This window comes from Abrus precatorius, unplaced genomic scaffold (assembly GCF_003935025.1).
Source record: "Abrus precatorius isolate BTA unplaced genomic scaffold, Abrus_2018 Scaffold11, whole genome shotgun sequence".
NCBI lineage: Eukaryota > Viridiplantae > Streptophyta > Magnoliopsida > Fabales > Fabaceae > Abrus > Abrus precatorius.
The window spans coordinates 8,869,507-9,013,685 of record NW_020874303.1 but is presented as its reverse complement, the minus strand read 5'-3'; the positions used below and the strand labels follow the sequence as shown (position 1 = coordinate 9,013,685).

Sequence of the window (144,179 nt, the reverse complement as noted above, 5' to 3'; positions counted from 1 at the left end):
TAAAAATAGAAAAAAGCTAAATAGCTAATTTTATAATATCACTTCTTATTTTGCTGATCTAACTGTCCTTATCCTTCTATGACAAAAAAAACACGTTTGGAAAGACCAAACTGAGCATAAGATCAACATTTGCTTTGCACGCCGGCAAAGAACTAAACAATTCCATCATGAAAACAATGACTCTTAAACGGTTCTTTTTAGTTTTAAATTAACTGCATGGAGTGACCTTCACAAGAAAATATATTCAAGAATCACAATCTAATGCAATTTTAAAATAAAATCATACGTTATCCTTAGCCCTGACTTAAATGGAGGAGAAATACTTATTATAATAGTCACCCTTTTAAGAAAAATACATTAAATCTAATTATTATTATACCACTAATACATACATAATTATTCTTTTCAAGGTTAATAACATTTTTTCTAATACACTCTATTATTAATTAAAAGTTATACACAATTATGACTCACTAAAACAGAGTAAAAGTGTAAAACCCATATGATTTTTAATAAATTTTAACTGAATTTATTTAAAAAAAATGTGTAATATAGTTTAGATGAAATTTATCTATTTATAATTAGTAACATATTAGTGCAGTCCATTTAATCTAACATTTTTCTCCTCTAAACGAATGCGCCCATCTTTTCCATTGAATAAACCAAAGTAAACGTCAACTGCACAGTCCAAACAAGAAGAAAACAAACAGCAGAAAAACAAAGAACTAGCTGTTGACTCTTAATTAAACCATTACCATCAAATTTTCAGACACCCTCATATATAAGGCCACTTCATCCATCAACCACACCCACATTCCAACACAAGCAATGCCTCGTACCAACACCACCACCAACATGACACAACTAATCGTAGTTTTAGTTTTACAACTCCAACTAGTTTTATTGTTGTCATGCCTAACAATTAACAATGCTCAATCAACCACCATAATCAACGTGTGGCCCAAACCAAGGAACCTCACGTGGACCCCACCTTACCAAGCCACCCTCCTCTCCTCCACGTTCACCATCACAACAACCACTCCCCACCACAACAAACACCTCTCCGCCGCCATCAACCGCTACCAAAACCTCGTACAATCCGAACACTACCATCCACTTATCCCCTCAGGAGTCAACATATCCACAAACCTTCCACCACTTAACTCCCTCACCCTTACCATCACTGACGTCAATGCAGCACTAGTCCATGGCGTGGACGAGTCCTACACTCTCTCTATCCTCCCTTCATATGCTACTCTCACCGCAACAACTGTGTGGGGCGCCATGCGAGGACTGGAGACATTCTCCCAGCTTGCATGGGGCAGCCCCACACGCGTCGCGGTGGGAGTGTACGTGTGGGATTCCCCGCTCTATGTCCACCGTGGTGTTATGGTGGACACGTCAAGAAACTACTACCCTTTGAAGGACTTGTTAAGGACAGTGGAAGCCATGAGCATGAACAAGCTCAATGTCTTTCACTGGCATATAACAGACTCGCACTCTTTCCCTCTGGTGCTTCCTTCAGAGCCTGCTTTGGCTGATAAAGGGGCTTATGCCCCTCACATGGTGTACACACCAGAGGATGTGAAAACTGTTGTGGAGTTTGGTCTTGATCATGGGGTTCGTGTTGTGCCTGAGATTGACTCACCTGGTTTGTTCAATTTCCTTTTCAATTTTTAGACTTTGATTTTGTTATTTGGACTTTTTTATTGGTCATTGACTTCTTATTTGGTACACAAGTTGCATTAGAAAATCACACCATTAAGAACAGTGCTGAATTGGTTAACTAATTGTTTTATGTGGTTTCTGCTTAAATGTGTTTGTTAAACAAATAAGCAAAGTTAGAATCTGTGCATAACTATATGTAGATATGGGAACGAATAATTGTTTTGAAATTTTTGTGTTTTTCTATCGCTTCATAAAATTGTGTCTATTGGTTTTAGGAATGATGATTTAAATAAAGAATCTATTGGGATGGTATAAAGGATCTCTGGCTACATCTTACCATGAGAATGTTAAATTTCCAGTCAAAGTGATGGTTTCTAGGAATTATGGTGGTAAATAAATTGAAGTCCTCAGCATTCTCTATATGGGTGAAGTATAAAGGATCTTGGAGACTTGGACTTCAGCTTACCATGACAATGTCAATTCTACGAAGTTAGAACCTCAAGCACAGAGAAACAGAAAACTAAACATAATAATCATTAGGATAATAAACTAATTAGGCTTTCGTATGATGGCTAACTTTAAGACATTGTTTATGAAGTGTTATTGAAAAACATACCATTCTTTTTCTTCTTTCAGATAATTTAGCCTCACAAGATAGTAGTTCTAAGAATTATGATGATCACTGATTGATAAGTAAATTCATATTGGCAGGGCATACAGGATCTTGGGCTTTAGCCTACCCTGAAATTGTAACTTGTGCCAACATGTTCTGGTGGCCAGCTGAAAGTGATTGGGACAATAGGCTTGCTGCAGAACCAGGAACAGGTCATTTGAACCCTCTAAACCCAAAGACTTACCAAGTCCTAGAGAATGTCATTCGCAATGTGATCACACTGTTCCCAGATTCATTTTACCACTCTGGTGCTGATGAGGTTGTACCAGGATGCTGGAAAACTGATCCTACAATTCAGAAATATCTATCAAATGGTGGAACTCTAAGCCAAATTCTTGAGACTTTTGTCAACAACACTCTCCCTTTCATTTTATCCCTCAACAGGACTATTGTCTATTGGGAAGATGTTTTGTTAGATGAAACAGTCCATGTGCCATCAACAATTCTTCCTAAGGAGCATGTGATTTTGCAAACATGGAACAATGGACACGATAACACGAAACGGATAGTTTCTTCCGGATATCGTGTAATTGTGTCATCAGCAGACTTTTATTATCTAGATTGTGGACATGGTGAATTTGTTGGAAATAACAGTGCCTATAACAATCAAACTGGAGATGACAAAAGCAATGGTGGCTCTTGGTGTGGCCCTTTTAAGACATGGCAAATCATATACAATTATGATATAACATATGGTCTAAGTGAAGAGGAAGCAAAACTGGTTTTGGGTGGTGAGGTTGCACTGTGGTCAGAACAAGCTGATCCAACTGTTTTGGATTCGCGAATATGGCCTAGAACTTCTGCAATGGCTGAGTCAATGTGGTCAGGAAACAAGGATGAAAAGGGTATGAAGAGATATGCAGAGGCCACAGATAGATTGAATGAATGGAGAAGCAGAATGGTCAGCAGAGGTATAGGAGCAGAACCTATTCAACCACTATGGTGTGTTAGAAACCCTGGCATGTGCAACACATTTCATCCTATATAGTTGCATCACCTATTGTTTTATGATAAGTGATTGTAGTTGTCAAAGAGAATTAAATTTCACATCAATTTAAACAATTCTTGATTTCAATTGATGTTGTAAGTTGTAGTCTTTATATATGATTAAAATTTTACCAAATGCTGCCTTAAGCAGATATTGATAGATCAACATTTAGTAATTTGCTGTTTTTTTTTTGTAGCAAGGAGAGACAGCTGTATCAGATTAATAATGAATTTGACTATCATTTTATCTTGTGACTCACTATTTTTTATTTCATTTTTTGACTGATTAACCACTGAACAGTAAAAAAATTTCATTACATATATTTTATATTACATCATGTGATAACTTTTGGAGCAACTTTATGAGCCGAGCAAGAATAGAGGGTTACAATATAGAATCTTACGAGACTGATAGAACATGTCACTTCTTCATTTTGAAAATGTTTGGTATTTACACTCAATGAACACCACCAATGCCAGCTAAATTAATTTACATACAAGATACATTAATAAAATTAAAGGTGTTTGTTATATTATTTGTAAACTTAAAAGTATATATATTTTTTAGATTAACAGTTGTGTTTTCTTTAATATCTTATAGATTAGAAGGTATTAACATTTTTTTAAACTAAACTACGGATATCATCATCTATTAATACAAAATTAACGATGAAAATTGTTCTTCGCATAAGAGACGATATCACTCAATTATAAGAAGTATAGTAGATATGATACCAAAATTAAAATTCTCAAATACAGATATTTACAAATGCCGAAGCTTAAATAATTTAGATTCTCTTCATCCTCTCTTTGTTGAAAACCTTAATTATATATTTAAATATAACAACAATGATATTCATATACTTACACCGCACTTTTACCTCATTTATATTTTATTTTTCTTATCACAATATATTACTTTTCATATTTCTCGTATTCTTTTTTTCTTTTTATATCTTCTTTCTACGTCTACACCCCAAAAATGAGGTGTATAAAGACGAGTAGCTTATATCTAATGATCCATATAAATCAAGCTAACAAAGTAATAAATAATCAATCTGGTTCTTACATTGAGCATTATAGTTATGAAATTATGGGTTTGGTTAATCTGCTTCTTAAATGGAAAAAATTTAGGTGTAATTTCTTGACAGTGTTGTTTACTTATTAAAATTTATTTTGGGTCAACTTTTACCAATTAAAAATTAAAGTTTTATCCTGACAATTTGGGCCGTTTAACCGTGGGCTTACGTGGGGCGGTGTAGGTGGGCCAGCCCATGAAGAGGCACTTCTCAAGTCTCACACGTAACCTTTGCAAGCAATAGTTATGACAAATTTGCCTGATACATACGTTTCAGGCTCTTTACTTATTATAGCAAATACAATACTCATTTTCACGGGATCTCATAACCTTTTTCATTATTATTGCGGCTCTGTAAAGTGATGGATCGATACAAGGTATCAATTTTGGAAATTTTCAAGAAAACAAAGAACGGAAATACATTTCAGAAAAATTAAAATCATAGAATATATAATGCTTCTTACAAATATGCTTATAGATGATATTAAATATGTGAGATCATGCCAAACTTTAGAAATATCTAACTTTTTTAATATCTATTTATAAAAATGAGATAAATATAAAATTTTACAAAACTCTCTTGTAAAAATTACACGTCTAATGCAATTTGAAACCTTACTTTTCACTCTTTCCTTGTACAACTAAAAATATGCTATTTTCGGGCTAAACTTTCAAATGAATTTGGGACTTTTTTAAAAAAAAATTGTAAAATATTTATTCTATTTCTAATGCATCTGAATTTTGTTCAAAATCAGTCTATAATATTCCGGTGCCAAGATAAATTTTCAGACAAATTTAATTAGAACATAATTTCTTTTATATGTACATTTTAAAATCTGTCTAAAATTTTCGTAGCATTTAGCTACAAAATTTTCCATCCAAAAACATATATTTTCAATAATAGTGTGTAACCAAACAAGGGATAAAATATAATAGATCAGTCTCCACGGGGCCTATCATTACATGTTCACTTTTCACATATATGTTACATTTTTTGTTTCTAATTGCATGACACATTTGTATATGTGACATTTCTTCAAAATTCACTATAAAACCATAAGCAAAATTAACCACAACCATGCAAGCCCAAAAATAAGCTATAGTCTAACACTAATCATGAAACCTCCTTATCACCATATGGTTGCTTCAACCACAGCTTCTCTTGTGCTTCTTCTCATATTAATTACTTGATTCACATCACCCTCTATGGCCTTCTTAGAATGTGATTATGTGATTGGCCACTCTCATAGCTTCATGTTGTGAAGGAGCTAAAGCTCTTGTGTCTAGTGCAACATGTGTAGAGGATAAAAGGGTTGCATGCAATGGTGTTAAGGGCATAGCACAATTATAAGTCCAAAGCCAGAGATTGTCAAGGGTCTCCCTAGTCAAATGTGGATTCAAACTCCCCTTCGAAATTTCTCCAAGTAGTGTTCTTTATCTTTGATCACTTGCTAGCTAGTAGGTTTATCAATTAAGATAACTAAAAAATATTGTCATTTATTAACGATTTTTATTAGATTAATTAGTCAGTATTTTTACAACTTTTTTCTAACAAGAATCAAGTTGTTAGAATAGATATTTTTCATTTGTACTGCCAATATAATATATTATATTAATAAATAATTTTACTAACACAGGATATTAATAAACTAAAAAAATACACAAATGTTAATATACTATATTATTTGTTAGTATAGATCATAAAAGTATTTACAAACAATTTGTTTATTTTCTCATTAAAGATAATACTAATAAAAACTATCCTACTATCTAATAATTTTTTGTTTTTTAGTAAATTTTTTGTAGTGCACAATACGAGTCTTTCTTGCCTTGTTTATTTAAAGATACATTTTAATTCCCTGTAATTTCGCACATACACACAAATATTTTAGCCCTTTTACTTGAAATTGATATTTTATCCTTTTTATTACTTTACTTTATAACCATATTGTAATTTTGATACATGTTTGTTCTTAATTATTTAATTCAAAATTTTTGTTGATAATAATTTTTTTTTAATATAATGAAGCAATTCCCTACAAAATTATATATAAAATTATCTCATACAATCAAATTATGCTATTAAACAACGATTATAAACTAAACAACGTGGAGTAAATAATAATTTAATTATTTTTAATGTGTATTTTCTTTTTACTGAAAATTGAATGAAAAATATCTTATAGAGTGACATTGTGAAAATATAGTCAAATATAGGGAGGTAAAACGTCAAATTTATAACGTAAAAGAGAAAAGTATTTTAAGCTAAAACACAAGGAATTAAAGCATAATTGACTTTTTTAAAAAAAGTGGAGACGTATTAAGGTGAGAAAAAAATGTCTTATAATTAAAAATGAGAATAGTAAATTAATCATAAGTATTGAACCACTATGATAATTTATTTCTAATTATCATATATATGATCTTTTAATTTATTACGTAATATTTAAGTAATTTAAAATTTTGACCTTTTAGAATTGCCAATAATCAAGATAATGTATGTATAGAGAGAGACATATTAATCTAGTGAGAGCACTTGTAAGCAAAACTAATATTGAACATTTAACTTCACAGGAATAATTAAAATTAGAAAGATAATAACCACATTAATTACTTAAAAAGTTATGAGATTTATATTATAATTTTGATTTATACCACATGATGTAATTAATTAATAATAAAAAATTTACTCCTATAACTCTAGAAATGTGCATAAGCGTATGTATACCATACAAATAGAAAAATTATTTAAATGTTTCTAGTTTTTAAAAATATATTAAATTTTGATTTTAGTTTTTACATATAAAAATAATCTCTACATTTTTAAAAATTATTAATTTTCATCATTATCACTTATATGATTTCATAAAAACAAAATCAACACATAATACAAAAAATATAATGTGATAATATCTAAGTTAGTCATGTCACTATTTAACAGCAGTGATTAGGGACACAACAACACTTTTAAAAATATAAAAACTAAAAATAAAAATTTAGTATATTTTGATAGACAAAATATATTTTATCTCAAAAAAAATAATTGGAATAGTAATTCAAGCATTATTGACCCCGTTCTTTACTCTTTGTGTTGTTGCAGGATCTATACAAAGTAAGACCCCATCAAGGACGTTTGTTCTTAAACAAAAACATCTAAAGAATAGGAATATGTTCTCTGCTATGTCGAATCCTTGTGTTCAGATAAATTTTTCTTTCTTTTTTCAATTTTTTCTCAAACAATATCAAAGCAGAATGATTTTTCAGTATTTTATTTATTATTATTAGAATGATTCTGAGATATATTTTATTTATCTTCTAAAGATAACAGATGGCCAAAACATAATTCGAACATTATTCTCTCTACAATTTCATTTGTACTTAAACATTCCACAAGGTACAAACTTCATAAACATGATTTGGAGGTAGAAATTAAAGTTCAACTCAAAGAGGTCCACAAAAACAAATAATGCCAATATTTTATAATTAGAACAAGTGAGTCACGTCCCTGTTAATGATAATGCTCAAGACTACTTGGACAGCAAACAGTACTTGTGACTAATGATAGGTGAGAATATGTTTATGGAAAAATGAACATATTAAAGGATACATACTTTAAAAAGTTTGATGGGTTTCAATCAAACAAAATAATGTCAATAATTATGGAAATGCTGAACAGCCAAGCAAATGCATCCATCAAAAGCAATAGCTAGTGATAGCAAGACCCTCCAAGACCAATTAATATAATATGAATATTATATAATGTATGGTTGAGATATCCAATTGAGGGTCCTATTTATGCTACCTATTAGAACTGAATTCGGTGCTAACTTGCACATGATTTTGCTCCTGAATGGTGAAGCTGTCACTGTTAGCAACATGCTTGGAAGAGTGACACCACACACAAGGCTTACTTCCATCACAATTAATAATTTTCTTTTGGGCAAGTTAAGTGATCAAATTCTTACAAGAATGGAAAATATAAAAGAAAACAACTCTTTGCTCCAATAAACTTGCACTTGCTTCATTTACTTGATGAAACTAAATAACCCCTTCTTCACCGCTTCCACCTAACCAAGAATTTGATAAAAATAAAAGGAAATTAATCTCAAAAAGACAAGTTTTCTTGTTTCTTGCACTCATTCACCTAGATAATCAAACCCAACTTTACTTGCAAATTTTAGTTTCCTTTGAAAGTCCTATAAATGGTGAACAAGAAGAAATGCAAATCATCATCAATTCCTTTGAGCAACCATGATGAAGTCTTCAGGTGCATTTGCTACCCTTGTGATTCTCATCCTTCTTGCTTCAACTTCAGAGGCTGCAATTTCATGCAGTGATGTGATTAAGGACTTGAGGCCATGTGTGAGTTACTTGGTGAGTGGTAGTGGACAACCACCAGCTGCTTGTTGCAGTGGAGCTAAAGCTCTTGCTTCTGCTGCATCAACCTCTGAGGATAAAAAGACTGCTTGTAACTGCATCAAATCCACTTCCAAGAGCATCAACATAAATTCACAATTGGCTCAGGCTCTTCCAGGGAATTGTGGAATAACACTTTCCATCTCTATCTCCCCCAATGCTGATTGCTCCAAGTAACAATCATATATGCATTAGAAATGCTTAACACAGTGTCAAATGCATTCTTTTTAACACATTTTATTATTATTATCATGGACTAAAATATAAAGAAATTTACACAATCTTGTGTGAGACTGTTTAATTTGGGAGTAGAACTTGCATGATTCAATGAATTTTAAAAAAAACCAATTAGTAATAAGAGTATGTTTGAAACATTTAGATTCCTTCATGTTCTTAAGTAACATAATATGATCATCTTTGAGGGGGAAAAAAGCATAATTTTTATTAAATTTAATTAGTAGGTCCTAAATTAATCATAATAGATCTTTGTTTGATTAAAATTGCATGTCTTTTTCTAATATAAATATATCATGCATGAAACTCAACAATATAAGAGGATTTAAATTTGTTTGAAACAATGTCTTTAGTGTAAAGTTTATCTACTTTCAAATTAGTTATTTGTTATTTTATTTATTTGCTACACCTTTTGCAGGATTGGTTGAAACTTGGAACTTGGAATTGGAGGCTGTTGCAGAGCATGTTGAACATTTTTCTACTACATATATATATGGGAATATAAAATATTTTGTAATAAACAGGAATCTACCTATGTGGATTTCTTTATTATGTCTATCTTTTTTGTTTTCAATATGTTGCTTCAATGTTGTTTCCGGTCTCCGTTTGTAGAGCCACCTGCGGCACAAAATTTCACTAATGTTGTTCTTTTCCTGTCTATGTGAGGATAATGTTACTTGCATATGATTTATACTTGTAATAATTTTTCGGGCACTTTAAATTATTAATTAAATTAATTTTTAAATAAATAATTAAAAATAATATTATATAATTATTTTAAATTAAATTAATTTTATAATTTTTAAAAAGAGTAACTATTATAATTGTTAATATTAAATATTCTATTGTGTTAAATAAAATGATGAAAAATTAAATCAATATTAAATTAAAAATAAATACATAATGTAAAAAAAAATCTAATTCTTAAGAATAGTTTTAAAAATTATTTAAAAATCAATAGTCGTGAATTATATTATATATACAGATGATGATTGATTATAACCGGTTATCAGTAAAATGTAATCACACAACTTATTAAATCATACTTAATGAAAAAAAATATACTGAGTTATAACAAAAGTTTTAATTATAATTATTTGATATCAATAAAAAAAAAACATAATTAAACAACTTCTAACACACGCACGCGCGCATATAATATATATATATATATATATATATATATATATATGTATTATTTATCAAATTTTAATTTTTAAGGGTTGTATTTTAAATAAGTGACAATACTTTTTTAAAAGAAATATACTATTTTTACAATAAAAAATATTTTTAACTTTAAATCAATTTTATGTAAATAAAATTATTTTATTTTTTAACATAAAAATATTCATTAAATATTAAATTAATAAAAAAAATTCAAAATTTATAAAAATAATAAACAAAATTATTAATCAAATTAAGATTAATTTTAAATTTATCTCATTTAAATAAATAAAATACACTTAAATATTATTATTTTTATATATAAATACTTAAACATTAAATACTCGCCTAACCATCAATCTCGTTGTACAGAACTTTCAAATTCGATAACCCCTACAAATAAACCTCTTCCCAACCCAAAGCATAAGTTGCAACCTGATTGCTGTTTTTGGTTTATTGCCAAATTAAGGCATATACCAACTAAAAGTTATATTTATATGAATAGAAAAAAATATATTAAACAGCATTTTAAACATACCAATTAACGAATAAATATCTCAATGTAAGTTTTAATAATTTTTTTTTTTTTACTTTTAATTCTTTAACAGTATCTTTACAAAGCTAGTTAGCAAGATTGGTAAAAAAAAAAAAAAAAAAAGGAGTAGAATAAGATAAATAAAATGATGAAAAAATAGTATATGAATTATTGAATAATATTATTACACAAATATGATATATATGGTTGACTCCAACTCAAATACGTGTTAGGCAGGTTAAATCCAAGTGCCCTTGCTATGCCTTTTGCCCTTTGGGCATAATTGATGTTCCTAACTTGGAAATGTTTGAAAAACTTGTTGCATAGGACAACAACTAATCATTCATCATTTATGTATTGATGGACAACTCTATAGCACACAACATGGACTCACATGTAGCATCAATACGTTCTTTGACTTGGAAACCCTTCACTTGGGTAAAGGGTTTTTCTCTCCCCCTTTACCCTAATTCACTATGCAAACGTTTTTGGAGTCATTATGAAAAATTGACCCTTCAATATATCTCACACCAACCTTTTAAAACCGTTCAATTGCAATTATGGTGTTCCAATTTCAAATCTTCTATCCAAACACCATTAATATGGAGAATTGAAAAAAAAAAAACTTAGTTTTGAAATGACTTATAATCTCACTTGAATTGATTATGCCTTCTTATGGAAAAATATACCAAAAGTATTTTTCTATGACTTATGGATCTTTACATAATGGTTAATAAATTATTTTGAACAGAATTTACACCCACATTTATGGGTGTGTGTTTGTGTAAGGAGACATATTTACTAAAAGTTTAAGCAATGAGTTAATTTTCATTGATGAATGATTCTTAACCTAATTAGTTTACAAACTCAAGTAAATTTCATCCAACCCTACCTTAGTTTGAGGAGGGATGCTTATAATTCTTGACTTAAATTATATAATTATACATAAATAATTGATATTATTTTACTTAAAAACAATTTTGACAATTCAACTTAATTACTAGTGTGGTTAATGTTAACTTCTTTCACACTCTTACCTATTGTGTGTTAAAGGTCTTTAATGGGAAATTTTCTATTAGCATTGAGATGAGATTAATTTTGTAACTATGCTTGTAATTAGTTACATCATGTCGTCCTTCTAACAAGTGATAGAACTTTTATATCTTTTCCTTTTCAAATTATAATATTATTATTATTTTTATAAAGAAAGAAAAAGATCTAATCTTTTTATAAAGCTATCAAACCTAATAAAAGAAAAGTATATCTTTTTCTGATTTTCTCCTCATGTAAAGCAGTAACAGAATTAACGGGAGTTAAGAAAAACTTTAAACAAAAATAATAAAAAGCAAGAATGACGTATTTCAATTCAACTTTTCTATGTTTTTAATTATGTCATTTTACCATATCTTAACTAAACATATGGGGTTGAGTGTTAATTTTAAAAGTATAGATTAAAAAGCCATATGAACTGACCTTGTGTTTACCCCAAGGCATAATGATTCAACTTAAAAGCCCATGCTTTTCAAAACTCTGCTAGATAGAGTAGAAAATGAGTATATTTTCATGAGTATGTTACGTTTTATACCTCCTTGCATGAATGTTTCTATGCATAAGATAAAATTATTGAATTTAAAAAGTTATTTTTAAGAAAACATAAAAAATTACTCACATAATTTTTAATACATTTTAATATAATTTAACAATTAATTATCTATATTAATTCCTTGACTGATACTATAAAGACACTAGTTAATGAGTTTAATGTCAAGAGTTTCTTTTTTGTGTATATATATTAGATAAGAAAAAGATAAAATTACAAACTATTACTAAAGATTTTATTTTAAATTTATCTTTTTTTGGATTGATCTTTATGTATCTTTAAGAAAAAAACAATTTGTAATTTCAGACCATAGTACCAAATAACATATCTCAGTAGATAAAGTCATAAAGCTTTTTTCCCACTTGATACGTTAGTAATGTTGCTTTCATAAAGCCACAAAGAAATATAAATATGAATAATTAAGGCTAAGTGACAAAGGAGAGGTGGGTGTATAACCAACCATAATAGAGGCTTTTATGAAAGAAAATGCTAGCTTGCCACACTAGCATACCATTGAATCCCACATGGGTCCATTGTATCTGCATCACAATAAGGTGATAGCGTTTATGCACATCCTTTTTTTTTTTAGCCCTTCTATGGTCAAGGACAATGCTATACTTTAATACCATTAATTTTGCACAAAAATGTGAAGTGACTCAATTAGAGTGACCTGCACCTGTATAACCACATGTGGACGCATCTAATTTTAATTTCCACCATTACTTTCTTTAATTAAAAAGCCACCCACTAACTCTAATGTCCCAAGCAAGAGCACAAAACCTTAAACAAATGTTCTTATTGAGACGGCTTTTCACTAATCAAACATCATAGTAAAATAATAAATACATAGTCTCTCCTGTCTCATACTAGAATATTCTGTTCACATTCACGCCTTAGCCCTTCACAGCTCCAGAGAGAGGAGCAAACAAAAACAACAAATATATATATAAACATCAAAAACCAATGAAGAAACTTGTTTCTTGTAAATCTAAGAAACCCACCACCCTTTTTCTCCAACAATTTTTGGAGACTTGAAATACCAAGAGCTTCTTTATACACCACAAATCTAAGTGGTAACACAAGTTACTACTAACTACACTAGATAAAAGTAACGCCTAGTCTTTTTTCTTTTTTCTTTTCATTTTTCTTTGCCCAACATGAATGATGATCAAGGACAACCTGCATTTCTACCAGGACCACCATAATAGAAGTAGTTGCCCCAATCTCCAGCACTACCAGGTTTAACATTGTAGCAACTATCTTGCTCAGTGTAAGTACCAAGGTCTTTGGGAGCTCTAAGCTTGTTGTCACCATCAACAATCTGAATGTTCTTGAAGTAACTAGACTTACCAAAACCTTCCTCAGGGAAATGGCCACTTCCCATTTGTGTTGAGGTGTGTTGGCCATCAGACTCAGAGTTCACAACTTCCCCTCCCCACTCAATCATCGACGCGCTGTCAGAGAGGTATGAGAATAGAGGAGCTGGCCAGTATCCAAGAACATGGTCATTACCAAATTGCATCCACCAGTTACCCTCTTTTGGGTCCTACATACACATTAGTTTTGCAAATCAGATGCCATTTTCCATATTATTTAAATTCATGGACCCCTAAAGAGAAATGTAGCATTCAAATATAATGCAATGTGTGTCAGAGATTCTCTTGATTTATAATTAACTAATATGTCTGCACATAACAATGTTATTAATATAATGCTAGTGTTTGTTAAGTGCTGGGCATATTTTCATGCCAGAATGTCCAATATCAAAAGATAATATTATGAAATGGAAATAAATTAATGTACCTTCCAGACCAGGATGCTGATATCATATTGGGAAGAACCATACTTAGAAAGTGGGTAGATGCTAGCTCCTAGGGCTATATCACTGTTAATTTGAATAAATCCCGAGCAAAGGAGATTGTAACAACCAGTAGCTTGATAGGCATCACTCTGTCATGGTAATGAAACAATGTCATTAAATGAAAATTAAATTGGTAAAATAATTTGAAGAGAAAGAACAAAATAGGGTGCATGAATTGGGTACTCACTGTCCAATAAGTGAAGAGTCTAGTGTTGTTATCTCCATACAAATCTGGGCTAACCTAATCGCCAGAATAGAAAAGACAGAAACAGAAAATTAGAAAGAAAGTGATAAATGTTATGTTTAAGAGGGTGCTGAATTTGAAAAACATTCAGGCAGAAGATGACAATAGATAAAATTTTTAATACTACCTGCCAACCTGCTTCAATGCTGTTAAGATCTTGACCAAAAGAGCCACTCAAAATCCACATTTGAGACAGGCTAAATTCATTGGGTTGTTGAATTTTTGGGTCCCAAACGTTTATGGTTGCTTTGGCTCCATAATACTTATCTCCTTCCACATAAACTATGGCATGCTAAATGCTCCAAAAAGATCAAAGGAATAAAGAAAAAAACATAAAATCAGGAGAAATAAATAAATAAACAAATAGCTTTTATCTTCTGCTCCTATACTTACTTATTTTTATTCTTTTGCATAAAAAAGAGACCTAACATGGTAGTACACAGCTTTTTTTTTTTCCTTGTGCATAAAAAAAGAGGCCCAATGTGGTAGTAAACAGGTATTTTCTTTTCCTTTTACTGCCCATAAAAAATAAAATTAATGAAAAAAAGAGGGTATTTTCTTATTAATTTTCTTAGTAATAGTAGTAAATTGAACTTGCTGTCACTAAATTATCAGAATGATGGTAATGTGGCAGTACCTGGTGGCCACTCTGACTGAGGAGGTCAGGTAGAGGTTTTTCAGATTTTGGCTGAGGGAAGCTCCTTTGTTTCTTCTTTCCAAATTGCTGAATAGAGCTTGCCCTTAATATGTCATTCTTTTTGGTCCTTCTGATAGGAATTGTCCCTTCAGGGCACCTGCCATTTTTGTGCCACAGCTGAGTAATAGGCTTGGAATTTGAAGAGACTTTGCTTTCTCCAAAAGGTTGTCCTTCTGGATGGAAATTTGGTCTTATCTGCATCACAAACCCGTGATTGTTTCAAATTCAATTTGAACCAAACGACCCCCACGCCAAGGAAAGATACAAACAAAACAAATAGGTATTAATCAGATTAAGAATTTTGAATTGTACAGAACCAAACAAAAAAAAAAAAGAACACTTAATAAGAAAGTAAAATTGTTCACCTGAATCTTGTGATTTTTTAGCTCGGGGTGATCAAAAGCTGGCTGGTGTGAGACATGGACACAGTCAATAATATCTCCATCTGGACTCTGTTCACAACAACCCAAATGTAAATTACAAACTTGCAAAGAGAACTATGTTTCTGTATGGCCCCAATATCTAAAGATGCAAATCAATTGCAATACAATTCTAAGCAAAACCCAGAAAGGGCACCACTAAAAAGCTCGCTAAGATTCTGCTCTAATACCAAGAACAAGTGAAAGAGACTAAAAGAGGCTCCCAAGTGAGACAACAGGAGCATCCAAGATTAAAGTTCCTTTCATTCCAAAAAGGTTCATTGATGCAAATACCAATTAGAAAAAAAAAGAAAACAGTTAGGCAATCAGTGAAAAAGTGGAAGAGGCAAAAGAAAGAGATAAACGGTATTAAAAAAGCTAAAGAGGCAGAAAAATTCTCTCTACCTTGATGGACTTAACAGGTGGCCTATTCAAGTTTTTCAAGTGCTTCTGAACCTCAAGCTTCTGACTTGAACTAGTAGTTGTGGTGGTGTCTCTGCCAGCACAAGCCAAAGTCACCAACAAAAGCAACACCAAACCAAACAACAACACAGCCTTCCTCATTGTAACCTTCCAATCCCAAAGCATATAACTTTATGAGAATTCTCAAAGTGGGTATTGCAGAAACACAGACACAACAACTATAGAGCCTAAAGGGTCACCAAAAACCATGAAGGATTTATAGTACACACACAAGGAGGATCCATTAAAAACTGTGACATGGGTTGTTGTTATGCTAATAAAAAGACCATTTTCTTCTATTTATTTATGGGCTTTTTAATATCTTTCTTTCTTTCTTTGCTGCTTATCATGCGCACCCCACCACCAACCACAAGAAGCAGCAACACCGCACCACCCTTTGGAGTAGTTGTTGTTTGCACACAAAATACAAACAAAAAAATGTGCTTGACACTTTGACAGGGTTGAGTGAGAGGGGGCCCTTGCAATTCCAATGGTTCTTCCCTCTCTATTTTTTGTTCCTTATTTGTAGCTTTGTTCCTCAGAACGCTACAAAATCAACTGCCGACGCTTGTAAAGGAAAAGGGAAGGGCATTTTCGGCATTGAACTATGGAAGCGGAAAAAGTTGTTTGTGGAAATGCATGGTGGTGTGATCCAGTCACCTTCTACCACACTTGAGGTTCCACTACTCACAGTGGTAAGTGAGAGAGAGAGAGTGTGTGTCTGTTAACACTAAAGGGTGTATACTAGAGAGAGAAATTCTATTTTCATTTTTCCTTCTAATAAGTATTTCTAAATGATTAATAAATTTAGCTTTAAATCTTTTATAAAACTAAATCATTAACTCACTATGATAAGTAATTGTGTCCTAAGTTTTATTATATTAAAAACAGTTTATCTTTTTCATAGATTAATTAAAATGGCTCTGAATGATAATTAGATTATTCTCTTAAAAATATATAAGAAAATTGAAACCTCTATGAATGACAAATTATAAACAACCTGTGTGACACGCCGTTGGAAGAAAGTGTGAGGGTTCCCTTTCCCGCTACTATGGACAAGGAAGGGAGTAGTGTGTGGAATTACTGTGCTGCCCTTGGGGTCACGGGGTTACATTCCCATTTTTTCTTCTCACAACCTGTTTTTGTTTTTTTCGTTCTCTCTACTGCTGCCAGTGGAAGCAGATAGAGGTTTCGGAATTTGGAATAATTGGATTCTTGTTTCTTTCCATTGTTATTAAGAGAATTTTTAAATTAATAAAACATGATTTGGGTTAATTAACCACGCTTCCACAGACTTCAAATTCAGTTAAGAAAAAAAATTACTAAAAGAGATTTTTTTTTTATTTTGATATCATATTTAACATATCTTAAATTGAAAAAATTTATAATCTATTTATTTCTAATTAGAGATATATAATTTATAAAGGAAGGTTTTTAAGTAGTAAATCTTATTTCATGTGCTATTACTATATTTTTCATAAATTTATGTCATTTATAAAATTTGATTGGCTAGCTAACAAGACTTCAATGGCTTTAATAGTAAGGTAATAACTCAATTTTTTATATATTTATTTAATAATATAATTTTGGGAAAAGTATAAATAAAATAATAAAATAAACACCTGTTTAGTACAATCAGTTCAATAAATTAATATTAAACTATATGTTATATAAATGAAGGTTTATGAAACTAATTAAGGTTGATGAGACTTTTGACGTCATTATAATATTTATTTTTTTCTTTCAAAATTAACTTCTATCATAATTGTTTTGTTCATCGTTTAATTTATTATTTAATTATAACAATCTCAGTCGATTAATACAATGAATACAAAAATATAAAGAAAGTAATATAATAATTCTTACCATATAATTTATGTAATTATCGAGATATATGTGATCAAGTATCATAAATAAGGCTTTCTAATATTCGTAAATACACACCACAAAGCATACCATAACTTCTTTCTGTGTTTCAAAACGTGTATATATGATATTTATCATACTTTTTAAAATGAATCATGCAATGCATGATGCAATTATGACTTAAATCATTTCATATATTGTTGAATTTTGATCGCATGCAGAAGATTAAAATTTAAAAATCAAAATGGTTTAACCAAAAGAAAAAAATCAAATACTTTTCAAATAATCAATTGTAAAATTTTAAGAATTAAATATTTTAAAAAAATTATCCAAATAATTTAAACATTTGTAGCTATAGGATGCACAAATACAGACATAATTTGAAAATTAAGTTTGATGTCACAAATAATCATTTTTAATGTAAATTTTATCATTCTCAAACACATCCACGGATATACAAGTAATACTAATATACACTAATTTTTCAAAAGAAAAAGATATTAAAAATTTATAACTTTTCATTTATATATTAGCAATTCCTTACGAATTTTCTTACTCTTTTTAACTATGCGAACCCACTAATGACGCATTTTTATTCTTAGACGACATGCTCTTAACTTTTTTACAAAACTTAACATGATCCTAAGCATTATTTAAAAAAACTACTTTAGATTTAGAGTTTTTAGGTAATACGTTTATCTTTAATTAAACAGGCCTTTAAATAAATATACTTGTTAATCAATCTTAAAACTTGTAATTTGAGCAGCTAGGTCAAATTTTATAGGACATGTATATAAAGCTCCAAATCAACTATCTGAGTTAGTATCACCCTTGTAGAGAGTTTAAATATTTGAAATTATTGTAAAATTTGAGTCATGATCTACAATTCATTTTATTTTTTTTTATCTTTTTCTATTACATCACTGATTTTATTTATCACCTTTTCATCTTTTTATTGAATTATATGAGTTTTACTTATAAAAGTATCATTACTCGTGAATTTGATGAAGCACCTTGCTGAAGTTGTGTGATCACTTGATCTAGTTTTTGTGGATAAGTTTTATAATGAGTTGATAGTGTACTTTTCATCAATTCGATCTTTTATAACCCGTGAAAAAATTATACGTCATTATAACTAAAAAGGAGCCAAATCTAGTCACATTCACCAATTGTAACTATCATTCACATGCAAGATTCCTGTTTCTTTTTTGTTACATACACGCAAGATTCCATCTATTTGCGTTACTCATCAACACATCATTATGTTAAACCACGCAATACTATTTAAGATATTTTCACGTTTAGTAAGCATCATTTACATGAGTTTAATTTTTATTTATGTTTCTACAATGTGTCACATCGTTATGAGATTATTTAATTGATAAAAACTGGAAATGTTAATTACAAACTATTGTCAAAATTTTTAATGCAATAATTAATATATATCTTTCACCAATACTCAGTGGTTGTCATTTTCAGATGCTGGCTAAATCCTTTGAGAAGCTATGTAGTGTAAATTATATATATATATATATATACTATGATTATTTTCTACATAATTTGATGTTTTAAAATCGCTAAACGATTAATTCATTATCATTTATCAATGTTATTGTACACATCTCTTAAGTCACCCTAGAGCAATCATCTCTTGTTATTGGATTGTACAAATCAATCACAAAAGGTCACCAACATGGAAGAAATAAAGTGCTATATAAAAACACAAGTTTCTCATCTCTATCTATCCATTGGCGTCTTCTCTCACACTTACATTATTTGTTTAACATCTTATCCATTCAAGTAATTAAGATCTCCTTAGACTTCTTTTTTATGCATGGTTATATGAAAAATTAACTCTTTCGATCACTTGCTTACCCTCTTATCCCTCTACATGTTTCAAGTTAGTTTATTATTAGAAATAATTATTATCGTTTGAGGTGAGTAAAATAAACTATAGAGAAAGATGAAACCTATGAATACTTTACATAAAAATATTCAAAAGTTAAATTAAGTGGGAACAAAATTTTAAGCTTATTAAGCTTAAATAAAAATTATCAAAGTTGCAAATTTTGAAATTACTGAAGGAAACATTTGGCCACCCTCAATAGTTCCGCCACCGAACATATGGTACTCTTTAACATTTTGTTAGCACAACATAACCGACAGAGGCAATTAGTGTAAATTGTCATCAAGCTAATGGACACAGACAGAGAACCTTTTCTTTTCTTTTTTTCGTGTGATTCCTCTAGTTTTATCTTGTCACACTGGCTCACTGCACACTTCATAAATCATAAATTGTACAATTTTTGCATATTAAGCTTGTAAGTAGTAGCATAAATATAGTGGCACTATTTAACTCATGGTAATTCAGAATAAAAGGACAAGCTAAAGCTTCATGTTTATAATTATTCAAATATTGGTGGGGTAGAGATGAATTTCTGGGCTACACATTGGTCCATCCATTAATGTGATTGTGTGTGTGTTTTGCTTGTAGGGGCAGAACTTTTATATACCCTCACCATTACAAATTAATTTGCTACCCAAATTTTTATTCTTGATACCATGTTCCATGGACATATACTAGCACATTGTGATGGAAAAAGAAAATGAGGGTGTGACATGCTTCCAATTTATTCCATATCTTCAAGGAGCCCATTATTTAATTGAACGACCTTGACTTTATAAAAAGAAAAGGAGGGGTAAAAATCCCCTTTATTTAATGAATGATGACAATAAAATAACACCATGGAATATAATTGAAAAGATTCCCTTTGAAATAATTGGTAGTTCTCTAATAATTGTCTCAATCACTTTAATTTCATTTATAAAAGAGGCCAAAAACAACAAAATGGTTTTTTTTTTCTTTGTACATATTAAAATGGGTTTTTATATGGGGATGGAAAGTGGGATAAGATGGGATGGGCATGAATCTACCAGATTAATGAAAAATTTCACATGTTTACTGTGGTTGGTGAAAGTTGAAATAGTTGTGAACTTGTGTGATCTTAGGGTCAGGGCAAGATCTTGCTTCAATACCCACAGAAAGTGTGTTTTAAATAAAATGATTGTTTTAATTTAATTTTAGAGGGATTTTTTTTTATAATTTTTTTTCACAGTTAGAAAACAATTCTTTAAAATAGGTCAAAACACACTTCTGTAAAGTTTAATTCATTTATCTAGTAAAAAAATGTTGACAATATACATTCTTTACAATTATTATTGTTATTAAATAAAATTCTTGTAAAAATCACTAAAAAATACACACACAATATTTAGTGAGAGTCTCATATAATTACACTTATTTAAAGCGTTCAGTTATTTAAATTTCATGTAAAATTCGCTGTCATATTTTGACTTAAAAAGATATAATACTTAAATTTAACTCATTTATTTAAATAGTTTTAATATAAATTTTTTATTTAAATTATTAAAAAAGTTAAACTTGATTCATTTAGTTTATTTATAGCTTAGTTAACTTCTTAAAGTTTTTAATGAATCTTCTATTATGTATTCATTGACAGATAATAGACAATCCTTTCATTAATTTTTATTAAGAAAATTATATTAGAAGATCAGATAAAAATAATAAAATAATATTTAAACATAAAAACAATAAAATGATATTTTTTTAAGATAAAAATTTACTTAAAATTAACATTATATCATTATATATTATGCACATAAAAGTTATTTGAGTTTTTAATTTTAAGTTAATAAAGTTTAGAGTTAATTTCCATAATGATGATTTTAGTTAATTTAACTCGAATTAATAAAATGTCTAATGTCCAAATACAAATGGTTCTAAGAAAATAAAACATAGTTATTAGGATTTCTCTATTTCATTGTTTCTATTGAATCACAGAGTTAGTAGTGAAAACTTGAAAATAAGCATCGATGATTTCGGTGATTTATTCCGTTGACTTTTAATTAAAACCAACTTTGGAGGCTAATCCTTCTTCTAGTATGTTGACTTTGGGTCATTTAATTACACCTACTTGTGTTTGAACGCGGCTCTTCATAGTTTGTACTAAAGCAAAATTATAACTACATAAATATGTGAAGAAATTATACAAACATAGGGATAAAGATTATTGATATTTTAATTTGCATGTTCATATTTGTTATTGAATAACTTTTATTTAAATTTTACCTGTGTTTAATCTTTTAATTAAAAGTGAAATTTATTCAAGTTTATTCTTTTCATATATTATATAGGCTACTCACACTTCAATATATTTATTATCACTCCATTTTTTATTTTACATTCAATATTACCTTTATTAAAGGCTTTCTTACAAATATATATCAAATTAATTTGAGTTAACCTTAATTATCATCATACCAAAAACTTAATAGAAATGGAAACACACACACACACACGTTCTACTTTTATTTACATGCCCATTAAATAAATAAAAAATCTAATACTATGGTAGGAAATTTTGATTAATGATGAAAATTTTTAATAACATGCCCATTAAATTAAAAAAAATATTAATGAATATAATATAAAAAGTTAAATCGTTTTTTTTTTAACATTGAAAGTAATTTTGACAATAAAATGGGAAAACCTTAAGATACAAATATGTGAACTTAAACTATTTTGCACTTAAGTAACATAAAATTGGAAATATATATACAAGAAAAAGGAATTAGGATAATTTATTTTTTCTTTATATAAAAAAATAAAATTTATGTATTACTCTCTTTGAAAATCTTTTTATAAAACACTTTCAATTAAATTATAAAAATAAATAAAAATAATTTAGATTATTTATTTCTCTTAATTTTTAAAAATATATTATAACACGAGAATTACAAATTCATTTAGCTTCAATAATAAGGATCATTAATGTGACATTTCAACGGTTCAACTTCTACACTTATAAGTTCTTTCTGACATATTATACGTGTGTTTTAATGTTTTAGGTTCTATGATGGGGAGGTGAAGTTTTGAAAGCCATGTTTATTTATCTCATTTTTTTTTACTAGTTATTTATAATTTCAATTCATTAAAATCTCATTTATTAACTTATGTTTCTGTTAAGTCTAACTTTGTTTTGTCACTTATACAAGATCATATACTCATTTGAATTTCTAGTAGTTTTAATTTATCATTGTTATAATTATTATTATTGTCATTTCTATTTTATTAAAATAAGTAAAAGAAATGAATTATTTTCCATCGTCCTCCTTTTCTTTTTCATTCATCGTATGTTTTTATTTTTAAAATTATATTCAATGTTTGTTTATTGAAACATCATTAAAATTTGGTTATCACAACATAATATTTTGATTTTATCAAAAATTTCACTTATATATTTTTTTTTATCATTCTTTAGTTTATATATTATATGTTTAAGAAATTTGGCTTGAATTGATTTAACATTTATTCAAAAGAAATAGTTAAATAAGAGTAAGTTTGGTAAGTAAAACAAAGTACAAAAAGTAAAAAGTGTGAGCATATATATATTAAGATGTTAATAACTCCATGCAACCTTTTGAAACTGTGAAAGTAAAAAAGTTAAATTAAGTTTACCTATTATATAGTTTTTGGCAAAAAAATAAAAGGGGTTGTGCCAATGCATTAGAACTTGATATTTAGATGTACCTAAACTTGGTAGCCTAATTCTACCTTCCAAAAACATAGATATGTGGCCAACTAAGGCTATGTGCCAATTCTTAATTTTTAAAGAAACAAAAATCCACTTTGGTCAAATGTATACAATTCAGGCATTAGTGCACTGAGAAATTAAAACTATAACTGCTATTTCGGTAGTTAATTTTCTACTTTTATTCATTTTAAGTGTGAAAAGGTTGAAAGTTTGATTATGCATTGTATACTATTGTTATTAATATGCCTGACTTTTCACGGCAAACATGTGAATCCATTTTTCATTTTGAATCCTCACATTCATGATATTATTTTCGTTTGATATGCATTGACTTAGGATATGGATTTTATATACTAAAATTATATATTTACTACATTTGATGAAATCGTTCTATCTTATTATATTTTATGTTTATAGAATAATATAAATTGACATTGAAATGTCTTCATTGTCTTTTAAATTTGTGAATTTGACTTCATATTCTAATTCGCCTAATTTGAGTTCATATATATATTTTTAATTTTTAGTAAAACATTAGCTCTATTTTCATTTTTTTTTCCTTTTAGGTTTAGTAAGATCTTCATGAAGAAGAGAGAGAATAAAATTTAATAAATTATGGTTGTAAAATCCCATGTTCAATATTAATATATATAATTATTTCATATTGATGTTAAAATACACAAGTTTAGTAAGTTAAGAAGGAAATAAAATCCTTGAAAGCCTAACTATTGTTATCTTAGAATATTTGAAAAATAAAAATTAGCATATATCCTCCAATTTCCATGTATAAAAATGAAAGAAAAAGAAGAAGAAAATGTTAGTGATGTGTATCCAATCCTAGCTAAGCATGCAATGAGTCCAAGTGAAAGCAACCTTTTTCAAAATGACAAAAACCTCAATCAATAAAATTAATGCAATGCATGTTGTAGACATCTACATGTCACGGACATGATGTTTAGTAATTGTAGACCATACTTATCAATATTCAAGACATCTAATTGGCCGTTACCTTTTGGCCCTCAAAATAGCAAAAATTCATGAACCTATTTGTTTCTAAATTATTTTAAATTTCGTAATATAATTTTCTGAATTTTTAAATTTATTCAACATCATAATTTTCAAAACATTTTCATTAAAAAGCTTACAAAGTCAATAGTAGTTTCACATGAGCAATTATTAATTATTCTGAATTTTTTTTAAAAAAAACAGTTTAAGCTTTACTTAAATTTTACTATATAATATAAACTTAATTTCATGGGACGCATTTATATTTTATACCACTTTCTATAGTTTTATCAAAACTATTGTTTTTCAAAATATATAAGAATCTTATCATTTTACACGTACTTTTTAGTTTTGAAGACAATGGCTGCAATTAGAAAATAAAAACAATAATTAAATAAAAATATCATAAACGTGTTAGATATCTCTCCCTTTCCAAGAGAAATTGTAATTATAGCCTAAAAAGTAAAACAAAAAGAAATTATTTTTGATGATAAAGATTATGATCTCTTTAATCCTCATTTTAAATTGGAATCAATGGTAATTATTGGTAGTTGTGATTCTTGAAAATATTTTATTACCATGTACATGCTCCAAAACATATCTATAGATTAAGAAATGAGAGGATTTGTCCTTTCAGGAAGGGTCCTAATAATTTCATCTATCTTAATTTTTCACAATTAAATTATATTATCCAAATCACATTTATCATGTGATTTTTCAATATCCATCTTTGCAAATTTGATTATAGGATAAATTATGTTATCATTCAACCAGGTTTAATCAATATAAGTTAAATACTTTAAAAATAATTCTTTTATACATAGTTAACATTAAAAGTATAAAGTGTAAAAATTTTCTAAAACAATTTTCAAGTTAAAATTAGCTTACTTTAATATAAAGTGTAATAAAAAATGGGATTTTTTTTTTTATCTTATTTGCTAAACAATGTTATATGATAATGAGTAAAATATAACATCGTTTAGTAAAAGAAATAAAATCCCCAACTTTTGTTAATCATTTTTTTCTTTTGTTTGGTCATCTTCATTTTTTTATCTATACCTATTCATTTGAGTAGTTGCAAATGTAAAAAATAAAAATAAAAATATAAAATCAAAACACACTATATTTGGTTCGCTGAGTGCAAACACAACATTCTCATTTCATCTCACAATTTAGGCCAGAAAATTACAAAATTATTGTTCAAAAAATTAATCCATATATTTTTCAATAAAATATTTTAATACTATTTATAATTAAGAATAATTTTAACACACTTTTTAATTATCATTAAAATTAATAATAGTCAATTATAAAATAAATAGGTCCTTAGTCGAAGTCACTCCTCCCCTTTAAACCCATAAAAATGGTTCAAAGACTTATCTGTATATGCTAAATTATCATTCACATATAACCAACGAATTAATCATGATTCACCTATATATAGAAAAAAAAAAGAAAATAATAATAATAATTGCATGGAGATAGAGATAATTGAAGAGAGGGCCATGGAGGCAAAAGGTTAAAAAGAGAGGGAAAAAAATAATGTACCTTTTTGCCTAACTTTTGACAACTCTGCTTGGGGATTCGTGCAAATGCAAAATCTAGCCTTAGCTGTATTTGATTGTAGATGAAACTAAATTAGCTGTGATTGACCTTTGGATTTGGTGGGTTGCAATTTGCCAAGTCAGAACACCACTTCTCTTTGACTAATGTTACGAGTATATTACACTTTTCTGCCATTCAATAGTCATCTATCATAACACTTTTTGCTTGCTAAAACCTCCACTTGCATAATATTTATTAAATATTAACCCTAATTCTTGCCTCACAAGTGTTATTAGACCTAAAGTTGAAGCTAAATACTTGTATATTTTAAATTATGTAAATAATCAGAGCATGATTTGAAATATGTTTTAAAAACACTACAAACTATTTTAAAACCTACTTAATTAAACAGAATTATTTTTGCTGAATAGGTTTCTCAACTAGTAAAATAAAATTTTAGCTATCAAACACATTCTTAAACGTGCCTTTGGCCTGAAAAAGAATGATCTTATAAACCAGGTTATTTGTAATATAGAATTCTCTTAAAAAGAGAGGATTTGAACACAGAACTGAACATGCAAAAGTGGACCAAATGGTGCTCCCATAAGGTGATGTCAGGGGCTAAATTCCACTTCCCACTTTCCCTCCTTGAAAATCTAGCCTCAAACTGATAATATGCCAAAATAAATTACAGGATTTGTGTTGAACTTTCAGTTTGATTAGCTCAGGAGCACATGCATGCATGGAAAAAGAGAGAGATTTTTCCTTGCCATAAATCGATTTTTTATGATAGAAAAATTGAAATAGTACAAAGTGACACTTTATTCAAGAGTCCAGAACAACAAAGTTGATCAAGAAAATAAAAACTAAAAAGTTGCTTGACCTTGACATAGGCATGTATAAAACCTTTGGAGAACCAAATGGGCTATGGGGCCTTTTATTAACTAACGTATCTTTGATGAGGGAAAAAGGCCTTTTATAGGCAGCACAGTCCCACTTAAAAGTATCACTTTTTAGGGCCCAAAACATAAGAGAATTTCTTCAAACATGTAGTGGGTTTAGGAACAAAAATGAACATGTAGCGGATTGGACTACTCTATGCACACAAAACATCAATATAAAATAAACATCACAAGTCTATTTTAGGACTTCATCCATAACAAAGTTGATTGTTATTCACTGTTTATTTGCTACTTTTGGTCTATGTTAATTACGCTAATTGAAAGAGTGGATTGCACACAACCATGTCAACAATTTAAACAACTTAATTTGGAATTCCTCATTTCTACCATATATATTTACACTAGCTAAACATGATTGACACTTAAAAACAAGGTTTATTAGAGAGGCAATAGAGATTGACTCGAATCACATGCTTGCTTGTCTTTATCCACACCTTCACACATGTTAAGCAGTATTTAATTTTAAGAAAAATAGTAGTACTACACTTTCTAACATCCTTATTTAAACTTACTCTTAATTTAATGATTTTCACAAAATTTTTTGTATTTGTCAAAAAATTTCAATCAATAAATGAGTATATTAAAAAATGTTAAAAGTAATATATTCCTTTCACTCTTTTTAATTTCAATATTACTTCAAAACATATATAAAATTGAGCTCTAAAATGCCTTCAATAGATGTCCCACCAATTGGAGAGTAGTATGTTTTTGCAATATAAATATTCAATAAGCAGGATTCCATGGTGTTCTTAATATTTTTGGGAAAGGAGGATTTGTTAATATACAGGCTTGGTGGCTTGGGCATGATGGAAAACAGGTGTTTATGGTGTCCATTATGGACCTGAATGGTACCTCTTGACATAATTGGGCTTCTTAAATGTCCATCACACTATTGCATCTACCATTACTTTCCATCTCCAAATTTTCTACCCTTTCCCTTTCCTTTTGTTCTAACTAAGAAAGCGTATATTCCCACATTGAGAAAATTGGGTCAAAAGCGCTTCCAAAAGTAGCGTTTCAACAAAACAACTTTGGACCAATGACCGACAAGAGAAGCATCTCTCCCTACAACACTATATGGTACAGCAAGATCTAAATTTCTGAGGGCCATATAGGCCACCCCATCATATAAAAATTTGACAAAAATATCCAAATTAAATCACTTAATAAGCGAGAGTAATGATGATTAATGATACCCACATAAGCAAAATTTCTTTAAACAAATTGCAAAAGAAAAAGAATGATGAACAAAGCTTGGTTGGAAAGCCACGCTTGTGTTAGGCTTTTTCCTATGCTTCATGGTCCCACCACACACCTTAGTATCCTTTTTCTCATGTGAATGACCATAGGCCAAAAAATGTGCCACCTGCCATAGCCGTCCCACAACGGAAAGAAACTTGCACCCTTGCAAATCTCTAACCGCCCTTCTATTTCATGACTCTAGATACACAGAATCATGGATACAAGTTAGATGGTAGTATTTTTGTTAGTAGTTACACTTCAAGTGCTGAAAGCACAAGGGGTGACAAAAAGTTATTTTGGATGGTGGAGGCTTACATAAAGTTGGAAACTTTGGGTCCCTATTGGCATTTACTATGCATGGTGGAACCCCTTCTGTGGCTCAACTTTCACAATCTTCTTTTCCTTTCTTTTAGGCATGTTTAATATGAGAGCCTTTCTTCAACTCATTGACATTTGACTTTGGACATAATGGCCTTTCAGTAACGTGTGCTTGAAATAGAAGTTGATATACCCATGATCTCTTTTCCCCTATCCAACCAATATACCAACACCCTCAATTGTTTCAAATTGTCATCGCTGGCTGTAATATGTAAATTCTAGCTTGTTAAATTTTTAATCTTTACCCTTTTTTGTATTTTAATTTCTCACAAGTATCTTTCATATGATATAAGCATGTTTAAGGCATAGTCATGCATTAAATGTAGGTACCTTCCTCCTAATTAAAGTTGAATATATTAATGTTAAATTATTATACATAATCAATTATGAATGAATCTTTACCGTTACTGAAATCTAACCATGGGACTGTAATTACTCTACCAACACATGACAAGTAACACCAGCTGTGTATGCTATGCTACTACTCACCATAATACCAAATAATACAACCTGACCAGCCCATAACAAATCAATTAAAATATAAAAATCAAAATTATCATGTACAAAAAATATTATTCAAAATTATCAGCTGGGCGGTGGTTCATTCTTCGTATCGCTTAAGCAACATGGCCCCACTTATGTGATCATGTTGCATGCTGCAGACACATGAATTGAATATTTGAATCATTTTTTTTATACACATTTTTTCTGGGGCTTCTCTTGGTGCCAAGTCAGCATCTGTCGTGGAAGGAGCGAAAAAAAAAAGTACATGGGACTGAGGAGAAAAAGGTGGTAAGGTAAGGTAAGGGAATGGTTGCTACCCCTTTAGCTTTAAAGAGTTAACCACCCTGGCATTTCCACTGCTTTTGTTTTCCTTTTGGACATTCCTTTCTGCTTTCTGAGTCTCTGCAACACACACCCACACACCAGCATTCTTTAAGATACAACACCACCCTCTTCCTTGTAGCTTTGAAACATCCATTCATCTTGGTCTAGTTCCACAAGCCACCATTCTGATTTTCATGATCAGCTGAGTTTAGCATCATGGTGAGAATCTGAACAGAAAAACAGTAGTTTTCTTTTCTGTGTTGTTGATCCTCCTATTTTTTGGTGTTGGATCATATGTTTTAACTTTGATGCCTTGTTGGGATTGGTTCAGGGAACACCTGTGAACATCATTGTTGGATCACAGGTTTGGGCAGAGGATCCTGAGGCTGCATGGATTGATGGTGAGGTGATAGAAATCAATGGCACAAATGCCACCATCATTGCCTCAAATGGGAAAAAAGTAAGGCTATTACTTGATCATAAAATTGGAGTGATCAAAGTACTGTCATTTATTAGTGAAACAATGCAAAACTTGATAGGAGTAATTCCATATCGTAGATGTTAACATAACATGTGTTTTAGAGATAGGTGCAGAACTTTGCTTTTTTATTTGAATAGCATGGCCAATTTGGATCCTAATGGTAGCCATGAAATAGCTTGAAGAAAGACTTTAGGGAATTTCATCATCTGCAATTTTGTTTTTCTGTTCTGTGATTGGATTGGACCGAATTATTTTTTGTAAAGTTAAAATTATAATTGTGTTTATTTTTGTGACAATAAAGCTAAAACGTGATCAGATGTCAACGTATATATGTAGAAAAGAAAAGGATTAACCCAAGAGAGATGATGCAGGATTTTGTTAGCTTGATGGCAGAGACAATATAGGTTGAAAAAATAACATCAATATGAAATTTCAGCACAAAAGCTCCAGCCACAATTTTCAGCCTCATTACCAATTTAGAATCAGTAGTCATTAAAAATAAGGAATTATTCTTTTATAAACATTTTTTTTAAATAAGATTTTTTGAAATACAGTATTATAAAGACATAACTAGTTATTCAAATAAGAAACTTACAGTTCATATCGAATCAGGTGTTTATCACTTGCCAAAAGCTATACCTGATAGTCAAGTCACAACTTGTTTATAATTTCACAAGCTTAAGAACCATAATTTGATTGGATTCTGACCCATCACAGCCTTGTTCAGCAAAAATACTCAGAATTTGGATACTTGAAGTGCAAGCATAAAGAGGCACATAAACTAAACATTAGCATTGCCCTCAATTTCAGGTGGTAGCTGAAATTTCAAGTATATACCCCAAAGATACAGAGGCACCACCTGCAGGAGTTGATGACATGACCAAGCTAGCATACCTCCATGAGCCAGGAGTCTTGTATAACCTTGCATGTCGTTTTTCTCTTAATGAGATATATGTGAGTCACAACCAGTTAAAATCTCAATATATTTTATAGACAATGATATAAAGAAAAGAGGCAAAACCTGACACTTATAAATGAAATAAACAGACGTATACAGGGAATATCTTAATTGCAGTGAATCCATTTCGAAGACTACCACACTTGTATGATATCCATATGATGGAGCAGTACAAAGGAGCAGCATTTGGAGAGCTGAGTCCTCACCTTTTTGCTGTAGCAGACACGTGTTACAGGTATATTTATATCAATGTAGAAATTGATTCGGCACAAGTAAACTAGAAAACAATTGATTATGGAGTTGACTCAGTTAAATGTGTCAGGGCAATGATAAATGAAAATGGAAGTCAATCCATTTTGGTAAGTGGAGAGAGTGGAGCTGGAAAAACTGAGACAACTAAAATGCTAATGAGATATCTAGCATTCATGGGGGGTAGATCTGGCACAGAAGGAAGAACTGTGGAACAACAGGTTTTGGAGGTGAGTTTGAACTACTTACTTACATTGTTTCTTGGTTAACTCAATATGTCTATGCAGTGACATTTTCACTTCTGCAGTCCAATCCAGTGTTGGAAGCATTTGGAAATGCCAAAACTGTCAAAAACAACAATTCGAGGTAAATTGTATAGATATTATCTCAGGTCACATTTTCTATCATAATTTCCATAGTCGATCTTACAACATTATTGGAGTTTCTGGCAGTCGTTTTGGTAAATTTGTTGAAATTCAATTTGACAAGAATGGGAAGATTTCGGGAGCTGCAATCCGTACTTATCTCCTCGAAAGGTCACGGGTTTGCCAAGTCTCTGATCCAGAGAGAAACTATCATTGCTTTTACATGCTTTGTGCAGCACCACCGGAGGTAAACTTTCTATAATTATACTGAAAGAAATTCAGTAACATATCATTACCTCACAAAATCTAACACTTAAAAAGTTTCTTCATAGGATGTCAAGAAGTACAAGTTAGGGGATCCAAGGCAATTCCACTATCTTAATCAATCAAACTGTTATGAAGTGTCAAATGTAGATGATGCAAAAGAATACTTGGAGACCAGAAATGCAATGGATATTGTAGGCATTGGCCAAGAAGAGCAGGTATTGGACTAATGCATCAGTGCATCACATTTTAATGAAAGCAGTGATTTCTTTTTATCCAAATATTTGATGAAAGAAAAATTCCTTCCACAGGAAGCTATCTTTCGTGTAGTTGCTGCAATCCTCCACCTTGGAAACATTGACTTTGTCAAAGGGAAAGAAGTTGATTCTTCCAAATTGAAAGATGATAAATCACTCTTACACCTTCGAACAGCTGCAGAGTTATTCATGTAAAAACCTCAATCCTCCCATCTAAACCATATAATCCCTATGCTTCACTATTGGTATATCTTGACATATTTACGTTGCAGGTGTGATGAGAAAGCACTAGAAGACTCACTTTGCAAGCGTGTCATTGTTACTCCTGATGGTAACATTACCAAACCACTAGACCCAGAAGCAGCTGCCTTGAGCCGAGATGCTTTGGCAAAGACTGTGTATTCCAGATTGTTTGATTGGTAAAAACAAACTAAGCCAATTGCACTAACATGTAACTAACCTCATTCTGTAGTCTGACACTAATGTTAAACTAGGACATTAACAATCCAAGAATTGTGATGTCAAGGAAGCATACTAGTCCAATACAACATTATTTATAATACTTCACTAAATCTCCTCTGAAACAATGCTTCTATGGACATATTTTCAGTTTTGAGACAAGGAATAACACATTCTAAATGCATTCTTCAATCTGGCAGGATTGTTGACAAGATTAACAGTTCCATTGGTCAAGATTCCAATGCAGTAAGCATAATAGGAGTCCTTGACATTTATGGGTTTGAAAGCTTCAAAATCAACAGGTAAATAGGAAAATTATTATAAGTCAGAATTACAGTTTCTAAATCTCTATCTTATAATCTCATTTGTTTTCCATTTACAGTTTTGAGCAACTATGTATCAACCTAACAAATGAAAAGTTGCAACAACATTTTAATCAGGCAAGGTTATATCTTCTAAATATAGCTTGAGAATCATTGTTACTGCAAGTACATAATATAGAAATGCATCTATTTCAACAGCATGTATTCAAGATGGAGCAAGAAGAGTACACAAAGGAGGAAATCAATTGGAGCTATGTAGAATTCGTGGATAATCAGGATGTTCTTGATCTTATTGAGAAGGTAACTAGAGACTTTTGCATCATCATTGTTTGTGCAAGACCTTTTGTACCAGATAAAATTGTGAAACTAATATGTTCTGCATGCAGAAACCAGGGGGAATAATTGCTCTTCTTGATGAAGCCTGGTATGTCATTTCTTATTAAAAAAATCGTGAATATATTAAAATGACAAAACAGATAAACATATTATATTATAATATGCCTGCAAAAGAGTTCCTCAAAACAGTAGAGTATGGTAGCAGAACTTGCTTTGACAGATTTTATAACATGGCAGAAGTTGCAAATGAAATTTTAATTATATTCTTGTTTTCTGTAGCATGTTTCCCAAATCGACTCATGAGACTTTTGCACAAAAGATGTACCAGACATACAAAGCACACAAGCGCTTCAGCAAGCCAAAACTAGCTCGAACAGATTTCACAATTAACCACTATGCTGGAGATGTAAGCTGAGACAATTATAAAACTTTTTCTTGGCCATCCTATCAGAAAATTAAAACTGCTAATTCCTTGTCACAAAACCTTTTGATGCACAGGTCACATATCAAGCAGATTATTTTCTTGATAAAAATAAAGATTATGTTGTAGCAGAGCATCAAGCTCTTTTATGTGCTTCAAAGTGCTCATTTGTTGCTAATCTTTTCCCTCCTTTACCAGAGGAGACATCAAAGCAATCAAAATTCTCTTCCATTGGTTCACAGTTTAAGGTAAACATTTCAATTTCAACATTTACTAGTTCCACCTGTTTCTAGAAACTCTCAAGATCCATGAATTGCTTCTGAATCAAATCTTAATATGCAGCAACAACTGCAATCTCTCATGGAGACACTGAACACAACAGAACCCCATTACATAAGATGTGTGAAACCAAATACAGTTTTGCAGCCAGGAATCTTTGAGAACTTCAATGTCTTAAACCAGTTAAGATGTGGGGTAAGTTTAATTATTTGTTTTGTCTCTGATTAGTATTACTGTTCAGTGAATTTGAGAGATTCTCCCACCAATAACATTTACGGCACTACCCTTGCAGGGAGTACTTGAGGCAATAAGAATTAGTTGTGCAGGATATCCAACAAAAAGAACATTTGAAGAGTTTATTGATCGATTTGGAATGCTAGCCCCTGATGTCCTTGATGGGTAAAGACTATTCTAGTCTAAAAGAAAAAGAAAATGAAAATGATTTTTTTTTTAACTTTGATTTTCGTACTCGTATGGAATTCACAACTTCAAGAAAATAGAGAAAGAATGATGAATCAAAGATGTCAATACAATCATTGTTCAGTTAAACTACTTAAAGCATTACTTGGAAATAAAAATAAGAATTATCTATGCTGTAGCTCATATTATAGAGAATCAATTCAGGATCACATGAAAATAAATATCATAAATCTGTCTCTCATTGTCAAGTCCTATAAAGTGTGTTATGCTTCATACACCTATATGACAAATAATGCTTTCTTCTGTGCAGATCTGATGAGAAGAAGGCATCTATTTCCATCTGTGATAAGATGGGCTTAAAAGGTTATCAAGTAAGTCTATACATGGAAAAACATGTTATATGGAAGCAAAATGCATGATTATCCATAAAACTTCAGGAATTTTTGTGTTACAATCTCCAAAGCATTTTCTTCCTAATGTTTCAATCAGATGGGGAAAACAAAAGTGTTTCTCAGAGCTGGTCAGATGGCTGAATTAGATGCACGAAGAGCCGAAGTCCTAGCTAAAGCAGCTAGACGCATACAGAGACAAATCCGAACACATTTAACCAGAAAGGAGTTCATCACTCTGAGAAAGGCCACAATTCATATCCAGAAGATTTGGAGAGGTCACCTTTCTTCACAAAAAAACTAGTATTCTTAGTACACGTCTTCCTTTTGTTTAAGTGCATGATTGTTGTTACCTGTTAATGCTCTGTCCTAGCATTAACTGTACTTATTCTTCTGTGCACTTTATTATTTCAGCTAAACTTGCTCGGAGACTCTATGAGCATATGAGGAGGGAAGCAGCTTCTATCCGGATACAGAAACATGTGCGTGCACACAGAGCAAGAATATCTTATACATCATTACAAGCATCAGCTGTAGTTATTCAATCAGGGTTGAGAGCATTGGCCGCACGAAATGAATATAGGTACAGAAGAAGAACAAAGGCTTCAATAAAAATTCAGGTAAGCACATATTTAGAAGGAATGTCTAACACCAACATAAATCACATGCATAATGAAAAATAAAATTGGAATCCAAAATGTTGTTTCTTTGAAAATTCATCTAATTTTCTTAAATAAATAAAAACTTGTAGATACTTTGGATATGAGTGTACAAAATGTAATCACATTCTTTCCCTTTTATATTGATAATTGTAATTATTCCATTTAAATTCTTCTCACAGACACAATGGAGAAGAGTTCAAGCTCTTTCTGATTACAAACAGCAGAAGAAAGCAACTGTTACACTTCAATGTCTCTGGAGAGCTAGAGTAGCAAGGAAAGAGCTCAGAAAGCTTCGAATGGTGAGTTCTATTATTATGTATCATGTTCTAGAATTTCATGCCAATTATTTTAGCATATCTGCAAGGAAAAAAATGATTCAAAAGTAGAGGCATGGTCAACAATTTATGTTACTGTGCAGGCTGCAAGGGAAACTGGGGCACTTAAGGAAGCAAAGGACAAGTTGGAGAAGCGTGTTGAGGAGCTTACATGGAGACTAGATATTGAAAAGCACTTGAGGGTAGAGATTCTCAACTAGTTCCCCATGATAAACACCAAATGGATTTGAGTGAAATGGTTAATGACAGTAAAATTGAACAGTACAATTATAATTCAAAATAAGATTTTTTGCAGCAGTTTTAATCACTGACTAATACAGTGAAAACTATTCAAGATAATAGTGAGAAGAAAAACCTTGATTCATTCATAAAGAATTTTATCCACACCATCTAATCAGGAAAAATAACTTGCAGATGGATATTGAAGAAGCTAAAGGGCAAGAGATTGCAAAATTGCAAAATGCTTTACAAGAAATGCAAACTCAGCTAGATGAAGCTCACGCTGCAATTATACATGAGAAAGAAGCAGCAAAAATAGCAATTGAACAAGCACCACCAGTAATTAAAGAGGTACCTGTTGTGGACAACACCAAGCTAGAGTTACTGACAGATAAAAATGAGGAGCTGGAGGTAAATCAGAAACTGTCTCCTATATATTTGGAACAATGCATTCAAATGGTGGAACAATAAAATTACATTAAGTAACAGTTCCAGTATGTTATTGCATGTTACAATAAAAGGAGAATGTCATTTAGTAGTATATGAAAATGGTATTATCATAAACTAACGATGTACATCAAGAAACATTGAAAAATTCATTCATAAATTATGAAGTACTTCCAAATAATATAAAAAACAGTAAGGGTGGCATTTTTAAATCTTTTTTCAAAAAATATTATGTCTTTTACCACCAACAAATTAAAATAATAATAATAATAATAAATTTCCAGAGGCAATATAGGAAGAATGATAAAACAAAGTGATTAACAGTGTAGATTTCAGGATCATTCACAGAAAAAGAAATTACAAACTACCTTGTGTAAGAAAACATGATTTCACTCATTTTTGGTAAGGTAGTAAACACTGCCAATACAGCAATGTGGGGCATATGAAGCATACCATATTACTGGATGTGATTCTGAAAGAAATAGAAATACATCAAATGTTGTTGAAAAAAGGAGAACAAATTAAAGTAGAAAGTCCAAATATAAATATGATGCACTGTCACAGTTGCATAGAAACAGCTCAGCATATATAAAAACATTGCACTTGACACTTAATATGATGACAAATAATTAAATTAATGTTCTGAAACTGCAGACTGAAGTAGAAGAGCTGAAAAAGAAGATTAAGGAGTTTGAAGAAAGGTGCTCAGAAATTGAAAATGAGAATCAAGCAAGGATGAAAGAGGCAGAAGAAGCACAGTTTAAAGCAACACAACTTCAGGAGACTATTGAAAGGTTGTTAACTAATATTAGTCACACCATATCTCTTCCACTATAAACTGGCATTGACTGTCTATTCTTTAGTACTCCAGATTAGAATTGAGTTTGTCAAACCTTGAGTCCGAGAATCAGGTTCTATGCCAGCAGGCTTTGGTAGAATCAAAAAATGAAGAACTCTCCAAAGAGATCAAAATGTAAGATCTAATACATTATTTGAACCATTTATTATTATTTCTATTCTTGGGCAATATTTTGCTGCTGCCTGCCGGAGACAATTAGTATAATGTGGCTGCATTTGAATGTAGCCAATAGAAGACATCACGCGCTTATCTCTTCTTTAAGGGTTACATGTTTTGAGGGACACAGTTCCCTTAGCAAAGGGGGATACACAAATGATACACCAAAATGAGCCTGGGTTTATCCAGTAGTTGTTCATGAAATAGATTTTAACAAATCTAATGATAACAGCATAAGTATGGATGCTATGATAAAATGTCCTTTTCTTCCATTTTAGAAGTTTTTAATTCACTGCATTTTGATAATGCTAATAAATAGATAGTTTCAGTGAATATTTACTGTTTTTTGATTAAATATCACATAATTTCTACTCCATGACACAGGCCATAGTTTGTATTTTTATTGTTCTACACAAGGTGGATTACAAACCATTAAACTAGAAATAAATTGAGGAAGGATAAAACTGCAACCAACATATACACACTTTCAAAATACTAAAATTTTCATGTTGTCTCTAGCCTGAAGGGTCAGATAGCAAATCTAGAATCAGAAAATGAATTCCTACGGAGCCAGGCAGCTGCTGCTATTGAGCAGAAAGTTCATCCAGAAAAAATAGAAACAGACCATGAAGTTACTATTGTAGAACAGATGCAACCAACAGTTATTGTTGATAATATGACTGCACAAATCAAGGTATGGTAATTTAAGTTTTCCCTTATATTACTATGTATTATGTAATAATTATCTTTTATTATGATGCAGACTTTGGATAATGGAAATCAAACAGAGGAAGAATTGATTGCAAGAAAAGTATTTTACAATTTTCCTCATTTACTTTTAAAGAATTAGTGTATGTAATCAATAATAGTATGCTAATTGCAAATAATAAAATTATATCTACAGGAACCAAGAGCACCAGTTTACTTACTTACAAAACAAAGATCACTCACAGACAGGCAGCAGGTATGTTTTTAAAAACAAAACCATGTCAGGGAATGAAAGTATAAAATGACAGATCTTGAGAGATCATGTAGATGCCCACTACAATAAATGGTACTTACAGTGTCCACATCTATTGTAACAGGAAAGTCATGATGCGCTGCTCAAGTGTCTCACGGAAGATAAACGATTTGAGAAAAACAGACCAGCAGTTGCTTGTGTTGTTTATAAATCACTTCTTCATTGGCGATCCTTTGAAGCAGAGAAGACACATATATTTGACAAAATTACACATGCTATCCGATCATCTATAGAGGTAGTATCCTTAGTTCACCAACAAAGATTAAAAAACTCTAACTAAAACATCAGCACTTCAACAAACTGCAATTGTTCATATAGTTGTGTGAAAGCAATTTACATTTTATGTTCTGGTAGAGTCAAGAAGGAGGGATCCATGATCTAGCGTACTGGCTTTCAACAACTTCAACACTTCTGTTTTATCTACAATGCACAATAAAGGCCAGCAATACAACCAAGCCAGTGTCACGCAACCGAAACTCCCCTGCCACTCTGTTTGGGAAAATGGCCCAAGTAAGCTTTTCAAAAGTGAAAAGATTTAGTGCATTAAAAATCAGTGTTAAAAATATAACAATGTTTGATACAAATTCAGGGTTTACGTTCATCCTCGATGGGCTTGGGAATTTCAAGTGGCTACAGTGGAATGGTGGACAAGTCAAATGATCAATCTAAAGTGGAAGCAAAATACCCAGCTATTCTGTTCAAGCAACATTTAACTGCATATGTTGAGAAGATATATGGAATGATCCGTGATAGTTTAAAGAAAGAGATTAGCCCATTCTTAAATTTGTGTATACAAGTAAGCATCATGTTTAAGATAAAATTCCTAAATACAACAGAAATTTAGGAATTGGTTGATTAGATCGGTATTTTATCATCATTGGCAGGCACCAAGAGCCATAAGGACTAGATCAATAAGAGGGTCATCCAGAAACATCCATTCAAATATAGTTGCAAAACAACAGGCATTGCATATGCACTGGAAAGGCATTGTGAGCAAGTTAGATGATGCCTTGGGTATATTATCTGATAACTATGTAAGCATGAATTACTCACTTAACATTGCTTTGGCTAGGTTGTATTTATCAGAGAAGAGATTCCCTAATATTCTATATCTTGTGACTTTAGGTCCCTCCCATCATAACTAGGAAGATATTTAGTCAGGTTTTTTCATTCATGAATGTCCAACTCTTTAATAGGTGAGCAGAATTTCCATTCAATTGCATTAAATATATTTGGAGTAGAAAATGTTGATTCAATTCAATACAAATTCTCATGAAGTTTTGAAAACTTTGGTGAGGCAGTTTGTTGCTTCGTCGTGAATGCTGTTCCTTTAGCAATGGAGAATATTTGAAGGCAGGTTTGCATGAGTTGGAACTATGGTGTCTTAAAGCAACAGATCAGGTACCTTAGATATTTGCTATAACCTATGCCAAGAATGGAAAGGGAAGAGTTTATCTTTTTTGGATTATTTGCAGTTTGCTGGGACATCTTGGGATGAACTCAAACACATACGCCAAGCAGTGGGATTTCTGGTATACATTCTCGGATCAAGATTATGAGAGTGCACTCTTTCCCACCCCATTCCTCAATATTCAACTTTTAGAATGCATTGTTATGCAGGTTTTGCATCAAAAGACTCAAAAATCTTTGGAGGAGATCACAAGTGAACTCTGCCCGGTAACTCTACTAGTACTACCTCATCTATCAAAGGCACCGTATGCATAATGAGTATCTGACATAGTTTTCTATCTTGAACCTGTCTGGATTGAAGTAGATTTCATCTAACTTGTAGATCTCTATTAAGAATGAGTTTAATTTAATTTTGATCAGAAGAACGTGTTAAAAGTTCCAGGAAAAGAGTATGATTTTAACTCTAATTGTCAAGTATCATTTCTTGTTTATTATTCGTATATCAGGTGTTAAGTATTCCACAAATATACCGCATTGGAACCATGTTTTGGGATGATAAGTATGGAGCACAGGGATTATCTCCAGAGGTAAGTCCTTGTCTCACCAACCGTGTTTAGCTCTACTGTATGTTTGTGTACATCTTTTCCAAGCAAAACATGCAAAAGTTCTGTTTGCTTGGGAAGGTATTTTAACTTTTTAAAAAAATAAGATATTTCTGAAACAAAGTAAGTCTGAAACTGGAATTCAGACTAACACTTCAGTTAAGGGATTTGCATCTCAACTGATTATTGCTAAGATGTACAATATTAAAGACAGATAACAAAGGAGCAATACTTTTATAAAAGGCTTAAATATGTTTTTGCTCCTAAAACTTTTGCAAGATTTTGATTTTAGTCCCTCAATTTTTTTTAGTTTTAGTCCCTAATTTTTCTAAATTTAGCATTAGTCCTTCTCATTGACATGGCCTAACAAAAATCTGACACATGGCATAAAAAATCTGACACGTGACAGCCTCTTATTTAGCCATGCCATCACTAGGGTTTAAACTGTTAAATTTAGAAAAATCAGAGACCAAAACAAAAAAAAAGGAATTTGAAGGGACTAAAATTAAAATTAAACATATTTAAGCCTTGAAAAAAATATTCATAATCAACCTCCAATAATAAGATTGAAAACCATAGATATGGTCAGTCCATAAAAACCTAGTTGCTCTAGGACAAGTAATCAAAACTCAAAACAGAACAAAAAAACCGTATTTCTATACAGGAAATTGAACTAGACTATTTATATCCTAATTCCTAACACCAATACAACTGAGTGACCCTAATTTCCCAATGAGAGTACATACCCCAAGAATTAATACAACAGGCATCATACATTAATTACTATCATAACTTCATTCTGCATTAAACAAGCTTATCACACATGATAAAGATCTTTCAATTCTTTCTTTCTTTTTCTGTTCTAACTGTTGTTTTTACAGGTCATTAGCAGAATGAGAGTACTTATTACAGAAGACTCAATAAACATACACAATAATTCATTCCTTTTGGAAGTGGATTCCAGGTAAATTAATCTTTAACATGCTTCTAGATCCATTTTGATTTCCTCCTTTTTCACACTCCAAATCCAAAAGTCATTTCCCAGCCAATAGAAACACATATTGCTGACAAGCTATTGCACTTGTTCCTTGCACAAAACACAGCATACCATTCTTAATGGAGGAGATGTTCCGATCCATGAGTGACATACGCCTATCGGATATGGATGTGGATCCACCACCAATCCTCAGGCAAAGGTCTGACTTCCAATTCTTGTTGCAACAAATGGATAGTGACTCTCAGTGAGCTCGTGAGAGTTTGGAACTGATACATAGTTATAGTTTATGTTTTGCATTGATTTAATTTTATTTGGGTTTGGTGTGAAGAGAGTAATTGAGTGGTGAGGTGAGGAATTGTAATTAGTCTATTTATTTATTCTAATTTTTTCATTTGTTTTTAGGGAAGATTCCATTTATTTATTTTATTTTTATTTATGTAAGGCTTCCTATCAAGGAAGGCCACAGTGAATTTTGACAATGTTGTATAATGTTAATGAAGGAAAGTTTGGGTTTAGTTCAACTTGGTAAATTTAACAAGGTATTTATTAACACTTGATTCAGAGGATAATTTTGGTAGTAAAGTTGTCCATGAGCAGAAAAATGAAGATGATACCTAGTAGAAGAGAACAATTCTTGAGGATACATCAATCATTTCTTACATCATGAGAGGACTTGTACTCCCCTTGACTTAGTAGTACTCATAAAAGGAAGGTAGATTATACTTATTTTTCAAAACTAGCTTCCATTGAGGATTTCATATATACTGAAACACCCCTTCTAGTTTTGAATATTATAATGATCTTCTTTACTTGTACAGAGGGAATGTCAATATCTACAAATAATTTAGCATAAGAAAGGCATCTGTGCTAGGAATTTCAAAATAAGGGAGCAACGTTGATATTTTAAACATTTTCAACATGTTTTCCTGGGATGTCTGTTTACTCTTTTATCATTCATTTGCTTTGTATGTTATAGAACATTCAACTTCAATTTTTACTTTCCTCTTCTTCCCCCTTTTCCACCTTATTAATTTGTATTCTCCAAATTTTCATATTTCCAACAATAGAATATAGCATTTAACTAGCAAATAATAAACATAATATGTATGTGTAGTACATATTATCAGTGCAATTCTTTCTTCAACTCCAAATTATAACTTTTGAAACGTAAAAAAAAGTTATAACCTTTTCTCTGATAAATAGAGAATAAACAAGCACCCTATAAACTAAACATACTGTTGGAAACGAAATCTCAAAATGGTGTTTCAAAACTTGAAAAAAAAAAAAAATTTAGACCATTTCTCGATTTGTGCGTGTCATCCTTGCGCAGGGGCCATGCTAATCTTCTCTGTATCGTTCCAATTTTATCGGATGTCCCCGAAGGGACATGCCCCTGTTGACTCTGATCGCATATAACCTTCTTTTAATATGTGAAAGCAAACGATGTGGGACTTGTTCTGACACTCCATCAAAGGTGCTTCATGCAGTGCTCTCCAAGCATCAAACCAAGAAAGCACAAGTTCTTTTCTCTGTGCCCCATTCACCCTTCACCGACTGGGAGATGCAGAGAAGAAGACGCAGTTCACAATAAAATAAAGAATGCTAAAAGTTAAAATATAATCTTCAAGGTTAAGACGTGACATGTGTGTACGTTTGTCCACCATCAAATATATGTGATGAGCAAGTCTTTATAAATTATATTTTATGTAATAGTCATGAATGAATGTGAAATTTTAAATTAATTTATTGCAGATGCAAAGCTTTTCACATTATCATATAATTATATATTCATAAATTATTATAAGAGTTGTACACTTTTTTACGGAAAATAAGAGTTATATATCTTGAAATATAGCTTTCAAAGTTAAAAATGAGATATGCGTAAGTTCCATCAAATATATATGGTTTAAATATATCTTTTAATGAGACAATATATGAGCAAAAATATAATGATATTTACTAGACACAGAATACTTAAAATTTAAAAAATGTTTAAATTTAATGTTTACTTTTAACATTATCATGTAATTATGTATTTATAAATTAAAAAATAAGGTTTTAATAGTAATTATAATGATTAAATTTTTTAATTTAATAAAACATAATTACATAGTAATGCGACAAAATGTTATATTAAAAAATTAATAAAATAAAATATGTTATATTAAAACCGTAGATAAATAATAAAAAGAATGGAGTATTTTTCATCAATAATTCTTGTATTAAATACCAAAACATGTATTTTATAGATAGGTACTGTTTGTGTGGTGCTATTATTCAGAAGTAAATTACACTGACTTGTGAGACCATAGCAAAATTCGAATGGTACAAGACCTACAGAAAACACTTCTTCAGTTTTTTTATATTTTATACTGATTTCCTTGGTGATGTTATTTCACTTCGGCCCAAACTTGTTAAGGCTAAAAGGAGTTGTTAGATTACTTACAATGTTACTACTGTGAACTTTTGAATAAGGTCAATGTAATATTATGTACCTTCGGGTTTTTATGGAACAAGAGTATAAATAAAATAAAATTATACAATTGTCATTTGTCAAGACAATGAATAGAAAATGAATTCAACTTTATTTCATAAGCAATAATACATTTATAATAGTTCAAAAAAAAAAACAGAAACTAATTACGTAAAGATTTTAAATAAATTTGAATAAAAATTAATTAATTTATTCATAAAATATAGAAAATATTTATTTACCAGAATACCAATTTAGTAAATTGAAAATAAAAAACAATCAAAAGCAGTTACAAAAGTATATTATTAATACTCATTTTTTCTCCTTGAAGTTCACTCTTTTTATTTTTTTAACAATTAAACTTTGTAATAGATAATGTATTAGAATTTTTATTTTTTTTTACTTTAAATTAGAATCAAATAAGACCTTCTTTTGCTATAGAACTTGGTTCATAGTTTTAAGAAATTTTTACATTAATAACGAAGTCACTTCAATCATTGATAGAAAAATTAATCAATATGAATTTTTTATTTATCTTAAAGTTGATACCTAAGTTACAAGTGCCTTTAAAATATTTAATTATCATCTCTTCAATCTTGAAATGTCTTTCATATATATTATGCATGAAATAAGAAAACTTAATTTTGACACTCAAAATATTTAAGATGAATTGTTGTGATTTTTGTTTATATAAGAAAGTTATTTCCTCCTCTTCCAATATATCTAGAGTAAAAAAATTTCTTTTCATTTTTACTTTGAACATATTTTTACCAACATCTTTAATCAAACAATATTTGTTTTAAAAATAACTTTGAATGATCTTTTAATCAGTTGACCAACACTTAATAAATTTTGGTCAATTTTAGACAAAAAAAAAAAAAAGAACATCATGAATTAATTTTATACTTGAATGACTTGTTAATACAATTATTTCATTTCCTTTGACTGAGATGAAATACCATTACTTATTTTAACTTTGGTGATATTAGTCAAATCAAATCTTTAAAAAATTCTTTAATTTTCTGGTTAGTATAACTATTATCAATTAGTCAACATTTATTTGATTTAAAATATGAGAAGCAAGTAATAACAAATAAATGATTTTCTTTCTCTTAATCAACAATCTTAATATTTTTATTTTGGTATTGATTTGTATTCTTGCATATAACATCTCCGCATCTCATTTGTTTGCATTTATTGCATTGTACATTAGGTCTCCTTTAACATTTGAAAAGAAAATGACCATTTTTTTTTCACAATAATGACATATAAAGTTTTTTCAATAACACCTTCTTGTCTCATCGCACATCTTTACTCTTGTACTTGTAAATCATTTAAGAGTTCCACTGGTATAATTTTTTACAAGTACTTAATATTTTCTAAAGTATGATTGTAGCCTCAAATCTTTCGAGTATCGTTACATGGACTTTTTCTATAATTCTAGAAAAAAGAAACTCAGTGCTTAGTAAACTTATTTTGTTACCTATGTTAAGTAACCTATCTGAGTATATTTTAATTGTTTCAGGCTCTTTCATTTTTTGGAGTTCAAATTCACTCATTAAATTTAGCACTTGCATATCTCAAATTCTTTCATTTTCAGCATATTCTCCTTTATATAATCTCAAATTGTCATTGTTGTTTTTAAAGTCATAATCCTAATAAAAATTGTTGTTGAAACACTAGCAAAGAGACATAATTTTATCTTTGCCTTATGTGTTTTTCTCTTCTTGTAACTTTTTATTTAGGCTATGGTAGGATTGTGTGCCAGCAAAAGAATTTCATAATCTCTCTTCAACAATTTCTCAAAGATCCAAAGCTTCCATCTGTCTTCATTTTTATATCTGAGGAACAACTTGTGAAAAATTTAATTTAACATTCATTTTCACTTGTATGTAAACAAACAATTTTGATACTATTTTGTCAGTTTTTATGGTGCAAAAAATAAAATATGAAGAAAAAAAATGCATAGAATTGTGACAAGAATGAATGAGGAATGATCTTAATTTTATTCAATAATAATAATATATTTATAATAATTCAAATAAACTAGAAACTAATTATGTAACCAAATTTTCTTAACAAACTAAACTATTCCAAAAATATAAAAATTACTACTAGGATACTGATATAATAAACAACGAAAAACAATCAAAAACACTTAAAAAGCATATTGTTAACGTATATATTAAAGGGAGTGTTTCTCTTTGCATTAGTGAGAGATCAATTTACAATATTTTTCGATTATTTTTGCATTGCTTTGTCTGAAAGTTTTCCCTTTAAACTCCTTTCCCATTATTAAAATTTGTGTTTTTTTATTACCCAAATTTCCATAATTCCACCCCTATGCTTTTAGTCCTGAAAAAATATTTTACAGTCACTGAACTATACCTCCAAAGCTTGAAACAAAAGAAAGAAAAAGAAAACAATCTTTCAGTTGATAGATGCAAAGAGTCCTAAGGTCTAATGAAGGTGGGATAGTAGCAGTTACTAAGTTATAGCATGTAACTGTCCAAATATGTCACAGAAAGATTTGAGTGTATTACTGTGCGATGGTCCCACTCCAAATTATATCTCTGTAGCTTGGAATATGATAGTACAATATGAAGCCATGAACATGTAATTCAATGACTTCAAGGGTCTCAAAATAACATGTTCAGTTACAGGTACATGTAACAATCGGGCAGCATTGACCCAATTGGAATCCTCACACTCTCCAGCTCTCAAGGCACAAGAGAAGATTAAACTGAATTTTATTCATGAATGACTCATCATGTACACAAGATGTATATTTATATCCTAAGGAAATAACCCTACCAGCTAAGATACAAATATGACTTATTACAGTACATTATACTAAAAGGATTATGTCAAGTAAAAAAAACTTTGGTCATTAGATGTAATCATCCCTAAGTTCCAACTACCATTCTTACATGCACAAACATGGCCTCCCACAATCCCTTACTCCTCCTACAGCAGACAACAACAACAATGCATTTCCACATGCTAACTTAGAGCCTTTAGAGCTATAGAAGGGATGTTTTTAGTTTGTTTATTTAAAATACCATATTTCTGTTTGAAGTGTAAAACTTCATGATGGAAATTGCAATGAAAAGTGGATGCCAAGTAACATGTTGGGCTCTTAAATGAGAATTGAGAGCTAAACTATATACTCTTTATGTTTTTAAATCGGAGTCCAATAAGCCACAACGTAGTTTGACTTTTGTTAATCTATACACATTTAGATATCCTGCACAAATACATCCTAGTCCTATTCAATAAGCCACAACGTAGTTTGACTTTTGTTAATCTATACACATTTAGATATCCTGCACAAGTACATCCTAGTCCTATTCCTAGCCCATTCATTTTCCAAACTCTTAATTGGGGTTAGGTAATGGCTATTTTAGCACCTAATGAAATATTAATGCAATGCAGGTTCACCCTATAACTCTCATTAAACCTCACCTAAATAAAAATCTTAAATATGGACTTTAAACCTAATTCTTTCTGAATTGCAAGCTAATAAGGTAAAGATTGTTGTAACCTTTGTAGAGCGCTTTTTTGTTTTTTTTAATATTGCAGTGGAAATTCTGGAGAGCAAAGTAGGTTGCACTGAAAAAGGCCGAGAAGTTATGTTGAAAAATCTACGAGGCCAAGTTAATTACACTGAAAAATCCGTGAAATCAGTGGTTTATAGTCAAGAATGGCCTAAAATCAAATTTACCATAGGATGTAATACTATATAGAAAAAGAGAAAATGTGTTTGAATCTTATTATGTTTTAGAAGCATACATATGTGCAGGTACAGATTAGAGTATCAAAATCAGTTCAAATATAATCATATATGAATCCACCTAATTACAGTAACCGCTAGTATTGGTCCTGTGAGATATCAGATTAATCTGATGGTGTAATTTGACATATTTCAATTCACTTGAAAAGAAATATTTTCAGCACAATATGAACAAACAATTTCCATTAAAAAAGCTATTCATATTATGAAATTAAAAGTAAGGGAGACCAAAGGGATATCCTATACTAAGGGTTTTTTGCATGCTTTCAGGAGAGGTTCTTTTTTTAAGGTTTTTCATCATTCATTTGTTTGTATCTTAAATATCACTGAACTTCTTCACTTTCCCCCTTATTATAGCTCACAAACTAAAAATATCAACCAGAAAGCAATATATATGTAGAATAAAGAAGGATTCTATGCAACAAATTAAACATGACAAGTGAGCTAAAAAGAAGAAAAGATTTAAATTTTTAAAAAAATTTGGACCATTTCTCGATTTGTGCGTGTCATCCTTGCGCAGGGGCCATGCTAATCTTCTCTGTATCGTTCCAATTTTATCGGATGTCCCCGAAGGGACATGCCCCTGTTGACTCTAATCGTATATAACCTTCTTTTGATATGCGAAATCACACGATATGGGACTTTTTCTGACACCCCGTCAAAGGTCGACTTGTTCTGACGTATGCAGAGGCTCATCAAGCATTAAACTTAGAGAACACAACTTCTTTTCTTGAACCACTCAGCCTTCACCAACTAGGAGATGCGAAGAAGAAGACGCAGTTCACAGTAAAAGAAAGAACAGTAAAAGATAGAAAATATATACTCAAGTTTATATAAATTATATTTTATTCGGTGGTCACGCATTAATGTGATATTTATGCATGGATGACTAAATTAAAAATGTTTTTACGATTGTGATTGCTTTTTTTTTCTATTGAACGGGACTATAAGCCCAAAACAAAAAAAAAATCATGTGATTATGTAATTATATTTATAAATTACTAAAGTTGTATTTGGAAAACGTAATTTAAAATTCTCACACCACATCTATTTAAACTGAGCAAAATATTTTTAAAACATTGTAAAATTTTAATTAGATAATAAACATTGTAAAATTTTAATTAGATAATTTTTACGTCAAATAATTTTTTCAAATAATTAGTATTTATAAAAAAATTTAAAAATCATTCTATTACACTTAAATTTTTATAACTATTTATATTTCGTCTTATATTTAGCTTTCACTTTAAACGAAATTCTCATACCACTCTGTTCAGAAAAATGGCACAAATAAGCTTGATACAAATTTAAGGTTTATGTTCATCTTCAATGGGAATATAACAAAATTATATTGTATGTAAATAATAGCAAATTAAAAGTAAAGAACAATTATTCAAATAAAATTTGAAAAAAAATAAGAATAATTTTTTAAGTGTAAAGTATTTCTTAAAAAATTTAATAAAATAATCAACTTTACTTGTAGTATCCTTATTCTCTTCACATGTTATAATTTCTCCAAATTTCTTATACTAAGAGCAAAACATAAGTTATTAAGTGTTGAATGATAAAATATCCATACTTTAACAAAATCTTCATATAATGAGTTTTAACAAAGTTATTTCAACTTTTACTAAGAACATAATACTTATTTGCCCATTTTTTTAACTTCATAGAGAATACATTACCATCCATATCATAGGCACTAACGGTATTTTTGCCAAAATATTTTCACTATTCTTCAATATTGGCAAGAATTTTTTTTTTAACATATTTCATGTTGAGTAATAGTCTGTTATGACTTGCTCTTACATCACTAGTTGTTAGTTTCTTTTCAAGAGGTTTACCACAGTCAACAGTATAGTCATAGAGACTATGAAGTAATGGCAAATTTATCCCATTGAGAAATTGTGTTGATGATAACTTTTCGTCATTTGTTACGTGAGAAGTAACCAACCTATTGTGTGATGATGACTCTTCACTATTTTCTTGAATTATTTTGTGTTTTCTCTTAGAATGACGATTTATAGGATGTCTCCTTATGCCTTGTTGTATTGTTAAAAGAGCTTTAATTGTTACAATTTTATCTAAAATTAATTTTTCATGGGGGTAATTTCATCCTTATTATTTCTCTTATTATGAAAATTTGTGTTATGTTAATATATATATATATATATATATATATATATATATATAGGCAAGAATTAAAGAATCAAGAAAATTTTAAGATGTTTATTATCTAAATAAATTAAAAATATAAATAATCAATGAAGTATACTTATCATTAGTTAAATTTAATCAGAAAACCAAAAGATAATGCAAATATGATAAGAAAATACAGTTAAAAAAATTTTAATATTTGAATTTGAATTCTTTTTTTTTTTAAATAGATATGTTGTTTATAAATTTAGGATTAGGCTTAGGCGCGGATCAAAATAAAGATAAAGGGAGGGATCGGCCTCAGCATAAAAATTCAATATTTAAAAAATATATTAACAAAATCAAATATTTAAATATTTTATTATGAAAATAAAAGTTCAGTGATATTAAAATAATTTAAATTAATTTATAATTTTAAACTCATACAAATAATAAAATTTTATTAAAAATATTATAAAATTAAAAAACTATTTTCAAAAATTAAATAATTCCTTAATTTTTTAAAATAAAACATTGCTGCTGAGTATAAAACTTTACGAAAAAACACATCTATAACAACATTTTACAATAAAGAATTATTAAATTGCCTTTGACTAAAAATAATTACTTATCTTGTAATTTATAACTAATTTTATTTTTAAATTTATTTATTTCCTTCTTCATTGGATGATATCATACATTTATTATTAGCTGGCATTTGAAAGTCTTTATTCTTTATTTTGGTGTGGCTTTGTTGCAATTCATAAAATTAATTTTTTTATTTTGATTTTGATTTTTAAATATAATTGAGAGGTAATACATTGTAATGAATTTCAATTATGCAAGAATAACTGAAAGGGATGCCTATGATTGTGCAAAGCCATATAATGAAATAGCTAAATATTTCAACCAAAAGTTGAAGGAAGTTAGGAAGCTGTGGTTCAACTTAGCAAAGACCTTTCTCAATCTGCAATAACATATGTAGATATCTACTCTGTCAAGAACTCTCTTTTTAGCAATCCTAAAAAATACAGTGAGCCAATTTAAAGTGATCATTCTCTTGTTCGATATAAGGACTTAAAGTTAATAAATATTCAATAATTTAAAAATTATTATAAATTTTCATCTAAAAATATGATATAAAGCTTTCATTTCAAAATAATTAATAATTTCAAATTTTATTAATCATATTATGGTTAATAAAACTCTTATATTATGGCTTAAATTTTATGTTATTTATAAATAAATTATTTTTATTTTAAATAAATATTTTATAGTTTTTTTATAATGATATATTTTGTATTAAACAAAAATATATAAGTTAATATATTTTATATTTTAAATTTTATTATATAACACACAAATAATAATAATAATAATAATACAACTTTATGTGATATGTTTAAACTGGAATATAAATACTATTTCGACATTATAAATTATCATTTTTCAGTTATGGAATAACAAATTGGCTATGTCTACAAGACAATATTATATGGAAGGTCATCATTTATTGTTTGTATCCATTAAAAGTTGCTAATATTTAATCTTTAAGAAATTATTTTCTTACAATTTTAATTAATATTTTTCTTATTTTTAACATTTTATGGTGTGTTTTTTAATTTTATTTTTTACATTTGTATATAATTAATTTCAATATTTTTTTATTAAATATAATTTATAGTCAATTTATTATTTCCATTTTTAACACTGTATAACCATCAACATAAAGTTTTATATACAATAAATTTGAATTAATTATAATTTAAATTTTTAAGTTATGTAAAATATTAAATAATGATATACAAATAATTTTATTTTTCACTTTTATATATAATTAATTTTAAATGATGATATATCAAGCATTACCAGCATACATCACAATCATCTATGTGGCCAATACTTTTTATAATATATATATATTTTTTGTGCTAATATCCATACTACTAATGGTTCTAAGCATGGTAAATTTTACTAATCCTAAATTTTATTATAAATTTATATAATATTAAGTAAGTGCAGTGAATTTTGTATGAATATTATCTATAATGTTAACATTACATGTGTTTCCAAATATTTGGCTTGAGTTTTTTGTAATTTAAAAAATATAAAAATTTAATTATGTCAAATTGATTGAATTTATTTCTTTAAATCAATTTGATGTATATTTGCGACCACACCCTCCTAAAATCGCTTGGATGCATGACGAAATTAATAAAAAGCTATTAATCTTTTATTTAGAGTATAACTACAAAATAAAAAAAAAATCTTGATCTGATTAAATTAGTCACAATTGTAAAGCAAAATTACCAAAATTAAAGAAAAGTCCTCTCATTTATTTTTTAAAATTTTATTTATTATTTATTTGAAATTTTAAGATAATTTAATTATTTTTAGTTATATTATTTTTTTTACTTAATTCTTGTTTTTCAGATTTTTTAAAATTAATTAATTAAAAATTTTATTCAAAAGAATGTGTTTCTACCAGTGAACAATAGATTAACTAATAAGGATTATTTTAACTTAATTTATCTCAATAAATATAATTATTTTAAATAATTAAAAAGAGTATTTTGCCATAATATTTGTAAGCAATTTTAACATAATTACCTCCGATACATGATAAAAAAATAGATATTTCTAATAATCTTTTTGTCAAAACAAAGCAATTTTCTTAGGAGAAGAAAGAGGAGAGAAAATGAATGTCTAGCTGTTGTAAAAAAGTCACATTAATTACTTTCTCAGCTTAATAATAATAATATCTTACAATTATTTCTTACAAGTTACAACTCTACTAAGGTTATTAATTAAAAGTATTATTAAAAGTTATAAAAATATACATTATAACACCCTTTTAATAATTTTTTCCTTACATAAATATATTATTCTTTATTGGAAAAATAAAAAACATATTTTTTTTAGTAAAAAAGAGATGAATAAATTACATTTATGATAAAATAAAAATATAAAAAATTATTTTGGCTTAAATATAATTTTCATTTTCAAATTTTGGTAATTTTTTATTTTAATCTATTTAAATATTTTTTTTGTTTTTATTGTTGATTTAGTTTACTAAATTATTGTCAAATATTAATTTTTAGTTAAATTATATTAAATAAATATATTTTTAAATATAAGAACTAAAATAAAAAATTTTAAAAATTATTAAAATATAAAGACTACATATATATTAAATAAACACTTTATTATCAAATAATGTAAATAAAAAAAATCTGTATAATATATATATATATATATATATATATATAAAATAAATTTTCATTTTAATAATTTCTTTATTATCATATGTGTTTAACCCATATATATGTAATAAAATAAGTAACACAATTTTTTAATATTTATTTGACTATTGATTAAAATTTATATGACTTACACTGATTAAATGAGAAGCGAATTTTGTTAAATAAAGAATTGGACAAACTTTATTTAATGATTTTCATTTAAAACTTAAATAATAGTAATAATAATAATAAAATATTTTAAAAATGTGCTGGTTATTATTTTTTTATTATTTTAAGTGATAAAATTTTAATTTTTAATAAATAAGTTTTGTTGTTTGAGTCTTCTGTAGAGTAGGGAGGAATTTCCATGCATAAATCCGCTATTCACGTGAGACTTGCGTTACTCGTGAAGACATTGTTTTAAAAGAAAATATCATCGTCACTATTTGAATAATTATTTTTTATTTAATTAAAACAGCACATTTACTTTTATGCATAATTTATGAAGCTTAACTTTTAAACAAAAAAATGTTTAAAAAAGTATCTTAAATACGAATATTTTTAAGTATTAATTATTTTTCTTGTTATGGCATGCAGTTTTTTATATATTGAATATTCATTTTTTATTTTATCTGAATTTAAAATTTATATTTCAAAAATGAAAAAATCTCAATAATTTTTAAAAAAGTTATTTAAAAATTCTCATATAATGCATAAAAAGCTTACTTAAGACTAAAATATTAATTTAATATTTTTAAAAATCATTGAAAAAAATGTTATTCTAATTTTGTATATGGCCCATTCATCCCGTGCGATGCACGAGTGATTATTATAGTAGAAAATAAACGTGCCAGCTACCAGCATTTTATAATATTACCAACCTACCCCTCGTTTTGGTGTTTCCTTTGTTCTTGGTTCGAAGATTATATACATACATGTCTTGAAGCTAAAGCCACCAACATCACACCAACCATTGGATCTACTGACCTCTTACCTTCTTCTCCATTGATCCGTTTCTCTCTCTAACGGTAACTGCATCCCCCCACTCTCTTTCTCTAGAGTTCAGAGTTATTGTTTCAATCTGTCCCATTTCTTATGCGCATTTTCCCCGTGTGATTCTCTGACATGTGCTCACGCTGCTGAATCTATAAAAGTCTGATTTTGATTGAAATTATGAGGCCCCAGAAGCTGATTTGATCTGGGTTTTGTTTGTTTTGTGTTAAAGGAGAGATTTTTCATTTTGCTTTTGGTGGTGAGTTTTTGGCACGTGTAAGGAGCAATGGCACGCAAGAAGATCAGAGAGTATGATTCTAAGAGATTGTTGAAGGAGCACTTTAAGAGATTCTCTGGCCAGGACTTGCCTATCAAGTCTGCACAAGTAAGCATTTTCCTCATGGGCTGTGTTTTAATTTAAATTTCCATATAGTTTCTTGTGTTGGCTTGGCTGTGTGAATCTTGTACCTTCTAATTTTGTTTGACTATAGGACTCTATTTATTTGAAGCCAATGTGTTATGTCGAACACCATTTGTGTTTTGGACTTGATTATGAATTCATGATAGCAAGTGAATCCATTGCATTGTATTAGACAACAAACTTTAATCTTGCAGCTTACTAGCTTATTGTAAATAATGTTATTTTTGTAGTTGGTTTGTTTTCTTAAATGAGTAAATTTAAACATGACATTATTTGGTTGTTATCATCTTCTGATGTGCACACTATAAGTTTATGCCTGAAAAGCTCTAATCCGAACATCCGTCAACTAAAATTTGCTAATCTGACTGGTGTTGTCTCTCTTCAACATGATAATTTACCTAGTGTTTTAAGCTGTTGACTATATGATGTATATAAATTATTTGCGGAAAAGTTCAAATTTGTATCTTACTAATCAGTCAGTGCAGCATGCATATCAGACTTTAATAAATTTGTTGTATGTTATATTCCTAAGGTTACAGAAACCACCAATTTCAATGAGCTAGCAGAGAAGGAACCCTGGCTTTCATCTTCAAAACTGGTTGTGAAACCTGATATGCTATTTGGTAAGCGTGGAAAAAGTGGGTTGGTTGCCTTGAATCTGGATTTGGCAGAAGTTGCTTCTTTTGTGAAAGAGCGTCTTGGCAAAGAGGTGTTTTTTTTTTCTCCTCTGTTACTTCAAACCTTACTCAAATTGTTTTTTGCTTCTGTTAATCACTTTTTCTTTGTAATTCCTGTCTACATCTTAGTATTTGCTCATATCTTAATAATGTAGGTTGAGATGGGAGGATGCAAGGGACCTATAACAACTTTCATTGTTGAACCATTTATCCCTCACAACGAGGAGTTTTACCTTAACATTGTCTCAGAGAGACTAGGGAACAGCATATGCTTTTCTGAATGTGGAGGAATTGAAATTGAAGAGAACTGGGATAAGGTACCAAAATTCATAATTTTTTTAAACCTTATGAATTAATTACTTGCTGTAAATTCTGTTCATAGCTTCCTTATAATTCTCATAACCTACAATGTGATTTGTTCATATTTCAGGTCAAGACTGTGTTTATGCCAACAGGAGTGTCTCTTACATCAGAGAATATTGCTCCACTTGTTGCAACCCTTCCTTTGGAGGTATATTACTTTGCTAATTTTTTATTTTTTGAACACGTCAGCTTTGTTACTCTTTGGTTAATTGATAGGACAATGTGATTGCATATCACATGCTTTTTTGTTGGTGGACACTGTGATTCAATTTTTTATGAGTACTTCATTCATGCTTACAGATAAAGGGAGAAATTGAGGAATTTATCAAGGTGGTTTTCACTCTATTTCAAGGTATATTACAAAATATGCATTTACTAAAATTAGATGTGCTTGTGAAGACAAATTCATTGACACTAGACTTTCAATTTAAACAGTTTTTTTCCTTATTTTTTCCCCCTCATGTTAGACCTGGATTTCACGTTCTTGGAGATGAATCCTTTCACTTTGGTCAATGGAAAGCCTTATCCTCTGGATATGAGAGGCGAGCTAGATGACACTGCTGCTTTCAAAAACTTCAAGAAGTGAGTTTTTTCTCTCTAAATAGTATCAACTGTTATTAAAAGGATGAATGTTGTATATCTAACTGAATAACAATGTTATTTAAAGAATACCACCTGAATATTGTATTTCTAATTCACAATATATAACTGAATAACAGGGCATGGTCAAAAGATTTTGATGAGCATACATTTTATTTTATTTTTTTGCAGATGGGGAAACATTGAATTTCCGATGCCATTTGGAAGGGTTATGAGTTCTACAGAGGCTTTCATCCATGGCTTAGATGAAAAGGTGAATAAATATACTTTTCTCCTATATATACAACCATGTTGAATTCATTTTAACTTCGTCCATAGCCTGCAAATTTTAATCATTTTTGCTTCTTAGCAACTACTGTTAACACATGGTCTGTAAATCTTCACGGTCAATTACTAAGCTCTTATCTATCATCCATAATATTATAGCTCGTAATTATCTGTGTTTTAAAATTTTTAAGTCTAAAAGGCTTATGATGTTTGTTTGCATATTTTCTACTCCCAGACAAGTGCATCTTTAAAATTCACAGTGTTAAACCCAACGGGTCGAATTTGGACAATGGTAGCTGGGGGAGGTGCTAGTGTCATTTATGCTGATACGGTGTGTTTCAATTACTTTAAAACTAAATTAGTAGCTAAAATTTATTCTCTTGTAACAATAAGCAAAAAATTTCTTATATACTAATTTCTTAAAACAGGTAGGAGATCTGGGTTATGCTCCTGAGCTTGGAAATTATGCAGAGTATAGTGGTGCACCCAAGGAAGATGAGGTCTTGCAATATGCCAGAGTTGTAATTGATGTAATGAGATCTTATCTCAAACTTTATTTTTTAGTATATTTATTATCAATTTGTCGATATAATATTATTGCTTTTCATGATCAGCCATCCCTTGTTTACAGTATGTAAAGATTGTCAAAATGCATGCTACTTTGAAACTGATGCTGTAGTGATTCTTTCTCTCTATCACAATCTCATTGCAGTGTGCAACTTCAAATCCTGATGGCCAGAAGCGAGCCCTTGTGATCGGGGGAGGAATAGCTAACTTTACTGATGTCGCTGCTACATTCAGTGGCATAATTCGAGCTTTGAAGGAGAAGGTAAGCCTAGAATCATGAATCTTTGCCCACTTATATCATATTAATTTCCTTATGGTAGATTTAATTGATTGTTGAGCTGTTATAAATCAGGAACAAAAGCTAAAAGAAGCAAAGATACACATATATGTGAGGAGAGGAGGTCCCAACTACCAGAAGGGTCTAGCAAAAATGAGGGCACTTGGACAGGAGATTGGCATTCCCATTGAGGTTATATAACTGATTGCTTTAATGATTGTATTAAGAAGCCAAATGATGCTGATTAAAAAAAATTGTTGAAAAACTTTCTCTGATCTATTTTGGTCTCTTTACAGGTTTATGGACCTGAAGCTACAATGACTGGTATATGCAAACAAGCAATTCAGTGCATCACTGCTGCTGCTTAGTTATCTATTCTTAGGCCATTTCCTTCTTTTGCAAGTATTTTCATGGCTAGTTTGAAGTGATTGTTGATTCTTAATTCCCTTTACCACTCAGAATTGAGAACTTTGGTGAGTTAGAGCATAGGCTATTACAAATCTAGTCATATAATAAAGTGGTATATAGGGTGTTCTGTATCATGTAGAATTCTGATAGTGTCGTCTTGAAACAATAAAGTAGTTAATTCATTTGTCACAAACGTAGCTGCAATTTCATGTGATACAGTAGTTCTAGGTATGAAAAACAACGAAGAACTAGAACAATAGGGATTCTAAGAAGAAGAATAGAATCCGAAGAATTTTTATTGAGTAAGAGATTCAGGAAGATATGTTGCTTACAAAAGAATGGAATGTATTGAATTCTGTTACATTGCTACTTATAGCAGAGCTTAGTAACTAACTACTAAAACCATAACAGAAACTAATTTTTATTTAAGTCCTCACACTAATTGAATTATTACAACAAGCCCTCTTATGATCAATATCCTGTATCAATGCCTCCCTCCAAAAACATTCTTGCCCTCAAGAATGGAACTGAGGAAACTTTTGCTTTAAGTCATAATAAAATTCCCAGGTAGCATCTTCAGGAAGTTGATGCTTCCATTTGACCAACACTTTTGTAGCAGCACGACTGCCCCTTTTTATCGTCATTCTATCAAGAATGGCTTCAGGTTCCCTTGTTCCTCCTTTCTCCCAAGTGGCAGTGGGCAAAGTGCTAGAAGTAGAGGTTTGTCCAACATGTTTTCTTAATTGAGAGACATGGAAGACATTATGAATTTGAGACTGAGCAGGCAAGTCCAACTTATAAGCAACCGGACCCACATGATCCAGGATGAGAAATGGACCATAAAACTTAGGAGAAAGCTTGGCATTTTCTTGGAAAGTCATAGAAACTTGTCTGTAAGGGTGAAGCTTGACAAAAAACCCAATCACCAATCTGAAATCTGCGATCAGACCTGTGCCTATCAGTCAATTGCTTCATCCTGTCTTGTGCTCTCTTCATATGGAACTTGAGCAGCTTGAGGACCGCTTCTCTCTTTTGCAGACTTCTATCCACAAGTTCAATGTTTGATTCCCCAGGCAAATAAGGCAAACAGATAGGTGGTGGCTGGCCATAGACCATTTCAAAGGGAGTAGCTTGAATGCTACTGTGAAAATTTGTGTTATACCACCACTCCGCAAGTGGCAACCACCTGGACCATTGCTTGGGCTGATCAGAACACATACATCTGAGGTAGGTTTCGAGGAACCTATTCACAACCTCAGTTTGACCATCAGTTTGAGGGTGGTAGGCCGTTGATAACTGGAGCTGAACTCCCTGAAATGCCATGAGATCTTGCCAGAATTTGCTCACAAACACCGGGTCCCGGTCAGAAGTAATAGTGGCAGGAAAACCATGTAATTTAAAAACATGGTCCAAGAAGCTTTGTGCCACATCAGCAGCAGTGTAGGGATGAGAGAGGGACATGAAATGTGCAGCTTTGCTGAGCCTATCCACCACTACAAAGATGACTTGCTTTCCAAAAGATAGTGGTAATCCTTCAATGAAATTCATGGTGATGTGTTGCCACACATGATCAGGAATTGGTAATGGTTGAAGGAGTCAAGGGGAAGCAGCATTATCAATTTTACAGGTTTGGCAGACACCACATTGTTGCACAAGGGATTTGACATCTTTGGTCATCCCTCTCCAATATACAATCGCTTTGATTTTCCTCAATGTCACATCCCTACCAGAATGTCCTCCGACGGCTGATTCATGAATCCACTTGAGAAGGTGCTTCCTCAATTCAGTATCCCTACCAACCACCAGTTTACCTTTCCTTCTTAACTGATTAGTATTCCATGTAAAATGTCTATGAGAGGCAGGATTAGCTTGAAGTTCAGAAATCAACTTCTGAAGAGAAGGATCAGATTGCCAAGACAACAGGATTCTTTGTAAAAGATCAGATTCAGGTTGAAGGGTGGTAGATGTCAAACAAGAAACTGCATCTATATTTTCCAACCTAGAGAGAGCATCTGCAGCAACATTTTCCTTGCCTTCTTTGTACTCAATGTCAAAGTCAAATTCAAGCAATTTAACAAGCCATTGCTGCTAAAAAGTTGTAGTTAGTCTTTGATCCAGAATGTATTTAAGACTCTTATGATCAGTGCGAATGATGAATTTCCTTAAAAAGTTGTAGTGTCTCCACTTTTGGACAGCAAAAACCACTGTCAATAATTCCTTTTCATAAGTAGAAAGTGACTTTTGTTGCAAGTTAAAGGCTCTGCTAATGAAAGCCAAAGGGTGATGATCTTGCATTAGGACAACTCCTATCCCATTCCCTGAGGCATCTACTTCCACGACAAAAACCTTAGTGAAATCCGGCAAGGCCAGGACTGGAGCTTTAATTAAGTGATCTTTTAAGGACTGAAATGCCAATTTAGCTTCAAGGGTCCAAGAAAAATTATCTTTCTTCAACATCTCAGTTAAAGGTTTAGCTAAGATGCCATAGCTTTTTACAAACCACCTGTAATACCCTGTGAGTCCTAAAAAACCCCTCAGCTGCTTAAGTGATTGAGGGAAGGGCCATTTGGTAACAGCAGAAATTTTCTCAGGATCAGTAGAAACCCCTTGAGCAGAAATAAAATGTCCTAGATATTCAACCCTGGAGACACCAAAGTAACATTTAGATTTCTTAGCATACAAGAATTGCTCTCTCATGGTTTGTAAAACCTGATGGAGATGTAGCAAATGTTCTTCCAAACTCTTGCTGTAGATGAGAATATCATAAAAAAAGACAACAAGGAATTTCCTTAAGTAAGCCTGAAAAACGTCATTCATTAATCCCTGAAATGTAGCTGGGGCATTGGTCAACCCAAAGGGCATGACCAAGTACTCAAAATGCCCTGCATGTGTCTTAAAAGCAATTTTGTGTATGTCAGCAGCATTCATTCTTACTTGGTTATACCCCGACCTAAGATCTATTTTAGAAAAAATTACTGAACCATGCAACTCATCAAGTAAATCCTCTACTAAGAGAATTGGAAACTTATCCTTAACATAATGCTTGTTGAGATCTCTATAGTCTACACAAAGTCTCCAAGAGCCATCCTTCTTACCCACCAAAACCACAAGACTATCATATGGACTATTGCTGTGCTGAATGATTCCAGACCTGAGTGACTCCTGAACCAACCTATCAATCTCATCCTTCTGCTGCTTACTGCACCGATAAGGTCTCTTAGAAATAGGATTAGCTCCCTGAATCAATGGAATGTAATGATCATAACCCGGTCTTGTCGGAGGCAGGCCCGAGGGTTCGTGGAAGACATCCTCATAGTCTCTTAACACCCCTTCCAGAGCAGAAGAAGGTTTAGACACAACAGCATGAGTGGTCAATGAGTGTAGTAACCCCGTATGTTGATCACAAAGTTGTAACATAGAAAAATGGACTCCAGTGCCCAATGCCTTGGTCAATTGCTGCTTCCTAACAGTTTTCACATTAGTAGTGACACCCCTTAAAACATGTTTCTTCCCATAAACATAGAACTGCATTGATAACTTGTCAAAATTCCAAGTAATATCCCCTAATGTTACCAATCACTCTATCCCCAACACCAAATCACAACAGCCAAGAGGAAGGAGCATAACATCTGAAGTAAATGGAGTCTGTTGAATCGTCCATGTGAAATCTTTGATCATAGAAGAAACTGCAACCTTAGTTCCGTCAGCAACAGTAACAGTTAAGGGTGACGTCTGAGAAGTTTTACAACCCAATTTCTTAGCGACCTCCACATCCAGAAAATTATGTGTGCTCCCACTGTCAATGAGCACATGCAATGGTTTCTTCAAGAAATAACTTGTGATCCTCATCGTTCGAAAGCTAGGCAAACCTGACATTGCATTTACAGAAATTAATGGCCCAACAGGGTCCTGATCATCCCGGTCTTCATCAAGTGACAACTCAGGTACACTGTCACTTGAATCCTCCAATTCCATGACATGGATTTGCAGCTTCTTGTGGGTTTAGCCATGTTCTGGTGTGAATGGTTCATCACAGAAATAGCAGAGGCCTTTAGCACGCCTCTCACTCATATAAGCAGGTATGAAGTTTCTGGTTGTTGGTACGTTTGGTTTGTGTGTGTTTAAGGGTTTGGGAGGGTTAGGTAACAATGGTGGTTTGGTTGAAAAGGTAGGCTTAAAGGGTTTAGGTAAGAAGTTCTTATGGGAATCAGAAGTGGTTCTAGATTCATATAATTTGGCTAAAGCAAAGGCTCTTTGGACAGAAACAGGTTGGAACATCCTCACCATCATTTGGATTTCTTGCTTAAGGCCACCAAGAAAGCAACTCAATTGATGTTTACTAGACAGGTTCAACCGAGCAACAATGGCATCGAATTCCTCATGGTATGCAGCCACTGACCCCTTCTGTCTCAACTTCATTAATTCTGCCATAGGATCATCACACACTTCACCAAACCTCTCAATCAAGATTTTGGTGTAACTGTCCCAAGAAGGCAATTGACTCAAACCTACATTCTTGACATAAGCACTATGCCACTGCAGTGCTTTTCCTTCAAAATGCACCACAGCTAGTTGCACTTTGTATTCATCAGGTGTATTATCAACCGAAAAAAAAGTTTCACATTGCATGATCCATTGCTTAACTGCATCACCATTGAATCTAGGGAAATCAAGTCGAGCTAAACGAGTATTACAAGAGTAAGAAGGACGGTCACCACGATTAAAAATCCCTGCACCCGCGGACTGATTTCTTCCCCTAAACACTTGAGTCCGCAATTCTTGAAATTGTTCGTTGATTTGCTGTGTGAAAGAAGTTCTCAAAGATTGCGTCAATGAATCATGAAGAGATTGCTGAAGTGAACCCGCAATTTCGATGAATTTCTCGTCAATCTTCAATTCAAGACGCTCCTCCATCTCGCGCTCCGCAATGCGATTCCTTGTTGATTCTGCCATGTCAAATCCGTGGAAAGTACAGGCTGATACCAGTTGATACAGTAGTTCTAGGTATGAAAAACAACAAAGAACTAGAACAATAGGGATTCTAAGAAGAAAAATAGAATCCGAAAAAATTTTATTGAGTAAGAGATTTAGGAAGATATGGTGCTTACAAAAGAATGGAATGTATTGAATTCTGTTACATTGTACTTATAGCAGAGCCTAGTAACTAACTACTAAAACCATAACAGAAACTAATTTTTATTTAAGTCCTCACACTAATTGAATTATTACAACAAGTCCTCTTATGATCAATATCCTGTATCATCATGGTTCTCGGATGTATTTCATTAAGTAAATTGATTTTCTTTACCTTTTAGGAGAAGTTAATTTTTTGTTTAAATAGGTCCCTCAAAACAATGACATTTGCCCGTGCAAATAAATTTGTCATCCCTAGATGTGATGGAGAAATAAAAAAAATAATAGAGTCGTAAAAAAGTATTGAGGTGTGGTATTAATTCTCATTGTGATTTGTGGGCATATGGTGACGTTCTTGGCCACAAGAGAGTGTTAAGTGAGATTTAAATAATAAAATAGCTTACAATGTTGGCCACGAAACTCATTACCAACACACTGAAGAGAGTGGCTTTACAAATAGTTGGAATACATCAGGGTAGGCTTTTATTTGATTAAAAAAAAGTTTTTTTTTTCTTTACCCATATGACCGTATCATGTTAGTTAACATCATGAAAGGATTCAAATTCCTTTGAATACAAGCCAGTTTCAATGAACATTTTTAATAACCACTTATACGAGAAGAAAAAAAAAAGAAGTAAATAAATCTAATCGTTGTTTAAGATAAAATTTACTAATACACTTGAACTTTCAAAAACTTTTAATATATTTTGTTTACAAATTTAGCAAAGCTATTCATGAGTTTAAAAAGTCTTAAATAGTAAAATTTTATAATTGAAAGCAATTATAAGTTAGAAGCTAATATATAATTTGCATGCTTTAATTACAGTGTTTATATTTTTTTGTATTAAATTAGTAAATTGATTATTTAGCTTTAGTATTGTTTTAGTTTAATGGTGTGTGAAGATGTCGATCTGAGGGTATCGCCTGAGTTGTGAGGGTATTGATTTAAGAGTGTCAACTGTGAAAGTAAACTTCAACTTTAATGGTGGGCGTCGATTGTGAAAATATCAAACTTTGTTGTGATGGTGCGTAAGTCCTAATCTAATTTTTATTTAATTTACAAAAGTGCCATTAATAAAAATTAAATTCTTCGCTTCTTTAGAATTTTTGAGAGAGAAATCAAAAATTAAAAATAAAAACATCACAGGAGCTGTTCTAAATTTTAGTTTTAAAAACTGAAAATAAAAAATTAATTTTAAAAACTTAAATTATCCAACAACTTTTTAATTTTAAAAACTAAAAACTATATTTAAAAGGAAAAACAAACAGCCTCTAAGTAATTCTGATTTTTAGTTTTAAAAACTGAAAATAAAAAGTTATTTTTAAAAATAACTTTTAAAACTTAAATTAACGAACAAGTTTTTATGTTTTTTATTTTTAAAAACAGAAAACTATATTTAAAAAGGAAAAACAAATAGGTCCTAATATACTAATTTAATTTCATTTTTTACAAATCTAGTTTTCGTTCTTGCTTTCATGGTTTTTAGGCCTTAGAATTATTTCAATATGGTCCAAATAAAAAGGCCTTGTAATAATCTATTTTGGATTTTTTTTTTCCTATGTTACATACGTGTATGCTAATAAAACCTTCATTTTTTAGCATTTTCTTGCACAACATACATTACATATTGCTCACAAAATTCTCTATGGCCAGGCTGGCACTAAAAGGGTTGTCGTATTAACTTAGCTAGAGAAGACCAAATAGTGATTGTATTGTTTTTGCTCAGCCACCTGTGAATTTGTAATCGAGGTGTGCTATCAAAATAACCAAGTGAAAGCTTTAATTAACAGTCAATTTAGATGCTAAGTAGAAGTAGCATCTTTAGTATGAGGCAGGGATGGCAAAATTATCCGAATCCACGAATATTTACAGGTTAAAATACTCATACCCATGAATCGATGAGAAAAATAGTAAATTCATTTAAAACTTGCTCAATGGATACTGGGCCGACTATAGAACAGGTAAAAAGGAGAACTTTTTCTTGTTGATACCTAGTCTGAGGGTTATGTTCATCATGAACATTCAAAACAGTCTTTGTAATTGAGATATTTTTGAACATTCAAAATACTACTAGGTTCAGAAAAACACATATTGAGGGTAAAGATGAGTAGTTCCTTTTGCATGTTCATCAACAATAGCAGATGGTAAAGAAGAAATACAGTAGTTTCACTTAGTACTGCACCACAATAGCTTCAATCAAGCATATGTTCTGACATAGATAAGGAGAAGCATAATTTTCTTATTCATGCTTGTCTGTTTTCAATAAAATTAATTCATGTCGGGTTCTTCAAAAATTAAGTCTTGAAAACCATGTATACAAGTGTCAGACACAGAACCTTGTATATTGTTTGTAAAGGAAGTTACTTTGCTAATTAACAGCAAATTATCAGTGGCCTAAATTGTTAAAAAAGAGTCACATTAGATGGCTCCAAAATGCTGATGTACATACATTCTTCAGCTACCAATTGGGGAAGATGTTTGCTTTAGAGCTTCTTCAGGGCTGCCTTCAAGTGTGGTTGAAGAGTTATTGAATTGGTAGCCATCTGAACGTCATAACTAAGAACCCCATCAACCAGCTGGAAACATCTTCTAATCTCTTTAACCTGTTTAGAGCGCAGAAAATATGAGGCATTCAATTTCAGCCCCCAATTTTCTTATTTTATAGAAGTAGTAAAGCTGATACCAAGGTGTTTCCTTAATCTAATTTAGGTAATGATTTATTTAATTTGTTTTACCATTGGCGTTTAGAGTTAAGTATGGCACAAACTATGGTCCAGTTTGGGTAAATTTTTATAAAAAAGCCTAATACATAAGAAAAAAATTAGAACAAAACTTCTCTCACAAGTATATCTTCAAATTTTAGAGAAGTTAAATAAGATAGCTTCTAAAAAAATAGAGAAACATAAGTTTTTCTAACTTACGAGAGAAGTTTTATTCATTTTTTATATTAATTTTTTTCTCTTATAAAAACTTTTAAGTAAAATGAATCAACCTTCTCTCAAGAGTTAAAATCAAGTTACACCTCATTGTTGAGAGAAGTTAAATGAGAAAACTTCTAAAAAAGATAAGTTGCTTTTAACCTTTGAGAGAAGTAAGATTTATTTACCTTATAATTTTCTTTACCTTTAAGTATTTATTGATAAACTTATCAAAACTGGACCTATTTCCTTATTTTCCTATATGTTGTAACAAAACATGATTTAGTGAGAAAAATATAAAAGCAATGATACGAATGTGCATGGTAATATCACAAAAAATCCTTTGGCCAAAATGTACAAAACAAATGTATGATTGAGGAATCGATGATGCATCAACTCAGTTGAAATACAAGAAAAGTGTTTAACACATAGAATGACTTTATCTACCAAAAATTGAAATGTAACCGCCCCCCTTCTCATGCACTAAAGTTCTGTGTTTCTGTTTGCTGTAATCATAATCTTCAGAGATGGTGATAAAAATAATTCCAAAAAAATATCCATTAAAATACAATTTTTGACACATTCATAATACCAGAAGACACCTTGCTAAGATACCTCACTAATGTATGTCAACAATGCAGTTATAAGCATGAGGCATTAGCATTGTTGCATGTGGAAAAGACCAATTTGGATTACCTTAGAAGCATTTCCCACTAATTCACTCTGAAGCTGTATCACTTTCTCTTCAGCATTGTATGCCCCTTTCTGGATAGCACAATAGGCAAGTGGCATATCAGTAGCAGAAGACAATAGAAAAATTAAAAACATGTAGAAATAACTTGCCTCACAGACCTAGAAACAACGAAATAAGCAAGATTTGTATGTCTAATTCAAAACAATTCAATAATGGAAGACAACTATAATCCAGCCAAGATTTAGAAGAATATCTTAATAAGGCAATATGAACAACAATGTATAAACAATTCATTAAATGATTTCTACATCAAGGAATTAGAAATAAATTTATGCAATTGCAATATTACTCTTGCAAACAACAATGGATTGCATGCAATGTTTCAAAATTTGAACATAAAATGTAACATAAAGATGTGTTTGTTATAGTTTGACAAGTAAGGAATAAATTTAAGAATTTAGGCCTGGTCCAACGGGTAATATATATCAAAAGAAAATCAGGTCAAGACAAGAAATTGATCAAGGGATTCAGATTGAGCTATCTTCAAATGAATTAAGGTGACAGAATATTGGAGTAGTACTTAAGATGACAAGAAATTGATTAAGGGATTCAGGTACAAGGGCATTGGAGGCACCAGTGAGGAGAGTGGATAATATGACTTTCAGAGCACTTTTAAGGAATTTATTAAAAAGATCTACTGATGTATAGTATATAAGAGAATTTGAATTTTGATCGAGCTTAGTAGTGTTTTTGTAATTCATGTAGCTAAACTTACCAAGTGAGATGATGCTTAGTTATTATTGTTGTTGTGCTATCTCCAAATGAAAACTGAGGAATTATGCTAACTAAGAGTTGATGGGGCATTAAAACCCACCATTCCTAATTTCCTATATAGTATACAGAATACAGAGACACTAGTATGAAGCCAATTAGTCAAGCAGTGTGTGTATGACACAAAAGCAAATCAAATTGAAAATTAGTACCTGAACTTCAACAAGACCAGTGCTCTGAGCAATGACAACTTCAATGGTTCCATCAGGCTTAGGACGCCAGTATCCACTCTCAGCATGCATAGGCTCTCCAGAGCTAAGTTTCCATGTCTTCTGAGTGTACCCTATGACTGGCTACACCCATTTCACACACACACAAATAAAAAAATAAATCAATGCACAATCACAGATACACACACACAACAAAGAGAGAAGGAGAGAGAGACTTTGTGGGATGTCTCCTCAAGTGTATATTTTAGCAAGGCAAATGCTAACATGAATGAAGGCCACTTATTTAGGAAATTTAAAATTTTTTTTTTTATTAAACACTATTATTATTGCATTTATAACATGATTTTTAATGCACTCTTATAGTGATTTTTAATAGAAGTTTTTGTTTATTAATTATTAACCAGTATCTTCAAGGCACTAATCACTGAGACCCAAGAAACAAAAGACAAAAATTTACATTAACATATGTTACTGTTTTCTAATTATAATTGGTTAAGTTAACCCTCTTTATTTCTGAAGCAAGAAAATAAGAAAAAAAATGAAATTTAAATTGAAAATTGGAAAAAAATTATTTTTATTTTCTCTTAAATTAAATAAAAAAATATATAAATATTTTTATTTTCTGTTTTCTTTCATATCATCCAAATCATAAGGGTAAATTGACTAATTTTAATTAATGAACTGAACCGTTACTATGCTAATTTAGGTTTATAAGAGAACGTTATATATATTTTTTACTCTATTCTTAAATTTATTTTGATAAATTGCATGATTAAAATAAATTTATAATATAAAAATTATTGAATTAATCGTTAAATAAGTTGTTTACCAAAAATTCCAAAATTAATGAAGTTTAGCCACATTTCTTTAATTATTTTGAGTGTTTATTTTTCCAGTTAAATATGTGATATTTATTTTGATGATTAGCAATCACATTAAATAATCACATAATTTTTTAAAAAAAAATATAATTTTGATAAAAATACAGTAATAAAAAAGAGAACCTTGTTGGGGGAATGGGAGAAGTGAAGCTCTTCAGCATAGGAGAAAGAATGGATGGTGGGAAAGCCTCCTTCTCCTTGGCCTCTCCATGTGCCCAAAAGGTATGAGAGTGGTTCCACCGCCGGGTGCACCACCGCCGGCGATGTTTTCGGTGCCGTAGACCCCTTGTTCTTGTTTTCATCCATCGTTGGAAAATTTTTGATTTTGTGTCCGTGCAATCCGAAACAGAGCTCTTTGCCTTTGTTATTGTTGATGTCTCTTGTCTGGCCCCACCCTTCTAAGTACCCTGTTTCCAATGCTTATAATTTCAGTTTATTTTGCACATTAATGTTTAAACATTTTTCTTAAAAATTGATATAATCAAAGAATAGAGCTAATAAATGGACTAACTTCCTGGGGCCGAATCAGGGTCTCTTCGATTTCCCATTGAAATTTGCGTTTTAAAGAATTGAATTTTTTCTATTTTAAGATAATTATGTTATAATATTTTTTTACTTAGTAATATTTAACAATAAATATAGGTTAAGTCATCGATGTTCTATCACTTAATCTACATTAAATTAAGTTAGATCAAATTTATTTATTATAAGTTATAGAGATTATTTAAATTTTTTTTAGCTCAATAGATTGATTTTTATAATAATAAATTTATGAAAAATAAAAATGTTTTAATTTAATTTATTTATTTAAACAAGTTAGATTAAAATTAACAAATTTTAAAACTTAGTCTTTTTATAATTTTGAATAATTTTTTATTAATTTTGTATTTAATAAATAATTTTAATGTAATAAATAAAATAAAATATATTTTAATCTATATAAAAATCACTTAAAGTTAAAAATTAAAAAATTATTATAAAAGTAATATATTTATTTTTAAAAAAAATTATGTCATTTATTTAAAATATGTCTTAAAAATTAAAATTAGATAAACATTACACGTACAATAAATATGATAAAAAAATATATAAATTTTAAGTTAATTCTTTTATGGTTATAGATTGATATTATTTATTTTCTCAAAATCATAATTTTTATACTTTTCATTCATATTGTATAATTTTCATAGTATGAAAAAGATAAATATGTGTACAAAGATTTATAATTTAAAATTTATTACTTTTATTTTTTAAAAAACTATAAAAGATTTTATATATATATATAAACTTACTTATCGAGAAAAAACAAACTGGCGAGGGGGTTCAAAGTGGGTAATTGGTTGGAACTGTTGATCCATCTGCGGCAGAAGAGAGAATGAACAAAGGAGGGTTGGGGAGTGGTGGCGCTGCCGGAAGCGGCCCCACAGCGGCGGCAGCGGCGGCGGCGACTCAGAAGCAGAAGGCGCTGTTGCAGAGAGTGGAAGGTGACATCGCCAATATTGTGGACAATTTCAGCCACCTTGTCAATGTTGCCAGTGTATCTTACATTTCCCTTCTTTTCTTTCAACAACTACTTGTTTGGATTAAATTCTAAATCAAATGCTTTTCAGAGGAAAAAAGAAATAGGGTTTAGCAAACAACACTTAGTGATGTAATAATGTTCAGTTCACCCAATTATTAATTAGTCATCTTTGCTGTGTGAATTTGTAGTTTCTTTACTATGATAGTCTTTGTGTTTGTAAGTTCCATTTTGATACCATATATATTTTAAGGCTGTTCGTATCACTAATGTTACTGAGTTTTAGCAAAACTGAAAATTTTGTATTTTTTCTTGTATATACCAAAGGTACCCCCATTTGATAGCCAGATACTATTCCCTTTATTTGGAAATGTAAAACAACAAATTCTTCTTTACACACATAGCTGAGAATTTTTTAAAAAATTAGGGGCTGTTTGGTTTCAGAAAAAAAGTTTTTTGTTTTTATTTTATATTTTTGCATTTAGTTACGAAATTGTTATTTTACTTTCATTCTGTTTCCTATTTTCAAAGTTTTATACAAGTAAAACAAAATGGAATAAGGTGATCGTTTTATAATTAAAAATGAAAATAGAAAATGAAGACTGAAAATGTTTTTGGAAACCAGACAACCCCTTACTTTCACTAAACATAGCTTTGGGAATCATTTAGTTCCGGTTATTTTAAAAAAAACACACTCTTTATTGTTTTAATAAGTGATGATTCAGGCATACCATGTATTGCATCTTGGACATTGATGTTTTGGTTGTATATTTACATGAAAGCACATATAAGCTCGACACCATGGTTTTAAATTGAAGCTTGTAACTGCAGCCACATTTCCCTGCAGTTTCAGTAGCCCACCAACACAACTGTGGCAACAACCGTAATTTAAAACTATGTCTGACACCATGTGGATAACCATATCCAACTAATCTAAAATTTCATTGTGTGTGTCAGATATTGGAATTTTCTTCATTTTATCTCGTATAGAACAATGGTCTTTTTAAAACTTTACATGTATCTAGTCCCATTTAGAAGTTGTTGCTTGTTCACATTACCTTGCATTCTTGTAGGTAAATGATACACCAGTCAGAAATTCACAGGAAGCTTTTATGATGGAGACACGTGCTGCTAGGATGGTAAGAGTGTAGTTCTGTTGGTTCTTATGCTTTTGTGCAAGCATACCTACGAAGACATTGTTTTTGAATTTGAGTTTTATTCATCAAAATTTTGTGTTATTGTGGTGGGGGTTTGCTTGTACCTTACCACGTATTTGACTGATTGAATGTGTCTAACAACTACGACATTTCACACTTTGTAATTAGTTCTTTATGTGGCATATTTTAATCAATGCTCGTAGATATAGTTGAATTATAATTTAGATGTTTTTGTCGTTTGTTCATACTAAATTATTCATTTCAAAAGTCACTCTAGTATTCTGTGCATTGTTCTGGATGGCTTGTTTAATATGGTCAATATGACTGGTTTTGTGTTGCCTTTTAAGGATTATTTAGATATTTTCTTTTTCCCCATTTTATCATATTGATCAATCACATAGCTATTAGAATCTTGTGATTCACAATTACAATTTAGGACCGTATGATTTGATGAAATTCAGCTAACCAGCAATTTTGTCTCATATGATGAATCTTAAATTTTAGACTTTGATTATTACAATACATGGATGCATCAGTGCAATTTCATATCATTGATACGAGTCAATGTAGCTTACTTTTATTTCTTCCAAAATAAAAGCTTCACACTAATTTATTCCGTTATCATGATTTATGATTTGTGATTCAACAATTAGCTTGGCTATTCACGATTTGAATCTCAATGGGATAACCTTGATCAATCACACAGGTCCAGGCAGCTGATTCTCTACTTAAGTTGGTATCGGAGCTGAAGCAGACTGCCATATTTTCAGGATTTGCTTCTCTTAACGATCATGTAGAACAAAGAAGGGTTGAATTTAACCAGCTGGCTGAGAAAACAGACCGCAATTTATCTAGAATTGGAGAGGAAGCTGCTGCTATTCTGAAAGAACTTGAATCTCATTATTCTTCTTCTGCACAGAAGACTACGCAAAACCAGCAAACATAGTTGAGAATCTATCAATGTAGTTGCACCTATCAGTTGATGGAAGATACTTTTCTAGTATAAACGTAGGTTTTTTTTTTTTCCTTGTTAATTTCTTCGTTTGGATGACTGTAATACAGGACTGGATAGTAGAAACTGTTATTCCATTACTGAGAAAATGGTAAGGAAATAGCCTTATGTTGAATACAAGGAATGTATGTATGGATGTATTTGGCATTGTTGGATGAGTAATTAACTGGAAGGGAAAAAAATCACTGTGCCCTGTTTGAAATGATTACTAATTACTGAGATACGGGCAATCTAGCTTTAGTAAAAGGTGTCTTGTCTGAAATCAGTTTTTTCTTGTCTCAATATTACTAGATGTTTCAGACAACAAAAATGAATGGCTTAGCTTAAAGGAAGGCATAATCATACAAATATATGGTGTTTGATGTGCTGACATGGGCTTTGTTGTTTAAGATGTTTCGCTTTGTATGTAATATCTTCTTAATCTAATATGAAAATTTTATGAAGTAGGCATTTACTTCCCATATTTTTTAAAAATAAATATCCGTTCACTTGGTTGTATATATTACTTTGACTATTTTATAACATGCTGGGAATTAATCATATCGATCGAAAGCACAAGAAGTTCATGTTTTAATCGTTAATATTTTAGTTTAGTTCAATTACATGTCTTCTATTGTCAGGTATAAGTTAAACAGGAGTATGTAATACCTCTAATTTTGTAATATTAATTATTGTTATGTATATAAATTTAAATGCATATATATGTGTGTACAAGTGTAAATAAATGTTATGAATTTACATTGGATGCATAATGATGGTGTTTTGTGTGTAATGAGTATGAATATATGTGCATATATGTATGTTGGAGATGTGTGTATGTATGTAGGTGTATGCATGACTGGATAGGGTTGAAATGGGCTAAATGCCTAAGTGCAGGGCGTAATACTGGGCTGTTCTCGCTGCAGCGAGAGTGCCTTGGGAGAAAAGACTGAAATTGTTACCTTCTCGTTGTAGCAAAAAAATGATAGTTTAGGGTGCATTTCTGGGTGCAGTCTCGCTATAGTGAGATTCTGCAGAAACCAGAGTGCAATTTTCTCTGATTTTTTTGCTGCAGCGAGGGGACCTGTCGCTGCAGCAAGAATATCTCGCTGTAGGGAGAGTGTCGCGACCAGAAAAGGATTTAAAAAGGGTTAGGGTTCGGAGAAAGTTATTTCTCCCTCTCCTTTTGAAATTCCTTTGATCCTCTCGTTCTCAAAGCCCTATTCCACTGATTAATTGCCTCCAAAGCCGTTCGGGAGCTTGATTGAAGGTTGAATCCGTGTGGGAACGCTTGGAGGTGAGTTTTAATGGTTAGGGTTTTGGTTTTTCATCCCCTTTCTCTGTTTTCGTGGTTTCCCTGGGTTCTCATGGAGTTTCTCTATGTGTTTAGGATGAAATTCGTGAGGGAAAGCACTTCTTGGTGGATTTAGCGCGTGAGATGCCAATCCAAGTAAGATGAGACTTTATTCTACTCTTTTGTGCAATGAATTATTGTTATTTTGCCTAATATTGTGTTGTGGCTGAGTTAGGGAGTAAGAAATTGTTGAGAAATGTAATGTAGGCCATGTGCCGTGATATGTGAACATTATGTGTGTTGACCTGAACTTGATGGATGTAGACTGTATGTAAATGTTGCAAGATAGATGAATATTGGCTATGTGTCATGTGATGTGAAATGAATATGGGCCTAGTGCTGTGTATTTGAATGCAATGTGAGTTATGTGCCGTGTGTAAGCATGATCATTGTATGTGTGAATGGAATATATGTGTGAATGGGCGTATTAGCGCCGTTGTGATGTGCTGTGAATGGTTCAGCGATACACTAGAGGTGTGGAAGATGAGGACGGTAGGAATACCTTGGGGAGGAGAGAGTGGTGGTGACACCGACTGCGGAACAAGTGCATCACAGGTGGCGACCCGTGACTGCCCACGTGGTATCCATGATGCGGGGGTAATCGACGACCATTCATGATGTAAATCTGTGATCATAGTACTATAATGAGTGTGGCTGGTATGCATATGCACGAATTTGTATTTTGTACTTATGGATGTGAATTGCTACCTATGATTTTGTGTGTTGAATGTATTGGGGAGGTTCTGAAGGTAAGACTCTATGTTGATTGTGTGTTTTGGGTAGTATAGAGTACTCATTTTTACATTCATTTTTCAGATAATCAAGACGATTAACACCGGATTCAGTGAAGGGATAGATAGACCACTATAGGACTTAGTTTTTATTTTAAAATTTGCTGTAACTAAATTAGTCTTGTAGTAATCATTTGATATTAATTTGTAACTCTTCCCTTATTTTGAAGTATTTTATGAAAATTGGTTATTTGAATTTGTGAAATTCTTATTAAATTGAAATTAAATTTAAAATGTTAGAGAGCATAAACTAAGATGATTAAACTAGATTATTTCATATTTATATATCTTATTTATGTTTGGACTGTTAAGATTTTTGTGTAACACGGCTACCTTAGCCTAAATGAGGTTAAATGGTTTAAAATGACTGTTTAACATTAACTTCAACTTCAGATTAAAGAAATTAAATCTATAAGAGGGGATGAGGGGAAGGAGATAAACAACAAAGAGTTTCTCAAATATTTTATTCCCATCAAAATTAGGAGCAGTGAGGCGAAAAGACTTTTATTTTAAAAAGTTGTAAATAATCGTGTAACCATGCAGTTCTAGTTATTACAAAAATATAAAATATATTAAAGTTTAATAATTACCAAGACTATAAAATTTAGTCATTAATCTAACTTCCAAAGAGTGCGAGGGTTATGGTCACAATTTAAGTGGCTAGTCAACCGCTTCTATGGAATCAGTCAATTACTATTATTATCGTTTTTTAATTACATATTTTATCCTTCTAGTTTGAATAATATATAATTTTGGTCTTTTAATATTTTTAAACTAATTAAGTTTCTTTTCATTTAATATTTTAAAAAATATTTTATTTATTTTATTTTAATTAAAACTCCTAAATTTTATTTTTTACTCATTTTTTTATAAATTAAATCAATTAAATTATATTTTTTCCAAATACAAAATAATATTAATAATATGAGTAAGTGAAGATGAGAGGGGGAGAGATGGAGAGGATTGTATGGCCAATTGGATAAGTTTCTTCACTTTCTTGCCAAATTGATATGAACAATATTTTCTCTGAGAAAAAAAATAAAATAATTAATAATCTTTTAAGTGTAAGTTTCAGAGTGCAACTTGCACTTCCGAGAAAACAAAAAAAAAGAAGCTAAATACATGAATCTTAAGGCTAATATATTTATTAATTTAAAAATAAAAAAATAACTTAAAATATCTTCCAAATAGTGACATAATGGGTGCACTTGTGCTCTCTAAGCTATCACTGCGAGAGCTATAACCACTCCCTGGACCTTGATTTGTGGTCTTTGTGAGAATTGATCAATATTTCTTGTGTTTCATCCATAAATACAGATGGGCTACAATTCGTCAGAAGAACATCATGAGACACACCAAAGTGCTCATAGTTGTGCAAATTCAGGAAACAATTCACCAACTCATCCCACGAATGTGAAACCATGCAGCAAAAGATTCTAGCACAACTATCCACACAGCAAGTGAAGATGGACACTTGGACCAGGTTTCTAAAACTGATGCAAAGTATATCTAAACCTCAGAAATTAATACCACCAAACAGGAACATACATGATTTCAATACTCAGCACCAGAGTCCAAGCACAAAGATGCCTCCAAATTCTGATCATTCATTTACTTCACAAGGATTGCCAACACCAAATGCAAAGGGAATGGCTACCCATACAAAGACCACAAATCAAGGTCCGGGGAGTGGTTCTAGCTCTCGCAGTGACAGCTTAGAGAGCACAAGTGCACCCATGCACGATATCCTACTTATGTATAACGTCTTACAGCATAAAAAACAATCGTAAATACATAGAGATATTTTTTATTTTAATTATTCTTGAACAGTAATTGTTTTTTTTTTTGTTTCTTTTAAAAATAAAAAAATGAAGATGTTTTAGCTATGTAAAGAAAACAAGTTATGTTGTTATTGTAAATAAATGGAGATTTTTTTATTTTAATTATTCTTGAACAATAATTTTTTATTTTTCTGTTTTTTTTAAAGACAAATGAAAATAGTTTAGGTATCTAAAGAAAACAAGGTACATTGTTATTGTAAATAAAGGGATATATTTTTTATTTTAACTATTCTTGAACAATAATTTTTATTTTTTGTTTCTTTTAAAAATAAAACAAATGAAGATATTTTTGCTGCCTAAAGAAAACAAACTTTCATGATTGAAACAATTTTTACTCTTCTTTCTAATTTAAATTAATAATACGATAATTGTTATTTAAAAGAATAAAAAGTGAAAGTGATTTTCACATACACAAATGAATATGACAGGTTCCTAAAAAAAATTATGCTACAAGCTAGAAAACTGTGAACAACCACATCTATCAGAAGAATTGTAGGTCAATATCTATAGAAAAATTTGGAGGAAAAAAGTAGAAATTGTTTTGATTCAAAGTTGTTTTCTGTTAGATGAATGTTCTTTATGATAAACTTAAGTTGTCTTTTATGTGGAAAGACTCATATGAAAGTAGGATGACATGTACCATTGTTCTAAAATTAGTTTAATTCGATTTTTTTAATCTTTAAATTAATAAATATATGAGTTGGACTTATTATCCATTCTAAAAATTAGATCATATGCATGGCAAATATTCAACAACATAATAACATTATTTTTTTGTTTCCAATAGTTCCCATGTAAAAATTATAATATGTCATTGTAAGGTGGGTAAAAAGGAGAGGGTGGCGGTTAAACTGTCAATTCCATTTGGGAGAGAATATAACGCTTATCCATTCTTTTTCGTAGCTGTGACCATTTCCTCTCTCTCATTAAGAACACATTCTATTATGTGAAGCACTGCACTCAATAAAATGACATTGGTTTTCATATATTCTTGATTTGCCTTTTTTTTACATCTAAATATTGGACTTTTCCTAATTGTGGTCATGTTGCTATCTTCTATCTATTGTTCCACAATTTGCTCTCATGATATCCTAGTGTTTTTGATGATGGGTGGTGGTGGTCCAATGAAGAACCAGCTCATTTTCAATACCCCATGTCATTTCCTTCCTAACTAAACCAACCACCACCCCTTTTCTCCCATTCATTTTTGAGTCTCTTCTTGAAGAAAGGAAAGTTTTTATATTCATTTGACCATGCACCCTGAAACATAACTGTAGGTTCTTAGATAACCTGAGGAGTTATCAGGATTAATGCAATTTTTTACTTTCAAGTTTGTCCTTCACTCCCTGAAATCTCTTGTCTCTTTATTCATGTCACATCAATCTTCAATATGTATGCCATAATGGATTGTTTTGTTCATGTGCCATTGCTGTGACAAACATTATTAAATGATTAGTTTGCTAATCATTAAAAATAAAATTATTCTTGCTTTCTCATTTCTGACTTTGACCATGTCTTGTTTGCATTGCATTCCTTTACGTGGACACCATGAACTTAGTTTTTGGTTCTTTATGATTTTGACATTTATATCATGGCATCATGCATGTTCAACAATAAGGCCTCTTTTTCCCTATAACTTAAGCATATTGGCTCACAAATAGAACTTCAAATTACATTTTAGTTTGTGGATACATGCTTTCACATTATAGGCAGTAAGCAAGAAGTGAGTACCAAGAATTACATATATTAAATATATTTTTTTAGCCTCTGAGACAGAAAGTACTGTAAAAATCATTCAATGATTATATTGTTGATTTGTTTCTACAGTTTATGTTACATCACCAGATAAGTAATTTTCATGTGTTTTTTCCTTTTTCAGGAATTCCTCTTTAGGGGTGTTATTTTGACATCAAAGCCTGTCAAGATGCCTGATTTACCTGAGGTAAGAGTTTCATCATGGCTGTTTATTTCTATGCATCCATAATTACCAACAAAATGCAATCATAATGCATCCATGGTGAAAAAAATAAATGACATGAATTCTTTTGGAATGAAACATGAGCAAATCACTCATGATTGTGAGAATTGATCAATATTTCTTCTGTTTCATCCATAAATACAGATGGACTACAATTCGTCAGAAGAACATCATGAGACACACCAAAGTGCTCATAGTTGTGCAAATTCAGGAAACAATTCACCAACTTATCCCACAAATGTGAACCATGAAGCAAAAGATTCTAGAACAACTATCCACACAGCAAGTGAAGATGGACATTTGGACCAGGTTTCTAAAACTGATGCAAAGTTGCAAAGTATATCTAAACCTCAGAAATTAATACCACCAAACAGGAACATACATGATTTCAATACTCAGCACCAGAGTCCAAGCACAAAGATGCCTCCAAATTCCGATCATTCATTTACCTCACAAGGATTGCCAACACCAAATGCAAAGGGAATGGCTACCCATACAAAGACCACAAATCAAGGTCCGGGGAGTGGTTCTAGCTCTCGCAGTGATAGCTTAGAGAGCACAAGTGCACCCATTAGGCCACACACTGGTGGTGATGTAAGGTGGGAAGCAATTAACATGGTTTCCAAGAGTGGCCCTCTCAATCTTAGCCATTTCAGGCTTCTAAAGCGCATTGGTTATGGTGACATTGGAAGTGTATATCTTGTGGAACTTAAAGGAACTAAGACCTACTTTGCTATGAAAGTGATGGACAAGGCTGCACTTATAAGCAGAAACAAGCTTCTGAGAGCACAGACAGAAAAGGAGATTCTTGGACTTCTTGATCACCCCTTCCTTCCCACTTTGTATTCTTACTTTGAAACTGATAAGTTTTACTGTTTGGTCATGGAGTTCTGTAGTGGAGGTGATCTTCATACTCTTAGACAGAAACAACCTAACAAGTGTTTCACTGAAGAAGCTGCAAGGTAAGTATTACCTTACTGCTGCATTTTCTTTTACGTTCTTCCATGTTTCTCCATTCTTTTTGCAACAGATTCAAAAGTACTTGATATAAATTGAGCTATTATGTTGGCCCTCACATTTGCAACACTGAATTGAACTTGGCAATCTGTGTTAAATTTTGTGCAAAGATACAGGGTTAAGGATCCAGTGTTCTAAAGACACTTGTTAAAGATTATTATATATGCTCAATCATTTTATTAAACACTCATTCCAATCATTTATATAAGAAACAAATTTTATTATTTTTGGTCTTAATTATAAGAAGAAAAAAGACTCATTTTCAAATATATTAATTAAAAAGTTCTTGTTATACTCTTATTGTAAAATGTGTCACAGGTGTTCAATGTAAGTAAAAATATTTAGCTATTTAGTATAATAGTCACAGGTATTCATGAGTTAGGTTGGGTGAGTTTTGATATAAAAAATAATTCTTATCAAAATTTCATGAATTAGGTTGGATTAATTTTGGAAAGAAAAAAAAAACTTCACCTAACTTGAACCAATCTGACCACAAATAATTGCTCCTATAATCATTGCTCCATGCATTATCCTTTGCCAATTCCTCCTATAAACAGTGACTCATTTTTTCCCCTACTTTTATGACTCCTGTTCACCCTTCGATTTCACCTTTCCGATAACAATTTCTAGATCAACTTAAGAAGTTCATGCTCAAATTTCTTGTGACAGGTTTTATGCTTCAGAGGTATTGTTAGCTCTGGAATACCTACACATGCTTGGCATTGTATACAGAGACTTGAAGCCGGAGAATCTTTTGGTGAGAGATGAAGGGCACATCATGCTCTCAGATTTTGACTTGTCCCTTCGCTGTTCTGTGAGTCCTACACTAGTCAAGTCTTCATCAGCTCATGCAAGTAATAGTGGTGGTGGTGGTGATTCTGGAGGCATGTTAGGTGATGACCAATCAGTGCAAAGTAGTGCTCAACCATCAAGTTTTTTCCCACGCATTTTGCCTTCAAAGAAGAACCGCAAGGCAAAATCAGACTTTGGCCTATTGGTTGGTGGAGGAAGGCTTCCTGAACTGATGGCAGAACCAACCAATGTGCGTTCAATGTCATTTGTAGGAACACATGAATATCTTGCTCCTGAGATCATCAAAGGAGAGGGTCATGGTAGTGCAGTGGATTGGTGGACTTTTGGTATCTTCTTGTATGAGCTGTTGCATGGAACAACCCCTTTTAAGGGTGCTGGATATAAAGCCACACTTTTCAATGTTGTTGGACAACCACTGAGGTTCCCAGAAACTCCACAGGTAAGTTCTGTGGCTCGTGATCTCATTAGAGGGTTGTTGGTGAAAGAGCCTCAGAAGAGAATTGCATACAAAAGAGGAGCTACAGAGATAAAACAACATCCATTTTTCGAGGGTGTGAATTGGGCTCTTGTCAGAAGTGCCACACCTCCTCATATACCAGATGCCATAGACTTTTCCAAGTATGCTAGCAAAGACACAGCACCCCCAGTTGACAAGAAGATGGCAGATATTGCTAATGATAAAAACACCAAAAAATCTTCTGATTCTTACGTAGACTTTGAGTATTTTTAGCAGCAAGAATCCCTTATATTTCAGGTAAAATTATACTTCCTTAAAAAGAATATACTGTACAAAGTGTCACTTCTTTCCCAAAAGAAAATTGGATACATCCCTGAGAAATATACATTGTAAACATAAATTTGTTGAAAGAACATTCTTTTTTCCCATGTTTTTCTTACAATGTCTTTAATGCTGTTGTAAGGACAACCAAAGTAGCACTATTGTTTGCAAAATTCAGTTTAAGAATATGTTTTGATAATGAAAAAAATATTATTCAGCCTTTCATAATTACCAGTATGGAGCTTGTAGTACACGGCATGCGTTCTTCAGATGATGAATTCTAATAGCTGAAGCAAAATGCAATTAAAAGTGTTAACAGTGAGGCCCCCTCCCCCCCCCCCCCAACATTTTCCCCTTCTGTGTCCCAATTTTGATGATCAAGTATATGAAACTAAGAAGCAATAGAATTCCCCTCCAAGAAAGAAAAAGAAATATGAAAGAACTGAAGAACATTTATTGGAGAATTTCATCTTGATCTTCACAGCTTTGACTGTGAAGATAATCTTCTTCTCAGCTCCTCGGCAACAGCATCAATGAAATCTTCAGTATTCAAATACTGGGACCTAGAAACCCTATATATAAAAATAGAGCAGGTAGTTTTAATTTGTCATGCATTAAAAGAAAAATCAATAGCTAGCATTCTGAAAGAACAATCACAGTGCCAGAAATTACTTAGGTCCATGAACAAGAAGCGCAAGATCCTTTGTCATCTTTCCCAATTCAACTGTTCCAATGCAAGCTGCTTCAAGTTTCTCCGTGAAGTCCAACAATTTAGCATTTCCATCTAGCTTTGCCCTGCAAAAATCAGGGTGCATTAGAAAAGAGCACTACGATGATATAGTTTTTCAATGTGTTTGGATAAGGTTTTAAAAGAAAGTGCTTATATGACATATCCTCTTACGAGTTGTTTTTTTGTACACCTTATATAATTGTTATAAAAGTTTTGAACCTGTTTTTAATGAAAAAATCTGTTTCGATAAAAGCACAAATGGGTCCATTTTTAGAGCTATCTTTCAAAAGCTCCTTTTTCAACTTACAAGAAAAGCATTAGAACATCTTATTGTTAGATTTTTTGCTTCTTTTTTTTTTTTTTCAAACAAAATATTGTATATTTTTGACATGTTTCTAATTAAAGAACACTTTTCCTTAAAAAAGCACAAACAAATAGCCCTTGAATCCACTCAGTCTTCCTCCTGTAGTATTATGAACTAAAATGGATAAATATCAATTACTAAGGATTCTAGCATAAAGAAAAAATTATCAGATGACTTTCAATCACAGTACTTACCGATGTGCAAGACCTCGTGACCAGGCAAAAATTGAAGCAATACTGTTTGTACTGGTTTCACCTCCCTTCTGATGAACCCGATAATGACGGGTAACAGTGCCATGGGCTGCTTCTGCTTCAATGGTTTTCCCATCCGGGCAAACCTGTTACCAAATTTAGCTTATTGAACATCCACACTAGAAATGCAACCAAAGGAAGGACACAAAGAAACAAATAAAGGTTATATATGAAGAGAAAAGGGAAATACTACAAAGGGTTAGAAAAGCAATACCAGTACTGATGTCATCAAGCCAAGAGAACCAAATCCTGTTAAATGGAAACTATTGGTATGAATTTCTAGAAACCTTGGCCTATCCATTTGCTTAACAGAAGCAACAAAACTATCAATATCTAAAAACTAAGTGAAAGTCACGAGCATATGCATATCCACCTTGTGCTAAGAAATCACTCTGCACATCCCCATCGTAATTCTTACAGGCCCATACATAACCTCCATCACTTTTGAGAGCATAAGCAACCATATCATCTATAAGACGGTGTTCATACCTAAGAATCAAGAATATGAATTAACAATCTTCTTATGAAAAACATTTTGATTATCATGGCAAACAATTTAACTGACCATATTCCTGCAGCTTTAAATTTGTGGCTCCATTGACTGTCAAAAACTTCCTGGAAAATGTCCTTAAATCTTCACAAAAGCAAAGAGTAAAATATGTGCTTGAGGGTTTGATTAACTACAATTAAATAGTATCACTTAGAATTGAAGAGAAGTTAAATATAAAGAAAGATGACCAGCAAATATACCAGCATACCTTCCATCATATTTCTTTAGAATGGTATTTTTAGTGCTAAGATAGAGAGGCCATCTTTTCTGGTGAGCAATGTTCATCGAAGCTTCAGCAAAAGCTCTAATGGACTGTTTCCAGACCAAATACAACATAAAATTATTTACCAAAGCAGTTAAAATTCTTTCTGAGAAGAATAATCAAAGGAAACATCATCCAAATGCAAACCTCGTCAGTATTATACATGGACAAAGCTATGCCTCCAACACCGGTAAAGTTATAGACCTCTAGATCTTTAGTTTCTTCATTTCCACTGGGTGCTGTAAATGCAAAACTGAACATCATAAGATCCCTTAATTTTATGGACGTCTCTAACTCTTTGATCTATTAGGAATTGACAGCAATCATAGTCTCAACTTTTGTAGGGCAATTTTGCAACTTCATTAAGATTATATTTTTAAACTACTTAAGTCATGAGAAACAGTGGGCTGGAGAATCAATTTACCAAACACCAATTTTAGTTTTCCTGGGCCGTTTATAATGGTATCAGTTGCCCGATATTGATCTCCAAAAGCATGTCTTCCAATGCATATTGGCTTTGTCCAGCCTAAACAATAGTTAGATAGTAATTAACACTTGCTATCATAAACTAAAATTCAGAATTTCAAAATCAAACAAGTTTATGAACCTGAAACCAGACGAGGAATGTTTTTACAGATAATTGGCTCTCTAAAAACTGTACCTGTAGGACATAAAGGTTGAATGTTTCCCTGAATGTCAGCTAAAATTTAGACCACAAAGAAGGGTTACAAAAACAATTAGAAAGTTTAGTTACCATTTAAAATGTTCCGGATTGTCCCATTTGGACTTTTCCACATTTGTTTTAAGTTAAACTCCTTGACACGAGCTTCATCTATGAAAAAGAAAATCTTTGCATGTGAATTTTACTTATAATGGCATAGGCAACAAGTTAATACACAACCTTACGTCAATATGATGTGGGGAGCAAGCATAATTCCAAATTAGAACAATTATGAATACCTGGAGTTATAGTTGCACATTTGATAGCTACATTATATCTGCAATGAAAAGAGAAGAGAAAAGAAAAGAAAAGGAATAACATGGCAAAGTTAGGAGGCCTTAGTGAGTATGATAAGTTTCTCTAATAATTAACACTAAAAAAGGGAAAGCTTTTCTATTCCACAGAATTCAAAAAATTGATATCATTCAAAACATAAATTGGTTTGGTTTATTTAAGTTGATAACATGTCACCAAAAACATTCAGAAACTATACTCCTCTAGCCGGACTACATAGCATTCTCTTTTCCTTCTAACCTAGTTTCTTCTAACAATTCCATATTCTACAGTATCTATCGTATTTACAGTATTAAGCATATTAAATATTTAGTCTTCATCTCCATTAAATCATGTATTTTTTTAATTACACATAAATGAAATTAGCCTAAACCACTACTATTGGGATGGAACATTGCACCCTTTTATACATCCACACATATTTGGAGGAACCCTCGCAGCATCAATTTCCAGAATTGTATAACAGGGAGCCTCCACAATGGATTTATCTTGGGGAAATAAACATATCAGCATGTCAAAAAGGGATACTACAGGTGAGACCCAATTTCAAGCTTATAGTGAGACAAATGGTACATCTACTGTTGAATCTACAGCTTGGCAGCATTGAAACCTGAGTGAGTTCAGTTATCGTCTGCTAAGAACACAAGTGTATGAGTGAAAAACAACAATTTACCACTTGATTGAGCAACACATTTACACACTGTTCAGAATTTGATCACAATTTTGGCTAAGAAGATATCTCTAAAATATCTAGATAAACGAAATATCTTGATTGAAATCCAGATTAGTGAAGAGTCAGTATGACTATGCACTGAATCCTATTTTTGGGACAGGTAATAAAGATAGGTATGGATTTCCTTTTTAACAGTATCACAATTGTCAATCTTAACAATGATCATGGAAGAAATAATTAATATCAAAGTAACTGATAGCAACAAATGATACATAATTTCATGAAGCCTCCAAGCATAAAAGAGCACATACTTGAGTGTAGCTTCAGCACTCTCAATGGTAACTCTATCATTAGTGGCATCCCGATGAGGAAGGCCAAGGTCAAAATACTTAATATCCAGCTCCAAATAAGGGAAAATAAGCTGCAAAAACGTAGAAAAACAAAAGGGATAAAACACAAAAATAAAACCATAGGAAATCTTGACTCATCAAGATAAATCAAGAAGATAAAACTACCTTATCTTTTATCAATTTCCATATCACTCGCGTCATTTCATCTCCTACATGTGCAGAAAATGAAAGATTGATTATTCAGATAAAAGAAAAAAAGTCAACGATGTTTTCAAATACCAATGGAAACATCAAAGATTACAGAATACAAATTCTCCGAGGATGAGACCCCCATTCGAACTTAATTCTCAATAGGTGTTTGTTTGATATACAATTGAAAAATCAATTCCAGCACTTTCCAACTAAAAATAATGTTTCAATAAAAATCTATGAAAAAAATAATTTTAGCACATATCTCAATTAGATCTAACGATACAAAATTAATTTCATCGAATCAATTGTACTTAATTTTTAAACAAACACGGTTTAAATCACATACAAAAATATCAAATTTAAGAAAGGAAGAGACCCCATTTGAGCTCAGCACTCTGGAAAGCTTCAATGAGAATCAAACTCAAAAGGGGTGATTGAAATACCCCACTTGCCCTGAGTTGTTCATAATGATTAAAGGACACAACTTTTTCATCTCTGATCATAGAACTAAGCACACACATGAAATAGAGAAGAGTGATATATAAAATACCATCCATTTCGACGATGGGGTTGTCAACCCTTATCTTCTGAAATTGCATTTTGTTGTATGTTTGTTGATTGAGGTGAAAGTGGGAACTCGGAGCAGAACGAACAATTTCAACAAACGCACACTTGAAAGAGGTGAGTTGTGCTGTGGAATCAAACAACGTTGGATTCTCAATTCAGTGTCAGTGAACTTAGTTATCTACGCCTACACCAACTATCTTTTATGGTTTATGCTATTGAACCATCACCATTCGTTTGTCCTTTACACCATTTCTTTCTCTTCCTTTTATGACCAATGTTCTGCTCTATCAGTAATTTTACAGATTTACATTATTTTAATAAAATATTTTTAAAATTATTTTCACCTTTATTTTCTTAATTAATGTCCCTAAATTGGTTAGTATTTTATATATGTTTTGCAAGAAATGTTTTAAAGTAATATTCGAGATTACATGATCACATCAGGGATATTATATTTAAAGGTAATTTTAATAGATTGATAATATCATATCAACAGTGTATTAAAATAAATTATTTTATCTTTTTTAAAATTTTATAAATGATATTTCAATATTAAAAAAAAAGTAATAAAAATTCAAAAGAATTACTTGTTTACGCTAATAAAATTTTCTTAAAAACTAATATGCTCGATTTATACAATCCAAAAAACTGAGTTAAAGATTTACCCAAAAGATTATTAAAAGGTAAATATGAAAAAATTATTTATAATATACAAAATTTCATTTTATTTCAAAAATAATAGGCCGCACACTCTATTTTATACTTCAAATGCCGAATAATTAATATTGAGAATATTTTTTACAAAATATTTTCATTTTAATTAAAGTTAATAAAAAAAAAGTAGAGTTTATTAAACGTGAATGTATTTTTTTATAATACTAATTTATTTAATAAAATTTGTCTTTTAAAAGTTTACAATTTTAATTAATTTTGACTAAAAATTTTAAAAAAAATGCTTTCATGTTTTTAATATTTAAAATACTTAATTAATATTACAAAAATTTAAAAAAACTAATGTCAAGTAAATATTTAAAAATTAAATTAGTAATTTAGTTTAAATAAATTAAATTTTAAATTAAAATTTTTGCATTAAACTTTCTTATAATATAATAATTATACTATTAAAATATTAAATATTTAAAAAATTAAAGAAAATTAAATTTATTTATATTTATAAATTTTGATTCATAAAACATATTTTAAATTTATTATTAAAATAACGATTAAAGATTAGTTGTACATGAAATTATTATTTATGTAGACAATTATAATAATAATTATTTTACTATTGTGAGATATTTTATTTTATATTTTACTATTATTAAATTATTAATATAACATAATATTCTTCTATTTTTAATATTATTTTAATTATTTTATAAATATTTTTTTTAAACTTATTAATCTTTATACATTTAAAAACATTTTTATTATATAAAAATATTTAAATAGTACTATTTTTATTTTTTATTTTTTATTTTTTTTTGCTTTTCTTCTCTCTTTTTTTATTTGAGTAACGTATTATTAATTTTTATATTGAATTTTTTTTTACTATTTTAATGCTTGCATTATCTTAATAATTTTATAATATAAGGTATGAATAAGATTTTGAGTTGGCAACAATGGTTGGATGTTAATAGTAATAGGTTGGCAATAGATAAACAAGATGAAAAGTGGATTAACACATGTTGCGTATTGTTCAACAATAGTAGCAATAATGATCATAACACATTTGTGATGAGGCAAAGATCGAGAGATATAAGTGTTTTCAAACACTTGTGATGGTGAATTGTGATGAGCATTAGACCTTGATAAAAACAACCTTCTTCTTCTTTTGTCTTGTTCATAGGTATTGTAATATCATTGTATTCTTTTATACTCTTACAATTTGTGTTTCTCTTCCACTCTACAAATTTACTGCTAGCACAAACACAGATAATATATATAATTGGATCAAAATTGATAAACAAGAAAACAATAAGAACACATGTGTAGAGATGAAACAAAAAAAGAGAAGGCTTAAATAGATAAAATAAAATTTAGGGGTTGTTTGATTCTATTTTGATTTTTAATTTTTGAAAATTATATTTTAAAATAATTTAAGAATTTGTTTTTGTTTTTTAATTTTAAAAATTAAAATTTTAAAAAAGAAAAATAAGTTTTTATTATTTTATTTTAAAAAAATAAAACTATATTTAAAAATAAAAATCAAACAAGCTCTTAATTTATTTTTTACTATTTTGAGTTTTTTGTTTAATACTTAAAAAAAGTGGAGTAAAGAGAAAAAAAAGGTGACGGTCGAAGTATGAGTTTAATTCATTTGAAAGTTATAATAACATTTTTTAAATGATGAATTTATTATTATTTTAAAATTTGTATGATTCAATAATAATAATAAAAATGTTAGTATATTGCTGATAATATTAGTTTTTTTTTTTTTATTGACAAAAAGTAAAAGTGAATTAGCCTCATTTTATTAATATTTATAGTAATATTATGAAATTGAAATACACATAAAAGATACAACTTTTATATTTTTAAAGTAATAAAAATTTCATAATAAATCTTTTAATTAATATAATTTATTATAAGAAATATTCACTTTTAATCAATTATATTTTGATGAATTTAAAAAACTTTTTATATCACTTTTTAGTATTTATATTCAAATATGTATCATATCCATTGTAAGATATCTTTACAACCTAACAAAAGAGTAGAAGACATGTCATATTATACATAGTAATACGCGAACATACTTTTATATTTCATAATAAACTTGAATTTAATTATTTTGTCTCACATTCTTTTTGCCTCCTATCATTATTGATTAATATTTGATACTTCAATTATAATTTAAACAAATTTTTGTATTTAGTTAACATGGTAGATCGATATTAGTGATTCACGTTCTTCTCTTTTTACATTAATTGTCAAACTTGATAGATGCTTTTATTATATATTTTTTAAGATAGATTTTACAAATTCTTCATAGTTGTGATTTTTTAAGTATCTTATAAAATTTTTCTGTAATTAATTTATATTTAAAGTTTAAGATCAATATTTACTCTTGTTAGGAGAATCTTTGCATTTTATTATGTTATTTCTCTTTGTTGATGTTTTGAGTACTAGTAGTCCACGTATCCTATCAAAATTCATGTTATTCACTTCAATTGGTTTGCATACCATGCATATTTTTAATCATTATAAACATTGTCTAGGATTTTTTTTTGAGACAAAATTTGAACATAATATCCTTAAGTATTTTTATGTGGTTTCTCAATTGGAGTTTCACATAAGAAATCAAGTGTGAACTCATAACATCACCCAATAGTATTTAAAGCATGTATTTAAGTCATATCCTTCCTTTTCTCATCATATTTGGAGTCCCCAAATTATGAGCATTGAGACTTACTATAAATTTTCATCTAAATAAGAATGGACACAAGTTTGGAGATGTGAAACTAAGGGTAGAGAATGAAAACTTACCCCCAACTTGTTCCATTGTGATATCCAACCAAAATTGTAAGAAACATTTAATAGTTAAATTAAATTTAATATATGCTAAAAGACAAAAGTGAAAGTTAAAAAAAATAAAAATAGATAAATATGAAAATGTATAACTTGAAAAATTACTAAAACAAATGAACTGGATATCAAATAATTATGAAAATAAATATTAATTGGAGAAAAGAACTCATCATGAAATCAAATAAGTTTAAAGTAAGATTTGAACCATATTTTAATGTCACTAATATTTAACTAAACAAATAATGAACAATATAAATTAGGGTATCTGCATACACGTCATTATATTTGTGTAATTAAAAATGAAAGTTGTGTTTTAATAAAATAAAAATGGACAGATTCGTATCACTTTCGTTTTAAACTATTTTTCATTATTGTTCTTAAATTATTTATTAAATATTGAAAAATTTTAAAAAATGTTATTTTTACACTCAATCTTTAATGGTCAAAGTGTAAAAGATTGAAGAGTGATCATTAGTCGGTTTTGAGTGGGTTCACGTCTAAAATTAACTAATTATAATTAACCAAATTGTTTAGAAAAATACCAAATTTTATCTAATTTTTTATCGGATAGCTCAGATTTGGGTCCATCGGGTAACTCAATTAATCGGGTGGTTAATTTGGTTAAGCCTTATGCTGGAAATAAAGAAACCATGGTTCGTCGTAACAAAAAAGAGAGGCAGAGAAGAGAAAAAATTTTAAACCCTAGCAGAGCTCAAAGATAGCAAACAAAGGATCGACGCCGCATAAATTAAAGAAATGAGAGAAAGATATATTGCTATATCAATTAAAACCTAATGACCTAATAATGGAACTGGCCTGACCTAAATTAAATATTCATATCACATGCATATTTGGTAAATTAAACATTCACGGATTCATAAATGAGAGAAAGATATCTTACAGTATCAATTAAAACCTAATGACTTAATAACAGAACTGGACTTGATCCAAATTAAATATTCATATCATATGCATATTCGGTAAATTAAACTTTCACGGATTCACGTATATATATTCAGTCAGTTTCGGGTACCGATAGTTTTCTAATTTTATATGCGTCACCGACCTTATTTAATCATTTTAATTTGAAAAATGTATTATACTTACCCAAAACTCGTTACTATCTGATTTTGCTTGAGTGAGTTGTTCAAATTCATACTTAGCGAAATAGATTGTTCAGATTTGCACAACCCTACATTAAACAGCAAATATAAAGCTTAATAAATAAGAATGTATGACAAATTTAAATAAAAGGTAAATATATGAAAGACAACAATTAAAACTTCTACAAACACCTTCAAAACTAAACTGAGAAAAGTCCTTAGTTCACATGCTAAAGCAAAAAAAATATCGTGCTAAGAAAAAAATTGAAACTCTTATGTACAGTAGATGTGCACATATATGGAAGGAAAAATGAAGAGTACACGGTATAAATTCACGAATAATGATAAAATATATAATAATTAAATATAATTACTTCATTGTGTTATTATTATTATTATTATTTAAATATTTTTATTATTAATGTTGTTATAAAATATTATTTCAAAAAAAAATTAAATATTTTTCATAATTTTTTCTTCTTATATCTGACCTAAAAAGAAAATAAAAATACATTTATCTTTTCATTGCTGTAAATCAAAATACTAAATATTTAAAATGAAATAAATTATAATTTTATTATTTAGATTTAAATGCATTTTTCTTCCTTTAATTTAATTCAATTTTTAATTTAATTTCTTTATTTTCAAAAATTAACTTTTTTTTTGTATGTTTAACATATTATTTATAATATACTATATTATTAATTAAATTATAACTTTATATAAATTTTACTTTTAATATGACAAATTTTATTTATTTATTAATAAATTATAATTAATAATATAAAGTGTATTAAGACAACACGCCTTTTTCTTGGCAGCTTGCATAGTAAGAGTAGCACCTTAATAGAACATGTTTCATGGTGAAGTGGTTGAATGAAGACTGTGCAAAACAAGATAGAGAGCATGATGTTGTTGCACTGTGCCATTCCTCCCTCTCATACTCCCTCTTTCTTCTCCCAATCACTCAAACAAAGGAACCCATTTCTTCACCATATCCATTTTCCTACAAAGTCCAAAGCGTTCATTTTCCCAATTTCTTCTCTTGCCACTGGTTTCTTTGATGACATCGCCCAAATTGCTCATAACAAGGTATCCTATTGCAAAATTTAATGTTTAAATGCCTCAACAAATTCTGGGTTTCCCTCCTTTTCTTTGTTTTTTCTGTTTTATGTGCTGAATTGACGCTTGTTTTCTCTTGTTTGATTTTCTGCTGCTAAGGTTCTGATTGCAGCTGGTGCTTCTGTGGCAATTGGGCAACTTTTTAAGCCATTAACTTCTGTTTTTCTGTATGGCAAAGAGTTTGATATCAGGGCAGTTGTTCAAGCTGGAGGGTTCCCATCATCACACTCTTCTGTATGGCCTTAATCAGTTAATCCTATTTTGTTTTTGCCACTTGAATTGTTGATTTTCTCCCTGTTGGGTTTCACTTCCATTCTCACCAAGTTGTTTGCATTTTCATGGGCATAGGCAACAGTGGCTAGTGCAACATTGTTTGGCCTTGAGAGGTAATTTAATCCAGCTGTGTGAGTTTGGTGTTTGGTTCATATCTAAGTTTTAATCTTTACCATTTTTGTATAGTTGCATGATCTGTTTCTACCATTTTCAATTTCTTAAAATGAAAATTGTTCTCGTTGTGTGTGTCCCCATACGTGTGTTTTTGTATATGTGTATATGGGGACCATTGAGGTAACAAGTATGAGTAAAAAAGTATCACTTTGGGTATAAATAAAGAAGTTGAGCAATATATAAGTAACAAAGACCGATAAACTAATTCAATTTTGGGTTGCACTTGTTAGAAAACATATTTAACATGTGTTAGATATTTGTAAAGCTAAGTAGATAGTCGATGCCTTAATTAGGAGTTGATTACAAATATGATTAAATAAGAGCTAATAGTTGTATGATCTATTTTTACCATTTTCAATTTCTTGAAATGAAAATTGTTCTCGTTGTATGTCTCCATATGTGTGTGTTTGTATATGAGGACATATATAACAAGAACAGTCCTCATTTTATGTGTGCACACATGCGTGCGTGTTAGAAAACATATTTAATGTGTTATATATTTGTAAATAGCAGTTACTGTAATTAGAGATAGTAGTTGTTGCCTTAATTAGGAGATTTTATTGATTACGGTTAGATTTGTAACTAATTTTGACACCTTAATTTGTGCCTATGAATATTGCACTTATATGTGCTTCTAATACACAACAATATTCAAAAACCACTTCTTTTTTTCTAATATATATTGAAATCTAACACTGACTACAAATATGATTAAATAAGAGCTAATAAAGGTTAAAACAATTCTCACCTTCTATGGTGGCTTTTAGAGTTGAGTTAAGCCTTAACCCAAAATTTAATATGGTATCACAGCTTATTGTAGATTTGATATTAAGTCACCCTTGACTGAAAAAAAAAAAAACCTGATCTTAAGCATGAGGGAGTGTGTTGAAGTCCCACATCAACTATAAATTTGGTTAAATAAGAGCTTATAAAGACTAAAGTAATCATCACCTTACAAGTTAGCTTTTGAGTTGAGTTAGGCCTCAAACCCAAAATTTTTATATATTCTTATACCATGATAGCATTTCTCACAATCTCACTCGGTATGCTCCTATAGTCCTATTCACTCTCTTACAGACACATAATTAATGAGATATTTGTAATTTTGTAATTTCCAAATGCAGAGGCTTCTCAGATCCCATTTTTGGTCTAACTGTTGTGTATGCTGGTCTCATTATGTATGATGCTCAGGTATGATATTCTTCTGTCAAATAATGGTTTTTATCTAGTCTGTTATGTTATTTACTTTCCTTTATGTATTAACTGCATTTTTGTCCTATCGTGTTGCTCCATAGGCTATTTCAAACTTAGTGGAGGAGTCTTAAGCAGGATTAAATTATTATGGACTGAGATATTGAGTATTGTTGTTGTTATTATCTCTAATGAATGATAAAACTATTTGTAGAATTCTTATGATGATGTTATTGGTAGACAGGAACAGATTTAATTCAATTTTTGGCTTACAGTTTCTTGCTTTACATGAGATGTTATGTTTCTGGATTTACTGGTAAAACATTTGTAATAAGCACACACAGCAAAACTTAGGAGTATAAGAGAAAATGACGCAGAATTTAGCATGGTTCAACCTACCATGAACTTTCCACAGGTGAATAGAGAGAAGTTCATTTTGACCAATGAATATTTCATTAATAGTCACCCAAAATTCTAACCCTGGTTCCAATACAACCTCATCCAATGATATTATAAGATGACCTAATTACTCAACAATTTATATTGGCTTCATACTTTGGGGGACTACCACCGCTTGATGTCCATGAAAATTCCTTCTTGTGTTACACTGCAGGTTTGTCAGGTTGGCCGACATTCATTGTCAAAACCCAAAAGTAAACACAAGTCACTTAAGTTATAACACTTACGATGAACTTTTCATATTTCTAGATTGTGCACCGTGGTAGATTTAAGTATTTAACAACTGCCTACCAGGACTGATACACCACACAGTTGGCTTGAAACTTTCCTTTTTGGAATTATTTAGTAAAACTGTGGACGTAATAAATGTATAGTTGTTTCTTAAGATTGAAGAAGAGAGAGAATTTGATCAAAAAAAGATTTTTCTATAAGTAGTAGTTTGACACCATGCTTTAAATCTGGTATATATGGGTATATAAGACTGGAGTTAGAGAAACTTTGCTCTTTTGAATAGTTGTATGAGAAAGGTTGTTATAACTATTTACAAGACAATAGCAATCCCTGTATGCAGTCAAGGGATCGCTATTGAAGGGAACTAGCTGCAGAAGACTATGACAATCAGGCTTAAATCGAAAGAAAAAAAGGGTACCTTTCTTTTCAAGACAGTCTCCACTGGCCAAGCCAGTGATGCAAGGAGGGATTATATGATTGTGGCAAGTGGGCTCTGTACATGTGGTCAATATCTCTGAGAGTAACTCATGTTACAATGTATCATGCTGTGTTCTAATGGTTTTTAATCTTCCTTTTGTTTCAAACTTTAGATTCATATTAAACATGCCTCAAAGGTTAAAACAGAATGTGTTTCAAGGCTGCTTGTGGCTCATTCCTCGGATTAGGAAGGTGATTTAATAGATTTGAGTGTATTTTCAACTTCTATATCATTTTTCTTTCATGTCTCTCTCTCTCTCTTTTGGAAATAATAAATAATTATGTGGAGGCAAGTAACTATCGTTATCTGCATAGTATTAACAAAACACCTATTACTAAGGTGTATATTAGAAAGGGGCACAATGGATCTGGGCCATTTAATTTATCAGGTTGCAAAAAAGGCAGGAATCAGAATCTCAGGAAGGAAAGTTTGATCTAACAGATTGCAGATAAGGTAATCAAGGGAATTGGGATATCATATCAGTAACATTGAGATGGTAGGCAGCAATGAGAATTAGGAGTAGTTGACTGGTATGGATTACTAAAACGGGAGGGATGTAAGACAGAGTAGGCACAAAACCGGTAAAGAGCAAAGGAGAGTGCAGGTTCTCTCGGATACCCTTTGTTCTGTTTCTGTTTCAGTATCTACATTGTAAATCCACCCCTAGGAACCGATTGTACACTGATATCAGTATCTATAGAAGAATAGGGTTTACTAAATTCTCTCTTTTTTGGTATATCAGTAGTGTCGAGGTCTGAATCTATGTCCTAAAGCAAACTACCCGAAATCATATTGCTTGCAAGGAACATGGTAAAATATTATGTTTATATGGAAAGTGCTTGTCCCTTAATTTGATGGTATGTAACAAATTTTGGTAATTTTGTTTTTGTTGCATGCTTAGATTAGATTTTAACGGGTTCTTTTGTTCTCCTTTATGTAGGCTTGACCTGCCTTGACCTTGGTGCTTCATTAGCTTTTTAACCTATAGAAAGAGAAATGAGATTTAATGGATGTATAAGGAGAGTAAACAAATGATGGTTGCAAATGGGAGAGGAACTGACCATGTAACTATGTGAGCCTGAACCTTGAAAAATTTGTCAAAAGCAGTTTTAGTTTATTGCTTCAGCTCCCAAAGGATAAGATAGATATCCTATGCCAAGCCTAAACTAGCCTTAGGGCTTGCTGATCATATTCTTGTCATATGCTGTATGCTTAGTGACAGTTTATTTTAGCTTATTATGGAAAAATAATCTCTTATTTTGTCAACTTTCTGAAAGAGCTTTTGAGAAGCAAGAAAAGAACAATTAGTTCCCCAGAATGAATGACAACCAAACATGCACTTATTTGCATGAGAATATATTGCATGCTTGCCCTTTAAAAACATGGCAAGGATCCAGACCTACTAGCCAGAAGTTCACACCACGCAATGTTCATTGCATTCCCTGTAATAAAAAACATTGGCTAGAGAACATGTTTGGAACAATTTACTTATATCTCGTGAGTCTTCATAAATATCTTGTTATTTATTTATTTAGTTATTTGTTTCTCCAAGTAATTATTCTCACTGAACAAAACATTGGCTAAAGTCAGTAGCTTGGGTCCAGCAGAAAAAACGTTGCGTAAGGGTAAGCTAACTGGCTGTCACAGTTGAGAAATTACCAGTGCACCTGTGTATGTGTTAATATTCTGCAAAATCTTTGTTTTTACAGTTTTGTTAACATCAGCTCTAAGAAATTTTTTATTAAGAAAGAAGAAATAAACACGTTTATATCTCTGATTTAATAAAAAAGCTTTATTTTCTAATGAAAACTTTATAGTATACTTTTGGTTAGTTAACATCAGCCCTTATCATTCTATCCTTTTATTCTCATGTTTTTTTGTATCTTTGTGAACTGTTTAGCTGACAATTGAGTGCCCGTTTGATTTAGTGTGTGTTTGAAAACGCGTTAAAAAATATGGAAAGGTGGATCGACAACCCTTATCATTCTATCCTTTTATCTTCATTGTTGTTTATATCAATGTGACCTGTTTAGCCTACAATGGAGTGCTCACTTGATTTAATGTGTGTTTAAAAACACGTTGAAAAATTTGTAAACGTAAATTTAACGTGTAAGTTACAACTGATTGCATTAAAGTAAATGTGGATGCATTAACATTTAAACATGAAACCAACACAATCTTAAAGTGAGTAAAATTGATTTTACATTGTTGAATATGATTGATATTCATACATAAATTAATTTGAACATAAACTGTAAACGTATCATTATTAGAATGTGTGCTTTTCATTAAAAATGTGAGATTAATTTTCTAAATGTGAAACAAACAAGCTTGAGACTGTGGCTTCTGTTATTTGCAGGGTGTAAGAAGAGAAGTGGGGATTCATGCTAGGACACTGAACAAACTACTGCATCAGATGCATGCCAACTCCTTACATTCCCAAGATAGAGATGGTTTGATCAACTCTCAACCAGGATTATCAAAGGAACCAACAGTAGAAGATCTTGAGAAATCCCTTGTGTTCCAAGAAACCACTTCTTTGGAACCACAACAAGGGAACACACATCTATTAGTTAAATCAGGAAGCAAAATAAGGCACACAGATGCAGAAGAAATCTCTATGTTGGCTGTTAATGGTCTTTCCCCACTAAAAGAGTCTATTGGCCATACTGAGATTGAAGTCATGGCTGGTGCTTTATTAGGCTTTTTGGTTGGTTTGGCTGTGTATAATTTTATCTAACATCTTTCATTTTTTTTATGAATGATTTCATTGTATTTCTTACATAAAGTTGATTATTAAATTGAAAATCAGTGTGTGAGGTGTAAAGGAGCCCAATTAGAAATAGGTTTACAGCTATCTTTTGTAATACCATGTGAACAGTCGTTCTGACAATTTTTTTATCATCGAGTAAAATTTATGATGATTCATTAAATGATATGAATTTCACTTCTTATTTAACATGCTTTTGTTTTTATTGAATTTTACCTGAATTTTACTAATAATAAAATGTATATTAAACAAACTGGACAATTACAGTTCTTTAATGTTACAAAAATCTTGTTAATCACGTTAAGAAGAATAGTAAAAATATCTAATAATATTTGAATAAATTTTTATTTTATTATTTAATCAAAGTTTGAAGGAAATTGACTACAGATTGCTGATCTATAATGAATGGCTTGGATATCATACAACCAAACACAGTACTTAAGATAAGGATAAAAACCGATCCAGTACACCAGTACTTTCTCATTTCCTAGGCATTCCTTGGACATTGAAACCAAGAGAATTGTAACATGAATTAATCATTGATAATGTTTAATCAATTTTAAATATACATTAGTTAAACCAATAATGAAATACCATTAGACAAGGTCTAAAAAAGCCGTCACCAAACAACAACTCTAACAAAACGTGGCAGATAACAAGGTCACAAGAGCCACGTGTCACAAATTATCACACGTGTGACTTCATTGCATGTTTGCATTCCACGTGGATTGATCATGGTAGAGTTACATTGCCAACATTTTGTAATATGCTGTTACAGCCAAACTCTGCATATAAATAAGCAAATGTAGTATAATTATAACCGAAGGTTCAAAAGGGTCAGAAAGATTAAGATGTCAGGGGCACAAGGGGCACAACCAAAAGAGTCAAAGACAGCAACAACATACGAATCAATAGAAGGAGGGGAGAACCGTACAAGGACAGAGTTACGTTCAAGGGAGGATCAAGGTTGCATTCAAGTGGATAAGATGCAAGAGAAGGTGCATGATCCTGCTGGCAAAGGTGGTCCTGTTTTTGGTGCTGGCAAAGATGATAACAAACAAGACCTTGGAGTTACTGGCACTGGTTAATGGTTAACAAATATATGTGCTAGAAACTAGTTTTTTCAGATCATGCTGTTTCTTTGTTTTTTTAATTCAGCCACTGTTTTGTGTTTCTGTATTTTGGGTTTTGTGAATGGAACTATGGTTTTGAGTCTTCCTAATTTGCATGTATGTAAACATTTTATGGAATAAATAGGAAGGGAGTTGTTAATGATGTATGAAGTTCATCGCTTGTTTGATCCTTTCTTTATTTATTGTGTTTTATTTTCTCTTATTGGTTTTTATCTTTATATTTTATCGTGATTTAACCAGGGAAAAAATGAGTATACTCTATTCTAATCTTTGAAAAAATTAAGCGTGGATTATTTTTTATTTAATTTGATGAAAATATTTAGTTTAGTTAACAAATAAGTTGGCTGAGTATATATTTATTTATTTTTACTAAGATCAGGATTTATTAGAATTGTCTCTACTCTTACATAGATACATACATATTATAGTGTCCCACAGAATGTGTTGGTGACATCCGGTGGCGAAGGGCTGAAGAGAAGAGCAAGTAGTGTCTGGTTGGAGATTTTTAAAAAAATTTATAAAAATTAAAAATAATTATTTATTTTAAAAATGTTTTAAATATAAAAATAATTATATATTAAAAATTATAAAAATAATAGGTTATTGCCAAATAAGACTAATGGCTCTATATTTGACAACTATATTCTTTAAAACTGAAGTTGAGTATATGCAAACAGGATCAACTTTCATGGTTAAGAAAGAGGATGTATAATATTTAAGAGAGATCAAAATATCAATTACAATGAGAAGGATCATATGAACTTTTATGTTCTAATTGGAGTCTTAATCTTCACTTACAATACTTTCCCTTTTTAATTTGTTTTCGCGATTTTAGATATTAATTTTATTGTTTATATGTTGAGTAAATTAACATTAATTTAATTTTTGAATATTTGATAATTTTTAATTAATTTAATATAATAAACTATTAGTTATGTTTTTTTTAAAGTTACTAAATTTAAAAATAAAATTTTTATTTTTCATAAAAATATGAAGTTTCTCTTTGTTGAGTAACTAATGATAAATAAACTTCTTTTTTCAAACAATATGAAGTCATGGAGTTCGCAAATAATTTAATTTTAATGGTATTAATGTATTAAATTGTAAGATTTCAAATATATTTGTTTGTTCTTTAAGTAAATGGTTCACGTCTGAAAATAAATTTTATGTAATATTATATCTCTTGAAATTAAGAATTTATTTTTATTTTTCTATAAGAGAAAAAGAAAAAAAAATGGTTAACAATTTAAAAATTTTTAAACATTAAATAAACCTGCTTTCTTGCCTTCATATTCTGTCGTCATTCGCTTAAGCGAATTTAATTGAATTTTTGTTTAAGCAGTGATTTATGGCTTAAGCGACAGAATTATAGGATTCAGACTTCAAAGTGAGTCCAAGCGAGGTTGGTGAATCCTCGCTTAAGCGAAAATTCATGGCTTAAAGCGAATATAAAATCGCTTCGTTCAGCTCAAGCGAATATATTTAATTTTAAGCGAATTTTGGATAGAGGATTAGGATTTTCAGGCAACTTTTATCACTTAAGCCATTTTAAAATTGCTCAAGCAAAATGTTATTGGCTTGAAGCGGAAGCAAGCAAATTTATTTAAAATGAAGCAAATTTGGGATAGAGAGTACTAATGCACAGGCCTTGAATTTGCTTAAGCTAATATGTATTCGCTTAAACGAAGTGTGAATGGCTTGAGCCTATTTTTGGATGGTTAAGTGAAATGTGAATGGCTTAAGCAAAAATAAGGGCTTAAGCGAATTATGCAGAAACTGACAGCATGTTATGAAAGGGTAAAATTTTGCAAAATTTATTATCAATGTCAATTCCAGTCATCCAAAAACAGTTACATATGACAACAAAAGATGGATAATAGACCATTCTATTCCATTCCAATAATGGTACACAATTGTTCACAATGATGCATAACCAAAAACAATTCATTAATACATAGACAAGTCAATAATAAAAGAAATCATTCCATTCCATTCCAATCCAATAAAATATCATCCAAAATTGCGAAAATATAATGTTCACTAGACTTGAAAGTATCAATTGATCCTCTCAACATAACATGGATAAATACTTAAGTTCATTCCATTAATGAAATGTAATTGTTCAAAATGAAAATATATACCAAATGAAATTCATGACAAAATAGGAAATATTTCAAAATAAATACATTCATAAATGATTTGAGGACTATGGATTTATCATGTTTTGCCCCATAGTCCTGCTCATTGAAGTCTTGATTATGTTGTTCATCATTGTTTGCAGCATTATCCTCATCCTCTCCAACTTGTTCCAGTGCTTCGTCCTCAACCAGTGGTTCATTTCCTTGAATATCTTCATTAGCTCCTTCCTCTGGTTGGACCATATCATCCTCTACATTTTGGTGGTCAGGTGGGAAAGTTGGGCTATCTCTAGGTTAGTATACAATAGTTGCAAAAGCTTCAGGAGTAGGCCAAGGGAAAGCAGAAGTTTCTCCATGATGTTGGTGTAATGTAAACCTATGAATTGACAAAATGAGGGTTATGTTAAACAAATTGAACATTTCCAAATAGTATGTACAAGAATTTCTTTAAATAAAGTTTACTTGTAAAAGGTCTCATTCAGTTGTGTATACGCTCGGTTGTTTGCTGCATTTTGTTATTCTATATGAGTCAAATGGCGCATAACAGTAGAATCTGTATGTGACATGTGAGGCATGGATGCTGCAGTTGGTGGTGGTGTCGGTGCAGGTGCTGCAAATGAGGTCGATTGAGAAGAAGTTGGAATAGGATGCTCTAATAGATTCGTGCAATAATTTCTGATGAAGTGAGAATTTATAGGTTTCCTCAATTTAATTGTTTGGTTGGAGCAATCGGGAATGCTAACACCTTGTGAAGCACATAGAGCAGTGATTAGAGCAGGGAAACCCAAAGGCTTTGTCGCTGATGCAATAGTGGAGGTGTTGGACATGACAATGAAATAATTGCCGCTATATCCACAATTAAATTCTCCGTAAAGCTATAAATCAGATATGCTCGAGGCATGCGAACATCTGAGGTATGTGTGGTAGGGGCTATGTTTGCAAAGAGAAACGAAGTCCAGATTTGAGCCAAAGTGTTTAAACTTTGCCTCTTGAACCTCATTGCCTTTCTAGCAGCATTTGTCTCAAAGGATTTCCCAGGGATGCATAAAATCTTAGCCACCTCCTGGTCTACAAAACCTAAAATCTCCTTCGACATTGTTGGTATTGGCAAAGCTCTCCTTCTTGTAAGGTCATAGGGTTGCCTAAAAGTGCAGAAATAGCTTCCCTGTCATAAGCAATCGTTTGCCTTTGAACCCTGGACATTCTCTCTAACTTGTCTGGTATCAACGGCCATGCGACTTCATGTATTTGGTTGGGCAAATTTACCAAGTATTCCCATTTCCTTCTGACAATTTTGTGCATAAATTCATCATACTCTCCTTGGTCTAATACCACTTTTCTCTCAGGTAGTAATTCCCTTTGCTCCAATTGAATGTATCTTTGAGCCTTTGCCCTAGTTCTGAACCTAAATCTATCCCATGATAAGATTGGTGTATGTGGTTGTGTTTGTAGTGGTTCTTGGTCATCCATAACTTCTTCATTTTGCTGTGAACTTTGCCAAACCTCAGCTCTTTGCCTTTTCCTTTGAGGAATTGACTTCTTAGGTCCCATGCTGAAATAAAAATCAAAATTAAAATAATCATCCAGTAAAATAAAAACAGTTCAGTGAATATCCTAAATATACATTCAAGCAATATATTGTAATTCTCTTAAGCTATATAACTCTGCTTAAGTGGCGAAGACGTTTTTTCAGTTGCATGTGTGCTAACCAAATCGCTTAAGTGAATTTTTTCAGCTTAAGCAATTTTAACAGCGCAGATAACCAGCATGGACCCAAAGATTAATTCAGGAAGAAGAATCAAAACATCAAAATGAAGATAAGTAGCATGGACCCAGCACAAAGTATTTTGCATGCATCACACCTAAGAGACAATATGAAAGTAAACTATTTTTGTTATTGGAAACTTTCATTTGAAAAACAACACACATTCAACAGTTCGGTTAAAGAGAAAGTATCTGAGTTGGAAGATGGAATAAAGGATGTTGGGTTTAGGGTTTCAGGGTGGGAGAAGGAAGGAGAAATTTTATAAGAAAGGACGAGTGCAATGAGAATGAGAATGACTTGGTATTTTGAATTGTAAAGAGTCTGACAGTCGCAAAATTCGCTTAACCCAATATTATTCGCTTAAGCGAATAGTCGCTCAAGCGATTTACAACGTTCATATTTTTCGCTTAAGCGGACATCCTTTAGTGAAAATTTGCTTAAGCAATTTTTTTTTTGCTTAAGCGGATGAATTTTTAAAGTGGCGTCAAACATCAATGGGATGACGTATTGAGGAAGTAAGAGACATAAAGCCTTCCTTGAAACACTCTGCATCATTTCTCTTGTTTGAACACATCATTTCTGTTGTTCGAAGGAAGTTCCTGCCATCTTCTTTTTGAGGTAAACATTTATTTCACATTAAGTTTTCATTTACCATATTCTTTTTGAGGAATGACAGCTTATGTTCTTCCTTTGTATTTTTTGGGTTAAAAAGGAAATAGAATGCATTGCATGGAAGCCGCATGTTGGGTTACAGTTTGACGCTCTTGAAGAAGCATGAAAATATTGGTGTGAATATGGAAGGATAGCATGATTTGGTGTGAGGAAACAATATTATAACAGGAGAAAGGTTGATGGTGTAATTTCATCTTGTCAGTACGCTTGTTGTAAAGAGGGACGTCAAAAGGAGGATAAAAGAAATGCAACAGTTACAAAGCACAGGGCAGAAACTAGAACTGATTGTCTTGCAAGAATAACATTGTTTTTGGGAAGTAACAACAAATATGTTGTACATGAGTTTTGAAGAGCATAATCATCCATTACAACTTCCAGAAACAACACACATGCTTGCTTCGTATCGTAAGATCATTGAAGTTCAAGCTCATCAAGTTCAAGATCATTGAAGTCCTCAGGATTGCAACAGAAATCATCATTTCAGCTAATGAGCACACTTGCAGGACATCGAGCTAATGTTGGCTATATTGCATTGGATGTAAAAAACTATTTGAAGGGTAAGAGACAACGGGGAATGTTATATGGAGAAGTTGGTTGCTTAATGGAATACTTTCAACAACAGTTAATCGAGAATCCATCATTTTTTCATGCATACCAAATGGATGCTGAGGAACAAATCACAAATGTTTTTTGGGCAGATGCAAAGATGGTGATTGATTACGGGTGTTTTGGTGAAGTCGTATCACTAGACACTACATATTGCACCAATCATGCTAATAGGCCTCTAGCCTTATTTTCAGGTTTTAATCATTATCAAGGTGTTGTTATCTTCGGGCCAACATTGTTGTATGATGAAACAACAGAATCATTTAAGTGGTTGTTTAAGACCTTTTTAGAAGCACACAATCAAAAACAACCTCAAACTATTTTTACAGATCAAGATCAAGCAATGGCAAAGGCAATTATTCAAGTAATGCCTCACACACATCATGCTTTATGCACATGGCATTTAATGCAAAATGACATCAAACACCTTGGCAATTTGATGAAAGGAGAAAGTCATTTTTTAGGAAAATTGAAAAAATGCATGTATGACTTTGGTTCTTCAATTGAGTTTGAGGAGGCTTGGAAAAAGTTCATAACATAATACAATGTTGAACAAAATTCTTGGATTACTTCACTTTATTCCATAAAGGAGAAATGAGCATCATGTTATCTCAAGGATGTGTTCACCCTTGGAATACGAAGTACTCAATTAAGTGAAAGTTTAAACTCTAACTTCAAGGAATGTATGAAACGTGGTGTTGACATCAAACAATTCTTTGCTCATTTTGAACTAGTTGTTGAAGAAATGCGTTACAATGAGCTGAAGCATGAGTACGACTCCCGCCATAAGCTACCTATGTTGCAGTATAAGGTGTCACCAATCTTAATACAAATGGCAAAGGTTTACACAAATACAATATTTAACTTATTCCAACAACAATTTGCTCAATTCTTAGCTTGTAGCATATCCCAAAGGATTGAAACTCCTCCTCTAATTGAATACGTGATTACTAAAGTCCATCAACAAAGATCATGGACAGTTACGTTTGAACCTTTTTCAAGCACTATATATTGCTCTTGTAAGAAGTTTGAAACATTTGGCATACTTTGTTGTCATGCATTGAAAGTGTTTGAAGCCAATAATGTGAAGGTTGTCCCTGATAAATATATACTTAAGAGATGGACAACACAGGATCGTAGTGGGATTATTCACAATGTCAAAGGAATAGAGGTAGAAGGAGATTCTAAACTTAGTGCCACACGCCGATACCGTAACCTAGCATGTAAAATGATTAGGTTGGCCTCTGATGTTTCTAGTTCAGAAGAATATTGTCAGCTAGTTGATGACAATATTAACAACTTAATTGGCAAAATTACAAAGCTTCGGTTGCAAACAAACAGTGTTATGGATAAAGACAAAGATGATGCAGAAATTATGGCTAATAATGATGGTACACAACCTAAGGGATTCAAGCGACGACCAAGCACTAAGAGAAAAGGGAGTAAACGTTTCAAAAGTTAGGTTGAGCTACAAGCAAAGAGAAAAAAAGAGTAGAACACCATTTTTACATCAATCAGTATCTCAGGTTCATTTATATAATGATTTTGAATACGAGTAAATACAATTCAGTTAACTTCCATATTATAACCATATAATATAACAATATGAGTGTTCATATCTTATAGGAATGTCAACAAATGGTTTATGATCCAGTTGAAGTACATTGTTCGGCACCTACATGTTATGATCCTCCTCACACATTATTTAATCAATTAAGTTTCACAGATTTGTTAAGAGTAATAATTTTCACCTTAACTTTACATTGTCTAATCATTAATGCTGGTTCCTAATATCTCTTCTTATTTTGTATGAACAACTTCACGATACCAATGATATATTGTTGGATGATATTTGATTAGATTGGAATGGAATGGCTTCTTTTGTTATTGACTTGTCTATGTATTAATGAATTGTTTTTGGTTATGCATCATTGTGAACAATTGTGTACCATTATTGGAATGGAATAGAATGGTCTATTATCCATCTTTTGCTGCCATATGTAACTGTTTTTGGATGACTGGAATTGACATTGATAACAAATTTTGCAAAATTTTACCCTTTCATCACATGTTGTTAGTTTCTGCATAATTTTTCTTTTTTCTGCATAATTCGCTTAAGCCCTTGTCGCAACTGGGCCATCGCAACGGTACGACGGATGACAAACTTGTTCCAAAATATCAGAGGAGTCGCCACCAAAGTTTATTTTTAAGAAAAACCTTGGAAAAACTTAAATATAATACGATCTTTGAAACCAAAAAATGAGTTCGGGAGTCATTTACGTGTAGGGAAGGTATTAGCACCCTACAACGTCCGTTTAAAAAACGGTTACCTAAAATTAATTGTACAAAATTATTCTAATTTTGAAAAATATTTATTTAACCCCTAAACATTAATTATTTTATTTTAGAAGAAGAAATATTATTTATTAAAATATTATTCGGGTTATTTTAAAAAATATTTTGACTTGACGGGTACGGTTCCTGCTCCTACGTATCCCCGGATGCAATGGGGAACTCAAAGCCACGTAGTTCTATCTAAAAATTATGAAATTAGTTGATTATAATTAAGTTTAGTAAAAGAAAAATTTATTTTAGAATTAAAATCATTTTTCGTAAAAATTATAATGTTTAGGATACAAGATAATGCAGTTATACATGTACCCTACGAGAAAACAATACAGAAAGTGAAGGAAGATCACACAACTATACTGCAAATCATTAAGAAATATTTCATTCGTAAATGGAGTATTTGAATTTTAATTTTGATTATGATTAATATTGAAAGAAATTTAAGATAGCGTAAGCTATACATAAACTTCTTATAATTTATTAGACTATCGAAGGCAATGTAAATTACACATCGATATTATAAAAATTTATAAAATGAATAAATTATAGTAATTTAATTTATCAAAATTTGAAACATGACTTAAGAAAATAAAAATAAAAAATAATTTTATTTGAATTGATTAAAGAAGATACTCATTTAATAAAAAACATTAAAAATTTTATTTGATAGATTTATATTATATAAAACCTAAGGTAACGTTGGTACACATAGATTTTGACAATTTATAACGCATAAAGGTAGAGTCGCTACACATTAGCATTATAAATTATTTCTTAATAAAATAATTTAGATTTAAATTAGTTGATTGATTTGTAAATTAGTATTTAGAAGAGAAATACGTCTTGCATTATTATTAAAGTGATTAACTAATTAATTAATGACAATATGTGATAAGTTAATATTGCATAAAGTCTTGGTAACGTAGGTACACATAGACTTTATCAATTTATAATACATGACGATAGAGAAGCTATACGTTAGTATTATAAATTAATACAATTATATTATTATTTATTAATTAATTATAAAAAAATAAGTAATTTAGTATTCACAATATCAAATAAAATAATCATAAATATAAAATTAAATCGCATTAATATGATACAAATATACAATAAATAAAATAAAAGATAACAATCCTAAAAAAGAAGATATAAATAATGAAATATAAAAAAGGAAATAATTTAAAAAAAATCAACTCAGATATGATATTGTAAAGTAAACGGTATCAAGAGATTTTAAATAAATAAAATAAAATAAAATAATTTAAACAAATTTAACATAAAAAATATAAAATAAATAATAAAAACTCATTCATTAAATAAATTAATAATTATCATAATAACAAATAATAATGATGATGAATAAATAAATAAAACTAAAACAATAAATTATATGTTGAACTAAATAATGATAAAAATAAAATAAATAAAAAATTCAGACAAAAAAATAAAAAAAGGATAAAATGGTCTCAAATTTTAAATTTTCAGATTTGAGAGGGAAGGACTTTAGGGTTAGGGGTGTGCTTTTCTCCAAGAAAAATGAGAAAAATGTTATGAAAAGGTGGAGGTGAGGTTAATGGAGGCCATGATTTTGAGTGGTGAAGGTTATTGAGAGCAAAAGGAAGAGGAATGAGACAAGGTAGGGAAAGAGTTTTTTTATGGTGAGTTTTGTGTTTGTGGATGATGATAGATGGAGGAGTGGGTGGAGAGGTGGTGAGACATAGATATTTGAAATGGTGGTTTAAAATATTTTTTTATCATTTGAGATTGATTTGATATAGGAAATGTTTATTCAAAATATAAATATGTATGAAGAAGAAGAATGTGTAAAATGTACGATGAAGCTTACTTGATGTTCTTGAAAATTTTTGCTTGCCTCTTATTCTTTCTCCTTTCCACTAATTTCTTTCTCTCTATTTTCTCTTTTTCTCTCCCCGTTTTAGAATGCCTCCTATCAAAAATTTTTTAGCCTCCTCTGATGTCTCCCCCTGCTCCATGGTCCTTTTTTCCTTTTATTGTTAGGGTTTTCACAAAAGGCCCAAAATTCTGAATTTTTCCTTTTTTATGTATAAAGTAACATTGGTTCAAGAATTTAATTATTTGTCATATTCTATTTTCCTTTTAAAAATTAATTCTGAAATTTTCCTATTTTATTAAGACAAATTTTTATTTTTTTTTTATTTTTTTTAAACCTTTTTATTCCATTCTTCTTTTGTAATATTAAAATTCAGATTTTTTTATTTTTTTTTATTTTTTCATTTTTATTTAAAAATAAAAAATAAAAAATTTAAATCAAAATTTTAGTGTTCACAGCCCTTATTTTCGCTTAAGTCATTTACATTTCACTTAAGCCATTCACATTTCGCTTAACCATCCAAAAATAGGCTCAAGCCATTAGCATTTCGCTTAAGCGAATACAGATTAGCTTAAGCGAATTCAAGGCTTGTGCATCAGTGCTCTCTGTCCCAAATTCGCTTCATTTTAAAATGGCTTAAGCGATAAAGTTGCCTGAAAATCCTAATCCTCTGTCCAAAATTTGCTTAAGATTAAATATATTTGCTTGGGATGAGCGGAGCAATTTTATATTCACTTAAGCCATGAATTTTCGCTTAAGCGAGGATTCACTAACCTCGCTTGGACTCGGTTTGAAGCCTAGATCCTATAATTCTGCCGCTTAAGCCATAAATCACCGCTTAAGCGAAAATTCACTTAAATTCGCTTAAGCGAATGACGACAGGAGGGTCATGTTCCCGCCAGAACATGAGAGGATCTGTATCCCCTCCCTCTCCCCTAAGATAAACCTTCTCAAACTAGTTTTATTTATCAATTGCTAATTATCTATCTTTCTTTTCTTAACTTAATTAAGACAAATTTTCCTATTTTATTAAGACAAATTTTTGTTTTTTTTTTAAACCTTTTGATTCCATTCTTCTTTTTAATATTAAAATTCAGATTTTTTATTTTTTTTTATTTTTTCTTTTTTATTTAAAAAATAAAAAAATAAAAAAAAAAATTTAAATCAAAATTTTAGTGTTCACAGTTGCCCCTCTTTACTCAGTTTTTATCAAAAAATATGTATGAACAAGTTTCATATTAAAGTAATAAAAATTGAGTAAAGAAGTGAACTAATTTTGGTTTAAAAATGATAAGATACATAAAAAAAGAGTCAACATCAGAAGCTATTAGAGAAACCATGATTTTTGATGGTTTGTGCTTAACAAATAATAACAAGAATTATGAGACAACATTATGCTTTGACTAAAAACTAAGATTGCCCAGTAGATAATGGACTTTAGCCAAAAATAAAAGTTGCACGTAAAGTAAATCAAGTTCTAAACTTTTGACAATAAAGTAAAAGGAACCAGTCAGGTTCTGGGGTTTTGACAAAGAAGTGAAATGTGCTAGTTAGATGCTGAGTTTTTTGAGAGAAAAGTAAAATGTGTCATTTAGGTTCTGGACTTTGATAGAAAAGTGAAAGGTGCCAATCAAGTTCTGAGACTTTAACAGAAAAGTGAAATGTGCCAGACAGGTTCTGGGCTTTGACAGAAGAGTGAAATGTTCCAGGCAGGTTCTAGGCTTTGACAGAAAAGTAAAATGTGCCAGTCAGGTTCTGGGTGTTGACAGAAAAGTGAAAAATGTGCCAGTCAGGTTCTGGGCTTTGACAGAAAATAAAATGTGCCAGTCAGGTTCTGGGCGTTGACAGAAAAGCGAAAAATGCCAGTCAGGTTCTGGGCTTTGACAGAAAAGTAAAATGTGTCAGTCAGGTTCTGGGCTTTGAGAGAATGCGAAAGATGCTGTCAAGTTTTAGGCTTCGATAAAAACATAAAGGGACCAGGACAAGAAAGGTAAAAACAAAGACAGAAAAATAAAAAGGTTGATCATGTTCTGGATTGCAAAAGAAAATAAAAGGATAGTCATCCTCTGAACTTTAATAGTAAGAGTAAGACAGAAAAATAAAGACATCAATCAACTTTTGAATTTTGATGAAAAGTAAAGAACTCAGTTAGATCATAGTCTTGGACTGCATATAAAGATTGTAAAGCAGATAATGAATTTAAATTAAACTTCACAAGGTAATAATAGATAAAAACAAATGCATGCTAATGTAATGATGCGATTGCATAAACTGGATGAATGTTAACACTTGGAATGAAATTTATTGAATGATGAGGTCCAACGCAATAATAAGACTTATTAAATCAAAACAAGCTTTGTCCTTTTTATTTTATTTTATTATTTTTATTTTTATTTTTTTCAGGGATGATAATTCTTCCAACCTTATCGAAACATGCACATCAAGGTTCATGAATGAGTAACTTCTTTAGTCAGGATCAATTCTTTCATGAAATTTGAGCTAGGTAAGACATCAATCAAATTGGACTGCCATCTATTTTTGCATCGTCAAGAGGAGTCAACTTCTTCTGTCATGCTAAACTTATCAGGAGATTCATCGAACTTACTGTGTGAATTTTTAAGCTTCCAACTGTAATCATATTTTCTTATTACCCTTTTAACAATTTGCATGTTTCCTTTTAGTATATAATTATTGGAATGACAATAAAAATTCTATTGAAGAAGTTGAGTAAACAAAGTGGTGTATATAAGCTAAATGGAAGGTGACAAAAGACAAAGATAAATAGTTTTGGAACATAGGAATGACTGTAATAAAGAAATGGTGAATTTGCAAAGAAGACTTATGACATGAGTAACGAAAAAATACATCAAAGGATCGAAATGACTATGAAAATAGTGAAATATTATGCCGATTAAGTGACGTCTTCCAGATGAACAGTGCTAATCTCTCATGTAAATTGATCATCCATTAACAAAACTGCCAAAATGAAATTACCCCAGTAAGGTATTTTGAATCCATCTTTCGTTTGACTCAACTTTAACCTCTCAAAATTTGCCCCAGTTTAGTATTCCAGTCGATCATATTTCTCGATTTGAAGCCCTTTCTTGCGACTGAAGTTAGTGCTCCTTTGAACCTCCCTTTTAGGTTTTCAGTTCAGTGTAGTATTTATTTGACCTTAACTTTTGCCTGAGCCGCTCTTTCGAGTTTTCAGCTCACCAGGTCGCTCTAACTTTTGCCTAGGTCGCCCTTTCGGGTTTTCAACCTAGCGAGCTCTTTTTTTTTTTTAATTATTTTTTCCTCTTTTTTAATTATTATATATATATATTTAAGCATAGTATTTTTTTACAGCATCTGAATTGATGGGGTTTGGAAGATCTTGTCCATCCATGTTTGTGAGGATTAGAGCCCCTCCTGAGAAAGCCTTTTTCACCACATATGGTCCTTCATAATTCGGGGACCACTTCCCACGATAATCTTTATGCGTTGGCAAAATCTTTTTAAGTACCATATCTCCCTCACTGAATTCTCTCGGGCGAACCTTTTTATCGAAAGCCTTCTTCATCCTTCTCTGGTATAGTTGACCGTGACATAACGCATTCAACCGTTTTCCTTCAATGAGATTCAATTGATCAAAACGAGATTGCACCCATTCTGCTTCTTCCAATTTGGTCTCCATTATTATCCTTAAAGAGGGAATTTCGACTTCAATAGGAAATACTGCTTTCATTCCATATACCAAAGAGTATGGAGTTGCCCCAGTTGAAGTACGAACCGAAGTTCGGTATCCATGCAAGGCAAATGGCAGCATTTCATGCCAATCCCTGTATGTCACTACCATCTTTGGGATGATCTTTTTAATATTTTTATCGGCTGCTTCAACTGCTCCATTCATCTTTGGGCGATAGGGAGAGGAATTATGATGTCGAATCTTGAAGTTGTCACACAATTCTTTCATCATTTTGTTGTTCAAATTAGTGCCATTGTCTGTTATCAACTTGCTTGGGAGGCCATACCGACAGATCAAATCCTTTTTAATGAATCTCACCACCACATTTTGGGTCACACTAGCATACGAGGCAGCCTCAACCCATTTTGTGAAATAGTCAATAGCAACTAAAATGAAGCGGTGACCATTAGATGCTTTAGGCTCAATGGGTCCAATTACATCAATTCCCCATATTGAAAAAGGCCAGGGCGATGATAAGACATTCAAATTTGTTGGAGGAACATTAATAGTGTCAGCATATGTCTGAAATTTATGACATGTCTTTACATAACGAAAGCAATCGGCCTCCATTGTCAACTAGTAATATCCCGCTCGTAGAATCTTCTTTGCCATAGCATGTCCATTGGCATGAGTCCCAAATGAGCCCTCATGAATCTCTTCCATGATCTTTTGTGCCTCTGAAGCATCTACACCTCTAAGTAGAACCATATCATGATTCCTTTTGTAGAGCACATCTCTATTTAGAAAGAAACTCATTGCTAACCTCCTCAACGTCTCTTTGTCATTTTCAGCAGCATTTAATGGATATTCTTGGTGTTCGAGGAAATTTTTAATGTCATTATACCAAGGTTTACCATCAGATTCTTCTTCAACCATTTGACAATAGGCAGGATGATCAAGCTGTTGCATCTTTATGAATGGCATATCTTCCTTTTGACTTACTACAAACATTGATGACAAAGTGGCTAAAGCATCGGCTAATTGATTCTCCTCACGAGGAATATGCTGGAAAGTAATTTCGTCGAAATACCCCACCAATTCCTTGATATAGGCTTGATAAGGGATCAATTTGGCATCTCGGGTTTCCCATTCACCTTTCAGCTGGTGAATAACCAAAGCTGAGTCACCATATACCTCGAGAATTTTAATCTTTGACTCTATAGCTGCTTGAATTCCCATAGCACATGCTTCATATTCAGCTATATTATTCGTACAATCAAATAAAAATCTAGCCGTGACTGGGATGTATTGCCTCTTTGGGGAAATCAGTATAGCACCAATCCCGTGTCCGAGTGCATTAGAAGCACCATCAAACATCATGACCCATTCGTCTTTTACTGAAGATTCTTTCTCGTTAAACAGCGCCATTATATTTTCATCAGGAAATTCATACTGTATTGACTGGTAATTATTCACCGGTTGATGAGCTAGAAAATCTGCGAGAGCACTGCCTTTGATTGCCTTTTGAGTAACATACAAAATATCATATTCTGACAATAGGACCTGCCAACGAGCAATCCTTCCAGTAAGGGCTGGTTTCTCAAAGATGTATTTGATTGGGTCCATTTTTGACACCAACCAAGTCGTGTGACTCAACATATATTGCCTCAATCTGCGAGCTGCCCAAGCCAAGGCACAACAAGTTCGCTCTAACAAAGAGTATCTAGCTTCATAATCGGTGAATTTTTTGCTCAAGTAATAAATGGCGTGCTCTTTCTGACCCGATTCATCATGTTGACCTAAAACACTTCCCATGGATCCTTCTAACACTGTCAAATACATAATGAGCGGCCTCCCTGACACTGGCGGCACTAGTATCGGGGGATTTTGTAAATACTACTTTATCTTCTCAAAAGCTTCTTGACAATCTTCATTCCATTCCATCGGCTGATTTTTCCGTAGCAACTTAAAAATTGGTTCACAAGTGGCAGTTAGTTGGCATATGAATCGAGCAATATAATTCAGTCTCCCCAAAAATCCGCGAACCTCATTTTCAGTGCGAGGAGGCGGCATTTCCATGATTGCTTTTGCCTTGTCAGGATCAACCTCTATTCCCTTTTGACTTACTATGAATCCTAACAATTTGCTTGATTTCACCCCAAAGGTACATTTGGCAGGGTTCAAGCGTAATCTGAATTTCCTCAACCGCTCAAACAACTTGTGTAAATTCATAACATGGTCTTCTTCGGTCCTTGATTTGGCAATCATATCATCCACATAGACTTCAACCTCCTTATGCATCATATCATGAAATAATGTCACCATCGCCCTTTAATATGTTGCCCCGGCATTTTTCAAACCGAAAGGCATGACCTTGTAGCAAAAGGTGCCCCAAGGTGTAATGAATGTGGTTTTCTCCATATCCTCTTCAACCATTTTGATCTGATTATAACCCGAGTAACCATCCATAAAAGAGAAAAATGAATGTTGAGCTGTATTATCTACTAGCATATCAATGTGAGGCAATGGAAAATCATCTTTAGGGCTGGCTCTATTTAGATCCCGATAGTCAACACACATCCGAACCTTTCCATCTTTCTTGGGAACTGGAACAATGTTAGCTACCCATTGAGGGTATTTGGCCACAGCAAGAAAACCTGCATCAAATTGCTTCTTGACCTCCTCTCTAATCTTCAATGACATCTCAGGCTTCATTCTCCTTAATTTCTTCTTAACTGGGAAACACTCTGGTTTTAGTGGCAATTTATGCTCGACTATGTCAACATCTAGACCTGGCATATCTTGATAAGGCCATGCAAAGACATCATTATAATCATGCAAGAGTTTAATCAACTTGTCGTGCTCTTGTTTTTTCATGAGGGTGCCTATTTTGATTTCTCTCTTATCATCCTCAGTCCCTAAATTGATTGTCTCAGTGGGTTCATCATGAGGTTGGATCTCTTTCACTTCTTGATCAACCAATCTTAGAAATTCTGAGGGTAAATCAACATCACTATCATCTTCGACAGCTTGATTAATGGGACAATCAAAATTAGTGGATGAGATATTAGCACTGTTACTTTCAGACATGTCACTTTCGAATCTGCATTGTGCGAGAGTTGAGACAAAAAGAAAATAAACGACAAGATTCAACTGATAAAGAAAAAGACACGAAAGATTACTAAGAATTCTAATCGCATTTCATTTAAATATAATTAAAAGGAAACATGTGTCCTAATTTACAAAAAGAAATCATATATCAGCGTTTTCAAAAAGTAATGATATCCTAAAGCTTTGAAACCAAACAATAGGATTAACTTCAAGGATTACTTTGAATAGCTATTAAAAATCACAGGTAACTCAATGATCTCCCAATTGCCAACTTCTGTGTTTGGCGGGCAAGTACAGACTAGGTCCACAACCTCCTCTTCAGGTGTATCCACATCAGCAGCAGCAGCCACTGAGTCTTGAAACTCAAATCCCGCACTATATAAGCTTTTCAGAAGATCACAAATGGGGACCCTTTCAGTCTTAGGCTCTCTACCTTCCAACCTGGCTAATCTTCTTTCTTTCTTTTCCTCCATGACTCTTCTCTTATCAGCTTTAGTGGGCATGTATCCCAACCTAAATCTATCCTTATTCTCATGGAGCTGTAACCAGTTTGTTGCTTTCGATATGACTTGCCCTAACATGTATCCATACTGACAACCTCCATCGAGCATGACTTTAGCAGTCATTATGGATGTATTAGACAATCGAGGCTTTAAGATTGGAGCTCCCTCTCCAACATAAGTAGCATTTGCAATCTCTAAAGCCTGAAAAGAGGTCTCTAGAGCTTCTTTAGTAGCTTCAATATAAGGAGTGGACGAAGGCTTACTCACCAACACATCTTCTTCACCAGAGACAATCACCAACTTATTATCAATGATAAACTTTAGTTTCTGATGCAATGTGGATGGTACAACTCCTGCAGAATGAATCCAAGGCCTACCCAAAAGACAGCTGTAAGCTGGCGCGATGTCCATTACTTGAAACAAAATCTGAAAAGTGCAAGGACCGATTTGGATTGGGATTTCAATTTCTCCAATGACCTCTCTTCTTGTTCCATCAAAAGCTCTTACTATCATGGCACTGGGTTTCATATGCGACCCATCATAAGGTAATTTTGACGATGTTGCTTTTGGCATCACATTCAGAGAAGACCCATTGTCAATAAGCACTCTAGCAATAATGTGATCTCGACATTTCACAGAAATATGCAGTGCTTTATTGTGCCACATTCCTTCGGCAGGTACTTCATCATCAGCGAAGGTGAGATAATTGTTTGAAACAATATTACCAACAATGCCTCCAAACTTGTCGGTAGTGATATCATGGCTGACATGAGCCTCATTCAACACTTTCAAAAGAGTCCTCCTATGTGGCTCAGAGTTCAACAGCAGCGATAAAAGAGATATCCGTGCTGGAGTTCTGTTTAATTGTTCCACAACTTGATATTCACTTTGCCGAATAAATTTCAAAAACTCACAAGCTTTTTCATCTGACACCATTTTCTTTATTTCAGGCATTTTCTCTTCGTCAGCGTCTTCAAACTCGCCCACTTTGGCTTTCCCTTTTGAGGATCTCTCTATCTCTTTTGTTCGCTCCTTTCTCAGCTCCTCAGGTGTGTAAACACGACCGCTACGGGTCATCCCACCAACATCAGCAATGTTTGAGACGGCGACAGTATCAGAATTGACACCTTGTGTTTGGTTTTCCTTAAAATTGCCAACTTAAACCCCTGCATCATACTTCCATGGTACTGCTTTGTTGTCCTTGTAAGTGAATGGAGCCGGTACTTGTATAGTGATGGGTCTAGGTCCGTTGGTAGTTGGGGTATTCATACATTTGGTGTAATGAATGACCAAAAGTTTCGGAAAAGCTGAGGATTGCCCATCGACAGTCAAAACTTCATTTTTTCTCTTTAGGGTGTCCAATTTGGACCAGATGCTTGTCCATCAAGGTTTGTAGAACATGTTTGAATTCTTCACAATCTTCAATGGAGTGGTCTGCATCAGGGTGCAAATCACATATATTTGCTTCATGTACAAAACCCTTGATTAAGTCAGTCTTGCACAGCTCAGCAAAAATAATCTTAAGAGGAGTGGTAACCTTTTCAACCTTCCTCTTTAAAACATATGTAGACTCTTCCTCGATGGCATTTACTGATGATCCTCCATGCCTGGGTAGGGGATTACTCCTAATGTTAGGATTATCCTCTTTGAAATTTAGCCATTTGGCATTAATTAAGTCTTGCACTTTGAACTTTAATGCCCTACAAATCTCTGTTGAATGACCAATGCCACCAGCATGATACTCGCACTTAGCGTTTGGGTCATACCCTCTTGGATAGGGCGGTTCTACAGGTTTCATTGGGCAGGGTACAACTAATGAACTTTGGAATAGGCGAGGTAGTAACTCAGTGTAGGACATGGGGATTGGGTCGAATTGAACTTGCTTCCTTTCCTGATTGTTTTGGGGTCTTATTTGGTTGGGATTTGGGTTTTGGTTCCAATGCTGGGGTGGTCTCATGGGTGGTGCTATGGGAAAAGTAGGCAGAGCAGGTTGGTAGGGTCGCGACTGATAAGATTGGAGACTTGGATTCTGTGAAACAACATTGACATATGGGTAAGACATTTGAGGGACAGGAAATGTGGGTTGGAATTGAAAAGGTGCAGGGTTAGGTCTGATGAAAGGAACTTCTCTTGGGTGAAAGGCTATAGCATTAGTCTCTCCCTCCTTCTTTCTTCCTGGACCATTTGTAAATTTCTTCAAACTAGAGGGTCCGCCCGAATTGTGAAATATCTTACCACTCCTCATTCCTCCTTCCACTCTTTCTCCGATAATCACAATATCAGAGAAGTTTGACGAAACACTTCCAATCATTCTATCATAGAAAGGTGATTGAACAGTATCAATAAACATAGCCACAATTTCTTTTTCTAACAAAGGGGGCTCCACTTGAGCTGCAACTTCTCTCCATCTCTGGGCATATTCTTTAAAAGTCTCATCCTCCTTCTTTAACATATTCTGCAGTTGTAATCTATCAGGAGCCAATCAATGTTGTACTTATATTGCTTTAGGAAAGCATCAGCCAAGTCTTTCCAACTACGAATACGAGTACGCTCAAGATGCATATACCAACTCAAAGCTCCTCCAATTAAACTGTCTTGAAAAAAATGAATTAGCAGCTTATCATCATGGGCATGTGATGCCATCTTTCTACAGTACATGATCAGATGACTCTTTGGGCATGTTGTTCCTTTGTACTTATCAAAATCAGGCACTTTGAATTTTGGAGGAACTATCACATCTGGGACTAAACAAAGATCTGCAGCTTCCCCAATGCCATAGCTGCTCCCCTCGATAGCTCTCAATCTTTCTTTAAATATTTGTAATTTTTCTCTGGATTGGAAGTGCTTTTCTGAGTAATTGGGCTGGGGTTCTTCTAAGGTCTTATGGGAATGGAATGGTGATATGGCTGGGTTTCCATTAAGGCTAGGATTAGTGATTTGTGGTTGGTGGTAGATCGGTTGGTTTGGGGTAGGTATAATGTGGGGTATATGAGCTTCTTGGGGATGGGTATTTTGAGGGTAAGCATATGATGGGATGGATGTTTGGGTTGGTTGGATTTGTGGATCTGAAGGTTGTGCAGGATTGGGTTGATTTAATGGCTGGCCAGTGTTTTGTGGGTTCTCAGCTATTGGTGGCGTATAACCTTGGGGAAGGCCATATGGGGGAAATTGGACATCTTGTTGATTAAAAGCTTGTTGTGGAGGCCTTTCTACATGCAAGGTCAAAGGCACCATTGTTTCATGAGGAGGAAAATTTTGGGACGGTCCTTGTGTAGGGGTAAAACCTGGTGGATAGGTAGGAGTGGGTTGTGCTGGAGGTGCTTGAATAGGGGTCCCCTCTGTGGTTCTTCTCTCTAAAGACTTCAGTGCCTCTAGGATTTGTGCCATTTGTTCTTTCAACTGATTAACATCGTTCCTCAGTTCTTCATTGTGCTCCTCTAACTCATCCATGATCCTTGCTTGAGCGCGAGTTCTATAAGGATGCTTTAGAAAACGTTTCCCCGTTATATTTGTTTAATTTTTTGAAATAGTTTGTAGTTAAAAAAAGAATTAATCAAAATGAAAAATGCACAAAAAAAAAAAAAACAACCAAAGATTAAAGAATCATCACAGTTGTTAAGCGTCTTCAAGCCCTTAATGGAAATTAATGTAGGATCCTCGTCAAATGAAACACACCAAAATATAATCCATAATCAAGGTACATCAAAATTTGATTCAAAATACATCTTCTTTTTCCTACCCATACATAGTCTACCCATACCCCAAATCATTACATCACCCCTTCCTAGCCCTAGCTATCATTCCTTTCATCTCTGAGACCAACCAGTTGCAATGGCTAAGGAAATCTTTAATTTCTTGAGGTATCGTGTAGAAAAAAGTAGCTGTCTCAGCTTTTGACAACATATACGGGACATCATCAATCACGGCATTAGCTAATGATGAAAGTTGTATGAAGCGCTTGATCCAATACTCAATGAGCTTATCTCCTTCTTCTATCTGACCATCTTTCACTTTCACAATAGCTTCATACTCTTTCATGATTCTGATTACTTCCCATTTTTCAGCATTAATTTCAGCCTCGCATGCCATGACAATTTCCTTTATCTGTTCTTCCATATTTTGCACTCGTGTTTGGAGTTCATTGGCTTGAGTCAAAGCTTCTTCTCGATCTCTTTTTGCTTTGTACAATGTACCTTTCAATTGTCGTTTCTCATATAAAGCTGCATTTTGCTCCTTCACCCTCAATCCCAATTCCTTGCTTGCAGCCTCAAGGCAACGTTGAACTTTAGCTGCATGGCTTTGCACAGACTTCTGCTTCTTACAAACCTCTTCATAGGCTTGCTATTTTTCACTATTTTCTCTTTTCAAAATGGTGCAAGTTTGGCGGCTCTCTCGAAGCTCCCTTTCTACCCTCACATTCTTCTCAATCATTTTAGCCAGTCTTACCTTTAATTCTTTTACTTCTTCATTCTCAAAGGGTTCTGGATTAGATGGCTCACTTTCTTGGGAGGTACCTGGATCTTTGAATGGTAACTTAATCTCTTGGACTCTTTCTTTAACCCATTGACGGTAACTTGCTTTCACTGCACAACTTCTCACGCCTAGCTCTTTTCCTTTTCGAACAATTCTTGCCCAAGCATTCCTTGCTTTTTGGATAAGCTCCGTGAAATTTCCATCTTCATAATAGACAACAAAAGGAACCAATAATTCCTCAGCAGGTGGTCCCATCATAGGATAAGCAAGCTGACGTTGCCCCATAATTGGATTATAATTTATACAACCCCGAGTACCCATAAGAGGAACATTTGGATAATTGCCGCAATGATAAATAATGGCCGTCGACTGTTGCCATGAAGTGTGCCACCTGATGTGTCCTTCATTCAAACTAGCTAGGTGATTAGCCCACTCTTGACCATTTTTTTGCCCAATTTGAAACCTCAGCAAATCAGCGATCGGACACTTGATCTCACTTGGCCTTTTAAAGACATGAGCTGTGAGCCATATATAAAGCATAGGTAGACAACATATAATCTTCTTTCCTTTCCTTTCATGGCAGAAACTCAGTGTACAATAAACATCAGCTAGTATTGCAGAAACAGGATTTTCAGATCGATTTTTGCATGCAAGAAACACATCTATCGCTGCTAAATCCACAAAGTTGTCATGCCTTGGGAAGAGGACAATGCCATAAATGGTGAGTGCTAGGACATCCATGAAAGTTTCCCAATGTTCTTTTTCTACCAAATTATGCATGTGTCGTTCAAGAAAATCTCTTGTGAATCCCCTATTCTGATGTCTTTCTTGATAAGCTTGTTGCAACTCTGCTGGATGGATCCTTAAGACATTGGCAATAGTTGGTAGAGATGCATGATGTTCCATAGGGCGATATGGCTGTTGACCCTCCAAAGGCAAGTCTAGAATTTGCTCAAATTCCTCTAAGGTCGGAGCTAACTGAAAATTCTGAAAAGTGAAGCACCTTAATGGGGAATCATAATACTGGGCTAAAGCTGTTATGGCATCTTCTTGCACATTCACTTCCATCAATCTCAAAATATTTCCATACCTCCTCACTAAAGTGAGTTGTTGGACTGTCTTCAGCTTCTTTCCTAACCCTCTCAGACTAGCCGTGTCAGCCATTTTAACTCTCAGATGCAATTTCCTCATCAGCTCAACTGATCTCACATCACTGCTACTTGATCCCATACTAATTTCCATTTTCTTGAATACTCAAACAATTTTGTGATTCTCAACCTATGAATAAAAAGAAAATGATGAGAAATTATTTCAAATTTTGTATTTGTTTCATTAACATAAGATCCTAGTAGTCATAAGGATTAATATTGATTCTAAACAGATAAATGTCCATATAAGAATCAACATTAATCCTAAATGAATCAATAATCTACTAGGATTTTTATTAATGAAACAAATATGTGATGACTATGATAATGCGAGAACAATATGAATCACCACCCTTTTTTTTTTAGTTTTTTCTCTTGATAAATCTGAATTGATACTTATAAGGGTAATGCTTCACATGACAATGCAATTATGTAAGAAATTATGCAAATTGTCATCCTTAACCTTATTTCAAAACTGATTTTAAATTTATTACAAGTGTCACAAGGATGGCAATAAGCATGATATTCAAATAAATGATATGCAATGATAAATGAAATGATGATGATGTAAGAAAAAATTAATTAAGAGAATCATGTGAATTACTAGTCCTTATATTATTCCAAAAAAAAATATTCTCCTTTTTTATTTAAAAACTTTAAGGCACTAATAATTCACATAATTTCTAAAAGAATAAATAAGGAAAGAATACCCCCTTTTGTGTCCTATTTCAGGTCACCTAAAGGGTCTAACTTAAAGATTTACAACTTTCTTTTACGTGTAAAAACTCACAAAAGGTGGCTTGTAATCCTAAAAAGTCACTAGAGCTAAGATCCAATCCTTGATGTTGACCACAACAGTAGGGAGTCTACTAGATGCGGGACATCAAGAAAAGGTCAAACTCTAGCTAGGGTTTTCACGATAGCCAAATAGGACGTGCATCCAAAATGACACCGCTACATAACCCCTCTAATCCTAAGCATACTCAGACCCGGGTATAGGGCCCCGCTCAAAGTGTGTGATAAATGTGTAAGTGGTAGTGTGTGAGGGAGCATACAAACCTTATCAACTCAACAAAAATAAAAAGCTGCAAAAATTAAACAACACAAGAATATACAAATTATCAATAGTCATCTACCCTAGGATTAATAACAATATCAATATGAGCATACAATGAGATTACGCAATTCATACACGAAATACATGCACTAATAAAAGAAACACTACAATTGACTCAAATAAATAAAAAAGAAAGGGATTAAACAAATAGAAACAAAATAAGACAAATTCGCACGATCAATTATCAAAGGCTTGACTCTCTAAGAGATTTCCCCAGTGGAGTCGCCATCTATCGCAACCGGGCGATCGCAACGGTATGACGGATGACAAACTTGTTCCAAAATATCAGAGGAGTCGCCACCAAAGTTTATTTTTAAGAAAAACCTTGGAAAAACTTAAATATAATACGATCTTTGAAACCAAAAAATGAGTTCGGGAGTCATTTACGTGTAGGGAAGGTATTAGCACCCTACAACGTCCGTTTAAAAAACGGTTACCTAAAATTAATTGTACAAAATTATTCTAATTTTAAAAAATATTTATTTAACCCCTAAACATTAATTATTTTATTTTAGAAGAAGAAATATTATTTATTGAAATATTATTCGGGTTATTTTAAAAAATATTTTGACTTGACGGGTACGGTTCCCGCTCCTACGTATCCCCGGATGCAATGGGGAACTCAAAGCCACGTAGTTCTATCTAAAAATTATGAAATTAGTTGATTATAATTAAGTTTAGTAAAAGAAAAATTTATTTTAGAATTAAAATCATTTTTCGTAAAAATTATAATGTTTAGGATACAAGATAATGCAGTTATACATGTACCCTACGAGAAAACAATACAGAAAGTGAAGGAAGATCACACAACTATACTGCAAATCATTAAGAAATATTTTATTCGTAAATGGAGTATTTGAATTTTAATTTTGATTATGATTAATATTGAAAGAAATTTAAGATAGCGTAAGCTATACATAAACTTCTTATAATTTATTAGACTATCGAAGGCAATGTAAATTACACATCGATATTATAAAAATTTATAAAATGAATAAATTATAGTAATTTAATTTATCAAAATTTGAAACATGACTTAAGAAAATAAAAAAAAATAATTTTATTTGAATTGATTAAAGAAGATACTCATTTAATAAAAAACATTAAAAATTTTATTTGATAGATTTATATTATATAAAACCTAAGGTAACGTTGGTACACATAGATTTTGACAATTTATAACGCATAAAGGTAGAGTCGCTACACATTAGCATTATAAATTATTTCTTAATAAAATAATTTAGATTTAAATTAATTGATTGATTTGTAAATTAGTATTTAGAAGAGAAATATATCTTGCATTATTATTAAAGTGATTAACTAATTAATTAATGACAATATGTGATAAGTTAATATTGCATAAAGTCTTGGTAACGTAGGTACACATAGACTTTATCAATTTATAATACATGACGATAGAGAAGCTATACGTTAGTATTATAAATTAATACAATTATATTATTATTTATTAATTAATTATAAAAAAATAAGTAATTTAGTATTCACAATATCAAATAAAATAATCATAAATATAAAATTAAATCGCATTAATATGATACAATTAAACAATAAATAAAATAAAAGATAACAATCCTAAAAAAGAAGATATAAATAATGAAATATAAAAAAGGAAATAATTTAAAAAAAATTAACTCAGATATGATATTGTAAAGTAAACGGTATCAAGAGATTTTAAATAAATAAAATAAAATAAAATAATTTAAACAAAGTTAACATAAAAAATATAAATTAAATAATAAAAACTCATTCATTAAATAAATTAATAATTATCATAATAACAAATAATAATGATGATGAATAAATAAATAAAACTAAAACAATAAATTATATGTTGAACTAAATAATGATAAAAATAAAATAAATAAAAAATTCAGACAAAAAAATAAAAAAAGGATAAAATGGTCTCAAATTTTAAATTTTCAGATTTGAGAGGGAAGGACTTTAGGGTTAGGGGTGTGCTTTTCTCCAAGAAAAATGAGAAAAAGGTTATGAAAAGGTGGAGGTGAGGTTAATGGAGGCCATGATTTTGAGTGGTGAAGGTTATTGAGAGCAAAAGGAAGAGGAATGAGACAAGGTAGGGAAAGAGTTTTTTTATGGTGAGTTTTGTGTTTGTAGATGATGATAGATGGAGGAGTGGGTGGAGAGGTGGTGAGACATGGATATTTGAAATGGTGGTTTAAAATATTTTTTTATCATTTGAGATTGATTTGATATAGGAAATGTTTATTCAAAATATAAATATGTATGAAGAAGAAGAATGTGTAAAATGTACGATGAAGCTTACTTGATGTTCTTGAAAATTTTTGCTTGCCTCTTATTCTTCCTCCTTTCCACTAACCTTTCTTTCTCTCTATTTTCTCTTTTTCTCTCCCCGTTTTAGAATGCCTCCTCTCAAAAAATTTTTAGCCTCCTCTGATATCTCCCCCTGCTCCATGGTCCTTTTTTCCTTTTATTGTTAGGGTTTTCACAAAAGGCCCAAAATTCTGAATTTTTCCTTTTTTATGTATAAAGTAACATTGGTTCAAGAATTTAATTATTTGTCATATTCTATTTTCCTTTTAAAAATTAATTCTGAAATTTTCCTATTTTATTAAGACAAATTTTTATTTTATTTTATTTTTTTTAAACCTTTTTATTCCATTCTTCTTTTGTAATATTAAAATTCAGATTTTTTTATTTTTATTTTTTCATTTTTATTTAAAAATAAAAAATAAAAAATTTAAATCAAAATTTTAGTGTTCACAGCCCTTATTTTCGCTTAAGTCATTTACATTTCGCTTAAGCCATTCATATTTCGCTTAACCATCCAAAAATAGGCTCAAGCCATTAGCATTTCGCTTAAGCGAATACAGATTAGCTTAAGCGAATTCAAGGCTTGTGCATCAGTGCTCTCTGTCCCAAATTCGCTTCATTTTAAGATGGCTTAAGCGATAAAGTTGCCTGAAAATCCTAATCCTCTGTCCAAAATTTGCTTAAGATTAAATATATTTGCTTGGGATGAGCGGAGCAATTTTATATTCGCTTAAGCCATGAATTTTCGCTTAAGCGAGGATTCACTAACCTCGCTTGGACTCGGTTTGAAGCCTAGATCCTATAATTCTGCCGCTTAAGCCATAAATCACCGCTTAAGCGAAAATTCACTTAAATTCGCTTAAGCGAATGACGACAGGAGGGTCATGTTCCCGCCAGAACATGAGAGGATCCGTATCCCCTCCCTCTCCCCTAAGATAAACCTTCTCAAACTAGTTTTATTTATCAATTGCTAATTATCTATCTTTCTTTTCTTAACTTAATTAATTTTTCTTTCCATTTATATATATATATTCAGGAAACAACTCTCCTTCCTAAAGGTGTATGTGAAGATAGATAGGAAGCATAGAAGCTTCATGTGGACAGACACGTGTTATAAAAAAGACTCATTTGATATATTTAATACATTTTTATTATTAAACATGGTGAGTTAGGTTGAAAATACAAATTAGGTCCTTATAATGAAAATAGGATAGTCTTATTCATACAAATTTGGTCTTTATGATGAAGGCACATGTTGTATTACAAATAAAATTTATGGGCACAAGTTAAGAGGAATAAATATAAATGTGATTATTTACTTTACCAAATTCAAAGTTAGCATGGTGAATTTAACTTTGAAAAGTTTAGAATAATCTAAAATCATGTTAAGTATTTTTTTTTTTTTTAACATAATACTAATATGAGTATCTTTTGAATATTTAACATAATTGTATTTATTAAGATTTAAACTTGAGATTATAAAATAAAGTTGAAAATTTTCTTATTAGTTGTTTCCCATGTTTAATAATAAAAATGTATTAAATATATAATTTATTTAAATATTTTTTAATAATTTTTTAACTAATGATTTATGTAATTTAATGATAAAAATTATTAAAATCAACTAAATTTTTAGTCCTCTGTTTCATACACACACAAAAAGAAAAACAGCTATAAAAATGAAGAAATAAAATAAGTTATTTAAAGTTGTTAATGAAAGTAAATAGTCTTTTTGAAGTTGTCATTTCTCTTTCCAGTGACAACATCATCTTTCTATACCAGTATGAAAGTTGCCATTGGGAAGAGTTGGTAATTGCAAAAATTTCCGAATCTAATCTATATGTCACAGAAAAATGACTGCTAATATGGAGTTGAAAATTTTACAAACAACGCCTCAAATTGATTTTATTTTATTTTTATCTTATTCCAAATTTATCTACACACGATTGTTGCTAGGGACTAAGTCAAATTCATAGATACATCTAGTTCTCATTCCATTATTGTACTCTAGAGTGAGTGTAGCAAACCACTTTACCTCCCAAATATTGAGCGCAGACTTCACCTTGCCTCTCTAAGCACAACATTCTTTATAAGTAACATCAATAAATCTCAGCTTTAATTAATTTATCATCAAATCTAACGGCTAAAACCTTCTGATGTATAAGTCATTTAATGCTAATTCATGTTAGACGCGGTCAAAATTATAATACTATTATATATGATCAGAGTACTCTTTCCTATCATTAAAAAGATTAATTTTGGTAAAATAAGCATTTTAAAATATTGTATAATAGACAAATCTTAATATATTCAAAATAATGTAAGTTGTTGTAACTTGTCAGCAAAAGCTTCTATTTCCATAGCCACTCCGTGTTGGTTTTACATTCTTTGCGTGGCAACTTGTGCATCTCAGGAAATCCCACCTTTTGGATAATTCCCCAATAATCTGAGGCTCCCAATTTTCTCAATTCACCATCAATAACACAAAAAAACAAACTCATGCATAACATACAGTGTAAAATACCAATACGCTAAACTCAAAAAACCCCTTCATTTTCATAAGCCAAAGCCCACAGGGCACTAGAATGTTGTGAACTACTTTGTTTCAACAAAAGACATGGAAACCAAGCACTGATTATGCGAATTTCATAGTTTTGGACCAAATTAGGAATACCCATAAAGGAAAAAAATGATCTTGCTGACTCAACAAGCATACCCACTTTTCATCTCTTCTTCTACCTACAAGTCCAACCCTCCATTGTATCACCATGTTCAACTTCATGTTGGTTTTGGTGTGCTTAACCCATTTTCCCAAATGTCCATTTATGAAGGAAGGTCTTGGAGGAGGGGGAGGAAGTGGAGTAGGTGTTTCTCTTTTTCATCTGCAACACCACAGGCTCCATTGCCACCTGACCCAGATAAGGTTTGTTTACTTGAGTTGTGTTGTTGTTACTGTTTATTTGGATAGTGTGAAAGGTTTGGTTGATGAACAGTGTTGAAAAGTTGGAAAATTTGTGTTGGAAGTGCAGGAAAATGGGCAAGTTGAGGAAGAGAGTGATGGTGTAATTGCTGCACAGGGTAAGAGTCCTGATCTGCAGATGCTGTTTAGAAGGTTCTGGAAGGTGGCAGCTCCTTATTGGACTTCAGATGACAAGGTGCAAGCAAGGTTGCAGTTTGCTGGTGTTTTTGCTCTCACTTTGGCTACCACTGGAATCAGTGTTGGTTTCAGTTTCTTGGGGAGAGACTTTTTCAATGCACTCGCAAGTAGGTTCATCTGTTTGGGCATGTGCTGTTTGCTTTATATATATATATATATATATGAGATTTTCTGCTGTTTTTGTTTAGTTGACTATTTACTGTTGTACGAAGTGCAACAAGAAACTGAAACTTTTTAATTAATGCAAGACAAGGATCAAGAGCAATTCACAAAGCAACTACTTTACTACCTGTGTGGCTTTGCTGGAGGAATCCCGGTGAGCAAATTGCTGCACTTTATTAGGTATAGCTCTGCTAGACTTTGCTTTAGTTCTTAGAATGACATGTACTGTCATAAGATGAAAAGAAACACCATGGAAAAGAGAACTAACATACATGAGTTAAAACATGAGTTTGACAACCATGGACCATGGTCATAACAATTATTCTTAATCTTCAAGGAAAATGCTAACGAGTGCTGTAATGGCGCCGGTTAAGGAATCAAAAGTATAATTTTTTTTATTGGAAAACAAAATAATGCACTCATCCTGTGATTTTCAATGCATTTCAATGTGATTCTCAGTAAAACCTTATCATTTATTGATTTCTTAACTAGCACCTTAAGGCACTGGTTAGCAAAACCCAATTTATTATTGGTCTTAAAATGGATGAATTGCTGGATTTAATACTGAGTACATGAAGATTGTAGCCCAAATAAATAGGAAAAATAATGTAAAACCACATGACTACTGTTCTATAGCAATTTTGGTTAGGTTTCTTAGTTATTGGCTTGGTTGTTTTTGAAACAGTCTTCAACAGATTTTATCATGGTATGTAAAATGATCACATTGATGTTCCATACCTTTCTCTTCTTTTTCAGAACTTTTGTGATCATAAATAGAAACAAGATTTATGGATGCCCTTTCTGTATTTTTTGTTTCTTTTGGTTTGTCATGCCTCATTCCATCCTTCTATAGGTGTTTCTAAACCCTTTCACCATTGCATTGCTTTGCAGTTTTTTGTATTGAGAGATTATGCAAGAGAAACTCTTTCTTTGAGATGGAGGTCTTGGATGACAAGCTATTACATGGATCGTTATCTGAAGAATCAGACTTTCTATAAAATTCAGTCACAGTCAATCATTGATAATCCAGACCAGCGAATTGTTGATGATCTAAGTTCTTTCACTGGGACATCCCTTGCTTTCTCCCTGACACTCTTTAATTCTGCTGTAGACTTAATCTCGTTCAGTAACATTTTATATGGAATCTATCCTCCGCTCTTTGTTGTTCTTCTCGTATACTCGATTGGTGGGACAGCTATCAGTGTTTTCCTTGGAAGGGTAATGGGTCTTTCTTTCCTATTTTAGTGGTAGTTTAAATTGTGAGGCAAAATCATCACTTGTCCCCTAGATAACTAAGAGGGCCTCTAAGATAGTTCCATTTTTTATTAACGGGAAATTATGAAAATGTCAGGGACTGGTGTCTTTAAATTTCTTGCAAGAGAAAAAGGAAGCAGACTTTCGTTATGGACTTGTACGTGTCAGAGAAAATGCTGAATCAATTGCTTTCTATAGTGGTGAAGAAAGTGAAATGCAACTTCTTCTGCAGCGCTTCAGAAGTGCTTTTGAAAATCTGACAGTGAGATAATTTATTCTTTATGATTACTTATTTACTTTTAAAACTACTATTGTACAAGATGTTACCGGTATCTATGTTCAGACCAATTCGCTAGTCTAGTGTTTTTATGGCAAATATATGCCCTTCTTAAATTGCAAGATTTTGCATAATCAATATAAGTAAGCAGCATTTAAGGTAAAGTAATACTGTTGCATCTGTTTTCTTTTGCTTCACTGAAAAAACTGGATCAATATGCATTATCTTGGCTTCGATGTATACATAGTTGACAGAATATTACATTTGAAAGCTAAGCATGACTATTTTTTCATAGTCATGTGAAGTGTGGACTGACCAGATTCTGAGAATTGCCTGACTCTGTTAAATATCAATGTAACCTTGTTGGAACATCCTTCTTTTTTCTTTATTACGTACTGTAGTTTTTATCCTCTAACTTGTGATAACATGATGATGAAGATGAACACTGTAACTTTTTGTTTCTTACTTCACAGCAATTGTTGATTGCTTCTAGAAATCTAGAGTTCTTCACCAATGGCTACCGCTATGTCATTCAAGTTCTTCCTGCTGCTGTTGTTGCTCCCATGTATTTCTCAGGAAAAATTGAGTTTGGTGTCATCAATCAGTCTGTATCTGCTTTTAATCATATCCTCAGTGACTTTTCCCTCATTGTGTACCAGTTTCAAGCCATAAGTGCTTTTTCTGCTGTTATTAATCGCTTAGGTACTACATTCTTTTTCCCTTACCTTTCCTATACACTTCAATATATGTAGATTGCATGAAAGATATGAACATAAATGAATGAGGTATGAAGTTTTACTCAGCAGAAAGAGAGAGCCTTTTTGGTACAGTTTGTGGTTATGTTTGCACATACACAAATAAAAGATCCCAGAAAAGAAAAGAGAATAGTACGATACATTAAAAATGTTATTTGTGAGACAACTATAACCGTCAATATCTGTGTATATTGTCCACCCTGCATTTCTCCATTCCTATAATTGTGCAGATTTGTACTAGCTTAATATAATTCTTGGGAAACAGAACAGCTCAATAGAATGGGAAAGTTACTTAAATTTTTTTTCTTATTTCTGTTTCATTTTTTTTTATTGCTATACCCCTTTCTTTCTCTGTTTTGACACTTTTTGTGCACTGCAGTTTGTGTTGCAAGTATGCAAGTATATTCCTGTCTTTGTGATGTTTACCTGTTCCATCTGTGGTCTTGTGTATGCACCATACTTCTGAACCTTTCTTTGATCCATCTACATGTATATGCTTGAGAGGCTAGCATTGTCGCTTTGAATGTAATGAACACTACTGACTAATATATACTATATATGCAGGTGAATTTGATGATGTATTGGACAGAAGCAGCTCTAGATCTCTCTCTGATACTTTGGAAGGCATACATATTACATACAAAGATTTTAGGACTTCATCTGCTTTGGAATCTAATGGATCCACTCCACCAGAAAAATATGCAACATTACTAGAGATAGAAAATTTGATTCTGAAGACACCAAGTGAATCTACACTTATTAGAGACCTGTCGTTGACAATCAAGGAAAAGGATAATTTACTGGTAAGACATCCACTGGCCCCTCACTCGCCAACATGTTACGAAGTTTAGGTTTGTATTATTAAGTTCATAGACTGCAGGGCTTTACAATGGCAATCTTAAATATAATCTATTTTACAGGTAATGGGGCCAAGTGGAAGTGGCAAGACTTCTTTGTTAAGAGCTTTGGCTGGTTTATGGAGAACCGGAACTGGAAAGATCATATACTATATAAAAGGTAGAGAATATCCCGAGGAATTCATTAGTTCAAATGCGAATACTCCTTTAGTAAATAATGCTCATGACACAGGTGATGAACATGGAAAATATCTAAGTAGAAAATCCAGGATTTTTTTCCTTCCTCAAAGGCCATATATGGTTTTGGGTACTCTCCGTCAACAATTACTTTATCCAACTTGGGCTGATGATGTGGTTCCCATGTCAGATAGTACTGAACAAAAAAGTATGTGATTTCTAGTCCTTTTTCACCACACGCCTAAATATATTGTTTTTAGTTATTATGCAAATTCTGTACTTTTTTCTTAATTAAAAACACGTCTTTTGGGGTGCTCTATTTATCTACATCTCATTTCCTCTATTGCAATTTTTTACTTTTGAGACCTGAGACAATAGTACTACTGTAGCCTAACATATATTATGATGAAGTGATGAGGATGCATATTTTTCTGCAGAAATGCCCTTGTATTTTTTGCTGGCAGACTTTATAAAAGAAAGGCTTAATAGGAAATATGAAATTATATGATTGTTAGGCATAAAGTATTATTAGCTAAGTTCTTTTGAACATGCAACTATGACGTGACTTCTAAATAAGATAACTGTTGGTATGTCTTTTGTAAACTCTGCCTGCCTACACAAAATTAATCTAACATTTAATTAAACCTAATCAACACCTTTTGAATCTTCATCAAAGAAACATTTCTTGAAACTGAACATTGAGCTCAACAAAATAGAGGAGCTCTAGCTGTCCAGAATCTTGCAATAAACCCTTTTAATTCCATGTTAGCTGTTAGCCAGACAGTTGATCTTGGTTGTTCTTTGGAAAATTAATGCTTTTGGTTTGTCTCAACCCAGGTCCATGAATGTAAGTTCTTCTGTATGCTTTTCCCCTTCAAATAGAATCCAGACTTATAATCAAGTGAACAAGTACAATCAAAATGATTAATTCATCTTTCTTAACAGTACTTGTTTACCAATTATTGTTGAAGAGCTGAATTAGTCACATAACACTAATAAAATAAATGCTGCTATTTTATTTGATTGAATAAAAATTTCTTCCTAATTTACATCACTGTTATATTATTAGTCGGTTGGCTGGAATTGTGTAAGCTTTAGTGATTCAGTGTAAAAATTGGTTGCAGATGTGCTTCCTTTCTTGACAAATATGTCCGACTCAGATAATATGAATGATAAACCAACGAAGCCAACAACGGATGAGCTAATAAAGGTCTTAGAGGATGTCCGTCTTGGATATTTATTGGCTCGTTTCAGTTTGGATTCAACACATGAATGGTCTAGTGTTCTTTCTCTGGGAGAGCAGCAACGCCTTGCATTTGCTCGTCTTTTGCTTTCAAAGCCTCAATTAGCTTTACTGGATGAATCTACAAGTGCACTTGATGAAGCCAATGAGGTATTGTTGAATTTCAAGTTCACCTGGCATGTATAGGCATGTGTTATATCATATGGCAGTTCTTGTTATTCAATAAAATGACTTTCCCATTGTTATTCATCATTTCAATATAATTTACCATACTGATATAACTGGCTATATAATATACATGTTTGGGTTAGCATATTATTTGTTTGGAAAAGTATATTATCAAAATGCTGCATAGAAAGAACTTTCAGCTGAAAGGTATTTATGTAAGTTCAACAAAAACCAAACATACTGGAGATATATTGTAAAGGGATCTAAAAAATGTATGATTTTGATCAATGTTATAATTAATATACGCCTTCATATTGTGCTGAAATTCAATTTCTTGTGCTTTTTGGCTTACAGGTTCATTTGTACCGAAAGATTGAAGCTGCAGGCATCACTTACATCAGCATTGGGCATCGGTCAACCTTATATGACTACCACAACAAGATCTTACGCATATCCACATTTGATTCTAACAATGAACAGCTAAATTGGTGCCTTGAACCCACTGGATCTGAATCCTCTTTAAATTTTACAAAGCTATGATTGTTGGGGGCTTCAGAATTGATTGCAATGCTTTGATGCTTACCATCTTTAAGGGACATGCCTGGTTCAATTTTATTGTACAATAATTTTGATGTATATGGATGTCAATCTGTAGATTTTCCCCTGCAACTAGCTGCTATAACATTCAAATTTTATGCACTGGTTGATAGAATCACTACTAGGAGAATGTTGCTTTAAGTTTAGGAGGATTGCTGTTTTCATTTCATAAAATTTTGAATGTATCTTAAGAGTGATTCTTGTGTTAATTTAGTGTACCTAGTTCAGTCAAGATATGCTAAAGGCGTCTGGAAGAACTCATGAAGAACTTGCTAATAATTTATAACTTATTTTCCCTTTATTTCAGTAAGCTTTGTTATATCAAAATAAGTTGTTTTCAACTTATTCTCAAAATTTAGTCAAATTTATGATATAAGCTTTCGTATAAAAGGAATTTACTATGTGCTTAATTAAGGTATCATGTATTATTATCACGTGTTATAGTCAAAACAAATAATAATGTTTGTTTAATAAGAAATAATGGTGTTAATACTTTAGTGTATCTTAGTGCATCACATTGTTGACCGGCTAGTGTATTTATTCTGTGTTGGTCTTTATGTAACACAATTTAATTAAGTATTTATTCATAAAATCTTGCTACAGATAAGCTATGATGAGAAGTTTATTGAAATAAACTGAAAAAAATTATGAAAATTATAAGTAGTTTTCATAAGTTCTTTATAAGTTTTTTCAAATGCTCTCTTATTCAATAATTTTAATATCCTCTTTCAAGATTCAAATTAAAAGACTTCCTATTTTTCAGAAATTAATTTGAAATTTCACTCAATAAAAAATTGTTTAAATGTATTCTTAATTCATATTAATATACTAAATTTTAGTTTTAATTCTCCTAAAATTTAAGTTTTTCTTTGTTTTCTTTGAATTTAGATTCTTTCATGTTTTTTAGTAACTTGCTATAATTATAATCATGTCAAAAGAGAAAGACATTTTTTATCAAATAAGTTCTATTAATTAAATTTGATAAAAAAAAAAAATTCAACATGACCATTTCATGTTACTTTATAATTAAGTAGATCCAAATCCATCTTCTTTAAGTTTATGTATATGTCATCTAGATGATATCAAAGTCATTTATAATATTCTAACTCGTACATTCATTTTCTTCCCCTTCTCGTTTCCTCTCTTATTTTTGTCATTAAGCTACTAAAAATATTTGATAAACAGAAAATAAAATAAGTTTATAACTTTTAAATTGAAATTATAGTTTTTAAAAGCTAATTTATGAAAAAAAAGAAGAAGAATAATAGTAATTTTTAGCTTATTAGAAAATAACTTTTAATATTTTTTTCATTTTTACTCTTAAATTTTTAAATAAATAATACTAACTCTTTCTTTTTAGTTATTTAACGTATTTCAATTTATTGTAGTAGTTTTATCAAACAATTCTAATTGGATTAATTAGTTATAGAAAGAGAAATGTGTGAAAAAATGACTTGATTATATTACAGATTGTGTTTATACACACACATTGTAGTACAATTGTGATCCTATAATGTAGCTAACAGTAATTATAATGAATAAATATATGGTAGGAATTGATCATGATAGCTACGCATTACAGGGACCAAGTCATGGCATAATATCAAGGATATTAACAACAAAATATCAATGTCTAATTATTAGGATAATAACTTTCTCTAACTCCCCCTCTCAAACTGATGGTGATATAGTCATCCCAAGCTTGTCTCTCCAAATGTTAAACCTTATTGTGACTTGATTTTGAAGCACTTGATCACGTATGTAGTGGACATCTATCTCAATATGTTTGGACCGAGCATGCATCACTGGATTGGATGCCAGTGCCTTGGCACTCAAGTTATCACACCACAAAACTGGTTTTCTGGCATAGGAAGTTTCGGCTCACCTACAAGTGATATGATCCAAGCTACTTCTGCTGCTAGATCAACCAAAGCTCTATATTCTGACTCAATACTTGACCGTGACACCACTTTTTGTTTTCTTGAGTCCCACGAGATTAATGTCTCTCCAAGGAACACACATTGCCCTGCCATGGATTTCTTGTCATCTATGCTTGTGGCCCAAGCTACACTAGAGAACCCAACAATATCAAGATCAGTTGAGGGTTTGATATGAAGGCATAAATTTGGTGTGCCATGGAGATATATATGTATTCTTTTTATTCCTTGCCAATGATCTATGGTTGGGGAACTCATATATTGGCTGAGTTTGTTGACAGAAAATGATATGTCTGGCCGAGTGTTGGTTAGATACTGTAATGCACCTATAACCTGTCTGTATAGTGTAGGGTTAGCAATAGGTTCTCCTTCAGCAGTGAATTGTTTCCCTGATACCATTGGTGTGGGGCAGGATGAAGCTTTTTCCATATTAAACTTCTTGAGCAGGTCTCTAATGTACTTTGTTTCAGGTACATTCCACCAGAATCTCTGTGTACTTCAATTTCCAAGAAGTAGTGTAGAAGGCCTAAGTCTTTAAGAGAGAAAGCAATGTTTAGTTGAGTAATGAAGGTCTCTAGAAACTTGTTGTTGCTCCCTGTTACTATTATGCCATCAACATAAATGAGGAAGAGTACGATATGGTCAATTCCTCTAAGGACAAACAGTGATGAATCACTCTTGGTGTTTTAAAACCCCCATTCTAGTAGAGTGTCCTTCAACCTGTCATAGCAAGCCCTTGGGGCTTGCTTCAGGCCGTAGATTGCCTTGGTTAATTTGCATATGTGATTAGGCTTGGTTGAATCTATATATCCTTCTGGTTGATGCATAAACACAGTTTCTTTAAGATTGCCATTCAAGAATGCATTGTTTATGTCTAATTGCCTAACAACCCAATTTAAATGTACTGCAATGGATAGGACAATTCTTACAGTGCTGGATTTGATAACTAAATTGAAGGTCTCATCATAGTCCATACCTGCAGTTTGTTGAAATCCTTTGGCAACTAATCTTGCTTTCCTTGTCTCAATTGAGTCATCTACCTTGTACTTAGTTTTAAAGACCCATTTTTAGTCTATGATATTATTCTGCCCCTGAAATGGTACCAATGTCCAAGTGTGATTAGTTGCTAGAGCTTTAAATTCTGTGTCCATGGCTGTTTTCCATTTCAGACTGGCAAGTGCTTCATTAACATTTTCTGGTAAGTGCTACAAATTTATGAGAAAAAGGAGGAACATATAAGGATGGAGTTGAAACCGCCACCATCAAAAGTATCTCCTAGAATTAAAGATCATAAGGTATCAAGTTAGTGACATTAAAATAGCGCTGTGTGAGAGACTACTCATTTTTTTTAGAAGTTTTCAATTTATTTCCTGCATTCAATAATGGTCTTGAATTTGAGTTTTGGATATCTCATAAATTTTGCTACATAAACATTATAGTCTGCACTTAACTTTGTTATTTGACATGTGTTTCTGCATAATTCTGAATTTTGTAGAGGAAGAACACAAATTTTGGACCCAATTTTTGCTTAAAATCAAGAGAAGATCAAGTGCAACAGGAGAGTAACCACTTTCAAATCTTAAGGTAGTCACTTTGGTGAGAAAAAAAATGAGTTTATCATGAAGGTAATCACTTTTCCAAGCAAAAGTAGTTATTCTCAGCCCAGGTATGTATCTTTGTTCTTTGTAGTGAGTACTTACATAGCTGATAGTAGTTATTTTCAAGGCACTTTCACAATTGCATAAGATGCGTGCTCTCTGTAGTGGTTACTTTTGTGAACCATAGTAACCACGCAGAGCACTTTTTGAGCAAATATGATGCGCGTCTCTACTATTGTGAACCATAGTACCCACGCACAAGCCTTTTAAGCAATTTTTATTATTGGCGCCCCTGTAGTGTTTACTATCACTTACGAAAGTGATCACTTTATGCTGAAATTTTTTGAAACATAGTGATTACTCTAGGACAATTTTGTGCTATGAAATTTTGGGCTGCTATATCATTGTGTTTCTCCACTTTGCATCTACTATGCCATGAGAAATTGAATCAATGTTGCTTAAGTGAGGCACAATCACATAGTGCACACACATCCCTGTAAAAAATCTATCATAGTGTTCACTTTGTGTGTTTGTGTGTGTGTGAGAGAGAGAGAGTTTTTAAAACCAGAAGTAACTACTTTGGACTGCACTACACATCTTCTGCATGACTTTTCTGCAAATTGCTACATAAACCTTGCCTGTGACCTGCATTTTTGTTGACAACTGCATTTCTCTGCATTGATTGCACCTATATTTGAGTTGCTGCTGCATAAGTACCATGACAGGTTCAAATTCCATAGTAGTTACTATCATTTATGAAAGTGATCACTCTGCACTGCATTTTCTTATGCAAACATTGCATATTTGCTATACATATGCCTGATGCCATCTGCACATAATCTAACATGCAATTTGCATCCTTGAAATGCTTTGTGACTACTTTGCTACATTAAATATGTCATGCTTGCACCTTAAAGTAATCACTATCATTGAGCATTGTGTTTACTTTGACATTGCACTTCTTCATAGTAACCATTCTTAATTGTATTTTCACTATGAATTTGGACATAATTTTGAAGTTGTCATTACTGTACTCACATAATTGTTGCTGCATTATATTGCATCTGCACTTCTATACTTTGCAGCATCAATTTTTTTGAAATTCCTTACACCCACCCAGAAATACCCCAAGAACTAAAGATGCATGATTGCTAGAACACCTTTCTCCTTTTAAGCTCCTCAGAGAAGGAAGAAAGAGAGGATGCATTTGATAGTCTTTCTTCCTCTAGCTCAAATGAAAATCTAATTTAGTTTTTAGTTTCCCTTATGTTATTTACTTTTTAGTTATTTTTATTTCATTTCCTTGTAATTATTACACTTTATCGCTTTTCTTTTCTTGCTTTACTTTTACCTTACTACTTTATTTTTGAATAGTTACTTGACGCTTTCATGCTTTTATATATAATTATCAGTGCAATTTTCATACTTCCTTTCTATGTTGAATCCATTGTGCATCTTTGTGCAGAGAATGCCCTCAGTCCTATCAAGAGGAGCATGAATTTGATCTCTAAAATCACAAAACCTCCCCTTTTACTTACTTTCTGAATATATTGCACACTACATGTTTAATATTTGGTTACTCATCCAATGATTCATAGGAGACAACCTAGGTTAGTACCTTAGTATTTACATTAATTTCTATTTATATTTTGATGAAAATTTGTGACAAATCTCCGATCATCATAGATATGTGATAAATCCACATTTTATTACATTTTTAGCTTAGTTTTTGTTAGTAAATAAGCTGTTAAATATTAAATAAACTTGAAAATACTATAAAAATTGCATTTATATTCATAATTATGTAAATAGTTTAGAATTTTAGATTTTATTCTAATTTTAGAACAATTCTGCTTAGAAAAACTTAATTTTGTGTAGAAACTTGAGCTGAAAACTTTAAAGTTGAGATTTAATTGAAGAAAGTGGAAGAATTGAGCTTAAAACATTAAGAATCAAGTGATCTGTGCTAGGCGTAGCAACTTTGGGTGCATAGAGTTAATACTTTGAAGAAGGAAATCCATAAAGATCAATTGCGTAACAACTCTAAATGCTAAAAGTTATCACTCCAACAACATAATTCATGAAGGGACTTGCGTGTAAACATTTTTCCTAATGTAAGTATCAACGCCTAAGGCTAATTCACATAGAAAGCTTGCTAGAAGCAACTCTTGGTGTTGAAAGTAGCTACGCGCAAGGTTAAAATAGATAACAGACTTGCGTGTAACAATTCTGGGCAGTGAAAGTACCAACGCGTAGTTGCGCATAACCACTCTAGCTATTGAAAGTAGCTATGCGCAAGGAAAATTCACACAAAACACATGTGCATAGCAACTCTTGCTATTGAAAGTGTCTACGCTCAATAACAGAATTTGGAAAATCACTTTTAAGTGTCAACTTTGGACGTTTAGAGTTTTTACCTCAGCCTTAGAAGCTTCTGGAAGGCCTTCGACGTTACAACTCTCAATGATTAAAAGTGTTAACGTGGAAAGAGGCAGGAAAATATATAAATAACAGTTGAGAGTACAGATTTGGGATCTTTTGTCATTTTTTTATTTTCATTTGTTTTAACTTCCTAAGAAAGCTAGAGAGAGATTGATGGTGACTTTCAAGTTTCATTTCTAGAGGAATCAAGGTGAAGATTAGATTTTTGAAGATGTTCTTCTGCTCTTTGTTTTCTTCTTTTTTTGCTTCTCCTTCTCCATTTGTAATGTTGTTCTAAACTTTTTTTTGTTAGGGATCTATGGATCCAAATTTTATATTATGATGTAATTTTAGATCAGAACCTTGAGATTTTAATTTAATTGAGTATTTGATTCCATTTTTAATGCAATTGTTAGACTGATCATTCATTCAATTGAACTTAGAAGAATCTTCATTAATGAAAATTGAGTTTATTTTTCATATCTGAATCATATGCCTAAGTTATTGACACCTTAGGAATAAGTTATCATAATCTAGTAATCCTATAATTTTCAGAACTTAATGCAATATTTGATTGAATTTCACCTAAGGAATTAGGGTGGTTTAATTAGGTATTAGGATCAACAAGACAATGGATTGTCCTTCGGTTAAATAAGTGAAATTAATTATCAATCAATTAAAATTTTTAAGAGTCCAGAATATTATTACATTGGAATTGAAAATCTGGTGAAATGATTCCTAACTATTTTTCATATAGCATTTTTAATATAAAATTCGTATTCTGTTTTACAACACATTTGTTATTTTCTACTGTTCTTATTTCTTATTTTTACATATTACAAATCTTCCAAATGAATTGTGTGCTCAACTAATTGTCAAATTGTGAAGTGGTAATTAAAAATATAGATCTGTTTGATACTTGGGACTCATATTGATTTCTAAATTTTATTAGTTGCCACAACTATCTAGTACACTTACTAGTTAGTAAATTTTACGCAAAGTACATTGGTGTATTCTAAGCGTGAACAAGTTTTTAGCATCGTTGTTAGGGATCTTTATTTTTTAATATCATTAGTAGCATGGAGACAACTAGATTGAGCTTTTTATTTTTTGTTTTCTTTTAATTCTATTTTTATAGACTTAAAATTAGTATTAATTTTTTATAGTTTTCTGTGCACTATTGTTGTTTAGTTCTGTATAAACTCTGTAATATTTTAATGTGTTTAGTATAAATGTTTATATGCTAGTTTACTTTCTTAACTTCTTTTAGAATATTCTGCTAGTAGCATTTCTGCAAAATACTGTCTTTTGTTTTGATCATTTTTGTGTTTTTGTTTGTGCTTAGTTTTCTTGTGTTTTATGTGTAGGAAAAATAAAAACAAATTTGCTCTTGTGTTTGATCAGAATATAGACAAAACTTTAAGAAGGCTGAAAAATGAATTAAAAGGAGAAAATTCAGCAAGTAAAGAGCAATAATTAGAGTCTACATCTTCTACTCCTAAATCCGAAGAACTTTAAATTCCTTCTCCTACACCACCAACACTTTAAGAAGTAAGAATGGTTGAACAGAACAGGCTGAGAACTTTAAGGACTTATGTTGTACCTGACATACATGGATACAATTCCTCTATAGTCAGACCAACAATATAGGCCAACCATTTTGAAATAAAACTAGCTTTACTTCACTTAGTTCATCAAGATCAATTTTCTGGTTCAATTTCTGATGACCCTAACTTACATATTTCTAAATTTTTGCAGCTTTGTGACACAATTAGGATGAATGGAGTTAGCGAGGATGCAGTTAGATTAAGATTATTTTTATTTTCTTTAAGAGACAAAGTTAAATGATGCCTGCAAGCTGATGAATCCATATTTTGACTGATATTTTAGCATAATTCTAACACAAATGATAAGAAAAATATATAAAGAAAGCAGAAAAACTTAGAAAAAGAGAAGGAATTGAATTTTGTTTACATATGTAGTTATTTTAGCAATTGTGAAATTTTTGCTTAGGAATTAAGTTTTTAATCTTGTTTTTGTAGGAATAAATTGAGCAAGGATCATATTCATGGAAGTTTGATGACAAGGAAGAGGAAAGAAGCAAGTCTGGACTCCAAAAACTCAAGAATAAGAAATTGCAGACTGGGCGTGATCACTATTGTCAGTGAAAGTGATCACTTCAGAGCTCAAAGAAGAAGTGAAGTCTGGGCGTTACCACTTTTATCATTAAAAGTGATAGTTCCAGAGAGGCAAAATATCAGGAAAGCTCTGCGTAACCACTATTGTCATCAAAAGTGATCGTTCCAGAGAGTCTTCAACTTGGCGAACTGCGCGTAGTCACTTTTATCAGAAAAAGTGATAACGCGCAACTACCTTGGCTCTGCGTTGTCACTTTTATCATCCAGAGTGATAGTTCCAGAGAGTTCTCAATATCAGAAAAATGCGCGTGGCCACTATTTCTGGGAAAAGTGTTAACACGCAACCAAAAACTCTCTGCGTAACTACTATTTCTCATAAAAGTGATAACGTGAAAATCTGGGAAATTTTATAAATACCAGAAGCGATCCGGAAAAAAGGGATTCTGTTCATTTTCAGTTTTTTTAGTTAGTTTCTGGTTAGAGGAAGTGAGAGAGATGAGTGGGGATTCAGATCTTGGAGCTTCACGAAGAGGAATTGGAGTGGAGCAAGCTTCCATGGCGTTTCTGAGTTTCTTCTTCTCTTCTTCTCTTTCTTTTTCTTCTTCTGCTGCCATGGCTGTGTAATTCGTTCATAGTTAGGGATTGTAGATCTGAAATGAACATGTTGAATTGATTTGGATCTGGATTTCAAGCTTTGGAATAGATTGAGTGATTGATTCTGAACTTCACGTGTGAATTGAATGGAAATTTGATTAACTAAATCCAGAGGAACCTTTGTCAATGGAAATTGAATTTGTTCTTCAGATCTGAACCAATCACCGAGATTTTAGTTTTCTTAGGAATAAGGAACTTTGATCTTGCAATATTTTGGTTTCTTACACTTAAAGCAACATTGAATTGAATTAGATCTAAGGAATTAGAATGGTTTAATTGAATGTTAGGTTCACTGAGTTAAGGAATTAACCTCTGAATAGTATAAAGTGAAACTGATTGTCATTCTTTCCAATTGCTTGTTAATTCAGAACTTTATTGATTAAACATTGGAATTTTGGTGAAGCAATTCTCTAGCTATAGTTTCTCCCTCTGTTATCACATAACTGTGTGTTCATTGTCTTGTTTTCTGCAAGTTCATTTTACTTTTAATTGTTCCAGTTTGCTACTGTTATATGTTACAAATCTCATTCCAAAATTCGTATGGCTCAAATGGTTATAATTCTGTGAAGTGGTACTTGAAACCTAAATTCCCTGTGGAGACGATATTTGGATCTTAAATTTACTTATCACTTGCTGCAATCCTAGTGCACTTGCTAGTATAGATTGCTAACATCACAAGCTTAACCACAAGGGAGCATAACTACTTGGACAAACCTTGTCAATAAATTTCTTACCAAGTATTTTCCTCCATCTAAGGCTACCAAACTAAGAGGAGAGATCACATTATTTGTACAACAAGAAGGAAAATCTTTATATGAAGCTTGGGAAAGATATAAGGAGCTCGTAAGGAAGTGTCCACACCATTGCATACTGGAATGGATGTAGCTAAAAACTTTCTACAATGGAATGAGTCTAGCCACTAGAACCATGGTTGAAGCAGCTACAGGAGGATCTTTAAATACCAAATCTTTAGAGGAAGCTCAGAGAATCATTGAAATGATGGCCTCATCAATGTACCAAAATTCTAATGCAAGACATTCTACAAGGAACAATGGATATGAAGCTAAAATTCTTGAGACTTTTCTTGCGCAGAACCAGCTACAAAACTAAAAATTTTCAAAGCAAATTGCTACATTAACTCAGCAAATAAGCAATCTCCAAGTTAGTCCTATTCCAAATATTCAACTTGCTTGTGATTTTTATGAAGGAAATCATGCCAATTATGCATTTGATGCACCTACAACTGAACCACAAGAGTAAATCAATTATATAGGAAATTTTCAGAGGCAACAACCAATGTTCCCACTTGATTTTCAGTATCCCAATAGCAGAAATCAGCAATACTATAATTGGAATTCTCAAAATTATGCTGTAAAGAATTCTAATTCTGCTATTCCTTTTTCTAGTGCATGTCCAACAACTCAACAACCATTTTTTTAAGGGAACCCAGTCACTTAACCTCAAAGAAATTCAAAGTTTTCCAAACCAATGACTGAGAGAATGAGTGAAATGGAGGAAGCAGTGTTGCAGTTCATGAAAGTGACTCAAACAAGCTTCAAGCATCAAGAGTCTTCCATGAAAAAACTTGAAACTCAAATTGGATAGTTGGCTGAGCAACTATCTAGCAGAGATGAAGGGAGATTTCCTAGCAATACAGTGGTCAACCCAAATGAGCAATGTCAAGCTGTAATGACTAGGAGTGGAGCTATTGTAGGGAGTCCCAAACCTGCAGAAAAGAGAACAAATAATTCAGGCATGAAAGAGAAATTGAAATCTGATTTGGATGAAGGAAAATTTACTTTACTGAAGAGAGAAAGTTCAGAAAAAAAAAAAAAAAAAAGGTTTCTCCAAAGGCTATAAGAAAGACAAAGAGGCAACTACTTGAGAAAGCAAGTCAACTCATTGATAAAGTAAAATACAAGATGCTTTTCTATCCTTAAAGAGTGCAAAATCCTAGACAAGAAAAATAGTTTAAGAGGTTTTTAAATGTCTTTAAGAAACTTCAAATAAATATCCCTTTTGCTGAAGCACTTGAACAAATGCCCTCTTATGCCAAATTTATGAAGGAGCTATAATCTAAGAAAAGAAGACTTAAGAATGATAAAATAGTCCTTTTAATCAAGGAGTGCAATGCTATATTACAAAGGAAGCTCCCTCAAAAAATTAAAGGATCCATGTTCCTTTAGCATTCCATGCTCTATTGAAAATTGTACATTGGGAAAAGCTTTGTGTGATCTTAGGGCAAACATTAATCTCATGCCTCTTGCAATCATGAAAAGACTTGAAATAGAGGAAGTCAAGCCAACTAGTATCATTGTACAGCTTGCGAATAGATCTTTCACATATCCTTATGTTATTGTAGAAGATTTGTTAGTTAAGATTGACAAGTTTATTTTTCCTGCAAATTTCGTGATTTTAGACATAGAAGTAGATGTCGATATTATATTGATTTTGGGCAGACCATTCCTAGCCATGGGGAGAGCTTTAATTGATGTTCAAACGGGAGAAATTATGTTAAGAGTGCAGGACGAAAAGGTTATCTTTAATATTTTTGAAGCACTCAAGCATCTTAGTGATGATAGTACTTGCATGAGGATTGATTTTTTAGACTCTATTACTTTACCTCATTTTATTGATGATGCTAATGAAATTTCAATATTAAGGGAAATTATATTTACAGAGAATTCTTATGCTACTAAAAAGAAAGAAAATATTAATTAGAATATGTGCAGCAATTGGATACTTTGCCAATTGTCCCTTCTACAGAAAATCCAGCGAAGGAAGAATTGAAAAATGAAGCAAAAGAAGATAAGACTGAGAAATTTGAGATGAAACAACTGCCCTCTCACTTGAGATACTCTTTCTTATACCAACAACATGAAAATACAATGATTATTAGCAATGATCTTAAGGGAGAAAAGAAAGAAAAATTGTTGAGAATTCTTAGAGCTCATAAGTCAGCAATTAGCTGACATATTTCAAACTTGAAGGGCATCAACCCATTCTTTTGTAAGCATAGAATTCTGTTTGAAGAGCACTATAAACCAGTGGTACAGCCACAAAGAAAATTAAATCCAGCCATAAAAGAAGTAGTGAGAAAGGAAGTGATGAAACTTCTAGATGCAGGAATTATTTACTCTATTTCGAACAGCCAATGGGTTAGTCCAGTCCAA

General features: G+C 31.7%; 12 protein-coding genes, 3 non-coding genes and 2 pseudogenes across 21 annotated transcripts; 10 read left to right on the top strand and 7 right to left on the bottom strand.

Moving 5' to 3' along the window:
* Positions 1-825: 825 nt before the first annotated feature.
* LOC113856167 (beta-hexosaminidase 2) lies at positions 826-3,370 on the top strand. The gene is made up of 2 exons (XM_027487879.1): positions 826-1,651; positions 2,380-3,370. Exons 1-2 carry the CDS (start codon positions 829-831, stop codon positions 3,327-3,329), a joined length of 1,773 nt encoding a protein of 590 aa, XP_027343680.1. The 5' UTR covers positions 826-828; the 3' UTR covers positions 3,330-3,370.
* Positions 3,371-8,531: 5,161 nt separating this feature from the next.
* LOC113856290 (non-specific lipid-transfer protein 8) lies at positions 8,532-9,651 on the top strand. The gene is made up of 2 exons (XM_027488044.1): positions 8,532-8,995; positions 9,475-9,651. Exons 1-2 carry the CDS (start codon positions 8,658-8,660, stop codon positions 9,482-9,484), a joined length of 348 nt encoding a protein of 115 aa, XP_027343845.1. The 5' UTR covers positions 8,532-8,657; the 3' UTR covers positions 9,485-9,651.
* A 3,834-nt stretch (positions 9,652-13,485) lies between these two features.
* On the bottom strand, positions 13,486-16,813 carry LOC113853932. The gene is made up of 7 exons (XM_027484655.1): positions 15,982-16,813; positions 15,523-15,609; positions 15,098-15,352; positions 14,588-14,752; positions 14,404-14,457; positions 14,159-14,305; positions 13,486-13,901 (listed from the first exon to the last, which is right to left on the bottom strand). Exons 1-7 carry the CDS (start codon positions 16,162-16,164, stop codon positions 13,524-13,526), a joined length of 1,269 nt encoding a protein of 422 aa, XP_027340456.1. The 5' UTR covers positions 16,165-16,813; the 3' UTR covers positions 13,486-13,523.
* A 12,719-nt stretch (positions 16,814-29,532) lies between these two features.
* Positions 29,533-41,735, top strand: LOC113856201 (myosin-12). The gene is made up of 40 exons (XM_027487925.1): positions 29,533-29,698; positions 29,811-29,939; positions 30,771-30,914; positions 31,008-31,153; positions 31,241-31,397; positions 31,475-31,533; positions 31,620-31,779; positions 31,865-32,014; positions 32,108-32,244; positions 32,326-32,472; positions 32,713-32,814; positions 32,895-32,952; positions 33,034-33,135; positions 33,222-33,259; positions 33,451-33,577; positions 33,670-33,840; positions 33,935-34,066; positions 34,164-34,270; positions 34,602-34,662; positions 34,781-34,958; positions 35,095-35,300; positions 35,522-35,641; positions 35,761-35,859; positions 36,092-36,307; positions 36,998-37,137; positions 37,215-37,316; positions 37,878-38,052; positions 38,122-38,169; positions 38,263-38,322; positions 38,444-38,614; positions 38,734-38,889; positions 38,969-39,175; positions 39,264-39,413; positions 39,505-39,575; positions 39,681-39,780; positions 39,855-39,911; positions 40,000-40,056; positions 40,296-40,376; positions 41,273-41,355; positions 41,495-41,735. The coding sequence occupies exons 1-40, from the start codon at positions 29,696-29,698 to the stop codon at positions 41,634-41,636; spliced, it is 4,749 nt and encodes a 1,582-aa protein (XP_027343726.1). The 5' UTR covers positions 29,533-29,695; the 3' UTR covers positions 41,637-41,735.
* Positions 41,736-42,672: 937 nt separating this feature from the next.
* LOC113856749 lies at positions 42,673-42,775 on the bottom strand. The gene has a single exon (XR_003502983.1). It is a non-coding gene; the product is annotated as a U6 spliceosomal RNA (small nuclear RNA).
* Positions 42,776-48,128: 5,353 nt separating this feature from the next.
* On the bottom strand, positions 48,129-48,231 carry LOC113856748. The gene has a single exon (XR_003502982.1). It is a non-coding gene; the product is annotated as a U6 spliceosomal RNA (small nuclear RNA).
* Positions 48,232-53,918: 5,687 nt separating this feature from the next.
* Positions 53,919-57,792, top strand: LOC113854447 (ATP-citrate synthase alpha chain protein 1-like). Its single transcript, XM_027485421.1, has 13 exons — positions 53,919-54,060; positions 54,258-54,410; positions 54,979-55,155; positions 55,279-55,440; positions 55,554-55,634; positions 55,787-55,838; positions 55,954-56,068; positions 56,258-56,339; positions 56,589-56,684; positions 56,782-56,883; positions 57,066-57,182; positions 57,273-57,389; positions 57,494-57,792. Exons 2-13 carry the CDS (start codon positions 54,312-54,314, stop codon positions 57,563-57,565), a joined length of 1,272 nt encoding a protein of 423 aa, XP_027341222.1. The 5' UTR covers positions 53,919-54,060; positions 54,258-54,311; the 3' UTR covers positions 57,566-57,792.
* A 7,041-nt stretch (positions 57,793-64,833) lies between these two features.
* LOC113856129 (UPF0678 fatty acid-binding protein-like protein At1g79260) lies at positions 64,834-68,617 on the bottom strand. Its single transcript, XM_027487810.1, has 4 exons — positions 68,357-68,617; positions 67,335-67,475; positions 66,354-66,422; positions 64,834-65,342 (listed from the first exon to the last, which is right to left on the bottom strand). Exons 1-4 carry the CDS (start codon positions 68,537-68,539, stop codon positions 65,223-65,225), a joined length of 513 nt encoding a protein of 170 aa, XP_027343611.1. The 5' UTR covers positions 68,540-68,617; the 3' UTR covers positions 64,834-65,222.
* A 918-nt stretch (positions 68,618-69,535) lies between these two features.
* LOC113856232 (mediator of RNA polymerase II transcription subunit 22a-like) lies at positions 69,536-72,143 on the top strand. Its single transcript, XM_027487968.1, has 3 exons — positions 69,536-69,770; positions 70,826-70,891; positions 71,616-72,143. Exons 1-3 carry the CDS (start codon positions 69,609-69,611, stop codon positions 71,853-71,855), a joined length of 468 nt encoding a protein of 155 aa, XP_027343769.1. The 5' UTR covers positions 69,536-69,608; the 3' UTR covers positions 71,856-72,143.
* A 5,667-nt stretch (positions 72,144-77,810) lies between these two features.
* Positions 77,811-80,424, top strand: LOC113853745 (serine/threonine-protein kinase RHS3). The gene is made up of 3 exons (XM_027484331.1): positions 77,811-77,828; positions 78,009-78,826; positions 79,551-80,424. The coding sequence occupies exons 1-3, from the start codon at positions 77,811-77,813 to the stop codon at positions 80,422-80,424; spliced, it is 1,710 nt and encodes a 569-aa protein (XP_027340132.1).
* LOC113853746 (isocitrate dehydrogenase [NADP]-like) lies at positions 79,372-85,651 on the bottom strand. Of its 4 annotated transcripts, none has more exons than XM_027484333.1 (15): positions 85,410-85,651; positions 84,833-84,876; positions 84,629-84,738; positions 83,590-83,627; positions 83,384-83,461; positions 83,237-83,290; positions 83,054-83,155; positions 82,777-82,868; positions 82,576-82,679; positions 82,383-82,451; positions 82,191-82,306; positions 82,032-82,066; positions 81,761-81,903; positions 81,145-81,267; positions 79,372-81,044 (listed from the first exon to the last, which is right to left on the bottom strand). In XM_027484333.1, exons 1-15 carry the CDS (start codon positions 85,456-85,458, stop codon positions 80,951-80,953), a joined length of 1,251 nt encoding a protein of 416 aa, XP_027340134.1. In that variant the 5' UTR covers positions 85,459-85,651; the 3' UTR covers positions 79,372-80,950. The 4 variants fall into 4 exon arrangements, with proteins under 4 accessions (XP_027340134.1, XP_027340135.1, XP_027340133.1 ...); XM_027484334.1 differs by having other exon boundaries at positions 80,829-81,044; positions 82,576-82,634; XM_027484332.1 differs by having other exon boundaries at positions 80,829-81,044; positions 82,777-82,850.
* A 5,227-nt stretch (positions 85,652-90,878) lies between these two features.
* Positions 90,879-96,913, top strand: LOC113856263. Its single transcript, XM_027488011.1, has 5 exons — positions 90,879-91,152; positions 91,282-91,416; positions 91,531-91,568; positions 92,754-92,820; positions 96,348-96,913. The coding sequence occupies exons 1-5, from the start codon at positions 90,937-90,939 to the stop codon at positions 96,726-96,728; spliced, it is 837 nt and encodes a 278-aa protein (XP_027343812.1). The 5' UTR covers positions 90,879-90,936; the 3' UTR covers positions 96,729-96,913.
* Positions 96,914-97,609: 696 nt separating this feature from the next.
* On the top strand, positions 97,610-97,846 carry LOC113856593. The gene has a single exon (XM_027488473.1). It carries the CDS (start codon positions 97,610-97,612, stop codon positions 97,844-97,846), a length of 237 nt encoding a protein of 78 aa, XP_027344274.1.
* Positions 97,847-102,473: 4,627 nt separating this feature from the next.
* Positions 102,474-104,534, top strand: LOC113855594 (annotated as a pseudogene).
* A 6,070-nt stretch (positions 104,535-110,604) lies between these two features.
* Positions 110,605-118,010, bottom strand: LOC113855593 (annotated as a pseudogene).
* Positions 118,011-126,100: 8,090 nt separating this feature from the next.
* Positions 126,101-132,644, top strand: LOC113854361 (ABC transporter D family member 2, chloroplastic). Of its 4 annotated transcripts, XM_027485314.1 has the most exons (11): positions 126,105-126,534; positions 126,641-126,875; positions 127,017-127,084; positions 127,822-128,148; positions 128,282-128,446; positions 128,935-129,163; positions 129,781-130,019; positions 130,137-130,233; positions 130,306-130,458; positions 131,375-131,643; positions 132,016-132,644. In XM_027485314.1, exons 1-11 carry the CDS (start codon positions 126,301-126,303, stop codon positions 132,199-132,201), a joined length of 2,202 nt encoding a protein of 733 aa, XP_027341115.1. In that variant the 5' UTR covers positions 126,105-126,300; the 3' UTR covers positions 132,202-132,644. The 4 variants fall into 4 exon arrangements, with proteins under 4 accessions (XP_027341114.1, XP_027341113.1, XP_027341115.1 ...); XM_027485313.1 differs by having other exon boundaries at positions 126,101-126,534; positions 130,137-130,443; positions 132,016-132,561; XM_027485312.1 differs by having other exon boundaries at positions 126,104-126,534; positions 130,137-130,458; positions 132,016-132,561.
* A 9,124-nt stretch (positions 132,645-141,768) lies between these two features.
* LOC113856757 lies at positions 141,769-141,875 on the bottom strand. Its single transcript, XR_003502990.1, has one exon. It is a non-coding gene; the product is annotated as a small nucleolar RNA R71 (small nucleolar RNA).
* Positions 141,876-144,179: the final 2,304 nt, after the last annotated feature.

Excerpts from the sequence above, each read along its gene's own strand:
- LOC113854361 (XM_027485312.1), top strand. The coding sequence starts at position 126,301 with ATGATCTTGCTGACTCAACAAGCATACCCACTTTTCATCTCTTCTTCT. Across the intron at positions 126,535-126,640 it reads TGCCACCTGACCCAGATAAG|GAAAATGGGCAAGTTGAGGA; the intron begins GTTTGTTTACTT and ends TTGGAAGTGCAG. Across the intron at positions 131,644-132,015 it reads CACTTGATGAAGCCAATGAG|GTTCATTTGTACCGAAAGAT; the intron begins GTATTGTTGAAT and ends TTTGGCTTACAG.
- LOC113856201 (XM_027487925.1), top strand. Across the intron at positions 35,301-35,521 it reads AGGCTTCAATAAAAATTCAG|ACACAATGGAGAAGAGTTCA; the intron begins GTAAGCACATAT and ends TTCTTCTCACAG. Across the intron at positions 38,890-38,968 it reads TGTTTGGGAAAATGGCCCAA|GGTTTACGTTCATCCTCGAT; the intron begins GTAAGCTTTTCA and ends ATACAAATTCAG.
- LOC113856129 (XM_027487810.1), bottom strand. The coding sequence starts at position 68,539 with ATGGATGAAAACAAGAACAAGGGGTCTACGGCACCGAAAACATCGCCG. Across the intron at positions 66,423-67,334 it reads CTGGTCTTGTTGAAGTTCAG|AAAGGGGCATACAATGCTGA; the intron begins GTACTAATTTTC and ends TGTGCTATCCAG. Across the intron at positions 65,343-66,353 it reads TAGTGGGAAATGCTTCTAAG|GTTAAAGAGATTAGAAGATG; the intron begins GTAATCCAAATT and ends CGCTCTAAACAG.
- LOC113856290 (XM_027488044.1), top strand. The coding sequence starts at position 8,658 with ATGATGAAGTCTTCAGGTGCATTTGCTACCCTTGTGATTCTCATCCTT.
- LOC113856232 (XM_027487968.1), top strand. The coding sequence starts at position 69,609 with ATGAACAAAGGAGGGTTGGGGAGTGGTGGCGCTGCCGGAAGCGGCCCC. Across the intron at positions 69,771-70,825 it reads ACCTTGTCAATGTTGCCAGT|GTAAATGATACACCAGTCAG; the intron begins GTATCTTACATT and ends GCATTCTTGTAG. Across the intron at positions 70,892-71,615 it reads AGACACGTGCTGCTAGGATG|GTCCAGGCAGCTGATTCTCT; the intron begins GTAAGAGTGTAG and ends TCAATCACACAG.
- LOC113856263 (XM_027488011.1), top strand. The coding sequence starts at position 90,937 with ATGAAGACTGTGCAAAACAAGATAGAGAGCATGATGTTGTTGCACTGT. Across the intron at positions 91,153-91,281 it reads CCCAAATTGCTCATAACAAG|GTTCTGATTGCAGCTGGTGC; the intron begins GTATCCTATTGC and ends TCTGCTGCTAAG. Across the intron at positions 91,417-91,530 it reads TCCCATCATCACACTCTTCT|GCAACAGTGGCTAGTGCAAC; the intron begins GTATGGCCTTAA and ends TCATGGGCATAG.
- LOC113853745 (XM_027484331.1), top strand. Across the intron at positions 78,827-79,550 it reads TTCACTGAAGAAGCTGCAAG|GTTTTATGCTTCAGAGGTAT; the intron begins GTAAGTATTACC and ends TTCTTGTGACAG.
- LOC113854447 (XM_027485421.1), top strand. The coding sequence starts at position 54,312 with ATGGCACGCAAGAAGATCAGAGAGTATGATTCTAAGAGATTGTTGAAG. Across the intron at positions 55,156-55,278 it reads AAGAGCGTCTTGGCAAAGAG|GTTGAGATGGGAGGATGCAA; the intron begins GTGTTTTTTTTT and ends TTAATAATGTAG. Across the intron at positions 55,441-55,553 it reads TTGAAGAGAACTGGGATAAG|GTCAAGACTGTGTTTATGCC; the intron begins GTACCAAAATTC and ends TTCATATTTCAG.
- LOC113853932 (XM_027484655.1), bottom strand. The coding sequence starts at position 16,164 with ATGCTTTGGGATTGGAAGGTTACAATGAGGAAGGCTGTGTTGTTGTTT. Across the intron at positions 14,753-15,097 it reads TCAGTCAGAGTGGCCACCAG|CATGCCATAGTTTATGTGGA; the intron begins GTACTGCCACAT and ends TGGAGCATTTAG. Across the intron at positions 13,902-14,158 it reads TCAGCATCCTGGTCTGGAAG|GACCCAAAAGAGGGTAACTG; the intron begins GTACATTAATTT and ends ATGTGTATGTAG.
- LOC113856167 (XM_027487879.1), top strand. The coding sequence starts at position 829 with ATGCCTCGTACCAACACCACCACCAACATGACACAACTAATCGTAGTT. Across the intron at positions 1,652-2,379 it reads GCCTGAGATTGACTCACCTG|GGCATACAGGATCTTGGGCT; the intron begins GTTTGTTCAATT and ends TCATATTGGCAG.
- LOC113853746 (XM_027484333.1), bottom strand. The coding sequence starts at position 85,458 with ATGCAATTTCAGAAGATAAGGGTTGACAACCCCATCGTCGAAATGGAT. Across the intron at positions 83,291-83,383 it reads AATCCGGAACATTTTAAATG|GTACAGTTTTTAGAGAGCCA; the intron begins GTAACTAAACTT and ends TATGTCCTACAG. Across the intron at positions 82,452-82,575 it reads CTAAAGAAATATGATGGAAG|ATTTAAGGACATTTTCCAGG; the intron begins GTATGCTGGTAT and ends GCTTTTGTGAAG.
- LOC113856593 (XM_027488473.1), top strand. The coding sequence starts at position 97,610 with ATGTCAGGGGCACAAGGGGCACAACCAAAAGAGTCAAAGACAGCAACA.